The sequence below is a fragment of the Pristiophorus japonicus genome, chromosome 19, assembly GCF_044704955.1.
Source record: "Pristiophorus japonicus isolate sPriJap1 chromosome 19, sPriJap1.hap1, whole genome shotgun sequence".
Classification (NCBI taxonomy): domain Eukaryota; kingdom Metazoa; phylum Chordata; class Chondrichthyes; family Pristiophoridae; genus Pristiophorus; species Pristiophorus japonicus.
The window spans coordinates 82725954-82870132 of NC_091995.1; the positions used below are offsets into that span (position 1 = coordinate 82725954).

The 144179-nt window shown below is 48.8% G+C and overlaps 1 protein-coding gene and 2 pseudogenes across 2 annotated transcripts; all 3 read left to right on the top strand.

The window, feature by feature from the left end:
• The first annotated feature begins 12475 nt into the window (after nucleotides 1-12475).
• On the top strand, nucleotides 12476-63087 carry LOC139230507 (beta-1,3-N-acetylglucosaminyltransferase lunatic fringe-like). Of its 2 annotated transcripts, none has more exons than XM_070862334.1 (8): nucleotides 12476-13259; nucleotides 38239-38287; nucleotides 39791-39893; nucleotides 46973-47126; nucleotides 51204-51289; nucleotides 57374-57539; nucleotides 59162-59247; nucleotides 62419-63087. In XM_070862334.1, exons 1-8 carry the CDS (start codon nucleotides 12831-12833, stop codon nucleotides 62468-62470), a joined length of 1125 nt encoding a protein of 374 aa, XP_070718435.1. In that variant the 5' UTR covers nucleotides 12476-12830; the 3' UTR covers nucleotides 62471-63087. The 2 variants fall into 2 exon arrangements, with proteins under 2 accessions (XP_070718435.1, XP_070718436.1); XM_070862335.1 differs by lacking the exon at nucleotides 12476-13259 and adding an exon at nucleotides 37798-38050.
• Nucleotides 40004-40234, top strand: LOC139230698 (U2 spliceosomal RNA; annotated as a pseudogene).
• LOC139230670 (U2 spliceosomal RNA) lies at nucleotides 41714-41951 on the top strand (annotated as a pseudogene).
• Nucleotides 63088-144179: the final 81092 nt, after the last annotated feature.

Genomic DNA, 144179 nt, shown 5'->3' on the forward strand with positions numbered 1-144179 from the left:
ATTAATAAACTTGCAGAATGGGCAAATAATTGGCAAATGAAGTTCAACACAGATTAATGTGCGATATTACATTTTGGGAGGATGAATAAGGAGATCACTTATTACTTGGAGGGTGTGAGTCTGGGTGGGGTTGGGGAACAAAGGAATCTCGGAGTACAAATACACAAATCACTAAAGGATGCGACACGGGTTAGCAAGGCCATAAAAAAAGCAAACCAAGCACTAGGGTTTATTTCTAGAGGATTAGAATTGAAGATTGAAGATTAGATAGGGAAGTTATGCTAAACTTGTAGGGAACATTGGTTGGACCATATTTAGAGCACTGCGTACAGCTCTGGTTGCCATATTATAAAAAGGATATGGAGGCACTGGAGAGGGTGCAGAGAAGATTTCCAAGGATGATACCAGAAATGCGAGGGTAGACATATCAGGAAAGGATGAACACGCTGGGTCTCTTTTCTCTTGAAAAAAGAAGGCTGAGGGGTGACCTAATAGAGGTCTTTAAAATGATGAAAGGTTTTGATCAAGTGAATACAGAGAGAATGTTTCCACTTGTGGGGAAGAGCATAACTAGAGGCCATCAATATAAGATAGTCACCAAGAAATTCAATGGGGAATTCAGAAGAAACTTCTTTATCCAGAGAGTGGTGAGAATGTGGAACTCGCTGCCACAGGGAGGGGTTGAGGCGAATAGTATCGATGCATTTAAGGGGAGGCTGGACAAGTATATGAGGGAGAAGGGAATAGAGGGTTATGCTGATAGAGTTAGATGAGGAAAGACGGGAGGAGGCTCGAGTGGAGCATAAACGCCGGCATGGACTGGTTGGGCCGAATGGCCTGTTTCTGTGCCATATATCCGGTGTAATCCTTTGGGATGTGGAGGAAAAATCTCAGATGGCACCAGTCGGAGGTGGGTTTCATTTTGAATGAGGCACCAACCAACTCAGCCAGCGGCCATATTTTGGATAAAAGAGAACGTCCTCCCATCCCCTGACTCCCAGAGAACGTGGGACGGTGGCTGGGTGGGAGGAACCTGTTGAAGTAGGGCGTGGCTGTCCAAACGTTTCTGTCTTGGGGCTGCCAGGGCTTCGAGTCACCAGGGCTTTGAGTTTTTAAAAATTCGTTCTTGGGATGTGGGTGTCGCTGGCAAGGCCGGCATTTATTGCCCATCCCTAATTGCCCCTTGAGAAGGTGGTGGTGAGCCGCCTTCTTGAACCGCTGCAGTCCGTGCGGTGAAAGTGCTCCCACAGTGCTGTTAGGGAGGGAGTTCCAGGATTTTGACCCGGCGACGATGAAGGAACGGCCGATCTATTTCCAAGTCAGGAGGGAGTGTGACCTGGAGGGGAACGTGGAGGTGGTGGTGTTCCCATGCGCTTGCTGCCCTTGTCCTTCTAGGTGGTAGAGGTCACGGGTTTGGAAGGTGCTGCAGTGCATCTTGTAAATGGTACAAGAGGCTGAACTCCAGGACATAGTCGACGTATTTACTGAGGCGTGCGAAAGCATGGGCCTTACGCTAAACATCCGAAAGACAAAGGTCCTCCACCAGCCTGTCCTCACCGCAAAGCACTGCCCCCCTCACTCATCAAGATCCACGGCGCGTCCCTGGACACCGTGGACCACTTCCCATATCTCGGGAGCCTCCTATCAACAAGAACAGGCATCGATGACGAGATCCAACACCGCCTCCAGTGTGCCAGTGCAGCCTTTGGCCGCCTGAGGAAAACAGTGTTTGAAGACCAGGCCCTCAAAACCGCCTCCAGGCTCATGATCTACAGGGCTGTAGTAATACCTGCCCTCCTGTATGGCTCAGAGACATGCACCATGTACAGTAGACACCTCAAGATCTTGATGTATCCACAAGATCCTACAAATCCCCTGGGAGGACAGGCACACCAACATCAGTGTCCTCATTCAGGCAAACATCCCCAGCATTGAAGCACTGACCACACTCGATCAGCTCCGCTGAGCAGGCCACATAGTCCGCATGCCAGACACGAGACTCCCAAAGCAAGTGGTGCTCTACTTGGAGCTCCTTCACGGCAAACAAGCCAAAGGTGGGCAGCGAAAACGCTACAAGGACACCCTCAAAGCCTCCCTGATAAAGTGCAACATCCCCACTGACATCTGGGAGTCCCTGGCTCAAGACCGCCCCTAAGTGAAGGAAGTTTAAGGTGATGGATAGGGTGTCGATCAAGTGAGCCACTCTGACCTGGATGGTGTTGAGCTTCTTGAGTATTGTTGGAGCTGCATTCATCTAGGAAAGTGTTGCCACAGACCACAGGCTGCAGTTCCAACACTCCTGACCCAGATGAGCAAGCACATCCATTAATGTCTTGATGATGTTGGTAAGGTTGCCATGGAGACGAGAAGGAATGATACAAATGCAAGGGAAAATATATAGCAGTTCTCCGTGAAGGTCTTTAAAGTGTCAGGTGAAATGAAGTGTGTGGCCATGTCCTCTGATTCTAGTAAGTGTAATTGTGTAACGACATTTATTCACATTGTTAAGGACATTATCCCCTCGCCCTCGGTCTATAATCGCAGTTTTTGACAGATGATCCCGCGCATGGCCAGCCTTCAGTTCCTGTGATGCAACATCCAATGCTTTAGGCAGAGAGAATGAGCTTTTACACACTCGAGCATACGAACAATAACAGACAGGTAAAGACCCTCTGCTCCATCCAGCCTGCCCCACACAATTGCGATATCTTGTGTATCACAACATATACCCTCTCCACCCCACCCCAAACCATGTGAGCTCCTGGGGGGGGAGGCAAAAAAAAACAGATGATAAAACCAGGACAATTTGGGGAAAGAATCTGGGAAATTCCTCTCCGACCCATCTAGACGATCGAAACTACTCCAGGAGATCACTCGGGCCATTAAACTCCCTGCAATACCCACCTTCTGTAAGAGGTGATCCCCGCCGCAGACAGAAACAAATCCAGCTCTCGCTTGAAGGAATTCAGTGAATCTGCATCCACCACATGGAACGGCAGCTTGTTCCAGAGGCCTACTGTTCTCACATTCTCACATCCAGCCTGGATCGGGCCTTATGCTATCGGCACTTTAAGTTCTGAGCAAAGATTAAAGAAGTTGGGTTTGCCTCCATCTGGAAGAGAGAACTATTTCAGGTGACCTAGTTGAAGGTTTCAAGCCACAGAGGGAATTAACCCAATCGAGTTGTTCCCTATGGAATGTTTCAACTACCAGGGGACTGAAGTTAAAGATTAAAAGTTCTAAATAGGAAAGGAAGTCATGCCGAAATTTTTGACCCAAAGCTGCCAAAGGCCACTGACGTCGACAGTGTAACAATGGAAAGGGAACAGCAAGGGTTGGGAGATATGGTGAGGTAAGTGCGATACAGCTATCAAAATAGGATTAGCTTACTAGAGTCTTTTCCCTGTTTTAAAAATAAATTCTTATTGGAATCATAGAACGGTTACAGCACAGAAGGCCATTCGGTCCGTCGAGCCCCTGCCGGCTCTCAGCTAGTCCCACTCCCCCCCGCCCTTTCCCCATAGCCCTGCAATTTATTTTTCCCTCAGATACGTATCCAATTCCCTTTTGAAAGATTAAATTCAGTCCCTCTCCACCAGCCTCTCAGGCAGTGCATTCCAGATCCTAACCACTCGCTGCGTAAGAAAGTGTATTATTACATCGCCTTTGGTTCTTTTGTCAATCACCTTAAATCTGTGCCCTCTGGTTCCCGACCATTCTGCCAATGGGAACAGTTTCTCTCCATCTACTCTGTCCAGACCCCTCATGAATTTAAACACCTCGATCAAATCTCCTCTCGATCATTTCTGCTCTAAGGAGAACAGTCCCAGCTTCTCCAGTCTATCCATGTAACTGAAGTCCCTCATCCCTGAAACCATTTTCATAAATCTTTTCTGTGCCCTCTCTAAGGCCTTCACATCCTTCCTAAAGTGCGGTGCCCAGAATATTCGTATCCTTAGTAACTTTACACTTGTCTCTTACTCTATATATATAGAGATGTGTCCGGGACATTGGGAGTGGAGGGGACAACTAGATACGTAGCCATGACAACCATCTGCTCTCCACCCCCCCTAGGTTATAGCAGCACCACAGATACATCTTAGGCTGACACGAGGGAGTGCTACATTGTCAGGGGTGCCGTCTTTCAGTTGAAAGGTTAAACCGAGGCCCCGTCTGTTCTCTCAGGTGGACATGAAAGATCCCATGGCACTATTTCGAAGAAGAGCGGGGGAGTTATCCCCCGTGACCTGGGGTCAATATTTATCCCTCAATCAACATAACAAAAAAAAACAGATTATCTGGTCATTATCACATTGCTGTTTGTGGGAGCTTGCCGTGCACACATTGGCTGTCGTGTTTCCCACATTACAACAGTGACTACACTCCAAAAGTACTTAATTGGCTGTAAAGCGCTTTGCGACGTCTGGTGGTTGTGAAAGGCGCTATATAAATCCAAGTCTTTCATTTTTTTTTCTTTCCAAGATATAATTCAAATCAATGTTGTATAGTGGGAGTCCCATAGCGCGAGCTGCTGTCACAGCAACAAGCTGTCTAATCGGCCAATCAGAAAGCAGAATTCCCACAGACAGCAAACCAGGAAGTGTGTAAGCTCTTAAAATATCAACTTTTAAAAAATGTGAGCGAGAGCAAAACAAAGACTGGGGAAAAAAACGTGAAATTAAAGTGAACAAACTTGAAAAAAAAGTTTCTTTAATTTTTATTAAATTGGATAAATTTGACACTGCACAAAATTACAAATGAGCTTTTGAGGCCCATAATCCTTGTTTAGCGGTCAATACGCTGTTCAAGCCCCAGGTGCACCTAATCCCTTTGGGTCTAACTTTTAGTGGAGAATTTAACAGCGTCATTGCCGCGTAAGAGCCGAAGTTTATGCCGGTGTCCATTATTTGAGAGGTTTCACAGGTTGCCGGCTCTGTGGGGGCGGGGTGGTGGGGGGGGCAGGGGGAGGGGGAGGGGTGCACAACGCAGTGAATGACAAACCGCAACTTCAGGGTTTCCGCGTTAGGCTGCGCAAGTTCTAAATCCGGACGTTGCAGTCAGTTTGAAAGGCAGTTCGCCGTCAGCAAGTTGTGGGACATTGTGTCTCAGAGTCGCATTGGTGTGTAACTGCCAGAGGAGAGATCGCATGCAATGGGCAAGGAGGACAAAGAGTCACCATAGTCGACTGAAATTCATGGCTTGCTGTAGCTGTTTGATCCAACACAGCTCTCAACGGTAGCACGACATACGGGGCAATCGTTCCCAGTGTTAATCCAGAGTTAATCTTTGTTACTGATTCACCAACAAAATATCTTTCACTATTTAACTCTTAAATCCATTGGCAGTTTAGAATACTCTAATCTGAACTTACTTTCACCCCGTCCGCTCCAGTCAATAATCTTTGTAATTCTGTCCTCAAAGCAATATGCCCCCATCCCTAATAGAAACATAGAAACATAGAAAATAGGTGCAGGAGTAGGCCATTCGGCCCTTCCAGCCTACACCGCCATTCAATGAGTTCATGGCTGAACATGCAACTTCAGTACCCCATTCCTGCTTTCTCGCCATACCCCTTGATTCCCCTAGTAGTAAGGACTTCATCTAACTCCTTTTTGAATATATTTAGTGAATTGGCCTCAACAACTTTCTGTGGTAGAGAATTCCACAGGTTCACCACTCTCTGGGTGAAGAAGTTTCTCCTCATCTCGCTCCTAAATGGCTTACCCCTTATCCTTAGACTGTGACCCCTGGTTCTGGACTTCCCCAACATTGGGAACATTCTTCCTACATCTAACCTGTCTGAACCCATCAGAATTTTAAACGTTTCTATGAGGTCCCCTCTCATTCTTCTGAACTCCAGTGAATACAAGCCCAGTTGATCCAGTCTTTCTTGATAGGTCAGTCCCGCCATCCCGGGAATCAGTCTGGTGAACCTTCGCTGCACTCCCTCAATAGCAAGAATGTCCTTCCTCAAGTTAGGAGACCAAAACTGTACACAATACTCCAGGTGTGGCCTCACCAAGGCCCTGTACAACTGTAGCAACACCTCCCTGCCCCTGTACTCAAATCCCCTCGCTATGAAGGCCAACATGCCATTTGCTTTCTTAATCGCCTGCTGTACCTGCATGCCAACCTTCAATATTCGATTGGAAACTACTTTTAATTAAAAAACATTTTTTTAATTCCTTCACGCGATATGGGCGTCGCTGGCAAGGTCGGCCTTTATTGCCCATCCCTAATTGCCGTTGAGAAGATGGTGGTGAGCCGCCTTCTTGAACCGCTGCAGTCCGTGTGGTGAAGGTGCTCCCACAGTGCTGATACAGAGGGATTTTGACCCGGCGACGATGAATAAAACAGCGATATATTTCCAAGCCAGGATGGTGTGTGACTTGGAGGGGAAAGTGGAGGTGGTGGTGTTCCCAAGCACCTTCTGCCCTTGTCCTTCTAGAGGGTAGAGGTCGCATGTTTGGGAGGTGCTGCCGAAGAAGCCTTGGCGAGTTGCTGCAGTGCATCTTGTAGATGGTGCACACTGCAGCCACGGTGCGCCAGTGGTGGAGGGAGTGAATGTTGAAGGTGGTGGATGGGGTGCCAATCAAGCGGGCTGCTTTGTCCTGGATGGTGTTGAGCTTCTTGAGTGTTGTTGGAGCTGCACTCATCCAGGCAAATGGAGAGTATTCCATCACACTCCTGACTTGGAGTTGATACCAATGAAGAAACTGCTGAATTACTCTGCATTACTCTGCATTACTCCAAGAAAGAAATATTCTGCATTTATGTAGCATCTTTCACGACCTCAAGATGTCCCAAACTACTTTACAGCCAATTAAGTACTTTTTGAAGTGTCATCATCATAGGCAGTCCCTCGGAATCGAGGAAGACTTGCTTCCACTCCTAAAGTGAGTTCTTTGGTGGCTGAACAGTCCAATACAAGAGCCACAGACCCTGCCACAGGTGGGACAGATATTCGTGGAGGGAAGTGGTGGGTGGGACTGATTTACAACACGCTCCTTCCACTGCCTGTGCCTGACCTCTTCACGCTCGCAGCGTTGAGATTCGAAGAGCTCAGCGTCCTCCCGGATGCACTTTCTCCATCTAGGGCGGTCTTCGGCCAGGGTCTCCCTGGCTTCAGTGGTGATGTCGCACTTCATCAGGGAGGTTTTGAGGGTGACCTTGTAACGTTTCCGCTGCCCACCTTTGGCTCGTTTGCCATGAAGGAGCTCCGCATAGAGCAGTTGCTTCGGGAGTATCGTGTCTGGCATGCGGACTATGTGGCCTGCCCAGTGAGTGTAGTCAATGTAGGAAATATGGCAGCCAAATTGTGCACAGCAAAGTCCCCAAAACAGCAGTGTGATAATGATTATAGTGCTGTTGATTGAGGGATAAATGTTGCCCAGGGCTCCAGGGAGAAATTGCCTGCTCTTCTTCGAAATAGTGTCATGGGATCCTTTACATCCACCTGAGAGAGCAGACGGGGCCTCGGTTTAACGTCTCATCCAAAAGACGGCACCTCCGACAGTGCAGCACTCCCTCAGCACTGCACTGGGAGTGTCAGTCTAGCTTTTGTGCTCAAGTCTCTGGAGTTGGACTCGAACCCATGACCTTCTGCCTCACAGTCACGTTATCAACCCCAATATTTTCTTCTCAATGGGTGAAGCTTTTCTATTGAGAACCAATTGAACTAAAGTCCGCTCCAAATGGGATTCAAAGCCCTTGGTTGAGGAGGCTACTGCTTTATCCATTGGCCCACTGGGGCTCCGTGGGCCTAAAGATTAGATATGGGAGTTGTAAGGAAGTCACCAAGTCTTTGGCACCACATCAACTGTTGCTCATTAGCCAACACTTTTATCTTTATTTGCCTTGAATTTATATCAAACAATTATATCATAGATCGCATTTTTGGCATCATTCACCAATTACACGTTCTTGAAATGGGATTCTTTCCTATTGAGTCATGCGAAAAAGTCAGTAGGAGTCACTGGATAGTGATCAGAATTGGATGCTGGGCTCAGTTCTGCCTTCGTCAGTCCATGGGATCTAAGGAATTGTCATCATCATAGGTGGTCCCTCGTATCGAGGATGACTTGCTTCCACACCAAAAAGGGATGAGTTCACAGGTGTTTCAATGAAGGACCTAACATTCCAAGTCTTGAACTACATCTTGAAGGGTGGAAGGTGCCTGCGCGTGGAATTTTTTAACGTGTGGTGGCCGTTGCACACCAGCCACCACACGGGCTTGACAGAGCTAGGTCTTGGTCCAGTGGCAAGGGTTAACCAGGACGGCTGGAGACCAGCTCCGCTGCAAAGACCTGGTGCGCACACATATCGCAGTGTGGGCTGGCCCGTGCTGCCCCTGGACCCTTGCCTCTCCTGGGTCCTGATCACATCCCTCTATGAACTCTCGCCGCTCCTGCTGAACCTGCCCATGCTCCAATCAGCGACCTGGGTTATGGTGACGTCCAATCCAGCTGCCCTCTTCGCACACTAATTGTAACACCTTAATGGCCGCCCCACTCAACTGCAACACCACTTCGAGGTGAACCCTGATCATCTGGTGAGATGGCGGAGGTTCGAAGCGGTGAAAAGGAATTGTAGAATTGAAGGTCGCAAGTTCTTCCTCACTCAGAGAGTGATTAACACATGGACTGGAGTTCTGGGTAGGGTAGTAGATGCAAAAAACCTTGCAATCATTTCATAAACATCTCAAGGGTGCGATCGTACTGGAGAGGGTGCAGGGGAGATTTGCGAGGATGTTGCCAGGACTGGAAAACTTTAGCTATGAGGAAAGATTGGATAGGCTGGGGTTGTTTTTCTTGGAACAGAGGAGGTTGAGGGGAGACTTAATTGAGGTGTATAAAATTATGAAGGGCCTGGATAGAGTGGATAGGAAGGACCTATTTCCCCTTAGCAGAGGGGTCAACAACCAGGGGGCATAGAATTAAAGTAGTTGGGAGAAGGATGAGAGGGGAGATGAGGGAACATTCCTTCAGCCAGAGGGTGGTGGGGGTCTGGAACTCACTGCCTGAAAGGGTGGTAGAGGCAGAAACCCTCACCACATTTAAAAAGTACCTGGATGTGCACCTGAAGGGCTGTAACCTACAGGGCTATGGACCTAGAGCTGGATAGTGGGATTAGGCTGGATAGCTCTTTGTCGGCCGACGTGGACACAATGGGCTTCCTTCCATGTCATAATTTTTCTATGCTTCTATGATTCTATGAGAGCACTCCACCTCTCCACCTCCGTTAGAACACTCCTTACACCGACCCGAACGTCTCCTTCTTTGACCTGGTCTCCATTTATTTTTGTCAGATTACACTCCTGTGAAGCACTTTGGAACGTTTTACTGCACTGAAGGCGCTTTATAAATGCTACTGGTGGTTGTTGTTGAAACCATATTTTCCTTTATTTTTAAAGGAATTCTTGGTTGTTGGATTCATTACATAGGATTATATCGGATATATGGCACAGAAACAGGCCGTTCGGCCCAACCAGTCCATGCCGGCGTTTGTGCTCCACTTGGGCCTCCTGCCGTCTTTCCTCATCTAAATCTATCAGCATAACCCTCTATTCCCTTCTCCCTCATATGCTTGTCTAGCCTCCCCTTAAATGCATCGATACTATTCGCCTCAACCACTCCCCGTGGTAACGAGTTCCACATTCTCACCACTCTCTGGATTCCTTCTTTGAAAGGGATTCCTGTTGCTTTGATTCCCTGAGGTTGTGGTTCGAAGGATTTTCCAGCTCTTCTCTTCTGTGCTCCTGATGAAACTGGGCAGTGCCCATTGCTTTGTGCTCGACAAGCTTGGGCCAGTCTGCGTAGTGCTCGCTCGCTCTGATTTTGGTCCATTCCTCCTCAGCGTTTGATTGGCTATCAGCCCAGCCTGCTGTAGTTCAGTGGGCAGCACTCTCGCCTCTGAGTCAGATGGCTGTGGGTTCAAGTCCCACTCCAGGCATTGGAATATGTAAATCTAGGCTGACACTCCAGTGCTGCGCTGAGGGAGTGCCACAGTGCCAGAGGTGCTGTCATTTGGATAAGATGTGAAACTGAGGCCCTATGTGCTCTCTCAGGTGGATGTAAAAGATCCCATGGCATGATTTCAATGAAGAGCAGAGGTGTTCTCCCCAGTATCCTGACCTAATATTTATCCCATAATCAACATCACTAAAACAGATTATCTGGTCATTAGCACATTGCAGTTTCTGGGAGCTTGCTGTGCGCAAATTGGCTGCTGTGTTTCCAACAATGCAACAGTACTTCATTGAGAAGTCCGGTGATTGAAAAAGGTGCTTTATAAATGAAAGTCTTTCTTTAATTACCTGAGTCCGCTGTGTGATTCTAATTGTCTCTGTTTTGCGGTACTCATTATGAATTGTTTTTCTGGATTTTTTTCGATGTCTACAAATATATATATATAGTGGAAAGACAATGGACTGCTGATGGTGAAACTGAGTCTTCGAGGGGCAAATGAACGATCTTGCATTTATACAGCCTGTCCTCAGGATATCCCAAAGCGCTTCACAGCCAATTCATTGCTTCTGGATTGTATCAATGTTGGGTTGCAGGTAAACGCAGCAGACAATTTGCACACAGCAAGATCCCACGAGCATCATTCGCGGTTTGAAGGGTTGGCGAGAACACTGGGAGAGGCCCTCTGCTCTGCTTTGAGAAATTCTTGCATTTATGTAGCGCCTTCCACGACCACTGGATGTCTCAAAGCGCTTTACAGCCAATTAAGTACTTTTTGGAGTGTGGTCACTGTTGTAATGTGGGAAACGCGGCAGCCAATTTGCGCACAGCAAACTCCCACACACAGCAACATGGCAATGACCAGATCATTCTTTTTCCAGTGATGTTGAGTAAAGGATAAATATTGGCCAGGTCAGCGGGGATAACTCCCCTGCTTTTCTTCGAAATAATGCCGTGGGATCTTTTACGTCCGCCTGAGAGAGCAGACGGAGCCTCGGTTTAACGTCTCATCCGAAAGATGGCACCTCCGACAGCGCGGCACTCCCTCAGCACTGCACTGGGAGTGTCAGTCTAGATTTATGTGCTCGAGTCCCTGGAGTGGGACCCGCTCAACCCTCAAAACATGATCAGGAACCAGGAGACCTGCACCAGGGCTGGTGCCAGTCATCATCATCGGCAGGCCCTCGAAATCGAGGAAGACTTGCTTCCACTCTAAAAGTGAGTTCTCAGGTGACTGTACAGTCCAAAACGGGAATTCCAGTCTCTGTCACAGGTGGGACAGGCGGTGGTTGAAGGAAAGGGTGGGTGGGACTGGTTTGCCGCACGCTCCTTCCGCTGCCTGCGCTTCATTTCTGCATGCTCTCGGCAACGAGCCTCGAGGTGCTCAGCGCCCTCCCAGATGCTCTTCCTCCATTTAGGGCTGTCTTTGGCCAGGGATTCCCAGGTGTCGGTGGGGATGTTGCACTTTATCAGGGAGGCTTTGAGGGTGTCCTTGAAACGTTTCCTCTGCCCACCTTTGGCTCACTTGCCGTGTAGGAGTTCCGAGTAGAGCGCTTGCTTTGGAAGTCTCGTGTCTGGCATGCGAACAATGTGGCCTGCCCAACGGAGCTGGTCGAGTGTGGTTAGTGCTTCAATGCTGGGGATGTTGACCTGATCGAGGACGCTAACGTTGGTACGTCTGTCCTTCCAGGGGATTTGCAGGATTTTGCGAAGACATTGTTGGTGTCTACTGTATATGGTCCACATCTCTAAGCCATACAGGAGGGTGGGTATCTCTATAGTCCTATAGACCCTCTGCATTGAAGCACTGACTACACTCGATCAGCTCTGCTGGGCAGGCCACATTGTCCGCATGCCAGACACGAGACTCCCAAAACAAGCACTCTATTCGAAACTCCTTCATGGCAAACAAGCCAAAGGTGGAGAGAGGAAACGCTACAAGAACACCCTCAAAGCCTCCCTGATAAAGTGCAACATCCCCACCGACACCTGGGAGACCCTGGCCAAAGACCGCCTTAAGTGGAGGAAGTGCATCCGGGAGGGCGCTGAGCACCTCGAGTTTCGTCGCCGAGAACATGCAGAAATCAAGCGCAGGCAGCGGAAGGAGCGTGCGGCAAACCAGTCCCACCCACCCCTTCCTTCAACCACTGTCTGTCCCACCTGTGGCAGGGACCGTGGTTCTCGTATTGGACTGTTCAGCCACCTAAGGATGAGTGGAAGCAAGTCTTCCTCGATTCCGAGGGACTGCCTATGACGATGACGATGAGACCATGAGCTTGGTGCCAGATTTGAGGGCCTGATCTTCGAACTCTCTCTTCCTCAGGCGACCGAAAGCTGCACTCAAAGAGTTAAAAAAAAATGCCTCCAATTCATTTGTCCCACACTTTCGCCTCGCCTCCTCCCCGGAGCTCTTTTGCAATTGGTCAATCGCTGGCTTGTAGCCCCGCCCCTTCCTTGGTTGCACGAAATTGACAAAAAAAACTGCTACAAAAGTTGTGACGAGTTGAGAGACGCCGGGGGCGACAGGTGGTGTAGTGAGGCTGGAGGGGTTGGGTTACACTAACCGGAGGAGTTGCAGATTCAGTGCGAATCAGTTTAATTTCTATTGTATGATTCGGACTTGAAACTAAATGAAATTTGAGAGGGAAAGTTATCATTGTATTAAAATATTAATAGGAGTTATTGCAGCCCCGAATTATTTGCGGAATAATTCTATTTACTGGGGCAGGGAGAATTTATAAAGTTAAGAAAAGTTTACAATACAATTTAAATGTCCTAATTCGAAAATGTCTCTAGGTGATTTGAATGTGATCTCACGCCGAGTTGGGTATTTAATTTGAACCTTTTCAAAACTGGGATTTTAAAATGAAAAGCAAAATGCGCCTCTGCTTAAAGAAGGTCTCCCTGACCATCTCTGGGGCCACGATCACTTTCCTGCTGGTTACTTTTGTGGACTTCCAGAGGCGAGAAGACGGGAGCGGGGTCAGCGGGAGAGCTGGCCGATTTGCCATCGCCCCGAGCGGCCAAGGTTTCCGAGAGGAGCCGGCGCCTGTGGACGGGAGGCTGCGAGCGGTGGCGAGCTACCTGCGCGCACTGGTGGCCAAGCCTGAGCTGGACATCCCACCAGGTGGAGGGACCAGCGACCTCTCCCAGGGCTTGCCCCCGAAGGGTGAGCCTTGGCAGCACCGGCTGGAGCTGAAGGACATCTTCATCGCCATCAAGACAACTGGCAAATTCCACCAATCCAGACTGGAATTGCTGCTGGAGACTTGGGTATCAAGAGCCTGCGAACAGGTGGGCGATCTTGGTTTTTTTTTTTGGGGGGGGGGGATTTAATATATTTCCCTGTGTCTTCAGCCAGGATGCACAGGGAATGAGAGATCGCTGGATTACCCCAGGGTTTCTTTGTTGTCGCTTTGTGCATTGATCTGACTGACTGCATTTTAGCTCATTGCTTTGCAAACATGTCAATAATGGAGTGTCCCCAAGGCGAATTGTTGGCACAGGGGTTGTTGGACAGCCACATCCAGCACACCAGGCTCGTAGGAACAAGAGAAAGACTTGAGTTTATATGGCACCTTTCATAGAATCCTAGGAATTTACAGTGCGGCAGGAGGCCATTTCGGCCCATCGTGTCCGTGCCGGCTGACAAAGATCTATCCAGCCTAATCTCACTTTCCAGCTCTTGGTCCGTAGCCCTGTAGGTTACAGCACTTCAAGTGCGCATCCAATGTGGTGAGGGTTTCTGCCTCTACCACCCTTTTCAGGCAGTGAGTTCCAGATCCCCACTGCCCTCTGGGTGAAGAAATTTCTCCCCAAATCCCCTCTAAACCTCCTACCAATTACTTTAAATCTATGCCCCCTGGTTGTTGACTTCTCTGCTAAGGGAATTAGGTCCGTCCTATCGACTCTATCGAGGCCCCTCACAATTTTATACACCTCAATAAGGTCTCCCCTCAGCCTCCTCTGTTCCAAAGAAAACAAACCCAGCCTATCCAATCTTTCCTAAAATTCTCCGGTCCAGGCAACATCCTCGTAAATCTCCTCTGTACCCTCTACAGTGCAATCACATCTTTCCTGTAATGTGGTGACCAGAACTGCACGCAGTACTCTAGCTGTGGCCTAACTAGTGTTTTATACAGTTCAAGCATAACCCCAACTGGACGCCCCAAAGCGCTGTACGGCCAAATGAAGTACTTCTCGAAGTGTAGTCACTGTTGAAATGTAGAGAAGTTGTAATCTAGAGAATGCCATTCAGCCCCTCGAGCTTGTTCCACCATTCAATTAGATCACGGCTGATCTGTATCTTAACTCCATCTGCCTGCCTTGGTTGTAACCCTTAATACCCTTTGCCTAGCTAAAATGTATCAATCTCAGTTTTCTCATTTTCAATTGATCCTGCCCCCCTCCACCAAGCCTCAATTTTTGAGAGAGAGAGAGAGAGAAATCCAGATCCAGATCCAGATCCAGATTCCCACTGCCCTTCCTGACATCACCCCTGAGTGGCCTGGCTCTAATTTTAAGCTGCTGCCCCTTGTTCTGGACTCCCCCCACCAGAGGAAATGGTTTCTCTCTATCTACCCCATCAAATCCTTTGATCATCTTAATCAAAGGAATACAAGCTTAGTCATGCCTTGACCATGTCCTTGGTGATGGTGGGAGGGGGGAGGGGGAGGTAGCTGAGATATCTCCCCACAACAGTGGGTGGGTGGGGGGGTCAACTAACTGCGACCTCAGGAGTGACTCTGCCAAAGGTCAGAGGGCAGGCTGTGTGCCCATTCACTTTTGGAGGGAGTGCTTTTGAGTGGCACCTGGAGTCTAAAGGATCCAAAGTACAGAATAAAAATTAGTAGAGGACCCGCTAAGGGGCTTTTCAGTACTCCACTGGAAGTTCTTCTATGGTATTGCGCAGAGGATATGCGACAGTGTGACGTCTGAAGTGTGACAGGAGCCATGTGTGATGCTTAAAGCAAGTGTGTACAATACACAAGATCTTTTCTGTATTATAGATTACCACAGTGTCTCTTAACTCAATTTCTATTTCAAAACTTGAATGGGGTGGTTAAAAAAAAATGTCCTTGCGACTGCAGAATCTTCTCGGCTCATTTAACAACAGTAACTTGCATTTATAAAGCACCTTTAATGTAGAAATACATTCCAAAGCTCTTCACAGGAGCTTTATAAAACATCATTTTACACTGAGCCAAATAAGGAGAACTTAGGGCAGATGACCAAAGGCTTGGTCAAACAGGTAGGTTTTAAGCAGCGTCTTAAAGGAGGAAAGGGAGGTGGAGAGATTGGCCAGGACACTGGGGCTAACTCCCCTGCTCATCTTCGAAATCGATCATTGGGATCGTCTACGTCCATCAGAGAAGGCAGACGGGGCCTCAGTTTAATGTCTCAAAAGAAAGACGGCACCTCCCACAATGCAGCGCTCCCTCGGCACTGCACTGAAGTGTCAGCTTAGATTTTTGTGCTCAAGTCTGGAGTGGGACTCGAACAATAAGAATAACAACTTGTATTTATATAGCGCCTTTAAGATAGTCAAATGTCCTAAGGCGCTTCACAGGTGTATAATGAGATCAAAAATTTGCCACTGAGTCATATAAGTAGAAATTAGGGCAGGTGACCAAAAGCTTGGTCAAAGAGGTAGGTTTTAAGGAGCGTCTTGAAGGAGGAAAGAGAGGTAGAGAGGTGGAGAGGTTTAGGCAGGGAGTTCCAGAGCTTGGGGCCCAGGCAACAGAAGGCACGGCCGCTGACGGTGGAGCGATTATAATCAGCGATGTCCAAGGGGGCAGGACTAGAGGAGCGCAGACATCTTGGCGGGTTGTGGGGCTGGAGGAGGTTGTAGAGATGGGGAGGGGCGAGGGCCATGCAGGGTTTTGTAAACAAGGATGAGAATTTTGAAATCGAGGCGTTGCTTAACCGGGAGCCAAAGTGGGTCAGCGAGCACAGGGGGTGATGGGTGAGCGGGACTTGGTGCAAGTTAGGACACGGGCAGCCGTGGTTTGGATGACCTCAAGTTTACGGAGGTTAGAACGTAGGAGGCCAGCCAGGAGTGTGTTGGAGTAGTCAAGTCGAGAGGTGACAAAGGCACGGATGAGGGCTTCAGCAGCGGATGAGCTGAGACAGGGGTGAAGTCGGGCGATGTTCTGGAGGTGGAAACAAGCGGTCTTAGCGATGGTGCGGATATGTGGGTTGGAAGCCCATCTCGGGGTCAAATATGACACCTAGGTTGTGAACAGTCTGGTTCAGCCTCAGGCAGTTGACAGGGAGAGGGATGGAGCTGGTGGCTAAGGACATCTTGGAGCACGTCACGCAATGAGTCAGGTTTTGGAGTGCAATCGTGAACACCCCACCCCGCTCCCCCCAAAACCTTAGCTTGCTGGGGGCTGTCCCGGCCTGATCGTGGGGGCCTCAATCCACCAAGCAGCATCAGGACCCTTGTATGGTGCCCCGTAGATTGCCCGACAAATTTAAGTGAGGCTGGGGACTCAAAACCACGAGAGGGGATGGGGGCTGTGCCGATTGGTCGCGCAAAAGTAAAAATCGACCCCCAGGGGTTTGGATGGGCTGCACTGTCTGCTCTTAATTCAATGGCACGTCATTCAAATTATCTGAAAATTCCAAGTTTCAAGAGATCTTTCTTTTATTCACGGGATGTGGGCGTCGCTGGCAAGGCCGGCATTTATTGCCCATCCCTGATTGCCCTTGAGATGGTGGTGGTGAGCTGCCATTTCAGAGAGGCACTTAAAAGTCTACCATATTGACTATTTCTCTAGTCACTTATAGGCCAGACTGGGTAAAGATGGCAGATTTCCTTCCCTAAAGGACATTAGTGGAGGACATGGGTTTTTACGACAACCCGGTAGTTTCATGGTCACCATTACTGATACTAACTTTTTTTCCTTGCTGGAAGGGGCATTGTAGGAGAAATTTTAACCCTGTAATCCACGCCGTATTGACCTTGAACAATGCAGAGGAGATTCACTCACCGTTCCTCTTCCTCAATGAACTTGGGGGAGCTGAACGGGGTCATGTCGGGGTCGCTTTACCTGCATCAATACCTTACCAAATCCTAATGTGTCAAAGAACGAAAAAATGAAAGACTTGCATTTATATGGCACCTTTCACGATCACCAGACGTCTCAAAGCACCTTACAGCCAATGACGTACTTTTTGGAGTGTAGTCACTGTTGTAATGTGGGAAACGCAGCAGCCAATTTGTGCACAGCAAGCTCCCACAAACAGCAATGTGATAATCACCAGATAAACTGTTTTTGTTATGTTGATTGAGGGATAAATATTGGCCAGGACACCAGGGATAACTCCCCTGCTGTTCTTCGAAATAGTGCCGTGGGATCTTTACATCCACCAGAGAGAGAAGACGGGGCCTCGGTTTAATGTCTCAGCCAATGGGTGCAAAAATAACAAAAATTGCACCTTAGTAAAACATCTGAAACAACTTCACTGGAGCGTTATCAAACAAAATTTGTCACTGAACCATATAAGGAGATATTCACTCCCTCCAGCGCACCGTGGCTGCAGTGTGTACCATCTACAAGATGCACTGCAGCAACTCGCCAAGGCTTCTTTGACAACACCTCCCAAACGCACGAACTCTACCCCTAGAAGGACAAGGGTAACAGGCACATGGGAACACCACCACCTCCACGTTCCCCTCCAAGTTACACACTATCTCGATTTGAAAATATATCGGCCGTCCCTTCATAGTCGCTGGGTCAAAATACTGGAACTCCCTCCCTAACAGCACTGTGGGAGCACCTTCACCACACGGACTGCAGCGGTTCAAGAAGGCGGTTCACCACCACCTTCTCCAGGGGCCATTAGGGATGGGCAATAAATGCCGGCCTTGCCAGCGATGCCCACATCCTGTGAACGAATAAAAAATAAAACATGGTCAACCATTTGCCCCATACCCCACCAGGCCCCTGAAACAACAATTGAAGATCATATCATTAAATTCAGCACTTTTTACATTGAAACAAAAAGAGGTCCACGAGAAAATAAAATTAGCTAAAGTAACCTCAATCTTGGGTGGTTCCAATTTTCTCTGTTTAGTGACAGTGGGGGCTTGAGAACGACTTACTTGAAAATGTTCCCTTTTATGTATTTAGTAAAATAAGTCGTTTGGAGAGAGTGAGTAATGGAAGAGATGAGTTGGCGTCAAAAATAGAAAATGTTCTGTTTCTCTTATCAGCCGTGTTAAATATGAGCAGATCAGTATCTGCAGCACGATACAGCCACTGTTGTGTACTTGCTATATCCTGTTACTGGTAACGATAGCAGCTGCACTATACTACCCACTTCACAAGATCACACGATAGATGTGAGTCCGAAGGTGAGTTAGTTGGTCCAGTTCCGTTCCTGCATTGAGAAGGCCCAACACCCCCACCCCACCCCTCGTCAGTGTCAGCCATGGGCAGCACTCTCGCCTCTGAGTCAGAAGGTTGTGGGTTCAAATCCTACTCCAGGCACTTAAACACATATCTCTAGGCTGACACTCCCAATTCAATGCCGAGGGAGCGCTGCACTGTCGGAGGTACCGAATTTTGGACGAGGTTAAACCGAGGCCCCGTCTGCGCTCTCAGGTGGATGTAAAAGATCCCGTGGCACTATTTAGATGAAGAGCAGCGGAGTTATCCTCAGTGTTCTGGCCAATATTTATTCCTCAATTAACATAACAAAAACAGTTTATCTGCTCATTATCACATTGCTGTTTGTGGGAGCTTGCTGTGTGCAAATTGGCTGCTGCGTTTCCCACATTACAACAGTGACTGCACTTCAAAAGTACTTCATTGGCTGTAAGGCGCTTTGGGATGTCCTGAGGTCGTGAAAGGCGCTATATAAATGCAAGTCTTTTTTCTTTTCGTTATAGCTTCCAACTGGCACTTCCCTAATTCCAAGGCCTTTGGTTCCAACACCCCAGGCAGCAACCCAGTGTGTCAGCCTTGCCTGAGAGGTAGGCCTCTCCCATCAGTTAGAGGTTGTAGGCTCAGGCCCTACACAATGCTGACCTCTACCCAGCACTGAGGAAGGGATGCAAGTGTTCGCCGTGGAAATTTCTGGGGTTTCCTCTGATCTCTCAACAGCACAAATGGCCTTTTCTCTGATGCTGAGGTTACATAAGAACATAAGAAATAGGAGCAGGAGTAGGCCATTTGGCCCCTCGAGCCTGCTCCGCCATTGAATAAAATCATGGCTGATCTGATCTTGGCCTCAACCCCACTTCCCCGCCCGCTCCCATCAACCCCCAACTCCCTTATCGTTCAAAAATCTGTCTATCTTCACCTTAAATATATTCAATGACCCAGCCTCCACAGCTCTCTGGGGCAGAGAATTCCAAAGATTCATGACCCTCTGAGAGAAGAAATTCCTCCTCATCTTAAATGGGCGACCCCTTATTCTGAAACTATGGCCCCTAGTTCTAGATTCCCCCATGAGTGGAAACATCCTCTCTGCATCTACCCTGTCCAGCTACCTCAGAATCTTACACGTTTCAACAAGATCACCTCTCATTCTTCTAAACTCCAATGAGCTATAGGGCCAAGCTGCTCAACCTTTCCTCATATGACAAACCACTTCATCTCAGGAATCAACTTCGTGAACCTTATGAAAGGAGATTGGGGAACCCTTTTTCCCCCCCCACCAACTCCCACTGAAAATCTAGCACGTTGTCTAATGAATGAGATATTAAGCCAATGCCCCAACTTCCCTCTCGGGTGAACATATTTGCACAGGGAGTTCCGGCGTCCCGATCAATATTTATTTCCTAATCCATGGCACCAAAAAAAACAGCTAAACTGACCATTCAACCTTTTGCTGTTTCTGGGATCTTGCTGTGTGCAGATTGACTGCCGCGTTTACCTACGTTACCTCAGTGACCGTACTTCATTGGGCCGAATAGTATGTTGGGGCATTCCTGAGGAAATGCAAGTTCTTTCTTAATGTGTTGATCACTCTTCCTGTAAAGATCTGCGTGCTCCTGGTCTTAAACTGGATTAACGTCGTGGCAGCCAGTCCAGTGCAAACAATGCAGGATATGAGGTTGGATGGATAATGTGGAGTGTTGCTTGGCTTCTGGGAATTGAGTAAAAGCTTCCGCTGGAGATGGTCTGTTATTGCATAGAACGTACATTGCAGGAACATGCCATGTTGCCCAACTGGTCCATGCCGGGGTTTATGCTCCAATCCAGCCTCTTCCCATTCCTCTTCATCTTAACACCAGCTTATCTTTCTATTCCTTTCTCCTTCGTGGTTTATCCAGCTTCTCCTTAAATGCATCTGTAATGTTTGCGAGCTGTTGACCTGGAGTGCATCATCACCCCCGGCAACCAAATTTAAATTTGATGTTTTTGTAAAAGTTTAATTTGTTTATTGTGCCGGTTTTAGTGCCCCCCCCCTCCCATTTTAGCCAGGGGCACTTGTATAATTTGTTTTTTTGTGCTCTCAAAACCCCCCCCCCCCCCCCCAAAATTCAGAAAAAAAACAAGGGGGCACTTGAAAAGTTTTTGGAGTGTGCCCCACCCCCCACCTCCCTTTTAATCAGGGGGCACTTGATTAAAGTGCACAACTAAAATAGTTGTAGAGCTGTTGAGTTGGGAGTGGCTTAGCCAGTCACGTGATATTCACAAGACTCAATCAAACCCCAGCCAGTTGGGTTCCACGACGAGGCAGATGGTTGTGAGCCTGGTGGATGAACCGGTAATGTGTAGTGTGATTGTTAAACCTTTTGCTAATAAACCAACAGTTCTTAATAGCAATGTGTTGCTATGAATTCTTAAGCAAAGAACCCATGAAGCGAATACATTGCAGCAAGTAATACTATTCGCCTCAGTTACTCCCTGTAGTAGCGAGTTTCACATTCTCACCACTCTCTGGGTGAAGAAGTCATGCGTGCTAAGTGCACGCAGTGTATTTACTGACCAAGGCTTTGCATCATTAACTGTACATTAACACTCAGTAAACGTACAGTTGTGGCTGGATTACCCAGCCTGTCCAAGTTCGCCATGATAACAAGTCCAACCTCCCCATTATATATTCTAAATTATACACGAGAGAGACCTGCAGAAAGAAAGACTTACATTGCGCCATTCACGACCAAAGCACTCCACAGCCAATGAAGTACTTTTGGAGTGTAGTCACTGTTGTAATATGGGAAACGCGGCAGCCAACTTGCGCACAGCAAACTCCCACAAACAGCAATGTGATCAGATAATCTATTTTTGTTATGTTGATTGAGGGATAAATATTGGCCCAGGACACGGGTGATAACTCCCCTGCTCTTCTTCGAAATAGTGACATGGGATCTTTCACGTCCACCTGAGAGAGCAGACGGGGCCTCGGTTTAACATCTCAGCTGAAAGACGGCACCTCCGACTGTGCAGCGCTCCCTCAGCTCTGCACTGGGAGTGTCAGCCTAGATTTTTGTGCTCAGGTTTCTGGAGTGGGATTTGAACCCACAACCTTCTGACCCCGAGGTGAGGTTGCTGCCCACTGAGCCACGGCTGACACTGATGCTGCCAGACACGACAGACTCTAATGTCGCCTCGGAGTTCAGTTGCCTTACTTCGAAATCGCTCGTGCTTATGCCCCAGTGGGTGGTAGTCTTGAGAGTGGGCGAGCAGAAGGGATGGCAGCTGCTCCTCGCAGCCTGCAGTCTGGGCCTGTCTCCGGCAGACAGCAGTCTAGTCTCGAGTCAGAGGAAATCGTAACCTCAGCATGGGCACGGGGAGTCAGGAGGTTGTTTTCCAATATATTTTTGCGATGGGGTTAGGAGAAAAGAAGATATAAAAAAACAGCAAAAAGGCCTTGTAATATTTATCACAAATCTTTTACGGTGCCAGTTTCTCTGCTGTCAGCCGTGGCTCAGTAGGCAACATTCTCGCCTCTGAGTCAGAAGGTTGTGCGTTCAAGTCCTACTCTAGGGACTTGAGCACAAAAATCTCGGCTGACACGCCCAGCGCAGTGCTGAGGGAGCGCCGCACTGTCGGATTTTTGGATGAAAGAAAGACAAATTGGATTTATATAGCGCCTTTCACGTCCACCAGATGTCTCAAAGTGCTTTACAGCCAATGAAGTACTTTTGGAGTGTAGTCACTGTTGTAATGTGTGAGACATTAAACCGAGGCCCCGTCTGCTCTCTCAGGTGTATATAAAAGATCCCACGGCACTATTTCGAAGGAGAGCTGTGGAGTTCTCCCTGGTGTGCCAGCCAATATTTATTCCTTAACCAACATCACTAATAACAGATTATCTGATCATCATCACATTGCTGTTTGTGGGAGCTTGCTGTGTGCAAGTTGGCTTCTGCATTTCCCATATTGCAACAGTGACTACACTTTTTAAAAAAAGTACTTCGTTGGCTGTAAAGCGCTTTGGGAGGTGCGAAAGTCATGCAAGGTGCTATATAAATGTAGATCTTTTTCCTTCTGGCTGATGCAGTCTCTTTATTTATCTCTGATAATTGACCTGTAGAAGCTTCTTGCTGGTTATTAATACACCTAGACACAGCTAAGTGCTCAAAGAACTTTTTGTGATAGCACATATTTAATTCAATCGAAAGCAGATGTTAAAAATCTGAAATAAGAACTGAAACTGCTGGAAATACTCAGCCCGTCAGGCAGCATCTGTGGAGAGAGAAGCAGAGGTAATGTTTCAGGTCGATGACATAAGAGAGAGGAGCAAGAGTAGGCTATTCGGCCCCTCGAGCCTGCTCCGCCATTCAGTAAGATCATGGCTGATCTTCCACCTCAACTCCACGTTCCTGAACTATTCCCATATCCCTTGATTCCTTTAGTATCCAAAAATCTATCGATCTCTATCTTGAATATATTCAAAGACTGAGCATCCACAGCCCTCTGGGGCAGAGAGTTACAAAGATTCACCACCCTCTGAGTGAAGAAATTTCTCCTCATCTCAGTCCTAAATGGCCGACCCCTTATCCTGAGACCTGTGCTCTAGCCTCAGCAGGGAAAAAATCTACCCTCTCAGTCAACCTCAGAATCTGATATGTTTCAATGAGATCTCCTCTCATTCTTCTAAACTCCAGAGAGTATTTGCCCAATTTACCCAATCTCTCCTCGTAGGACAACCCTCTGATCCCAGGAATCAATCGAGTGAACCTTTGTTACACTCCCTCTGAGGCAAGTATATCCTTCCTCGGATAAGGAGACCAAAACTGTGTCCAGTACACCAGGCGCGGTCTTACCAAAGCTCTGTACACTTGTAGCAAGACTTCCTGACTTTAGTTTCAACCTTAATGGGCCATGCCCATTTGCCATAGTAATTGCTTGCTGTATCTACATGCTCGCTTTCTGTGTTTCCTGTACCAGGACACCTAAATTTCTCTGAAGACCAACATTTAATTGTTTCTCATTATTTAACAAAGATGCTGTTTTTCCAGTAAATAATAGAAAATGGTATGTTAACTTTTATAGATATTGACCAGGACACCGGGGATAACTCCTCTGCTCGTAGGATCTTTTACGTCTACCTGAGAGAGTAGATGGGGCCTCGGTTTAACGTCTCATCCAAAAGACGGCACCTCCGACAGTGCAGCGCTCCCTCCGCACTGCACTGGGAGTGTCAGCCTGGATTTTGGTTCTCAAATCTCTGGAGTGGGACTTGAACCCATGACCTCCTGACTCAGAGGCAAGACTGCTGCCTGCTGAGCCATGGCGGGCAATTGTGCAACAGTGAAAAGATTGGTGGGGGTAGGTCAATTATCTCCTGACTGCGCGTGACAGGCCCGGCCTGATTTAACCGCCAGGCCTCATTAGCACGTCGCTACCCGACTTTGCCACCAAACTGGGTTCGAACAATGGCCGGTTGTTCAGTGTGTGCGACACTGTTCCCCTGAGGTTGGGAGGTGCTGCCATGCGTCACCTTGGCGAGTTGCTGCACTGCGTCTTGTAGATGATGCACCCTGCGCCGGTGGTGGAGGGAGTGAATGTTGAAGGTGGTGGATGGGGTGCCGATCAAGCGGGCTGCTTTGTCCTGCATGGTGTCGAGCTTCTCGAGTGTTGGAGCTTCACTCATCCAGGCCAGTGGAGAATGTCCTGCCTCGTTTGCTACGTGGGTGGGGTGGGGCGCGGTTAAAATACCCACCCTCCCACGTTGGGTCTCGGCTTGGTCCAAAAACCCGTGGCTGCTCTACACCAGGGACCACGGTTCGAACCATTTCCTGGTTCATGCAGCTGCTGAATGTGGTCACATCACTTCCTCCTTGGTCTGTTCCACTTCCTCCTGACTTTACCCAGGCCAGAAGCGGGGAAGTCTATGAATATAGTTGCCTTGTCGGCTTGATTATGTCTGGTTGATAAATTCCGCCCCCACCCCCCCCACCATAAAAAAATTGAATTCAGAAATAAAAATGTTTTCCCATTGAATTGATTTTTTTTTTGTCATTTAAAGATCTCCACACGGCTCAAAGGCAGAGCCGCTGATGACTCGTGTATCCAGTCACTGAATCATCAGCAGGGTCTTTGTGAGAGATTTATCCACACTGCCCTTTGTCTTAAAGGGTCCCGGGGGGGTGCAGGGAGCAGGGGGGGGGGCAGGGAGGTAGGGGGCGGGTGGGGAGGGGGAAACGATCCTCAAACAACAACCCAGCGATCCCCACCCTCTCCTCTCCCACACTTCTCTCTCCTCCTTATAGCCAAGGGCCGCTGCTGTTTAATGTGAAGCGGACAGCCGAACGCAGCTGATGAGAGCCGCCACATGACTCGTGTCCGCCTTGGTTGCCGGGGGTGATGATGCTCTCCAGTCCATCCGGCACCCACCTCTCGCACATTGCCAGTTCATCCACCAGGCTCACAACCACCTGCCTCGTCGTGGATTCCCCGAACCCAAGTGGCTGGGGTTTTATTGAGCCTTGTGAACATCATGTGACTAGCTAAGCCACTCACAATTCAACAGCTCAGAGCACACTCGCAGGTGCATATGTTACATGGAATAACAACATTATGGGGTGGACAACAGCGATTTGACAGACAGTGAGGAGTCTGCTCACTTTCCAATTGGCCAAGGGAAGGCAAGGCGCCATGTGGATGGATGGGTTGGGTGACCAATGGCGGGAGCTCAGGGGTGGGGAGATTGGAGGCGAGGGGTCATGTGATGGAACCTCCAGCAATGCTTCCAATCAGAGCTGGCCACCCTGGTTCCGTCTCTGCAAGGGCTCGGGGACAAAGCAGCGTGAGCGGGCACTCGTGGCTGGCCTGAGCGACCACTGGTTCGGCTTCTCAGACCGAAGGGTTGGCTCGGGGGTCCCCTGTCCCTATCACCCCTCCTTTGGGGGGCACAGCTTGCATTCTCTCCAAAACCTCGCCATCATTGCTGCCTCGCTCCGTGCCTTCAAAACCTTCCGCAACGTCTGCTTCTCCGATCGTGCTTTCGCTCCTCACCATCCTGACCTTCTCAGTGTCCACAGAGCGCTCTGTTTGGTTACACGTCCGTTCGCTCTATTCACTCATGGGGCACGTCTGAACTCAAAGCCCAGGTAAGGGTGTCCAAAAAAAAAAGTTCAAAAATATAAGATAGTCACTAATTTATCCAATAGGGAATTCAGGAAAAACTTCTTTACCCCGAGAGTGGTGAGAATGTGGAACTCGCTACCATAGGGAATGGTTGAGCTGAACAGTGTAGGTACATTTAAGGGGAGGCTAGATAAACACATGAGGGAGAAAGGAATTCAGGGTTATGTTGATAGGGTTCGGGCAGGAGGAGGGTCATGTGGAGCACTTACACCGTATGTCTTGGACGAAATAACGACACAGAATTCTTGGGCCGCTTACAAGGAAGAGCAGCTAAGGTGGTTTCGCATTGCCTTCCTAGAATCATAGAACGGTTACAGCACAGAAGGAGGCCATTCGGCCCATCGAGCCCGTGCCGGTTCTCTGCAAGAGCACCTCAGCCAGTCCCACTCCCCCCGCCTTTTCCCCGTAGCCCTGCACATTTTTTTCCTTCAGGTACTTATCCAACTCCCTTTTGAAAGCCACAATCGAATCTTCCTGCACCACCCTCTCAGGCAGCGCATTCCAGATCCTAACCACTCGCTGCGTAAAAAAAGTTTTTCCTCCTGTCGCCTTTGGCTCTTCTGCCAATCGCCTTAAATCTGTGTCCTCTGGTTCTCCACCCTTCCACCAATGGGAACAGTTTCTCTCTATCTACTCTGTCTCGATCCCTTGTGATTTTGAACACCGCGATCAAATCTCCTCTCAACTTTCTCTGCTCTAGAAACATAGAAACATAGAAAATAGGTGCAGGAGTAGGCCATTCGGCCCTTCGAGCCTGCACCACCATTCAATATGATCATGGCTGATCATGCAACTTCAGTACCCCATTCCTGCTTTCTCTCCATACCCCCGATCCCGTTAGCCATAAGGGCCACATCTAACTCCCTTTTGAATATATCTAATGAACTGGCCTCAACAACTTTCTGTGGTAGAGAATTCCACAGGTTCACAAAAATTCTCTGGGTGAAGAAGTTTCTCCTCCTCTCTAAGTCGAACACTCGCAGCTTCTCCAGTCCATCCACATAACTGAAGTCCCTAATCCCTGGAACCATTCTCGTAAATCTTTTCTGCACTCTCTCTAAGGCCTTCACGTCCTTCCCGAGTACAAATCCTGCTTATTTTGAATGCCTTCTGGTTCGTGACTAGATTTTGGATCCAGCACTCCCAGTCGAGCTGTGGAGACCTGAAAGGGGAGCGAGGGGAATACCAAATGAGGCAGAAAGAGAAAAATAATTCATGTGTGTGTGTGTGTGTGTGCATTAACCAGCCATTGTTTCTCAAAGGCATGAGCTGTAAAGGGCATTTCACACCGCTGAGAAGCTTTGTTTCAGGAAGGTTTTGAGCTTATTGAGTGCGGAGATCACCGCGGTTAAACTGTCTGACAATGGGTACAATGGGCTCCGAGAGGGAAGACTGGTGGGCAGGCAGTCCGTACAATGATGGGCGGGGAGCTGAGCGAGCACAATCAATAGCAGGGGAGGGGATGGGACTGTGCTGAGCATTTGGGACAGGCTGCGCACCGACATAAAACAGATGCTCGGTGCAAAGCGAACCGGTGATCTTCTCCTGCTGTACACCACAGGCCGTCCCTCGAACGAGGATGACTTGCTTCCAAATGGGTTCACAGATGTTTCAACGAAGGACCCGAGGTTCCAGTCCTGAACTCCAATTGAGGGGGTGGAAGATGCCTGTGCGTGGATTTTTTTAATGTGTGGTGACCGTTGCACATCAGCCACCACACGGGCTCTACAGAGCCAGGTCTTGGTCCAGTGGCAAGGGTTAACCAGGACGACTGGAGACCTGCTCTGCTGCACGGACCTAGTGCGCACACATATAACAGTCTGGGCTGGCCCGTGCTGCCCTGGGCCCTCGGCTCTTCTGGGCCCTGTAAACACTGACACTGATTACAGTCTGTTCAAAACACCCCTCCCCTCCGACACTGGACTGCTGCTCATTCAACACTCCCCTCCCCTCCGACACTGGATACTGCCTGTTCAATACTCCCCTCCCCTCCGACACTGGATACTGCCTGTTCAATACTCCTCTCCCCTCCGACACTGGACTGCTGCTCATTCAACACTCCCCTCCCCTCCGACACTGGATACTGCCTGTTCAATACTCCCCTCCCCTCCGACACTGGATACTGCCTGTTCAATACTCCCCTCCCCTCCGACACTGGATACTGCCTGTTCAATACTCCTCTCCCCTCCGACACTGGACTGCTGCTCATTCAACACTCCCCTCCCCTCCGACACTGGATACTGCCTGTTCAATACTCCCCTCCCCTCCGACACTGGATACTGCCTGTTCAATACTCCTCTCCCCTCCGACACTGGATACTGCCTGTTCAATACTCCCCTCCCCTCCGACACTGGACTGCTGCTCATTCCTTGCAGTCTTTTAAAAAATTAGTTCTGGGACGTGGGCGTCGCTGGCAAAGCCGGCATTTATTGCCCCCGAGTCGTTATGAACGCACTCCTGGCTACCCTCCCACATTCTACCCTACGTAAACTAGAGGTCATCTAAAACTCGCACCAAGTCCCACTCACCCATCACCCCCTGTGCTCGCTGACCTATATTTGCTCCCGGTTAAGCCTTGATTTCAAAATTTCCATCCTTGTTTTCAAACCCCTCGCCCCTCCTTATCTCTGTAATCTCCTCCAGCCCCACATCACCCCCCCTCCCCGAGATGTCTGCGCTCCTCTAATTCTGCCCTCTTGAGCATCCCTGATTATAATCGCTCAAACCATCGGTGGCCGTGCCTTCTGTTGCCTGGGCCCCAAGCTCTGGAACTCCCTCCCTAAACCTCTCCGCCTCTCTACCGCTCTTTCCTCCTTCAAGACGCTCCTTAAAAACGACCTGTTTGACCAAGCTTTTGGTCACCTGCGGTAATTTCTACTTATGTGACTTGGTGTCAAACCCCCGTGAAGCACCTTGGGATGTTCCACTACATTAACGGCGCTATATAAATACACGTTGTTCTGCTGCCTCCTGGATATCTATTTTTTAAAAATCACCATGTGTCTTACTGCCGTCAGAGGCTTCTTGGAAGCCCTTTGACCTTTGACTTGGCCCACCCGCCCTGAACCTTCACCTCCACCTTCTCCAGCACTGCCAAGCACTCAGACGGTTATGTGAGGATCACTGGGGAGATGTCAATCACTGGTGGGCCTTGTTGCTGAGCGGACAGGTTGTGGGGAGCTGGGGCTGAGTGATCGCGTGATGGGCTTCCGCGCACACTGTAAGCGCACCTGCCTTTAAAAACGATAGCCATGGCATTTACGGTGGTGATATTAACGGGCCGATGTGCTCAGTCCCTCACTAATCCTATCGGACTGAGCTGGGCAGTGGGCTTGGATCAACAGTGCTCTATCGAAGAGCCAGCACGGACACGGTGGGCTGAATGGCCTCTTTGTGCTGAAATCATCCATGGGTCTCTTTCAATGTTGATTATGTTTATTTAGAATGGGCGAACAGCTCTGCTCAAGCAACGCAAACAGGGATTCCGTGTGAAGAAAGAAGGACTTGCATTTATATAGCGCCTTTCACCATCGGATGTCCCAAAGCGCGTTCCAGCCAATGAAGTACTTTTGGAGTGTGGTCACTGTTGCAATGTGGGAAACGCGGTAGCCATTTTGTGCACAGCAAGCTCCCACAAATAGCAATGTGATAATGACCAGATAATCTGTGTTTGTTCTGTTGATTGAGGGATAAATATTGGCCCCAAGGACACCGGGGAGAACTCCCCTGCTCTTCTTCAAAATAGTGCCATGGGATCTTTAACGTCCACCTGAGAGAGCAGGCGGGGCCTCGGTTTAATGTCTCATCTGAAAGACGGCACCTCCGACAGTGCGGCACTCCCTCAGCACTGCACTGGGGGTGTCAGCCTAGATTTATGTGCTCAAGCCCCTGGAGTGGGACTTGAACCCACAACCTTCTGACTCAAGCAGTGAGGGTGAAAAATACTATATAAATGGTTTTAAAAAAAAAAATGTGGAAGTAATTTTAAAGAAATTCAAAGACGTTTGTTCTGCAGTGCAGACCCAGCAGTGGAGTTTTCAGGCGTGGGCTGTTTATAATGATCTCGGGCTGCGTTAGCAGACCCCCCCCCATCTCACCCGACGTGCCAATAATGTTCAAAGACAATTGGTGCTGGAGGTTTATAATGTCACTGTGAAACAGGAAACGTGCAGGGTACAGAACCAGCCTTGGTTTCCTGTTTGCCACGTCATTGTAAAACTGCCGGGCCACTTCTGAGTGACTCAGTCACGCACTTTATTCTGCCACCCCTGATGCCCGATGCAGACCGTCTAGGTGCCTCAGTTGGTGCAGGCATCAGGTGGTGTAAAAAAAAATACAGAAAGAAAGACTTGCATTTATATAGCGCCTTTCATGACCACCGGATGTCCCAAAGCGCTTTACAGCCAATGAAGTACATTTTGGAGTGCGGTCACTGTTGTAATGTGGGAAACGCAGCAGCCAATTTGCGCACAGCAAGCTCCCACAAACAGCAATGTGATAATGACCAGGTAATCTGTGTTTGTTCTGTTGATTGAGGGATAAATATTGGCGCAAGATACCGGGAGGAACTCCCCCTGCTCTTCTTCGAAATAGCGCCATGGGATCTTTTACGTCCACCTGAGAGAGCAGACGGGGCCTCCGTTTAACGTCTCATCCGAAAGACGGCACCTCCGACAGTGTGGCACTGGGAGTGTCAGCCTGGATTTATGTGCTCAAGTCTCTGGAGTGATTTGAAACAAATTTTGACACTGAGCCACATAAGGGGATATTAGGAGATTGATAACTTTTTATTAACCACAGATATTAAGGGGTTATGGGCCAAAGGCGGGTATATGGAGCGAGGTCACAGATCAGTCATGATCTCATTCAATGGCAGAATAGGCTCGAGGGGCTGAATAGCCTCCTCCTGTTCCTATGTTTCTAAGGAGGGCAGAGAGGCTAAGACTGCCCCCACCAGAGGTAATAGTTTCTCTCTATCTGCAAAAACAGATTATCTGGTCATTATCACAGTGCTGTTTGTGGGAGCTTGCTGTGCGCATATTGGCTGCCCCGTTTCCTACCTTATAACAGTGACTACACTGCAAAGGTACTTCATTGGCTGTAAAGCACTTCGAGACATCCGGTGGTTGTGAAAGGCGCTATATAAATGCAAGTCTTTTAAATTTCTTTTTAAAGACGTATATTCGGCCGTCTCTTTTTTTAAGCGGAAGGAGCCTTGAGCTGTTGAGCTTTCCCTGCTGGTTATAACCTCCCAATCCTTGGCATCGTCCTCGTACACAAAATCATGTGGCAAGGTGAGGTTGTCGGTCCCCGAGCATAAAGGCCTCACTTTGAAAATAAAATAAAAGTCCCCCGAAATCACTCAGGCCCCGTTTGCGTGTAACTGGGGTTTTGTTCTGATCTGCTGCTTCCGGAGTGACAGCCCAGTCAGTTTGTCGAGGATGTTTCCAGTAAAGTGGACAAAGGAGAACCAGTTGATGTGGTATATTTGGACTTTCAGAAGGCTTTCGACAAGGTCCCACACAAGAGATTAATGTGCAAAGTTAAAGCACATGGGATTGGGGGTAGTGTGCTGACGTGGATTGAGAACTGGTTGTCAGACAGGAAGCAAAGAGTAGGAGTAAACGGGTACTTTTCAGAATGGCAGGCAGTGACTAGTGGAGTGCCGCAAGGTTCTGTGCTGGGGCCCCAGCTGTTTACATTGTACATTAATGATTTAGACGAGGGGATTAAATGCAGTATCTCCAAATTTGCGGATGATACTAAGTTGGGTGGCAGTGTGAGCTGCGAGGAGGATGCTATTAGGCTGCAGAGTGACTTGGATAGGTTAGGTGAGTGGGCAAATGCATGGCAGATGAAGTATAATGTGGATAAATGTGAGGTTATCCACTTTGGTGGTAAAAACAGAGAGACAGACTATTATCTGAATGGTGACAGATTAGGAAAAGGGAAGGTGCAACGAGACCTGGGTGTCATGGTACATCAGTCATTGAAGGTTAGCATGCAGGTACAGCAGGCGGTTAAGAAAGCAAATGGCATGTTGGTCTTCATAGCGAGGGGATTTGAATACAGGGGCAGGGAGGTGTTGCTACAGTTGTACAGGGCCTTGGTGAGGCCACACCTGGAGTATTGTGTACAGTTTTGGTCTCCTAACTTGAGGAAGGACATTCTTGCTATTGAGGGAGTGCAGCGAAGGTTCACCAGACTGATTCCCGGGATGGCGGGACTGACCTATCAAGAAAGATTGGATCAACTGGGCTTGTATTCACTGGAGTTCAGAAGAATGAGAGGGGACCTCATAGAAACGTTTAAAATTCTGACGGGTTTAGACAGGTTAGATGCAGAAAGAATGTTCCCAATGTTGGGGAAGTCCAGAACCAGGGGTCACAGTCTGAGGATAAGGGGTAAGCCATTTAGGACCGAGATAAGGAGAAACTTCTTCACCCAGAGAGTGGTGAACCTGTGGAATTCTCTACCACAGAAAGTAGTTGAGGCCAATTCACTAAATATATTCAAAAGGGAGTTAGATGAAGTCCTTACTACTCGGGGGATCAAGGGTTATGGCGAGAAAGCAGGAAGGGGGTACTGAAGTTTCATGTTCAGCCATGAACTCATTGAATGGTGGTGCAGGCTAGAAGGGCTGAATGGCCTGCTCCTGCACCTATTTTCTATGTTTCTATGAAACCACAGAGGGGTTTGTAGTGACTGCAGTCGGACCGAGACTGTGCTCTGAAAACCACTTCTTGTGGTCAGACACTGAGATAGACTTGGACCCAGCTCGGGGGTTCCTGTGGCTGGACAAATGACAGTTTCAAGCGACAGTAAAGATTGTGCGTGAGTGAATTGAATGTCCCAGGATGTTCAGTGTGGTATTTGAGCAAGGCTGGCTTGACTATGCCAGCATGTATTGACACTGCTAATCACACCATATGTCTCCACTTGTTAATTTATTGAGTTCCTCTGCTGGTCCATACACACTATTTGGTGACGAACTGTTGCACAAATGCACAGATGAGCTTCTGAAGTAGTTTCCTCCTTGAAAGAGGCACGTTTGAGCTCTCTAATTATCTTCTTTTGTCAGCCATGGGTCACTGGGCAGCACTCTATCTCGCTTCTGAGTCAGAAGGTTGTGGGTTCAAGTCCCATTCCAGGGACAACATCCAGGCTGGCCCTCTTAGTGTGGTACTGCGGGGGTGTTGCACTGTCGGCTAGCCTCGACTGCTTCCCTGGGCAGAGAATTCCACAGATTCACAACCCTCTGGGAGAAGAAATTCCTTCTCAACTCGGTTTTAAATTGGCTCCCCCGTATTTTGAGGCTGTGCCCCCTAGTTCTAGTCTCCCCGACCAGTGGAAACAACCTCTCTGCCTCTATCTTGTCTATCCCTTTCATTATTTTAAATGTTTCTATAAGATCACCCCTCATCCTTCTGAACTCCAATGAGTAAAGACCCAGTCTACTCAATCTATCATCATAAGGTAACCCCCTCATCTCCGGAATCAGCCTAGTGAATCGTCTCTGTACCCCCTCCAAAGCTAGTATATCCTTCCTTAAGTAAGGTGACCAAAACTGCATCAGTCATGGTGACCATGAAATTACCGGATTGTCAAAAAATCATCTGGTTCACCAATGTCCTTTAGGGAAGGAAATCTGCCGTCCTTACCCGGTCTGGCCCATAGGTGACTCCAGACCCACAGCAATGTTGTTGACTCTTAACTGCCCTCTGAAATGGCAGCTCACCAACTCCTTCTTGAGGGCAATTAGGGATAGGCAATAAATGCCGGCCTTGCCAGCGACGCCCACATCCTGTGAATTAATTTAAAAAAAAAAATTACAACAGCGACTACACTTCAAAAGCGCTTTGGGTCATCCAGATGTCGTGAAAGGTGCTATATAAATGCAAGTTCTTTCTTTTTCATTCCGTTATGATCCCATTGTCATCGCAGTGTCAGCTGTGGCTCAGTGGGTGGCACACTCGCCTCCAAGTCAGAACTCGATCACGTAAATCTAGGCTGACGCTCCAGTGCAGTGCTGGGGGAGTGCCGCCTGCCCCTCGTCACAGACCTCACGCTTGAGGAGCCGCCCGCTTTTAGGTTTCCGGGACACCCACCCGAAGATGGGATTCTTTGGTCGACAATTGACCGAGTGCCAAAGCCTGAGACTAGGCCCCATTTACTCAGAGCAGGCCGAAGGATTTAAAGAGGCTCCCGGCAATGCTGCTCATTACAGAAATGTGTCAGCCGTAGCTCAGTGGGCAGCACACTCGCCTCTGAGTCAGAAGGTTGTGGGTTCTAAGTCCCACTCCAGGGACTTGAGCACAAAAATCTAGGCCGACACTCCCAGTGCAGTGCTGAGGGAGCGCCGCACTGTCGGAGGTGCCGTCATTCGGATGAGACATGAAACCAAGGCCTCGTCTGCTCTCACAGATAGCCGTAAAAGGTCCCGTGGCACTATTTGGAATAAGAGCAGGGGAGTTATCCCTGGTGTCCTGGGCCAATATTTATCCCTCAATCAACTTAACAAAAACAGATTACCTGGTCATTATCACATTGCTGTTTGTGGGAGCTTGCTGTGTGCAAGTTGGCTGCCACATTGCAACAGTGACTACCCCTTAAAAAGTACGTCATTGGCTGTAAAACGCTTTGAGACGTCCAGTGGTCGTGAAAGGCACTATATAAATTCAAGTCTGTCTTTCTTTCATTATGCTTGTTTTTAGAGGTGATTCTCGAGCTCAAGTCAGAGGAACCGTGTGGAACGTGCTTCTCCCCAAAGGTCCTCTCCAGCCTGTCTCACTCGCTCGGCTACTGCCTCTCAACGTCTAGTTCCTGCGCTCTAAGCCCTGTCGGCGTGGAAAATGTAGAAGCCTTTGGTACAAGTAGCGGAGCGAACCGAGGTGGCAAGCTTGCTGAATGAGCTCCTTGCTTAAACAAGGCGAGGCCCAGCTGCCTCTCGCTCGCACACACGCAAAGCTGGTTAAAGTTAGCCAGCACCCCGTGTACTCATGTGGAACCGGCCTTCTGTCTGGCTGATTGTCAGTAGGAGCAAGCCCCGGGCCACAGCCTTTTAATGGGATCGGCTCTGCTTTTCTTTCGAAAGCACTGAGCGATTTTTCTCGGTTGGCAGTGAGGTCAGGGCCGGGGTCGGGGGTGGGGGTGTGCTTGGCAGCCTGGTGTCCCCGCTCTGCTATTGTAGGCGGTGAAAGGCTGGCCTGATGAATTGGGGAAGTTTCTCTCGTTGTGCAGAATGAGGAAGTGCCTTGCTCAGTGACGCGGATATTTCAATCACCTGCCCTATGCGCTGTGACTGCCCAATCTTCCTGTTCCTACATTCAGAAAAACAGGAACCTTGCACTAAGCACAGGCAGAGTCACGCACTGTACCGTAATGATCATATAATCACAGACCGGTTACAGCACAACAGGAGGCCATTCGGCCCATCGAGGCCCGTGCCGGCTCTCTGCAAGAGCACCTCCACCAGTCCCACCCCCCTCCGCCCTTTCCCCATAGCCCTGCAAATTTTTTCCTTCAGGTACTTATCCAACTCCCTTTTGAAAGCCACGATTGAGTCTGCCTCCACCACCCTCTCAGGCAGCGCATTCCAGATCCTAACTACTCGTTGTTAAGCTCATAATAAAGTGATGCAACTGAGTACTGTGTGCAATGAGTAAGTGTGACCTTAGCTCCTTTAATTAAACTCCAGAGTGCAGGTACAGCGTGGGAGGCCTGCTTATATACCGTGCTCCCAAGGGATGCTGGGATCCCTTGGGACTCCAACAGGTAGGCCCTCTGGTGGTGGTATGATACAGGTTGCCGAGGGTTGCATGCATAACACTCGCCAAAAAGTAAAAGAACGTTTTTTCTCGTGTCGCCTTTGGTTCTTCTGCCAATCGCCTTAAATCTGTGTCTTCTGACTCTCGACCCTTCCACCAATGGGAACAGTTTCTCTCCATCTACCCTGTCCAGACCCCTCATAATTTTAAATTCCTCTATCAAATCTCTGGGGGGGGGGGGGCGGGGGAGCGCTAATGGGTCTCAAATGCATTAACGCCCGGGCACGGCGCGGTTAACGACTCCCAATGGGGCGGGGTTTAGCGGCGGCACTGCAGCGTGGGGGTCGTGACGTCATCGCCACGCGCACCGCCCCCGTTAGGGTCCCGCTCCCTGCAGCAGCGGCAGGGCGAAGACACCGACAGCTGCAGGAGGCACGGCTCGGGCGGCCGGCCGTTGCCGGGGCGACGCTTGAAGGTGAGGTGGTCGGGGGAGGGCGGGGGAAAAAAAAAACGTAGCTTGTGTTTCCTGCTCCTGGCTCCGGTTTCTCGGCGGGGTCCTGGCCCCGCGATCGCTCAGCCCGGCACTCTGCCGATCGCTCGGCTCCTCTGCGTCCCGGCCGTCCAGGCAAGTGGCTTTGTTCCTTGCGGAGCCTGCAGCGCAGGCCTTTCCCGTTACGGGAGGGAGGGACCCCCATCGGACCAGGGTGCAGCACTGCCGAGGTGTCCCCCCCCCCCTTTTAGCGCCCCGCTTCCTTCCGAATTTCCCGAGAGGGGCGGGAGTTCTGCGCCTGGCGCCAAGTCTCGCGTCTCCCGACTGTTACCGCCCCCTAGCGGGCCGACACTGAATTTCACCCCCATGGACTTTGCTGCAGAGCCCGCTGGATAGCGATCAGGGGCAGGAATCCTGGCTGAAACTTTTCCTCTCTTCCCACCCCGGCGGAACAGGGACAAACCAGGGACCAAATTCAGTACAACACCTGTGGCGCATTGAGAGATTGAACCATCAGTGGAGGCTACCATACAATCCAAAAGGTCACCATTACGACCTCTGATGAGGATCTAGACATAGAAACATAGAAACATTGAAAATAGGTGCAGGAGTAGGCCATGCGGCTCTTCGAGCCTGCACCACCATTCAATAAGATCATGGCTGATCATGCAACTTCAGTACCCCATTCCTGCTTTCTCTCCATACCCCTTGATCCCTTTAGCCGTAAGGGCCACATCTAACTCCCTTTTGAATATATCTAACGAACTGGCCTCAACAACTTTCTGCGGTAGAGAATTCCACAGGTTCACAATTCTCTGAGTGAAGAAGTTTCTCCTCATCTCGGTCCTAAATGGCTTACCCCTTATCCTTAGACTATGTCCCCTGGTTCTGGACTTCCCCAACATCGGGAACATTCTTCCTGCATCTAACCTGTCCAATCCCGTCAGAATTTTATATGTTTCTATGAGAACCCCTCTCATTCTTCTAAATTCCAGTGTATATGTAGATAGAGAGAAACGGTTCCCATTGGTGGAAGGGTGGAGAACCAGAGGACACAGATTTAAGGTGATTGGCAAAAGAACCAGAGGCGGCATGATGTATAACCTTTTTTACGCAGCGAGTGCTTAGGATCTGGAATGCGCTGCCTGAGAGGGTGGTGGAGGCAGACTCAATCGTGCCTTTCAAAAGGGAGTTGGATAAGTACATGAAAAATAATTGCAGGGCTGCAGGGAAAGGGCGGGGGGGGGAGTGGGACTGGCTGAGGTGCTCTTGCAGAGAGCCGGCACGGGCTCGACGGGCCGAATGGCCTCCTTCTGCGCCGTAGCCGTTCTCTGATTCGAAGGGCCCGAACTCGATCAGAGTGCCGCCCACAGCGGGTGAGGTACCGCCCGAAAAACATTTTTTTTGAAAGGTTCCTCACGCACTGCCCACCTGCTGCCCGGCGGGAGTTTCCTCCGTGTAGTACCGCCGGTGCAACCTTCTGCCGCCCGCCCATGTCGGAGGCTCCAAACATGGGATTTTTCCTTGTGCACGATCCCGGGTGAGGTCTTTATACCGGCGCTCCGCCTCAGATACAAGCTCCTCCAGCTCCTCATTAAACCCGGGAGCTCTGGGCTTCCCTCCATCAGACTTCTTGCAAGTGTTTTTTTTTTGCACTCATTATAACTTCCCTCGCTGGATGGCTGACGATGGTTTTGTTTCTCTCCCTCCAAGTATGGTCTCTCTGCAACTGGCGGGTGCAAGTGAGTGCACAGCGTTGCCATCAGCCCCAATCGCGGTAAAGTGATGACATCGCCCACGAGTAACGACAAAAACAAGAACTGCAAGTCTCGCGCAGGCGCGGTTCACGGCCTCCGATGTTTGGCGAGTCGAGAGGCCTGCATCTACCGCCCGCTGCTGCTGCCGCCCACTCACGCCCGCTCCCGCCCACTGCTGCTCACGCCCGCTCCCGCCCGCTCCCGCCCACTGCTGCTCACGCCCGCTCCCGCCCGCTCCCGCCCACTGCTGCTCACGTCCGTTCCCGCCCGCTCCCGCCCGCCGACGGAACCGCTGCGAAACTCCCGCTCGACAGGTCCCAGCGGCAGTGGCCGGCAAAAACTGTAGTTCCGCCCGGGGACCGCCGGGAAATGGGCGGGCCTTCGCTCTGACCAAGTCCGGGTCCTATGATTCTAGTTGGTTCTAGACAACCCAGTTAGTCCAATCCTTGCAACATAATGCTCGACTCTGTGGCATCAATTCCTTCAATTCTGAATTTTACCAATGGACCAGCAGGTACGTGATTGTGATCTTTCTGCCACTTATCGAAACCTTTGTAACGCACGCGAGCGCCACTCCGATCAATAATCGTGGTGCGTCATTGGTCAGGTGACCATTGTTGTAGATTTCGGATTGTCTAAGGTGCGCCACATTGAATGTAGGAGATGGCGCGTCCCTAATCGTGCTTCTTTCTTTTGTCCCAGACGTACATCTTCACTGACGATGAGGACGAGGAGTTGAAGATCAGGACAGGTGAGAGCTGCACTTTACGTGATGAAAGTCAGTTGCTCCGTGGTGCAAGTTGTAGCCTCTGTGGACCACTGTCGGTTTATTGCACAGACCCTCAAAAGACATAAGTCGTGCCTCAATCCGTGTTCCTGTTAATGTAACTATCAGAGCCTGTTTCTTTCTTTTTTTCTCTCCGTGTCTCTATCCCACCATTCACACCCTATCTCGACTAATGTTTTTCTAACTCCTGGCATTACCATTTGAATTTGGCCCATCATCCCTTTTGTCTCTCCAATCTTTCCTGCCTTCCACCCTATCACAGACTTTCCCTTTTGATCTTTCCTCCCCTCCCCCTTTCAGTGCTTGTTAAGAATCTGTTCTTTTCGAACACTCTCCAGTTCTGATGAAGGGTCATCGACCAGAAACGTTAACTCCGCTTCCTCTCCACAGATGCTGCCTGACCCGCTGAGATTTCCAGCATTTTCCTGTTTTTATTCCAGATTCCAGCGTCCGCAGTATTTTGCTTTCCTGTTAATGTTACTGATACTGTCCGTTCTGGATCTACTGATTTACGATTGGTCCGCTCATAAGGCGACAGCGCTAAGAACCGGCCCCTCTCCAAACCTCCGAGCCCACGTAATTTAAACCGGACGAACCAGCGAGTGAGAAGCACAAATAGTTGGCTTGATTTCTTGGGCCGGCTAACTAGAGCTCAGAGGAGTTTGGGCCACTGATTCATGGTACACCGGTATCTTGTCTGTGGGATTACTTCCCTCATAAGAACATATGTATTAGGAGCAGGAGTCGGCCATTCGGCCCCTCGAGCCTGCTCCACCATTCAATAAGACCAGAGCGGATCTTCCTCAACTTCATTCTCCCGACCGATCCCCCATATCCCTCGATTGCTCCAGAGTCCAAAATCCTATCGATCTCAGCCTTGCATATACTCAATAATTCGTTCATGGGATGTGGGTGTCGCTGGCAAGGCTGGCATTTATTGCCCATCCCTAATTGTCCCTTGAGAAGGTGGTGGTGAGCCGCCTTCTTGAACCGCTGCAGTCCCGTGTGGTGAAGGTACTCCCACAGTGTCGTTAGGGAGGGCGTTCCAGGATTTTGACCCGGCGACGATGAAGGAACAGCCAATATATTTCCAATTCAGGATGGTGTGTGACGTGGAGGGGAACGTGGAGGTGGTGGTGTTCCCATGCGCCTGCTGCCCTTGTCCTTCTCGGGGGTAGAGGTCGCGGGTTTGGGAGGTGCTGCCGAAGAAGCCTTGGTGAGTTGCTGCAGTACATCTTGTAGATGGCACACACTGTAGCCAGGGGGCGCCGGTGGTGGAGGGAGTGAATGTTGAAGGTGAGGGAATGGCCTCATGATGGCCGAATGATTAAGTGAATCTGAATTCAGCTATTGGTTTCCGGGCTTTCCTGTGCACTGATTGGTTCCGCCCCTGGAGCTTGTGCCAGTCACAGGCCAGTGTTCAGGCTCCGACTTGCCACTTCACGCCTTTCTCTTGTCCCCGCACAGGCCACCGGATGATCAACACAAACTGCTCGTCAGCGCACAGTCGGCAGGCCTTGTCCTGCAAGATGGCGGCAGAGTTCGATGTGTTCATAGCGTCACGCCTGAAGTAAGTCGCCAGGCCGGCACGTGGCAGAGGTGTTGGGGAGGCCGTGGGAATGAGCAAGGACCATGTTCGAATAGGAGGCCAGGAAAACAGGTCATAGAATGAGTCAGAGAATCGCTTCTCGGCCTTTTGGCTAAGATCTGCATAACTAACCTGACCAGCCACCATGACCTCCGGGTGGTTTCTCCCTGGTCAGGAAGGTATATGCTTACATTTTTGTAAACAGGAGGTGGGTGGGATGGCTTGACCCATCCACCTCCACGGAGGTGTGTGGGGGACCTGACCCATCCACCTCCATGGCACGAACCTGGTATTGCAGTACTTCCAGGAACGGTGCAGTGGCTCTAGGCCTTTTGGCTAAGAGCATTGGCGCAGAGTGATCCTTGACTGGTGCAGGGTGACCTCTGGCGTTTGTGACTTGACAAAGAATTGGAAACGATTGGCTATGAATTTATAAAAAAAAAAAAAAAAAAATCACAGAATCACAGAGGGATGTCGTTCAGCCCATTTCCTTCTATTCTTGTCTCTCTCATGTGTTTATAAGAACATAAGAACATAAGAATTAGAAACAGGAGTAGGCCATCTAGCCCCTCGAGCCTGCTCCGCCATTCAACAAGATCATGGCTGATCTGGCCGTGGACTCACCTCCACTTACCCGCCCGCTCCCCATAACTCTTAATTACCTTATTGGTTAAAAATCTATCTACCTGTGACTTGAATACATTCAATGAGCTAGCTCAACTGCTTCCTTGGGCAGAGAATTCCACAGATTCACAACCCTCTAGCTTCCCTTTAAATGCATCCACGTTATTCATAGAATCATAGAGCAGTACAGCGCAGAAGGAGGCCATTCGGCCCATCGAGTCTGCACCGGCTCCTTCGACGAACAAACTAATTAGTCCCACACCCCACCCTGCCCCCGCCCTGTCCTTTTCCCCATATCCCTGCTATGTTTTCTCCTTCAAGTACTTAATCAGTTCCCTTTTGAATGTGACATCGAAACATAGCAATCGGCAGCGCAGAAGGAGGCCATTTCGGCCCATCGAGTCCGCGCCGGCCGACAAAGAGTTGCATGGCCCTCGGTCAGCAGCCCTGAAGGTTATCTACAAACCCATGAACAATGGCGGTAAGGTAAAGAGCACCCAGCCCAACCAGTCCGCCCCACACAACCGCGACACCCCTTGCACTGAAACATTCTACACTCCACCCCAACCGGAGCCATGTGAGTTACTATTGCGTGTGTACCACACCCCTGTCAGGCAGGTTCCAAATCCTAGTCGCTCGCTGCGTAAAAATGTCTATCCTCATGTCGCCTCTGGTTCTTTTACCGATCACCTTAAAGCTGTAGCCTTTGGTTACTGACCCTTCAGCCGTTGGTAGCAGTTTCTCTTTAAGTACTCTATGGAGAATAACCCCCAGCTTCTCCAGTCTATCCACGTAACTGTAATCCCTCAGCCCTGGACCCGTTCTGGTAAACCTCTTCTGCACTCTCTCCACGTCCTTCCTGAAGTGCAGTGCCCGGAACTGCACACAATGCTCCAGCTGGAGTCGAACTGGTGTCTGCTCGAGGTTTTGCATAACTTCCTGGCTTTTGTGCTCTCTTGCCTCTGTTTACAAAGGCCAGGGTCCCGTGTGCTTTATTTAATTACTTGGTTAACCTGTCCTGCCGCCTTCAAAGATTTGTTCACAAGCAGCCCCCCCAGGTCTCTCTATTCTTGCACCCCCTTTTGTGCATCTGGTCGCTGCTACCAAAATGTCCCACCTCTCACGTTCTGCGTTGAATTGCAACTGCCATGTGTCCACCCATTGCACCAGCCTGTCTAATCGCTTCTCGGCCTTTTGGCTAAGATCATGCGTAACTGACCTGACAGGGGAGTAACTATGACCCCAACGTGGTTCTCCCTGGATCAGGAAGGTGATTCTCCTATGCTTTTTGGAAATAGGAGGTGGGTGGGGTGGCTTCACCCATCCACTCCACGGAGGTGTGTGGGGGAGCCTGACCCATCCACCTCCATGGCACGAACCTGGTATTGCAGTACTTCCAGGAACGGTGCAGTGGCTCTAGGCCTTTTGGCTAAGAGCATTGACGCAGAGTGATCCTTGATGTGTGCAAGGTGACCTCTGGCGTTTGTAATCTGACAAGATGATCTGACAAAGAATTGGAAAGATTGGCAACGAATTAAAAAAAAAAAAATCACTGTCTTCCCCACTGTTTCTGTAAAGCACTTTGAGACGTCCGGTGGGTGTCAAAGGCGCTAGCTAAATGCAAGTCTTACTTTGACCACATTTCCAGGTTTCGAGTCATCTACACGTTTCGAACTTGTGCCCTGCACACAGCCCCCGCCCCCTCCCACCACAAGTCCACGTCATTAATGTGCATCAAACACAGCAGTGGTCCCAGCACTGAACCTTATCGGGCATCACCGTGTACCTCCCTTCAATCTGAAAAACCAGCCATCCGCCACAAGACACCACGAGTCTGCGCTCACCACCATCTGCACTGTCCGAGCAGCCCAGAGTTGTTGCTGCAACGAAAGGTTGTGGGTTCGAGTCCCACTCCAGGGACTTGACATAAATCCAGGCTGACACTCCCAGTGCAGTGCTGAGGGAGCGCCGCACTGTCGGAGGTGCCGTCTTTCGGATGAGACGTTAAACCGAGGCCCCGTCTGCTCTCAGGTGGACGTAAAAGATCCCACGGAACTATTTCGAAGAAGAGCACGGGAGTTACCCCCGGTGTCCTGGGGCCAATATTTATCCCTCAACCAGCATCCGATTATCTGGTGATTATCACATTGCTGTTTGTGGGAGCTTGCGGTGCGCAAATTGGCTGCCGCGTTTCCCACATTACAACAGTGACTACACTCCAAAAGTGCTTCATTGGCTGTAAAGCGCGTTGAGACGTCCGGTGGTCGTGAAAGGTGCTATATAGATGCAAGTCTGTCTGTCTTTTTAACTCCAGCTGGCGTTCGCTGAGGTGGGAGATTTCTGTGTGGGACTTTGTTTCTTGTGCTGCACAAGCTGACTGCTGAGCACTCTCTCCCCCTGCAGGAACAGCTTTGAATTGCACAGCAAGAGCGATGCCATTCGCCTGATGGCAATAACAACAACAACTTGCATTTATATAGCGCCTTTAACATTGTAAACGGTCCCAAGGCGCTTCACAGGAGCGTAATTAGACAAAATTTGATACCGAGCCACATAAGGAGATATTAGGACAGGTGACCAAAAGCTTGGTCAAAGAGTTTGGTTTTAAGAAGCGTCTTGAAGGAGGACATAAGAAATGGGAGCAGGAGTAGGACATACGGCCCCACGAGCCTGCTCCGACATTAAATGAGATCCTAGAAACATAGAAACATAGAAAATAGGTGCAGGGAGTAGGCCATTTGGCCCTTCGAGCCTGCACTGCCATTCAATAAGATCATGGCTGATCATTCCCTCAGTACCCCTTTCCTGCTTTCTCTCCATACCCCTTGATCCTCTTAACCATAAGAGCCATATCTAACCCCCTCTTGAATATATCCAATGAACTGGCATCAACAACTCTCTGTGGCAGGGAATTCCACAGGTCAACAACTCTCTGAGTGAAGAAGTTTCTCCTCATCTCAGTCCTAAATGGCCTACCCCTTATCCTAAGACTATGTCCCCTGGTTCTGGACTTCCCCAACATCGGGAACATTCTTCCCGCATCTAACCTGTCCAGTTCCATCAGAATCTTATATGTTTCTATGAGATCCCCTCTCATCCTTCTAAACGCCAGTGAATAAAGGCCCAGTTGATCCAGTCTTTCCTCATATGACAGCCCAGCCATCCCGGGAATCAGTCTGGTGAACCTTCGCTGCACTTCCTCAATAGCAAGAACGTCCTTCCTCAGACTAGGAGACCAAAACTGAACACAATATTCCAGGTGAGGCCTCACTAAGGCCCTGTACAACTGCAGTAAGATCTCCCTGCTCCTATATTCAAATCCCCTAGCTATGAAGACCAACATACCATTTGCCTTTTTTACCGCCTGCTGTACCTGCATGCCCACTTTCAGTGACTGATGAACCATGACACCCAGGTCTCGTTGCACCTCCCCTTTTTCTAGTCTGTCGCCATTCAGATAATATTCTGCCTTTGTGTTTTTGCCCCCAAAATGGATAACCTCACATTTATCCACTGCATCTGCCATGTATTTGCTCACTCACCTAATCTGTCCAAGTCACCCTGGAGCCTCTTAGCGTCCTCCTCACAGCTCACACCGCCACCGCAAACTTGGAGATATTGCACTCTATTCCTTCATCCAAATCGTTAATGTATATTGTAAAGAGCTGGGGTCCCAGCACTGAGCCCATGGCTGATCTTCGACCTCAGCTCCATTTTCCCGCCCGATCCCCATATCCCTCGATTCCCTTCGTGTTCAAAAATCTATCGACTTCAGTCTTGAATAGACTCAACGACTGGGGCAGAGAATGCTAAAGATTCACAAGCTATTGTGAAGACACTTCTCCTTATCTTATTCTTAAATAGCTGAGAAGGGAGGGGTAGAGAGGCGGTGAGGGTTAGAGAGGCGGTGAGGGTTAGAGAGGCGGTGAGGGTTAGAGAGGCGGTGAGGGTTAGAGAGGCGGTGAGGGGTAGAGAGGCGGTGAGGGGTAGAGAGGCGGTGAGGGGTAGAGAGGCGGTGAGGGTTAGAGAGGCGGTGAGGGGTAGAGAGGCGGTGAGGGTTAGAGAGGCGGTGAGGGGTAGAGAGGCGGTGAGGGGTAGAGAGGCGGTGAGGGTTAGAGAGGCGGTGAGGGTTAGAGAGGCGGTGAGGGGTAGAGAGGCGGTGAGGGGTAGAGAGGCGGTGAGGGGTAGAGAGGCGGTGAGGGGTAGAGAGGCGGTGAGGGTTAGAGAGGCGGTGAGGGTTAGAGAGGCGGTGAGGGGTAGAGAGGCGGTGAGGGGTAGAGAGGCGGTGAGGGTTAGAGAGGCGGTGAGGGGTAGAGAGGCGGTGAGGGTTAGAGAGGCGGTGAGGGTTAGAGAGGCGGTGAGGGTTAGCGAGGCGGTGAGGGTTAGAGAGGCGGTGAGGGTTAGAGAGGCGGTGAGGGGTAGAGAGGCGGTGAGGGGTAGAGAGGCGGTGAGGGTTAGGGAGGCGGTGAGGGTTAGAGAGGCGGTGAGGGTTAGAGAGGCGGTGAGGGGTAGGGAGGCGGTGAGGGTTAGAGAGGCGGTGAGGGTTAGAGAGGCGGTGAGGGTTAGAGAGGCGGTGAGGGTTAGAGAGGCGGTGAGGGTTAGAGAGGCGGTGAGGGTTAGAGAGGCGGTGAGGGGTAGAGAGGCGGTGAGGGTTAGAGAGGCGGTGAGGGTTAGAGAGGCGGTGAGGGTTAGAGAGGCGGTGAGGGTTAGAGAGGCGGTGAGGGTTAGAGAGGCGGTGAGGGTTAGAGAGGCGGTGAGGGTTAGAGAGGCGGTGAGGGTTAGAGAGGCGGTGAGGGTTAGAGAGGCGGTGAGGGTTAGAGAGGCGGTGAGGGTTAGAGAGGCGGTGAGGGTTAGAGAGGCGGTGAGGGTTAGAGAGGCGGTGAGGGTTAGAGAGGCGGTGAGGGTTAGAGAGGCGGTGAGGGGTAGAGAGGCGGTGAGGGGTAGAGAGGCGGTGAGGGGTAGAGAGGCGGTGAGGGGTAGAGAGGCGGTGAGGGGTAGAGAGGCGGTGAGGGTTAGAGAGGCGGTGAGGGGTAGAGTGGCGGTGAGGGTTAGAGAGGCGGTGAGGGGTAGAGAGGCGGTGAGGGGTAGAGAGGCGGTGAGGGGTAGAGAGGCGGTGAGGGGTAGAGAGGCGGTGAGGGGTAGAGAGGCGGTGAGGGGTAGAGAGGCGGTGAGGGGTAGAGAGGCGGTGAGGGTTAGAGAGGCGGTGAGGGGCGGTGAGGGTTAGAGAGGCGGTGAGGGGTAGAGAGGCGGTGAGGGTTAGGGAGGCGGTGAGGGGTAGAGAGGCGGTGAGGGGTAGAGAGGCGGTGAGGGGTAGAGAGGCGGTGAGGGTTAGGGAGGCGGTGAGGGTTAGGGAGGCGGTGAGGGTTAGGGAGGCGGTGAGGGGTAGGGAGGAAATTCCAGAGCTTAGGGCCCAGGCAGCTGAAGGCATGGCCGCCAATGGGTCAGAATTGAAGGAGCGCTGAGATCTCGGGGTGGAGGGGTGGCAGGCGGTGTGAAGCGGGTGGTTGTCGGGCTGGAGGAGGTTGTGGAGAGAGGGAGGGGTGAGGAGGCCGTGGTGGATACACGCTGCAGCCAGGGGGCGCCGGTGGTGGAGGGAGTGAATGTTGAAGGTGGTGGATGGGGGGCCGATCGAGCGGGCTGCTTTGTCCTGGATGGTGTCGAGCTTCTTGTGTTGTTGGAGCTGCACTCATCCAGGCAAGTGGAGAGTGTTCCGTCACACGCCTGTCGCCCTATTTGGCCCCCGCGCGCTTCACCTCAGTCACAATAATAAGAACAAGAAATAGGAGCAGGAGTAGGCCATACGGCCCCTCGAGCCTGCTCCGCCATTCAATAAGATCATGGCTGATCTGATCTTGCCCTCAACTCCACTTCCCCACCTACTCCCCATAACCCCTTATCCCCTTATCTGTTAAGAAACTGTCTATCTCCGTCTTAAATTTATTCAATGTCCCAGCTTCCACAGCTCTCTGAGGCAGCGAAATCCACAGATTTACAACCCTCTGAGAGAAGAAATTTCTCCTCATCTCAGTTTTAAATGGGCGGCCCCTTATTCTAATATCATGCCCTCTAGTTCTAGTCTCCCCCATCAGTGGAAACATCCTCTCTGTATCCACCTTGTCAAGCCCCCTCATAATCTTAAACGTTTCGATAAGATCACCTCTCATTCTTCTGAATTCCAATGAGTAGAGGCCCAACCTACTCAACCTTTCCTCATAAGTCAACTCCCCCTCATCTCCGGAATCAACCTAGTGAACCTTCTCTGAACTGCCTCCAAAGCAAGTATATCCTTTTGTAAATATGGAAACCAAAACTGCACGCAGTGTTCCAGGTGTGGCCTCACCAATACCCTGTATAGCTGCAGCAAGACTTCCCTGCTTTTATACTCCTTCTGTAATAGTCCACCTCTAACCTCTGCCATCCTCCTGCCGATTCTCCAGGTGGTTTTGCCATGTGGATGACGATAACTATGTCAATGTGCGAGCCCTGCTGAACTTGCTCTCGAGTTTCCCGCCAACGCAGGACATCTACCTGGGAAAGCCCAGCCTGGACCGGCCGATTGAGGCGTCTGAAAAGTTGCCTAACAATAAAACGGTGAGCGACTTCAGATTATATTGAAGGCAATCCTTTTCCATTGAAATGTTATTCTGGGTTTACAAATACAGTTATCGAATATAGCCCAGTGGTTATGTTACTGGTCTAGGAATCCCGAGGCCTGGACTTATGATCTGAGGGACAGGAGTTCAAATCCCACCGTGGAGGTTGGGGAATTTAAATTCAATTTGTAAAAAAAAAATAATCTGGAATTAAGCAAAAGCCAGTAGAAGTGCAGCGCCTAAAATCCGGAACCCTCAGGACTTGAGGCTGTTCCGGATTCCGGACTTTCGATTTGTTTTCTGACAGCAGAAACCAGAAACACGAAGCTCAGATTCGATATTTCCGGATTTCGGAACGGCGGGGGGATTCCCGCCAAAGAGCTGTGCTGGACCTCCGGCCCCGCCGAGGATGCTGTTGGGCGGGCCCCACCGAGGAGGCCCGAGGTAAGGGCAGCTGCCGTAAGGCGAGGCCCAAGGCCACCGATCGTCCTGGAGTCCGGATTCTGGAACATTCCGGATTCCGGAACTCCATATTCTCGACGCCGCACCTGTACCAGTAATGGTGACCGTGAAACTACGGATTGTCGTAAAAACCCCATCTGGTTCACTAATGTCCTTCAGGGAAGGAAATCTGCTGCCCTTACCCAGTCTGGCCGATATGTGACTCCAGACCCACAGCAATGTGGTTGACTCTTAACTGCTCTCTGAAATGGCCCAGCGAGACACTCAGTTGTTCTAAGGCAATTAGGGATGGGCAATAAATGCTGGTCTTGCCGGAAACCGCCACCTCCTTTGAACGAATAAACAAAGATAGAATCATAGAATGATACCGCACAGAAAGAGGTCATTCGGCCCATCGTGCCTGTGCCGGCTCTTTGAAAGAGCTGTCCAACTAGTCCCACTCCTCATGCTCTTGCCCCATAGCCCTGTACATTTTCCCCCTTCAAGTATTTATCCAATTCCCTTTTGAAAGTTATTATCGAATCTGCTTTCACCGGCCTTTCAGGCAGAGCGTTCCCGTTCACAGTAACTCGCTGCGAGATTTTTTTCTCCTCATGTCGCCTCTGGTTCTTTTGCCAATGACCTCAGATCCGTGTCCTATGCTTCCACCGCCCTTGTAATTACTTAAACGTTGCTAGGCAACTTACCTGGCCTTTATACTGGGCACCGGGAGATGGGTTTGCTGCCGCGGTTGTATACACTCATACACACTAGGAATCGACGCTTTGTTGCTGGTGGTTTGAGGAGGGGTTAGATTGACAGGGTGCATGAAGGGTTACCCGGTTTTGTTTGTACTGCCATTTCCTTGTTCTTGTAGTGCCCACGGGTGGTGGCGGGCGTCAGTATTGCCAACACTCCATGATTTACAATAAGCATTGGCCTGGTACAGTGGGCAGTACTCTCGGCCTTGACTCAGAAAGTTGTGGGTTCAAGTTCCACTCCAGGGCATTGAGCGCAGAAATCTAGGCTGACACTCCCAGTGCAGTGCTGAGGGAGTGCCGTCTTTCAGATGAGACGTTAAACCGAGGCCCCGTCTGCTCTCTCGGGTGGACGTAAAAGATCCCATGGCACTATTTCGAAGAAGAGCAGGGGAGTTATCCCCGGTGTCCTGACCAATATTTATCTCTCAATCAACATAACAAAAACAGATTATCTGGTCATGATCACATTGCTGTTTGTGGGAGCTTTCTGTGCAAAAATTGGCTGCCATGTTTCCCACATTATAACAGTGACTACACTCCAAAAATACTTCATTGCCTGTAAAGCGCTGAGGTGTCCGGTGGTCGTGAAAGGTGCTATATAAATGCAAGTCTTCCTTGTCTTCCTTGTCTTCCTTTCTTTCTCTCTTTCTCTCCTTCGTTATCTCCTTCTCGCTCCTCCTTTCTCTTCTCCTTTCTCTCCTCCTTTCTCTCCTCCTTTCTCTCCTCTCTCTCTCCTTCTCTCTCTCCTTCTCTCTCTCCTTCTCTCTCTCCTTCTCTCTCTCCTCTCTCTCCTTCTCTCTCTCTTTCTCTCTTTCTTTCTCTCTTTCTTGTTTTCTCGCTGTGAGTTAAATCTCGGCTGAACGCTCCAGTGCAGTTTTGAGGGGGTGCTGCACTGTCGGGGGCCCCCGTTTTCATCCGGTGAATATTAAGGATCCAACGGCACTATTTGAAGTGCAGGAGATTCTTCCAGGCTGCTGGCCGACGTTCCTCCCTCAGCCATTAACAGATCGGCTGGCAAATCCCTCCCCGGGGTCCAGTTCCATGCTCACTGGTGGCCCATTGGATATCTGTTTATGTTCCTTGCCAGTGAGTTACCTCATTACTTGGGCACCAGCCTGCAGCCCGATACTGGGCCCCTGGCCCTACCGCCAGGTGTCGCACCTCCAGAAGGGAGCGCTGTGTGTGGGTCAGGAGTGGAAACCGTAGCTGATGTTCCTGCCCTGAGGCAACAACAACTTGTATTTATATAGCGCCTTTAACGTAGTGCAACCTCCCAAGGCGCTCCACAGGAGTGTTATGAGACAAAACATTTGACACCGAGCCGCAGAAGGAGAAATTGCGGCAGATGACCAAAAGCTTGGTTAAAGAGCTCGTAGGGACATGATAGGCCCTATTTATAGCCCCGACCTGTGGGCCGCCCCGACCTGTGTGAGAACACCACCGCAGGTCGAGGCTCTAAATAGAGCTGGAGCGTCGGGCCCTGGAACATCGCGGGCAGAGGTGCAGCGAATGAGGGTACGGGGCCCAGAAGAGGCGACGGCCCAGGGACAGCACGGGCCCAGCCCACACTGTGCGATATGTGAGCGCACTAGGTCCGTGCAGCAGAGCAGGTCTCCAGTCGTCTTGGTTAACCCTTGCCACTGGACCAAGACCGAGCTCTGTCAAGCCCCGTGTGGTGGCTGGTGTGCAACGGCCACCCCACGTTAAAAAAATCCACCCACAGGCACCCTCCACCTCCTCAACTGGAGTTCAGGACTGGAACATCGGGTCCTTCATTGAAACATCTGTGAACTCTCATGGAAGCAAGTCATCCTCGTTCGAGGGACCGCCTATGAAATATGATCGGCCCAATTGCCTCCTTCTGTTCCGTAAAATACTAAGATTCTGTGATTTGAACCTTCAAGATCTGTCCTATTATCACATGGAAAAAGCTCAATTCAATCAAGGAGAAGAAAGCCTTGAAAAGACAAAACAAATATTGGCATGCGGACATTAATATGTTTATCGCAAGTTTCTTTGTACGTGTTTTTTATTGGAATCTTCACTATCAACAACAACAACAACAACTTGGACTTATATAGCGCCTTTATCGTAGTGAAACGTCCCAAGGCGCTTCACAGGAGCATTATGAGATAACATTTTTGACACCGAGCCACGTATGTAGAAATTAGCGCAGGTGACCAAAAGCTTGGTTAAAGAGGGAGGTTTTAAGGAGCGTCTTGAAGGAGGAAAGAGAGGTAGAGAGGCGGAGAGGTTTAGGGAGGGAGTTCCAGAGCTTGGGGCCTCGGCAACAGAAGGCACGGCCACCGATGGTGGAGCGATTATAATCAGGGATGCTCAAGAGGGTAGAATTAGAGGAGCGCAGACATCTCGGGGGAGGGGGGGGGGGCGTTTGTGGAGCTGGAAAAAACAAAAGGAATTTTATTTCAATGTGTTAAGCACGCGGTCAGTAATATTCTTGAGTTGACTTGATTGACCAGAGACTTGAGCACAAAATTCTAGACTGACACTCTCAGTGCAGTGCCAAGGGAATGCTGCACTGTCGGAGGTGCCGTCTTTCAGATGAGACGTTAAACCGAGGCCCCGTCTGCTCTCTCAGGTGGACATAAAAGATCCCATGGCACTATTCTGAAGAAGAACAGGGGAGTTCTTCCCAGGGTCCTGGGGCCAATATGTATCCCTCAATCAACATAACAAAAACAGTTTATCTGGTCATTATCACATTGCTGTTTGTGGGAGCTTGCTGTGCGCAAATTACTTAATTGGCTGTAAGGTCATGACAGGCGCTGTAGAAATGCTTTTAAAAAAAATTCACATAGCAGAACGTCAGGCTGATGGTGGCCATGGATAATGATTTGATCTTTATTTTATAGAAATCTGTGTTCTTTTGGTTCGCCACCGGTGGAGCGGGATTCTGTATCAGCCGTGGATTGGCCCTGAAGATGGTGCCTTGGGCAAGGTAGGTGTGCCATCCATTAATCGAAAGAATGGGGGACAGGTTTCAATATAACTGACGGCAGTTATTGGGGGGTATATGTAAGGGGTGGTTTGCAGGGGGTCAGCTTTCCCTTCTGACCTTATATGAGCGGTTCCGAATCGCTCCCACACCCTTGGTTCTAGACACTGGAATTATGAAGGGACTGTGACAGACTTGGACAGACAATCGGTTTCAAGGTAGGAAGCAGGTATGGCTTTATTGTGTTTAAAAAGAAGTAAAAGGCACACCTTTAATAACACACACAGACCAATACACACTGAAGGGTGCAACACATTGAATAAAATGTCAAATTACAGCCTGTGGGGAAAAGAATACAGCTTAAACTCTAAATGGGGTAAAGAGGAGAATGCAGATACATTTACACAAGTTATCCCAGCCTCCCCCCTCCCAAGTCCCCTAACTAACTAAGTTATAGCTCTGGGGGTTCAGGGGCCATGCTCACCAATCCCTTTAGACAGTTGCCGGTGAATCACGGTTTCGGGGTTCGCTGCACTTGGCCTTCTAGGCGAGCCGTACTCCGGACGGAGGAGAGGACTTCGGACTGCGTAGTCTTCGGTTGGGGTGCGTCCGTTGATGCGCTAAGTTGCGTTTTGGATGTTTGGGGTAAATACCCACTTTCTTTGGTTAGGAATAGTTTTAGCTAGTCCCTTTTGGTAATTTCTCCCCTGTTGGGTCGTTCAGAAGTAGATTGTAGAGTGGAAATAAAGGTCGATTCTTTGGTTTTTGCTGAGTTGGTTTCGGTTGGTCGTTTCGCTGGTTGTGATGGCCCGGGTTGTCAATTTGGTTGCTGAAAAATCTTCTGTTTCATGGGCCTCGTGCTCGGTCGGTTCCTGATGAGTTCTGGTAGTTTCCTTCACTATTCCATTTCTTCACCGTAGAGCAAGCAGGCTGCCTGTGTCTGTCTGTGTTCCTTTTGAGTCTCTGCGAGTTCCAGGCTCTGTGTTCTGCTAGCTTTGAGTTCTGCTAGTTTTCCTGTGTTCTGCTAGTCTTTCCTTGTAAAACTTGGGGATAGATATATCCCCCAAAAAAGGCTCCGTTATCTCCCATCAAATCTCTTGGGCTCTGTTTAAACTGTCTGTCCATTGATTTTCAAATGTTTCCTTTGTCAGCAGTAACTCGATTAGGGTGTGAGAATGTGCTATCACTGGATTTGCATTGTTTTAGGATTGTCCAGTTTCCTGACCATGATTTCCATTGTACTTGATTGGGTAATTTGATTATCTCTTAGGGGGTGAATAGTTCCCCCAGACAGTCTGGGATCCTTAATACTCAAATTTGGCCCCACCTCCTATATTTGGTAACTCTTTTTCGCAGCCAAAATGTTGTAGAATCTTAAAATTGATATGCTCCTTCCCATAGATGTTTAGGAGATTTCAAGCTTCTCTAATTTAGGTCCATTTTGAATTCCCTTTCCTATGAGTCCAAACACTGGGGGGGGGGGGGGTCTCCATGAATGCATCCCCTTTTATCCCCCGCAGACTTTGTCTGCCCCTTTAAACTCATTTTAAAAGCCCAGAAAGGGATTCTTCTCCTCTGTAGGGGAAAGGTACCTGGAATCTTTGCGAGATATTGGTAAATTCTATATATAGCTGGACTGAATTCTCTCATGGCGACATTTTGTTACCCTGTTCTTTGAGCCCTCCCGTACACCCACTGGATCTAAACACTGCCTGGTCCGAGTTCGGTCAGGCAGAGTCAGCATGGATTTATGAAGGGGAAGTCATGTTTGACAAATTTGCTGGAGTTTTTTGAGGATGTAACCAACAGGGTGGATAAAGGGGAACCAGTGGATGTTGTGTATTTGGACTTCCAGAAGGCACTTGACAAGGTGCCACATAAAAGGTTAATGCACAAGATAAAATTCACGGGGTTGGGGGTAATATATTAGCATGGATAGAGAATTGGCTAACGAACAGAGAACAGAGAGTCGGGATAAATGGTTCATTCTCTGGTTGGCAACCAGTAACTAGTGGGGTGCCGCAGGGATCAGTGCTGGGACCCCAACTATTTACAATCTATATTAACGACTTGGAAGAAGGGACTGAGTGTAACATAGCCAAGTTTGCCGACGATACAAAGATGGGAGGAAAAGCAATGTGTGAGGAGGTCACAAAAAATCTGCAAAAGGACATAGACAGGCTAAGTGAGCGGGTAAAAATTTGGCATAGAAACATAGAAACATAGAAAATAGGTGCAGGAGCAGGCCATTCAGCCCTTCTAGCCTGCACCGCCATTCAATGAGTTCACGGCTGAACATGCAACTTCAGTACCCCATTCCTGCTTTCTCGCCATACCCCTTGATTCCCCCTAGTAGTAAGGACTTCATCTAACTCCCTTTTGAATATATTTACTGAATTGGCCTCAACTACTTTCTGTGGTAGAGAATTCCACAGGTTCACCACTCTCTGGGTGAAGAAGTTTCTCCTCATCTCGGTCCTAAATGGCTTACCCCTTATCCTTAGACTGTGACCCCTGGTTCTGGACATCCCCAACATTGGGAACATTCTTCCTGCATCTATCGTGTCTAAACCCGTCAGAATTTTAAACGTTTCTATGAGGTCCCCTCTCATCTTCTGAACTCCAGTGAATACAAGCCCAGTTGATCCAGTCTTTCTTGATAGGTCAGTCCCGCCATCCCGGGAATCAGACTGGTGAATCTTCGCTGCACTCCCTCAATAGCAAAAATGTCCTTCCTCAAGTTAGGAGACCAAAGCTGTACACAATACTCCAGGTGTGGCCTCACCAAGGCCCTGTACAATTGTAGCAACACCTCCCTGCCCCTGCACTCAAATCCCCTCGCTATGAAGGCCAACATGCCATTTGCCTTCTTAACCGCCTGCTGTACCTGCATGCCAACCTTCAATGACTGATGTACCATGACACCCAGGTCTCGTTGCACCTCCCCTTTTCCTAATCTGTCACCATTCAGATAATAGTCTGTCTCTCTGTTTTTACCACCAAAGTGGATAACCTCACATTTATCCACATTATACTTCATCTGCCATGCATTTGCCCACTCACCTAACCTATCCAAGTCACTCTGCAGCCTCATAGCATCCTCCTCGCAGCTCACACTGCCACCCAACTTAGTGTCATCCGCAAATTTGGAGATACTACATTTAATCCCCTCGTCTAAATCATTAATGTACAATGTAAAGAGCTGGGGCTCCAGCACAGAACCTTGCGGTACCCCACTAGTCACTGCCTGCCATTCTGAAAAGTACCCATTTACTCCTACTCTTTGCTTCCTGTCTGACAACCAGTTCTCAATCCACGTCAGCACACTACCCCCAATCCTATGTGCTTTAACTTTGCACATTAATCTCTTGTGTGGGACCTTGTCGAAAGCCTTCTGAAAGTCCAAATATACCACATCAACTGGTTCTCCCTTGTCCACTTTACTGGAAACATCCTCAAAAAATTCCAGAAGATTTGTCAAGCATGATTTCCCTTTCACAAATCCATGCTGACTTGGACCTATCATGTCACCTCTTTCCAAATGCGCTGCTATGACATCCTTAATAATTGATTCCATCATTTTACCCACTACTGAGGTCAGGCTGACCGGTCTATAATTCCCTGTTTTCTCTCTCCCTCCTTTTTTAAAAAGTGGGGTTACATTGGCTACCCTCCACTCGATAGGAACTGATCCAGAGTCAATGGAATGTTGGAAAATGACTGTCAATGCATCCGCTATTTCCAAGGCCACCTCCTTAAGTACTCTGGGATGCAATCCATCAGGCCCTGGGGATTTATCGGCCTTCAATCCCATCAATTTCCCCAACACAATTTCCCGACTAATAAAGATTTCCCTCAGTTCCTCCTCCCTACTAGACCCTCTGACCCCTTTTATATCCGGAAGGTTGTTTGTGTCCTCCTTAGTGAATACCGAACCAAAGTGGACTATAATGTTGGACCATAATGGTGGAAAGTGTGAGGTCATGCACTTTGGCAGAAAAAAAATCAAAGAGCAAGTTATTATTTAAATGGAGAAAGATTGCAAAGTGCCGCAGTACAGCGGGACCTGGGGGTACTTGTGCATGAAACACAAAAGAATAGTATGCAGGTACAGCAAGTGATCAGGAAGGCCAATGGTATCTTGACCTTTATTGCAAAGGGGTTGGAGTATAAAAGCAGGGAAGTCTAGGTTGATTCCGGGGATGAGGGATTTGACTTATGAGGAAAGGTTGAGTAGGATGGGCCTCTACTCATTGGAATTCAGAAGAATGAGAGGTGATCTTATCGAAACATATAAGATTATGAGGGGGCTTGACAAGGTGGATGCAGAGAAGATGTTTCCACTGATGGGGGAGACTAGAACTAAGGGGCATGATCTTAGAATAAGGGGCCGCCCATTTAAAGCAGAGATGAGGAGAAATTTCTTCTCTCAGAGGGTTGTAAATCTGTGGAATTCGCTGTCTCAGAGAGCTGTGAAAGCTGGGATGTTGAATAAATTTAAGACAGAAATAGACAGTTTCTTAAACGATAAGGAGATAAGGGGTTATGGAGAGCGGGTGGGAAAGTGGAGCTGAGTCCATGATCAGATCAGCCATGATCTTATTGAATGGTGGAGCAGGCTCAAGAGGCCGTATGGCCTACTCCTGCTCCTATTTCTTATGTTCTTATGTTATGTACTGTATCTTTGGTTATTTTGACAACTCTGACTGATCAATCCAAGACCAGTCCCAGGTATGTCAAATACTCTTCCTTTCAGTGTTAGCCAATGGCTCAGTGGGCAGCACACTTGCCTCTGAGTTCGAAGATTGTGGGTTCGAGTCCCACTCCAGACACTTGAGCACAAAAATCTAGGCTGACAATCCCAGTGCAATGCAAAGGGAGCACTGCACTGTCAGAGGTGCCGTCTTTTGGATGATATGTTAAGCCGAGGCCCCGTCTGCCCTCTCAAGTGGGACGTAAAAGAACCACTGGCACTATTTCAATGAAGAGCTCTCCCAGTTTATCCCTGAATCAACATCATTGAAACAGATTGTCTGGTCATGATCACATTGCTGTTTGTCGGAGCTTGCTGTGCGCAACTTGGCTGCTGCATTTCCCACATTACAACTCCAAAAGTACTTCATTGTCTGTAAAGCGCTCTGGGATGTCCGGCGGTGGCGAAGGGGGGGTTGTTAGAGGCAGGATGATGTGATGAAAGCTCCAGGAATATATCCAACCAGAGTTGGCAACTCCAAGTGTTACCTCTAGACTTGGCTAGTCCAACGCACTCCTGGCTAGCCTCCCACATTCTACCCTACGTAAACTTGAGGTCATCCAAAACTCGGCTGCCCATGTCCTAACTCGCACCAAGTCCCGCCCACCCATCACCCCCTGTGCTCGCTGACCTACATTGGCTCCTGGTTAAGCAATGCCTCGATTTCAAAATTCTCATCCTTGTTTTCAAATCCCTCCATGGCCTCGCCCCTCCCTATCTCTGTAATCTCCTCCAGCCCCACATCCCCCCCCCGCCCGAGATGTCTGCGCTCCTCTAATTCTGCCCTCTTGAGCATCCCTGATTATAATCGCTCCACCATCGGTGGCCGTGCCTTCTGTTGCCTGGGCCCCAAGCTCTGGAACTCCCTCCCTAAACCTCTCTGCCTCTCTACCTCTCTTTCCTCCTTCGAGACGCTCCTTAAAACTTACCTCTTTGACCAAGCGTTTAGCCATCTGCCGTAATTTCTCCTTATGTGGTTCAGTGTCAAATTCTTTGTCTTATAATACTCCTGTGAAGCGCCGTGGGACGTTACACTACGTTAAAGGCGCTATATAAATACAAGTTGTTGTTGTGACATTAAGATTGAGTTTTAAAAGGCTGTAGGTTGCAGGTGGAGGGAAAAGATGCAGGAAGCGAAGGTGCTCCCAGCAGAGGGTCCATCCAAACTGGGGGAGGGATTTACTGACGGGTTGGGCTAGAGCGAGAGAGGTCAGGAAACAGACGCCTCACACCGCTACCTTTATTAAAGATGTAATTTGCAGCATTTTATTGCGTATGTAATAATGTCGAACACTTACATTTTTTAATGAGATGGTGATTTATTCTTCAACCAGCGACGGCCATTTTATGAACACAGCAGAGCGGATCCGTCTCCCTGACGACTGCACCGTTGGTTACATCATCGAGGCCCTGCTGGGTGTCAACTTGATTCGGAGCCCGCTCTTCCACTCCCACCTTGAGAACTTGCAGCTGGTTTCGAAATCCCAGATCCAAAGCCAGGTATGTCCCCCCCCCTTGCCTTCCCGAGCCCAATCGCACCGACACTGACCAGGCTCAAGGTCTTGAAGGCACGTCTGGGCTGGTGACACGGAACCGTGGAGGTGGATTGAGGTTGGGAGATGTAGGACATTGGAGATGGGTTATCATCATCATAGGCAGTCCCTCGGAATCGAGGAAGACTTGCTTCCACTCTAAAAGTGAGTTCTCAGGTGACTGCACAGTCCAATACGGGAATCTCTGTCACAGGCGGGACAGACAGAGGTTGAAGGAAGGGGTGGGTGGGGAGTCTGGTTTGCTGCACGCTCCTTCCGCTGTCTGCGCTTGTTTTCTGCACGCTCTCGGCGACGAGACTCGAGGTGCTCAGCGCCCTCCCGGATGCTCTTCCTCCACTCAGGGCGGTCTTTGGCCAGGGACTCCCAGGTGTCGGTGGGAATGTTGCACTTTATCAAGGAGGCTTTGAGGGTGTCCTTGAAACGTTACCTCTGCCCACCTGGGGCTCGCTTTCCGTGTAGGAGTTCTGAGTAGAGCGCTTGCTTGGGAGTCTTGTGTCAAGCATGCGAACAATGTGGCCCGCCCAGCGGAGCTGGTCGAGTGTGGTCAGTGCTTCGATGTTGGGGATGTTGGCCTGATCGAGGACGCTAATGTTGGTGCTTCTGTCCTCCCAGAGGATTTGTAGGAACTTGCGGAGAAATAGTTGGTGGTATTTCTCCAGCGATTTGAGGTGTCTACTACATATGGTTCACGTCTCTGGCCATACAGGAGGATGGGTATTACTACAACCCTGTAGACCATGAGCTTGGTGGCTGATTTGAGGGCCTGATCTTCGTACACTCTTTCCCTCAAGCGGCCGAAGGTGGTGTTGAACCTCGTCAGTTGGGTTAACCTTGGAGATGGAGTATAAAAGTAGGGAAGTCCTGCTACAACTGTACAGGGCGTTGGTGAGACCACACCTGGAGTACTGTGTACAGTTTTGGTCTCCTTATTTCAGGAGGGTTATAGTCGCACTGGAGGTAGTTCAGAGAAAGTTCACAAGGTTGATTCCAGAGATGAAGGGGTTGCCTTATGAAGAAAGTTGAGCAGGTTGGGCCTATACTGATTGGAGTTTAGAAGAATGAGAGGTGATCTTATTGAAATGTATATGATTCTTAGGGGGCTTGACAGGGTAGCTGCAGAGAAGATGTTTCCCCTCGTGGAGGAATCTAGAACTAGGGGACATAGATTCAGAATAAGGGGTCGCCCATTTAAAACTTAGATGAGGAGGAATTTCTTCTCTCAGAGGGTCATAAATCTGTGGAATTTTCTGCCTCAGAGAGCTGTGGAGGCTGGGTCATTGAATATATTTAAAGTGTAGACAGACAGATTTTTGAACCATAAGGGAGTAAAGGGCTATGGGGAGTGGGCAGGGAAGTGGAGTTGAGGCCAAGATCAGATCAGCCATGATCTTATTGAATGGCGGAGCAGGCTCAAGGGGCCAAATGGCCTACTCCCGTTCCTATTTCTTATGTTCCTATGTAACTTGTTACTGATGCTAAATCATGGGGTTATTCACCATCTCGTGGGATTCATCAGAGAGCAAAATAGAGGATAATAAATTGAAATAAAATTAAAATGATTATTTTCAGGTCACTTTAAGTTACGGAACCTTTGAGAACAAGAAAAATACCATTGAGATGAAAGGAGCATTTTCTGTCGACGAAGACCCCTCCAGGTGAGAATGTTCAATCCTTTGGTTTCCCCGTTGGGGATAATAAAGGTTTTGGATTGGTTACAATCCACTCTGAGATCTTAGCTGTTCCATGCCAGGCTCTGTTAGAGTTGGAACATATAACACAAGATTAAAATGATGGATGATGCTTCATTCACTGATGTCCTGGAATGGGAGGACATGGGTTGGATCTGTGGTTCGTAGATAATTGAGTCCCTAATCTCTTTCTGACAAGTCGTTAAACCGAGGCCCCGTCTGCTCTCTCAGGTAGATGTAAAAGATCCCATGGCACTATTTTAAAGAAGAACAGGGGAGTTATCCCCGGTGTACTGGCCAATATTTCTCCCTTAATCAATATAACAAAAACAGATTATCTGGTCATTATCACATTGCTGTTTGTGGGAGCTTGCTGTGCGCAAATTGGCTGGGATTTTCCGACTATTAAATTGAAAGGCGGGCGCAGCAATGGGGAAAGCCAGCTGATGTTTGGTCAACTTTCTAGTCACTCAGGGTATTGGTGAGGCCACACCTGGAGTACTGCGCACAGTTTTGGTGTCCGTATTTAAGGAAGGAGATACTTACATTGGAGGCTGTTCAGAGAAGGTTCACGAGGTTGATTCCGGAGATGAGGAGGTTCACTCATGAGGATAGGTTGAGTAGGTTGGGCCTATACACATTTAGAAGAATGAGAGGTGATCTTATCAAAACATATAAGATAACGAGGGGGCTCGACAAGGTGGATGCAGAGAGAATGTTTCCACTGATGGGGGAGACTATAACTAGGGGGCATAGTCTCAGAATAAGAGGCCGCCCATTTAAAACTGAGATGAGGAGGAATTTCTTCTCTCAGAGGGTTGTAAATCTGTGGAATTCTCTGCCCCAGAGAGCTATGGAGGCTGGGTCATTGAATATATTTAAGGTGGAGATAGACAGATTTTTGAACGATAAGGGAGTGAAGGGTTATGGGGAACGGGCAGGAAGCGGAGCTGAGTTCATGATCAAATCAGTCATGAACTTATTGAATGGCAGAGCAGGCTCGAGGGGCCGAATGGCCGACTCCTGCTCCTATTTCTTATGTTCAGTAGAATTGGTCTGTTGATTCTGTTTTCAAATATCCGCGTGTGGGACGATTTTAATCCGAGCAACGACAGTAACAGCTTGTACCTGTGTAGCATCTTTACCGTAGTAAAACGTCCCAAGGTGAATCACAGGAGCGTTGTCAAAAACAAAATTTGACACCGAGTCATGTAAGGAGATGTTAGGGCAGGTGACCAAAAGCTTGGTCAAAGAGGTAGGTTTTAAGGAGCGTCTTTAAGGAGGAGAGAGAGGTAGAGAGGTGGAGAGGTTTAGGCAGGGAGTTCCAGAGCTTGGGGCCCAGGCAACAGAAGGCACGACCACCGATGGAGTGATTATAATCAGGGATGCTCAAGATGGCAGAATTAGAGGAGCGCAGACATCTCGTTGGGGAGGTGGGGGGGTGGGGGGGGGGGCGAGCTGGAGGAGATTACAGAGATAGGGAGTGGGTGAGGGCCATGGAAGGTTTTGAAAACGAGGATGAGAATGATAAAACCGAGGCGTTGCTTAACCGGGAGACAACATAGGTCGGCGAGCACAGGGGTGATGGGTGAGCGGGACTTGGTGCGAGTTAGGACACAGGCAGCCTGGTTTTGGATCACCTCCAGTTTATGGAGGGTAGAGTGTGGAAGGCTGGCCAGGAGTGCGTTGGAGTAGTCAAGTCTGGAGGCCTCAGTTAGGCCTGGTGCTTTGCTCTGCTTTATTCAGTTAATATTTTGCTGCTGTGGCACAAACACAACCAAACACACACAACCTAGAAAGGCAGGTGGGGGGGGGGGGGGTTCAAATTGTGTGTCCCTGCTTTTAAACTACTAGGAGGGTGTTTGTACCTCAGTGGGGATCACTGGCTCTGCTGTCACCCACCCACAGCCAGGAGTGGACCACATTGCTCCCTTGTTACTGCCAACGCTTTGTTGAGGCTGATTTAATGAGCGCCCACTCAGATTGATTTACTTCCAGTTGCCACACCATTAATAATCATTATCGCAGAGTGTTCGTTCCATCAGAGGTGAGGAAGCGCAATAACATTCAGTCTAGGAGCTCGCACACTCTCAGATTGCTATTAAACATGTTGCAGTTAATACAGAGAGGAGTCTAAAATCCTATAAACTCTTCAACACTATCTGGTGACTCTTTTAAGATGTGTGTGAGTGTTTTTTGTGTCTATGTGTGTGTGAGCGTCTGTCTTTGTGAGTGTGTGTGCCTGTGAGTGTGAGTGTCTCTTTGTGTGAGTGTGTGTGTCTGTGTGTGTGAATGTGTGGGTGAGTGTGAGCTTATCTTTGTTGTGTGTGTGTGTGTGTGAATGTCTGTGTGAGTGTGTGTCTTTGTGTGAGTGACTGTATGTGTGTGTGTGTGTGAGCGTGAGAGATTGTCATTGTGTGTGAGTGTGTCTGTGTGTTAATGTGTCTGTATGTGTGTGAGAGTCTCTGTTTGTGTGTGCGAGTTTAAGTGTCTGTGAGTGTGCGAGTTTGAGTGTGTGTGTGAGTTTGAGTGTGTGTGCGAGTTTGAGTGTGTGTGTGTGTGTGTGTGTGCGAGTTTGAGTGTCTGTGTGAGTGTGTGTTTGTGTGTTTTGTGGAGCATTGGGGGAGGGTGTAATCGTGCTTGACTGCCCACCGTAGACAGGTAACCCGCTGACACTCATTGTCTGCAGAATAGAAATTTGGGAGAAATAGCCGGGGGTGGCTGACACCAAGAAACTACAGCAAGGAGCCATTGTCTTTGGATGAGGAGGAAATGGGAAAAAGCGCATGACAAAAAAATGGATAAAGCAATAAAACAAATCCAAATCTGTCAGGTATCTCACACTACTGTACATAACTGTATCTTACCATGCCATACATGTCTGTAATTAGAGATGACCTGTAACCACAAGCTTACCTTACCACCAGGGGTGCACTTGCAGGAGACACCAGCTACCTGTCCCAGACAGATATATAAGGACAGGTCTCAGGCAAGTGTGGTATTCGAGAGCTGTGTAATAAAGGTGCAGGTCCTGAGTGACCTTGACTTCAGTATGTGCCTCGTGTAAGTCTGTACTGCAGGAACAGGACTTTACAAAATCCTCCAGGAAAAAAAAGTAACATTTTGTGTCTTCGACAGGTTCAAGTCCATTCACTGTCTACTTTACCCAGAAACACCTTGGTGCCCCTAAAAGAACACGCCTGACCTCTGTCATGCTCAGGGTCAAAGGTAACCTGAGGGTAGAGGTCACCGTTGCCAACTCTGCACTTCCTGAAAGCACTTTGGGCCACTTCCTTTTGCAGACAATGGTGTTTTTAAAAAAAAGAAAAGAGGAAGGAAGGAAAAATAAAACTTGGAGTCAACTCTGACTGAGCGTTGGACAATCATGGCTTGAACTGTGGAAAGAATAAAGGCCCCCTCACTCTGATGGGTTCCGAATGGGCGGCCCACTATGAACAAAGAACCGATGTCAGAAAATAAAAAGCACAAGACGTCAACTAGGCCCTTGACTATTTTGAAAGAAGAATTATTTTTAAAGTATATATATATATTTTTTTTTCTTATTTTTTTTGTTCCTGACTTGCAAGAGAACTCCGTGCTGGTTCTTCACACACGGGGTGCCTTTGGGAGGCAATGATGCACCGCTTGCTTGTGAGGGAGCGATAGGTTCAACCCCACACCCCGCAGCAAAACGCTTACTGATTAGCTGCTCCCCTTGACGACAGGGTTGGGCATGTCTCTCAAATCTGTGGCTTTCTGGAAAATAATATTTTTTATTTAAATTAATTTTAAAAAAGTCTAAAGTTATAGCTCTCATGATGTTGGCTTTCTTCCTGTTTTCAGTGTTGAAATTTGTGTTAATATTTCGGGGTATTGGATTGACTTGTTTGGTATCACTGTTTTATATATATATAGGCTGTTCCCAATTAGTGCTAATTGATGCTATATACATATATATATAACATCATCATCATCATAGGCGGTCCCTCGAACGAGGATGACTTACTTCCACATGAGTTCACAGATGTTTCAATGAAGGACCCGATGTTCCAGTCCTGAACTCCAATTGAGGGGATGGAAGTTGCCTGTGTGTGGATTTTTTTTTAACATGGGGTGACCGTTGCACACCAGCCACCACACGGGCTCGACAGAGCTAGGTTTTTATCCAGTGGCAAGGGTTAACTAGGACGACTGGAGACCTGCTCTGCTGCACGGACCTAGGAAGGATATAATTGCACTGGAGGCCATTCAGAGAAGGCCCACCAGGCTGATTCCGGAGATGAGATATATAGGCTGTTCCTAATTCTCACATTGAGTGGTGCTATATACATATATATATAGACTGTCCTCAACTCTCATGTTAATTGGTGCTATATACACATACAAGTGTGTGAGCTGAATCATATTGGGCTGAGATGTACTCTATAGTTGAATAGCCAGCTCAAGCTCACTATACAGGTTCACTGAGCAAGCAGGCCGCTGTTGCCATTCAAGGAACCACTTAGCTTATGTCCGTGTCTTCAGGAGAGGCCACAATAAGGGGAAGCAGTGTAGTGTGGGCAGTGATTAGACAACACATGGACCCATTTCTCTCTGACACTTAAGAATAGCAGAGATCAGAACAGCTTGCCAACACCCAGAGGCCGAACTTGGTGAAATGCCACTCAGATGGCCACCGAGAGATCGGGCAGCACTTTGGGCGGGAAATTGATGAAAAATAATTTCAAAGTTGGGCTGGCGGCAAACGTATGTCGTCAAAGTGGGCGGGAGCAGGCGGGAGCTCCCAAGCTTGGTGGCAAAGGCTCTTGGCGTTGAAGTGCTGCCCAAGGATGGAGTCGGGACCACGGAGGGTCGAAGGCGTTCAAATAAAAATGATCGGCAAAATAAAAAATGATCCGGAATACCTTCAGGGGAACCCATTAAGGTAAGTCGCTGTGGAAAAAAAAATGTATTAAAATGTTCACTAAGCTTTTCTTCCGTTTTTTTAAACTTACCTTGGGAGTTAGACTAGCCTCCTCGCGGCGGTCCTTCCCCCTGCTGAGCCGAGTCCCGCCCGTGCCAATCTGGCATCTCGGCGGGCGGGGGGGGGGAGTCACTTGCGCCACTCGGCCGTCCGCTGATGTCAGCGGGTGGTTCCCGCCGGTTCTCCCCTCTCGCCCGCTCCAGCCCGCGTGCAAACTGGCACAGGGCGTAACCCAGAGAGGAATGTCAGCGGATCTCGGCGGCAGTCGGCGGCAGTGGGTGTTAAGGCCGTCAATTTTGCCCCCCCCCCCTCCCGCCAGAGACTGTCTCCTTCCTCCTTCTCCATCTTTCTTCCATTGTAAGAGTGGAGGAGAAGATTAGTAAATCAGGCCGGAGGAGATGCCAAGCTTGCATTTAAAAGCTGGCAGGCCGGAGGAGGAAGGGGAAAACCAAGGGAGGCGGGGAGTTTTGCCAGTTATGGGTCCCTGGGAGAGAATGAGTTGGAGTCGGAAACTATGTGATGCCCTGTTTTCAATCTCAGTTAGGATGGGCACCGCACTTTAGGAAAGGATGTGAAGGCCTGAGAGAGGGCGCAGAAAAGATTTACCAGAATGGTTCCACAGACGAGGGACTTCAGCTACGTGGGATGGACTGGAGAAGCTGGGGTTGTTCTCCTTGGAGCAGAGAAGGTTGAGAGGGGATTTGATGGAGGTGTTCAAAATCATGAGGGGCCTGGACAGAGTAGAGAGAGAGAGAGAGAGAAAGTGGGCCGGATTTTCGGCAGGTTTGCGACGGGGTTTTTGCCGTGATTTGACCCTCCGCGGCAAAACACGGTCGCAAAGCCCGGGCGGGATTCTGGGCTCGTTGTTTGCGGCGGCGATGGGACGTACCGCCGGGGAGAGGAGCGCCGATGTACAATGCCGTGGATTGCATTTGCGACTGACGTTCGGCTCTCTCCCGACCCGTACGCCACGCCCAGAATAGCGGCAGAGGTCAAACCTGTCGGTGCAACCCTGCCAGCACCGGTAAGTATGAAAACCTGCAAAAAAAGGCAAGTTAAAGTTTTTAATTATTTCGCAGCGACTCGATAGATAAGGGTCTTGTAAATGTTTTTTGGAATTTTTTCCCCCCGCCTCTCTCGCAGCGCTCCCGGCCTTGGACTAAAGTTGCCAAAGCTCGTGGTTTGTGCCACGAATAATCGTGCAACACACCCTTTACCGATGTAAAGGCCAAAGATTCGGCTAAAAACGGTAACGCAGCGAAAAATTTCACGTATTGCTACCGTTTTCGCCGAAAAACCCTGAAAGCTGATAATCCAGCCCTTAAACTGTTCCCATTGGCGGAAGGATCGGGAACCAGAGGACACAGATTTAAGGCGACTGGCAAAAGAAGAAAAAAACCTGCTTACGCAGCGAGTGGTTAGGATCTGGAATGCGCTGCCTGAGAGGGTGGTGAAGACGGACTCGATCGTGGCTTTCAAAAGGGAATTGGATAAGTACCTGAAGGAAAAACATTTGCAGGGCTACGGGGAAAGGGCGGGGGGGAGTGGGACTGGCTGAGGTGCTCTTGCAGAGAGCCGGCACGGGCTCGACGGGCCGAATGGCCTCCTCCTGTGCTGTAACCGTTCTGTGAGAGTGTGAATGATGGCACGTTTCAAGTTTGAAGAGTGTGCAGGATGACATATTTCAAGCTTTGGAGGGAGAGAAGGAAATACAGAGATGCACTGACCATTGTAGCAGCAATAAAATGCAAAACGACATTGAATCTTACAGCACAGGAGGAGGTTCGGCCCATCGTGCCTGTGCCAGCTCTTTGAAAGAGCTGTCCACTTAGTCCCACTTCCCTGCTCTTTCCCCGTAGCCCTGCAAACGCTTCCTTTTCCAGTATATATCCAATTTCCAACATGATGCGGAGACAGGCTGGAGGATATAGGTGAGAGAAGAATTACCTATCTCAATTTAAAAAAAAAAGCATATTGCAGCTCTGCAGTAATTACATGCACGATGTTTATAATATGTATTGATGGGCCCTGTTCCTTTCTGCAGATGTTAGTCTGTTAACTGTGTATCTAAATGAGCCACAATAATACCTCTTATTAATCAAATATTGGCTCATTCTGGGAAGCCATTCTGTACTGTCCTGGCACCAAGCACGGAAAGCAGCAATCTCATTGATTGGAAATATCATTGGAATTGGAGGAGGCCTCATTTGGTGCTGCTAATTTTTATGTATGCATGTCAATGATGTACTGTAACACTAGACCTGAATGTATCTTCACCCTGTACATGCTGTATCTGTACACGAGAGGGTGCTGCTCTGGAGGCCTAAGGGTCACCTGCACACTGCAGGTAACCCAGTATAAAAGGGAGCTCACCTCTTGGTGTCCTCACTCTAGGAGCTGCAAGAAAGGACTGCAGTCTTCACTGTGCCATACCCCTGCCTCGCGGAGTCATTAACATAGTGCCTACATACACAATACTAATGACAAATTATTTGAGTGCTAGGTTGCCCATCTAAGACACCCCCAGTGTCAGCCTCAACCACTTGAGCTTCGCGGGAGATTAAATGTCCCTCTGCATTGCAGCTCAGCCCCAATCTCATTGCAGACTTGCTGAATTCCTTTAAGCAAGAGCTGGATTTGTGCCTGTCTGCGGCGGAGATCACCTCTTACAGAAGGCAGGTACTGCCGGGAATTTAATGGCCCGAGTGATCTCCTGGACTAGTTTCGATCATCCAGATGGGTCGGAGGGGAATTTCCCAGATTTTCTTTCCCCAAATAAGAACATAAGAAATAGGAGCAGGATTAGGCCCCTCGAGCCTGCTCCGCCATTCAATAAGATCATGGCTGATCCGATCATGGACTCAGCTCCACTTCCCTGCCCGCTCCCCGTAACCCCTTATCCACTTATCGCTCAAAAATCTGTCTATCTCCGCCTTAAATATATTCAATGACCCAGCCTCCACAGCTCTCTGGGATTGAGAGTTCCACAGATTTACAACCCTCTGAGAGAAGAAATTTCTCCTCTTCTCAGTTTTAAATGGGCGGTCTCTTATTCTGAGACTATGTCCCCTAGTTTTAGTTTCCCCTATGAGTGGAAACATCCTCTCTGCATCCAACTTGTCGAGACCCCTCATTACCTTATAAGTTTCAATAAGATCACCTCTCATTATTCTGAACCCCAATGTGTATAGGCCCAACCTACTCAACCAATCTTCAAAGTCAGGGTTTTTTAAATCTGTTTTTTTGCCTCTCCCAGGAGATCACATGCTTTCAGGTGGGGTGCAGAGTGCATATGTTGTGCTACACAAAGTATCGCAATTGTGCGGGACAGGCTCGATGGATCAGAGGGTCTTTACCTGTCCGTCATTGTTCGTATGTACCAGTGCAACTTTCTTTCATTGCCCACACCAGCCTCTCTGTCCCACCAATTTACACCAGATGAGGGTAAAGAGACAAAAAGAACATTGGAACCAAACTGTTGCGGGTTCTGGTGAAGGTTCTCACGAGAGAAGTTTCACTGCCAGATGCCGACTGATCTCCTGCGCCTTGCCAACGTTTTCTGTGTGATTTTTTTTTAATGGACGCGCTTATTTGTGCTGCCACCATGGCCACTATGCTCCACCATTTGTTTCTGATTGGTCCCCTTGGAGGATAAGCCACACTCTGAAGTTTCACTGGGATGTGTTACTGGAACCGCCCATCCCAAGGTCTCACTGACTTTTGCAAATTGTAACTCGATCCACTTTGACTTCCTGAAGCGACAGAGGTCAGAGCTCCCCAGAAGACATCAAGCACCAGCCAAAGTGCCATACCCAAGTGTATGCCTCCCCCAGCCAAAGTGTCTTACCCCAGTCCAAGTACATCCCTCCCCCAGTCCAAGTACATCCCTCCCCCAGCCGTAGTACCTTACCCCTGTCTAAGTGTATCCCTCCCCCAGCCAAAGGACCTTACCCCAGTCCAAGTATATCCCTCCCCCAGCCATAGTACCTTACCCCAGTCCAAGTGTATCCCTCCCCCAACCAAAGTGCCTTACCCCAGTCCAAATGCATGCCTCCCCCAGCCGAAGTGCCTTACCCCAGTCCAAGTGTATCCCTCCCCCAGCCACAGTGCCTTACCCCAGTCCAATTATATTCCGCCCCCAACTGAAGGAACCGAGTGGGGGGGAAGTGGTGGAGCTCGACAGGGGGCGGGGCTTGTCGCCTGTCGGTCAAAAAAGTGCAGTACAAATAGTTACATCGGATTTTTACACTGTTGCTTAACACTGACTGGAAATGGGAATTGTTGGCAAATTGTTGCATCGTTTATGCTCACCCTTGGCTCGCTGCGATGAGCACAGTCATTTGGCTCACTCTTCCTCGGGGGCCACCACTCCCTATACTCAATCTTTGGCAGCCTGTCCCTAATATGCCTCAAAGAACATTCCAGAGATTAACTTTCCTATAGGACGAGAGGGAGGAATTTCTTCACTCAGAGGGTTGTGAATCTTTGGGATTCTCTGCCCCACAGGGCTGTGGATGCTGAATCGCTGAGTATATTCAAGGCTGAGATCGATAAGATATTTGACTCCAGGGGAATCCAGGGATATGAGGATCGGGCAGGAAAGAACATAAGAAATAGGAGCAGGAGTAGGCCATTCAGCCCTTCCAGCCTGCTCCACCATTGAATAAAATCATGGCTGATCTTCGACCTCAACTCCACCTTCATGCACTATCTCCATAGCAGGCTCGAGGGGCCGAATGGCCTACTCCTGCCTCTATTTCTTCTGTTCTTAAGTCCTTCTGTTTTGTAGGACACAATCCTTGAGCAAGGTTGGAGCTAAGAAAAATACTTAACCCCCCCCAACCGCCCTGCTGAGACATGTTGAACAGCTGCTGAGAGGGTGGACTTGAGTTAGGGTCCTTTAAAAAGGAGTTGGTTGCGTATCTGTGGAGAAGGGATTATTCATTCCTGGGATGTGGGCATCGCTGGTCTGGCAGGCAATAATTGCCCATCCCTAATTGCCCCTTGAGAAGGTGGTGGTGAGCCGCCGCCTTGAACCGCTGCAGTCCGTGTGGCGAAGGTGCTCCCACAGTGCTGTTAGGGAGGGAATTCCAGGATTTTGACCCAGCGACGATGAAGAAACAACGCTCTACTTCCAAGTCGGGATGATTACATGACTTGGAGGGGTACCTGGAGGTGATGGTGTTCCCATGCGCCAGCTGCCCTTGTCCTTCCCTGTGGCGGGGCTTGCGGGTTTGGGAGGTGCTGCCGATGAAACCGTGAAACGCCGAGATGCTGCAGTCTGGGGCGTTAGCTGAAACGTCCGATCCTGTGAGTATGACTAAGTCGGTGGGATCCGTCTCCAGAGGTTAGTGAGGAGGACTTTGCAGGGTTACCTGGGCTCACAGCCGAGTAGTCCATTGGGTTTTATTCTTAATCTTGATTCAACTGAGTAGTTCACTAGTCCATTACACAGGATTTCACCGGATATACGGCACAGAAACAGGACGTTCGGCCCAACCAGTCCATGCCGGCGTTTATGCTCCACTCGAGCCTCCTCCCGTCTTTCCTCATCTAAATCTGTCAGCAAAACCCTCTATTCCCTTCTCCCTCATATGTTTATCCAGTCACCCATTAAATGCATCGATACTATTCGCTTCAACCTCTCCCTGTGGTAGTGAGTTCTCACCACTCACTGGGTAAAGACGTTCCTTCTGAATTCCCTATTTGATTTCTTGGTGATTATCTTATATTGATGGCCTCTAGTTATGCTCTTCCCCACAAGTGGAAACATTCTCTCTGTATCCACTCCATCAAAACCTTTCATCATTTTAAAGACCTCTATTCGGTCAACCCTCAGCCTTCTTTTTTTTTTCAAGAAAAAAAGAGACGCAGCCTGTTCATCCTTTTATACCCTCGCATATCTGATATCATCCTTGTAAATCTTCTCTGCCCCCTCTCCTGTGCCTCTATATCCATTTTATAATATGGCGACCAAGTACTCCGAGTGTGGTCTAACCAAGGTTCGATACAGGTTGAGCATAACTTCCCTACTTTTCAGTTCAATCCCTCTAGAAATAAATAGAAATAGTGCTTGTTTTTTTTTTAGTGGCTTTGCTAACCCGTGTCAATAATTTTGGTGACAGACTCTTAACTGCCCTCTGAGACAGCAATCACATTAGTGTGAGACCAGACTGGATAAGGACGGCTGATTTCCTTCCCTAAAGGACATTATTGAGCCAGTTGGGTTTTAAAGTCAATCCAACTTCATGCACCATCTTGACACCCTCCAGAACAAGGCACTCATTTTGTTAGGTGCCACCTATTCCTACTAGCCTTTTATTCCAGATTTAATTGTTATTTTAGAGGGGAAAAAATTCTGGACTGTAGTGTACAGAGACGTTGACAGCCAATAATCTTTGATTAGTGTTCTTAAAAGATAAAGCAGTTAATGATGAATTAAATGGGTTCGGTTCGTTAACAACATCATCATTAACGGTGGGGGCTCCTTCAAATTCTATGCTAATTTTGAAGTATTTGGTACGAAAGTGGACTTGATGCAATTCTCATCCACTGTTGCCCATTACCAGCCCCAATTATGATCCAATTCGCTCTTAATGTGTCATCTATTATCTTAATTGATTAGAATGGAAAGATGGTCTCAGCCCGGATAATGTTCTCGATCCCTCACAAATGAAGCTATTTGCATTTGTGCTGCTTTCAGATTAATGCCGATTATTTACAAATTTGAGAAAAAATGGTCGTGCCTGATCCTATTACACGATTATCCGCTCGACCGCTCGGCTGCTAATTGGCAGTCCATCATCATCTTTACCTGTCGGGAGCTCGTTTATACGGCATATGTAAAGGTGATCTCAGGGCCTATCGTCTCATCAGTCAGCGTCATCCCAAGGTTATTTTGAGATTTAAGGCCCCGATTTAACTCCGGCTGGATGCCCCCACTCTCGGGCCGGAGTTAAAATTACAGTCGGGTCTCAATGATGTCGTCTGGCCGCAACATTGCACATGTAAAGAAATATAAAAGCAGGGAAGTCTTGCTGCAGCTGTACAGGCCACACCTGGAATACTGCGTGCAGTTTTGGTCTCCATATTTACAAAAGGATATACTTGCTTTAGAGGCAGTTCAGAGAAGGTTCACAAGGTTGATTCCGAAGATGAGGGGGTTGACTTATGAGGAAAGGTTGAGGAGGTTGGGCCTCTGCTCATTAGAATTCAGAAGAATGAGAGGTGATCTTATCGAAACGTATAAGATTATGAGGGGGCTTGTCAAGGTGGATGCAGAGAGCATGTTTCCACTGATGGGGGGAGACTAGAACTAAGGAGCATAATCTTAGAATACGGGGCCGCCCATTTAAAACTGAGATGAGGAGAAATTTCTTCTCTCAGAGGGTTGTAAATCTGTGGAATTCGCTGCCTCAGAGAGCTGTGGAAGCTGGGACATTGAATAAATTTAAGACAGAGATAGACAATTTTTTAACTAATAAGGGGTTATGGGGAGCGGGCAGCGAAGTGGACCCGAGTCCATGATCGGATCAGCCATGATCTTATTGAATGGCAGAGCAGGCCCGAGGGGCCGTATGGCCAACTCCTATTCCAATTTCTTATGTTCTTATGACCTCTAGAAATAAACTCTAGTGCTTGGTTTGCTTTCCTTCGTGGCCTTGTGAACCCACGTTGAAATTTTCAGTGACTGCCATCTCAGGCGGCAGTTGAGAGCCAATCACATTGGTGTGGGCCTGTTGGCTCTGGGTGTCTGTCCATGTTGCTTGCTCAAGAGAGCGGGGCAAAATCGCACGGATGCTGGAATCTGGAATAGAAACAGAAAACGATGGAAATACTCAGCGGGTCAGGCAGAACCTGTGGAGAGCGAAACAGAGTTAACGTTTCAGGTCGATGACCCTTCATCAGAAATTGCAGGTCGTGGCAGGACAGGCAAGAGCCCAGGGCCATTTTAACAGCTCGCACGCCAGGTTTCTGCTGAGCGAGTAAGGTTAAAATAGCCTCTTTATTTTTCAGAGGTTGAGTGAATCGTTGAACCATCTTGACACCATCCAGGACAAGGTAGTCCTCCTTCTGAGCTCAGTATTTACCTCTCCACCACCAGTGTGCTGTGGCCGGAGTCGTCATCAACATCATAGGCAGTCCCTCGGAATCGAGGAAGACTTGTTTCCACTCTAAAATTGAGTTCTCAAGTGACTGAACAGTCCAATGCGAGAACCACAGCCCCTGTCACAGGTGGGGAGTCTGGTTTGCTGCACGCTCCTTCCGCTGCCTGCGCTTGTTTTCTGCATGCTCTTGGCGACGAGACTCGAGGTGCTCAGCGCCCTCCCGGATGCTCTTCTTCCACTTAGGGCGGTCTTCATCCAGAAACTCCCAGGTGCCGGTGGGGATGTTGCACTTTATCAAGGAGGCTTTGAGGGTGTCCTTGAAATGTTTCCTCTGCCCATCTGGGGCTCGCTTGCCGTGTAGGGGTTCCGAGTAGAGCGATTGCTTTGGGCATGCAGAAAATATGGCCCGCCCAACGGAGCTGGTCGAGTGTGGTCAGTGCTTCGATGTTGGGGATGTTGGTCTGATTGAGAACAATGACATTGGTACGTCTGTCCTCCCAGAGGATTTGCAGGATTTCGCGGAGACAGCGCTGGTGATATTTCTCCAGCGCTTTGAGGTTTCTCCTGTATGTGGCCTGGGTATGTGCTACATAACATACATGACATGCAACATGACAGGCTTACCTCAACGCCGCCTCCCAGCCCTGAAACCCCATACCATCGAGAAAGACAGGCACAGCAATGTCGTAGGAACATCATCCCCTCCAAATTTCCCCGCACGCCTCGCACGGCATCCTGATGTAAACATACAGTGCCGTTCCTTCATCGCCGTTAGGTCAAAGTCCTGGAATTCTCTTGCAACATCATTGTGGGAGGTGCACCATCACACTGACTGCAGAGCAACTAGGGACAGGCAATAAACGCCAGCCTTACCAGTGTCAATCGCATCCCGCGATGGAATGAAAAGATACATGTCTATATATATCTGTGATATATTCCTAACATATCACTAAGAAGCGCACACGACACAAGATGGCTCTCAACAGAAAACCATCATCATGTGACCTTGCCACACGACCCTTTTATTGTATCTGCATCAGTAGTTGCATTACCACAGTGGAGCAGTAGTCCATTAGGGGCAGCTCTATTACAATATCTAATGTAAAACTCCAAACATGTGACAGGTAGTAAAAGGTCCCTCGCATTCTCGGAAATGAGCAATATAAGGAGTGGAGGTCTGTGCAGGCATCCAAGCAGTGCTTCTTTGTCAGGAGGCACTTCTGGTAGTATAGCTTGAGTATGCTTTGCTTCTTTACGATGCCATTCTTCAACGGGAGCACTAAATGTGGAACTACTTGTTAGTTCTTTGAGCACTTCATTCCATCTGGAGGAGTTCTGGAAACCTGCGATCTTTTGTAGAATTCCAGCCAGTAGTTACTGGCAACTTTCGCCGAGAAGACAGGAACCTGAACGGTTTGATTGGGATACACTAGAGGGTTAACAGTGATGGGGCTGGGGCATTTAAGGATATAGGACAAGGGCTACGGGTTAGGGATCAGGGGTATGGGACAGGGGATTTGGGATGGAGACAGAGGGTATAGGACAGAGGGTATAGAACAGAGAATATAGGTCAAGGGGGTATGGGACAAGGGGTAGGAGGTAGGGGTATGGGATAGGAGGTATGGGACAAGGGGTATGGGATAGGGGTATGGGATAGGGGGTAGGAGATAAGGCTATGGGACAAGGAGTAGGAGATAGGGCTATGGGACAAGGAGTAGGAGATAGGGCTATGGGACAAGGAATAGGAGATAGGGGTATGGGATAGGAGGTATGGGACAAGGTGTATGAGATAGGGGTATGGGATAGGGGGTAGGAGATAGTGCTATGGGACAAGGGGTAGGAGATAGGACTATGGGACAAGGAGTAGGAGATAGGGCTATGGGATTGAGGGAATGGGACAAGGGATAGGAGATAGGGCTATGGGACAAGGGGTAGGAGATAGGGCTATGGGACAAGGGATAGGGGATAGGGGTTATGTGATAGGGGTATGGGTCAAGGGGTAAGAGATAGGGCTATGGGATAAGGGGTAGGAGATAGACCTATGGGATTGGGTTATGGGACAAGGGGTAGGAGATAGGGCGATGGGACAAGGGGTAGGAGCTAGGGCTATGGGACAAGGGGTAGGAGATAGGGCTATGGGATTGAGGGTATGGGACAAGGGGTAGGAGATAGGGCTATGGGACAAGGGGTAGGAGATAGGGCTATGGGACAAGGGATAGGGGATAGTGGTTATGTGATAGGGGTGTGGGTCAAGGGGTAGGAGATAGGGCTATAGGACATGGGGTAGGAGATAGGGCTATGGGATTGGGTTATAGGACAAAGGGTAGGAGATAGGGGTATGCGATTGGGTTATGGGACAAGGGGTAGGAGATAAGGGTATGGGATTGGGTTATGGGACAAGGGGTAGGAGATAGGGGTATGGGATTGGATTATGGGACAAGGGGTATGAGCAAAGGGCAGAGGAGTGGGATACGTGGGATCGCTCTGTCAGAGAGCCAGTACAGGCAGGGTGGGCTGAATGGCCTCCTTCTGTGCGATATGATTATATGATTCTAAGAGCAGCCTATGTATCTTCACATAGAAACATAGAAACATAGAAAATAGGTGCAGGAGCAGGCCATTCAGCCCTTCTAGCCTGCACCGCCATTCAATGAGTTCATGGCTGAACATGAAACTTCAGTACCCCCTTCCTGCTTTCTCGCCATAACCCTTGATCCCCCGAGTAGTAAGGACTTCATCTAACTCTCTTTTGAATATATTTAGTGAATTGGCCTCAACTACTTTCTGTGGTAGAGAATTCCACAGGTTCACCACTCTCTGGGTGAAGAAGTTTCTCCTCATCTCGGTCCTAAATGGCTTACCCCTTATCCTCAGACTGTGACCCCTGGTTCTGGACTTCCCCAACATTGGGAACATTCTTCCTGCATCTAACCTGTCTAAACCCGTCAGAATTTTAAACGTTTCCATGAGGTCCCCTCTCATTCTTCTGAACTCCAGTGAATACAAGCCCAGTTGATCCAGTCTTTCTTGATAGGTCAGTCCCGCCATCCCGGGAATCAGTCTGGTGAATCTTCGCTGCACTCCCTCAATAGCAAGAATGTCCTTCCTCAAGTTAGGAGACCAAAACTGTACACAATACTCCAGGTGTGGCCTCATCAAGGCCCTGTACAACTGTAGCAACACCTCCCTGCCCCTGTATTCAAATCCCCTTGCTATGAAGGCCAACATGCCATTTGCTTTCTTAACCGCCTGCTGTACCTGCATGCTAACCTTCAATGACTGATGTACCATGACACCCAGGTCTCGTTGCACCTTCCCTTTTCCTAATCTGTCACCATTCAGATAATAGTCTGTCTCTCTGTTTTTACCACCAAAGTGGATAACCTCACATTTATCCGCATTATACTTCATCTGCCATGCATTTGCCCACTCACCTAACCTATCCAAGTCACTCTGCAGCCTAATAGCATCCTCCTCGCAGCTCACATCCCACCCAACTTAGTGTCATCCGCAAATTTGGAGATACTGCATTTAATCCCCTCGTCTAAATCATTAATGTACAATGTAAACAGCTGGGGCCCCAGCACAGAACCTTGCGGCACCCCACTAGTCACTGCCTGCCATTCTGAAAAGTACCCATTTACTCCTACTCTTTGCTTCCTGTCTGACAACCAGTTCTCAATCCACGTCAGCACACTACCCCCAATCCCATGTGCTTTAACTTTGCACATTAATCTCTTGTGTGGGACCTTGTCGAAAGCCTTCTGAAAGTCCAAATATACCACATCAACTGGTTCTCCTTTGTCCACTTTACTGGAAACATCCTCAAAAAATTCCAGAAGATTTGTCAAGCATGATTTCCCTTTCACAAATCCATGCTGACTTGGACCTATCATGTCACCATTTTCCAGATGCACTGCTATGACATCCTTCATAATTGATTCCATCATTTTACCCACTACTGAGGTCAGGCTGACCGGTCTATAATTCCCTGTTTTCTCTCTCCCTCCTTTTTTAAAAAGTGGGGTTACATTGGCTACCCTCCACTCGATAGGAACTGATCCAGAGTCAATGGAATGTTGGAAAATGACTGTCAATGCATCCGCTATTTCCAAGGCCACCTCCTTAAGTACTCTGGGATGCAGTCCATCAGGCCCTGGGGATTTATCGGCCTTCAATCCCATCAATTTCCCCAACACAATTTCCCGACTAATAAGGATTTCCCTCAGTTCCTCCTCCTTACTAGACCCTCTGACCCCTTTTATATCCGGAAGGTTGTTTGTATCCTCCTCAGTGAATACCGAACCAAAGTACTTGTTCAATTGGTCTGCCATTTCTTTGTTCCCCGTTATGACTTCCCCTGATTCTGACTGCAGGGGACCTACGTTTGTCTTTACTAACCTTTTTCACCTTACATACCTATGGAAACTTTTGCAATCCGTCTTAATGTTCCCTGCAAGCTTCTTCTCGTACTCCATTTTCCCTGCCCTAATCAAACCCTTTGTCCTCCTCTGCTGAGTTCTAAATTTCTCCCAGTCCCCAGGTTCGCTGCTATTTCTGGCCAATTTGTATGCCACTTCCTTGGCTTTAATACTATCCCTGATTTCCCTAGATAGCCACGGTTGAGCCACCTTCCCTTTTTTATTTTTACGCCAGACAGGAATGTACAATTGTTGTAATTCATCCATGCGGTCTCTAAATGTCTGCCATTGCCCATCCACAGTCAACCCCCTAAATATCATTCTCCAATCTATCCTAGCCAATTCACGCCTCATACCTTCAAAGTTACCCTTCTTTAAGTTCTGGACCATGGTCTCTGAATTTACTGTTTCATTCTCCATCCTAATGCAGAATTCCACCATATTATGGTCACTCTTCCCCAAGGGGCCTCGCACAATGAGATTGCTAATTAATCCTCTCTCATTACACAACACCCAGTCTAAGATGGCCTCCCCCCTAGTTGGTTCCTCAACATATTGGTCTAGAAAACCATCCCTTATGCACTCCAGGAAATCCTCCTCCACCATATTGCTTCCAGTTTGGCTCGCCCAATCTATGTGCATATTAAAGTCACCCATTATAACTGCTACACCTTTATTGCATGCACCCCTAATTTCCTGTTTGATGCACTCCCCAACATCCCTATTACTGTTTGGAGGTCTGTACACAACTCCTACTAACGTTTTTTGCCCTTTGGTGTTCTGCAGCTCTACCCATATAGATTCCACATCATCCAAGCTAATGTCTTTCCTAACTATTGCATTAATCTCCTCTTTAACCAACAATGCTACCCCACCTCCTTTTCCTTTTATTCTATCCTTCCTGAATGTTGAATACCCCTGAATGTTGAGTTCCCAGCCCTGATCATCCTGGAGCCACGTCTCCGTAATCCCAATCACATCATATTTGTTTACATCTATTTGCACAATTAATTCATCCACCTTATTGCGGATACTCCTTGCATTAAGACACAAAGCCTTCAGGCTTGTTTTTTTAACACCCTTTGTCCTTTTAGAATTTTGGTGTACAGTGGCCCTTTTTGTTCTTTGCCTTGGGTTTCTCTGCCCTCCACTTTTCCTCATCTCCTTTCTGTCTTTTGCTTTTGCCTCCTTTTTGTTTCCCTTTGTCTCCCTGCATTGGTTCCCATCCCCCTGCCATATTAGTTTAAATCCTCCCCAACAGCACTAGCAACACTCCCCCTAGGACATGGTGCCTTTCTTGGTATGAAGCCTTTATTTATGTTGGTGGGTAGAATGTCGCTGTAAAGATCATTTGGTCGTCATCACATTGCTGTGTGTGGGAGCTTGCTGTGCATGAATTGGCTACCGCATTTCCCACATTACAACAATGACCACACTTCAAAAGTAATTCATTGGTTGGAAAGGGCTTTGGGACGTTGGGACGTCACGGAAGGCGCTATATAAATGCAAGTTCTTTCTTTGCTCTCTCGCACACAGACACCAGGCTCACCATGGGGCGTCTTCATCCCGCCTCAATCCACTGTGACGGAGAAAGAGAAGTCATTACCTGGGAGACGATTGGAAAACAATAGCGATGGAAGGAAGTCATGGCTGACCACTCCACTGCAAGCGACTCCCGTCTCCCACAGAGAGTAATGCGGCCCATAAACCGAGGTATTAATTACCGAAGGAGCCTCCAACATGCTGAAAGTACCTTCCTGTTCCCTGGACTGATTCCAACAGCATTTTGGTTTTATCTGCTTATTGCCTGGTTGGTTGCCAAAGCTTGGCTCCACTATGGACCAGCACCGCAGATACACTTGCCATTTGACGCAGCGCTGATGCATAACAGAGAAGGTAAGACTTTGGATTTTACCACCTCAGGAACTCCCCAAAGCGATTTGCAGCCAATTTAAGTAGTTTTTTTTTTGAAGTGCTTGTTGTAATGTAGGAAACGCGGCAGCCAATTTTTGCGCACAGCAAGCTCCCGCAAAGATCTGCTGCCGCGGAGGGGAAGCGGTAGTCATGTACAACGGGGACAAATCATTATTTAAGGTTGAGTGGGGAATATTGATGGGGACAGATCAGTAACACTGCAGATAAGCAGCTCGGCATTCTCTCCGATGTCCCAAGTGGGTGGGTCAATTGAGCCTGCAACAGTTCATGAACTCTACTCGTCAAAATAATCACCCTGCAAATTTTCGGTAATTGGCAACGAGAAGAGGGGGAATTGTTCAAATATGTCTTTTAATCTTAAGGACCTGGGTTTGACTTTGTACAGATGGAAGATGCATGATCGTGTGTGTACACACAATTATACACACGCACGAACATACGTTACATATGCATGTATATAACGCACATACATTTACACACACAAACATAACACACACACGCACATACATTTACACGCACAAACATAACACATGCACATACATAAAACACGCACGCATGCACATACATATATACACGTGCACATACGTAACTGTTAGAGTTAATTTCCAATGAAATACGAACTCCGGTTGTAGTTTTAATGTAACTTTATTCTGGCAGTAGCAACAAGTTCTTGGCTTTAAGCCAGGCCTTTGTCCTTTTGAGACCACATGGCCAAAATGGCTGTTTATATACCAGATCAGTTTACAGAAAAGAACTCGCCTTCTTTAACCTTATTGGCTCAATTAATAGTCTGTTAACCTTTAATTGGCTCGCTACCCAAGGTCCTAAAATGTCAAGTTGATTGATGGCTTAATGCAATGTGGTCTGTGTTTTCTCAAAACTGCAACCAGGCTGCAGAGCTTGAATTCTCTATCAGTAACACACGCACACATATACACATACGAGCATACATAATGCACAGATGCATACACATGCACGCGCATACATAATGCACACATTCATATACACACATACATTCGCACACACATACATAACACACACCCGCACCCATACCCAGTTATATGCATATATACACACACACTTTCATATAGATACACACACGACACATTCACACACATCCATACGCACGCCGCACATACACAAATATGCATGTGCGCACGAATACACACACGTGTACATACACATACAACGAACGTATACATGCAAACATGCGCGTGCACATAACACACACATGCCTATACACACACACATGCACTTGTATCTAGGGATGAAAAATCCACAGGTTTTCATGCCTGTTGTAAGCTGAGAATCGTTCCCCAAATGCCATGTAACCAACAGTAACGAAGAAAAAGGGGGAAAGAAAGCTGATTTAGATCCTACTGCAGCTCAAACGCATTGCGATTAAAATGACTGTAATTGAGATGGAATCGCCGAGTGCCCTGTGGATGATGAGCTTTAAAACAGTTTATAATTTCCATCTTACAGAAGAGTTAATTAGCTGTGATTGCGAGCAGCCCATTTTAATATAAGCCCAACTAGTGGCACACTGAAGCTGTCCCGACCTTAAAGCTCCAATTCATAATCAGCTTTAACAATAGAATTTAGAAGCTTTAACTTACCAGTGGGTGTCACTGGTAAGGCCAGCGTTTATTTCCCATCTTTAGTTGCTCTTAAAAAGCTAGTGATGGTCTTTCGTCTTGAACAACAGCTTGCATTTATATAGCGCCTTTAACATAGTAAAATATCCAATGTTGCTTCACAAGAGTATAATCAGGCAAAAATTGACACTAAACTAAAGAAAGACTTGCATTTATATAGCGCCGTTCATGACCACCGGATGTCTCATAGCACTTTACAGCCAATGAAGTACTTTTGAAGTGTCGTCACTGTTGCATTGTGGGAAACACGGCAGCCAATTTGCACACAGCAAGCTCCCACAAACTGCAATGTGATAATGACCAGATAATCTGTTTTTGTTATGTTGATCGAGGGATAAATATTGGCCCAGGACCGGGATAACTCCCCTGCTTTTCTTCGAAATAGTGCACGGGGCCTCAGTTTAACGTCTCATCCAAAAGACAGCACCTACGACAGTGCAGCACTCCCTCAGCACTGCACTGGGAGTGTCAGACCAAATTTTTGTACTCAAGTCCCTGGAGTGGGACTTGAACCCACAACCTTCTGACTCCGAGACAAGAGAGTGCTACCCACTGAGCCACAGCTGACTCGGTGAAGACAGGACACGGTCTGCACAAGGACTATGTGGTGTTTACTCCTGCAAATATTGCCAGGGACAGATGCATCTGTGACAGGTAGATTGTTGAGGACGAGGTCAAGTAGATTTTTTTCCTCGCGTTGGTTCTCTCACCAATTGTCACAGGCCCAGGCTGGCTGTTTTGCCCTTCGGGACCTGGCCAGCTCGGTCAGTTGTGCTATGACTGAGCCACTCTCGGTGATGGCCATTGAAGCCCCCCACCTCCCAGCCCCAAGTTCATTCGATGCACTCGCTACCCTCAGTGCCTCCTCCAAATGGTGTTCCACATGAAGGAGAACTCATTCAACAGCTGAAGGAGGGTGGGAGGTGGGAATCATCAAGAGATGTTCTTGCCCATGCTTGACCTGAAGCTGTGTGACTTCATGGGGCCTAGAGTCAATGTTGAGGACTTCCCGCACCACCTGACTATATACCCCTGTGTTTCCACCAATGGTGGGTCTGTCCTGCTGGTGGGACAGGGCACCCCCAGGGAATGGTGATGGAAGAGTCTGGGACATTGGCTGCAAGGTATGATTCTGCGAGTATGACTATAAAAACATAAGAAATAGGAGCAGGAGTAGGCCATATGGCCCCTCGAGCTTGCTCCGCCATTCAATAAGGTCATGGCTGATCTGATCATGGACTCAGCTCCACTTCCCCACCCGCTCCCCATAGCCCTTTACTCCCTTATCTCTCAAAAATCTGTATCTCCACTTTAAATATATTTAATGACCCAGCCTCCACAGCTCTCTGGAGCAGAGAATTCCATAGATTCACCAGCCTCAGAGAAGAAATCCCTCCTCAGCTCCATTCTAAATGGACAACCCCTTATTCTGAAACTATGCCCCCCACAGGGGAAACATCCTCTCAGCATCTACCTTGTCGAGCCCCCTCAGAATCTTATACGTTTCAATAAGATTACCTCTCATTCTTCTAAACTCCAATAAATACAGGGCCAAGCTGCTCAATCTTTCTTCATAAGACAACCCCCTCAGGAATCAAAGTGTCAACAGTCTATTCATGCCAATACAAGAGAACAATAGGTGTCTCCAGATACTGTATTATTAACTTGTCAATAGAGACACTCAACTGTGTCCGAACCGCCACCTGTCACTATTTGGTGACACATATTAATATTACAAGCATGCTATACACAGAGCCAAAGTCTTCCTGCTCCCTCACCTTGCATCCAATTTGACTGCAAACGCTGGCCAATTTCAAACAGTTTAATGTGTTTTCATCACAGAAAGCAGACAACATATGTCGCAGAAGTCTAGTGGGCGGCCATATGGATGGGACCCCATTGGGAGATCATCCCCTCAGCCTCACAAAGGAAGCCAATTTATTTCACTTCCAAGATTGGGCAAAAGCCAATTCATACAGGTCTTCCCCTCCCCATTTCCCATCTTTCTCCCTCTTCTCCTGAAGGTGCTGCGGACTGCTCGAACATCAAGGGGAAAAAGCTGGCTGAGGGAAATGAGACGGATTCTCATGCTCAAGTCCATCCATGGCCTCGCCCCTCCCGATGTCTGTAATCTCCTCCAGCCCTACCACCTCCCAGAGATCTCTGCGTCCCTCCAATTCTGGCCTCTTGAGCATCCCCGATTTTCTTCACCCCACCATTGGCGGCCGTGCCTTCGGCTGCCTGGGCCCCAAGCTCTGGAATTCCATCCCTACTACTCTCTGCCTTGCTACCTCTCTCTCCTGATAGGGTGGTGGATACAGATTCAATAATAGCTTTCACAAGGGAATCGGATAAATACTTAAAGGAGAAAAAATTGTCGGGATATGGGGGAAAGAACGGGGGAGTGGGACTACCTGGCTTGCTCGACGAAAGAGCCAGCACGGGCTCGATGGGCCGAATGGCCTCCTTGTGTGCTGTAACCATTCTGTGATTCAATAGTTCATTCAATAACTTAACAATGTGTGAAGGGATTGATCCCAATTTTCCATAGCCCTCACGTTCTCTCCTCCTCTCTGTATCGCCCCAAGAGGAGAGTGGAATGCTAAGGGAAGCGTTGCGCAATGCTTTTAGGGCGCTAAACGCCCATCGCAGGGCGGGAGCGCTTCTCAACGTGAGGCGCTCGGATACCAGCATCCCAGCACCTAAAGGGGTGGGGCGGTCGACCATGTAAAACCTGGAAACTAAATGGAAGGGAGGCTACCCACAGGTAAAAGAGATAAAAATGTTGTTCTCAACACTTACCTCTTCATTCCTTGTGATAACGCTCCGTGATCCTCTCTGGTAGGCGCTACGGCAGGCGAAAGCAGTCAATTTCGGAATTGTGACACAAGGGAGTCATTGCACGCTCAGTGACGTCACCCAGTGGGCGGGGCTAGCGTGCGCAGTGCTGAATGACAGCACCGCCACTAAACCGCCAGTGAAGTTCGCGGCAGGAGGTGACAACGCGGTGCTCGGGCGGGAGGTGTTTTGCGCCTCTCTCTGGCACTAATGGTGGCGCTAAATGTCCGAATTTCTCCCTCGATATATTTGAACCCTCGGCTCACACCTTGGGCTGGAAATTGCCCTTCGCCCCGACTGGGGGCGGTAAGCTTCCGGGACCGGGACTTCCTGTGCCTGGCCCAGATGTCCCGCCCCCAGTGCGGAATTGGGCCGTGCATCCCTCAACGCAATCGAAGCGCTGTCTCCGGCACTCCCCTTCCTTGGAGGGGTGTTCCGCAAATGCTCCGCGTAGCGCTGATGCGCATCAACGCCCTACCCCTTTAATTACAGGGGAGGGCCGCTGCGCGCTCTGCAGGGCCGTTTGGTAGCTGCCACCGGGCCAACGGCCCTGCACCCAAAGCGGAGCGCCGGGCTGCACGATGGTGACCCCGGTCGACACGAGGGCCGCCATTGTCGAGCCGACGCAAGAGTCGGCAGGCAAATAAACATGGCGGCCTGGGGCGCTAAAGGCCTCCCCTTTAAGGGGCGTCCCGGCGCAGGATGTCCGCCAACTTCCTGACCCGCAAAGCTGCCCGTTGACATCTGCCTGCGGCAGCCACCCGGCCCAGGGGGCAATTTCCCCCGCGGTGCATAAAGCGATTGGCACGGGATGGTGAGGGGGTGCCGCGCACTGTCATCGCCGGTTTTACGCCTGCCCGGGGCGCTAATCATGTTGCAGCGCCTTCAAATCTCTGGGGCAATTTCCCCTCCCCCAGGCGAAAACACCATTGCGCCCCATTAGCGCCCTCTGGAGGCGCTAACAGGGCTATAAAATGGGGCAATTTTGCCCCAAGTACCTTTCCTTATCACCATTGAATTTATGTATAGAGACATACGACTATAAGATTATAGTGATTAAAAGGCTATGGGATTAAGACCTCGAAATTAGGCCAATTTTTTAGGCACTACTAACCCAATACTACAGACAGGAAGTGCACACATATTTCCGACAGGAAATGAGCCACTCGCAATATTGGGAAAGGAAGTACAATAGGTGTACTTTGCCACGAAATTTGTATTTGCAAACAGCAGTTTGAGCACCCCACTTCAACATTGGTTTGCTCTTAGGCAAGCAGATAAGAAAAAGCTGGAACATAGAAACATAGAAAATAGGTGCAGGAGTCATCCATTAGGCCCTTTGAGCCTGCACCACCATTCAATAAGATCATGGCTAATTATTCACCTCAGTACCCCTTTCCCACTTTCTCTCCATACCCCTTCAGCCATAAGGGCCATATCTAACTCCCTCTTGAATATATCCAATGAACTGGCATCAACAACTCTCTGCGGCAGGGAATTCCACAGGTTAACAACTCTCTGAGTGAAGAAGTTTCTCCTCAGTCCAAAATGGTTTACCCCTTATCCTTAGATTATGTCCCCTGGTTCTGGACTTCCCCAAAATCGGGAACATTCTTCCTGCAGCTAACCTGTCCAGTCCCGTCAGAATTTTATATGTTTCTATGAGATCCCCTCTCATCCTTCTAAACTCCAGTGAATACAGGCCCAGTCAATCCAGTCTCTCCTCATATGTCAGTCCTGCCATCCCGGGAACCAGTCTGGTGAACCTTCGCTGCACTCCCTCAATAGCAAGAACATCCTTGCTCAGATTAAGAGACCAAAACTAAACACAATATTCCAGGTGAGGCCTCACTAAGGTCCTGTACAACTGCAGTAAGACCACCCTGCTCCTATACTCAAATCCCCTAGCTATGAAGGCCAACATGCCATTTGCCTTCTTCACTGCCTGCTGTACCTGCATGCCAACTTTCAATGACTGATGTACCATGACACCCGGGTCTCGTTGCATCTCCCCTTTTCCTAATCTGCCGCCATTCAGATAATATTCTGCCTTCGTGTTTTTGCCACCAAAGTGGATAACCTCACATTTATCCACATTATACTGCATCTGTCATGCATTTGCCCACTCACCTAACCTGTCCAAGTCACCCTGCAGCCTTTTAGCATCCTCCTCACAGCTCACACCGCCACCCAATTTAGAGTCATCTGCAAACTTGGAGATATTACACTCAATTCCCTCATTCAAATCATTGATATATATTGTAAAGAGCTGGGGTTCCAGCACTGAGCCTTGTGGCACTCCACTAGTCACTGCCTGCCATTCTGAAAATAACCTGTTTATCCCGACTCTCTGCTTCCTGTCTGCCAACCAGTTCTCTATCCACGTCAGTACACTACCCCCAATACCATGTGCTTTGATTTTGCACATCAATCTCTTGTGTGGGACCTTGTCAAAAGCCTTTTGAAAGTCCAAATCCACTGGTTCTCCCTTGTCCACTCTACTAGTTACATCCTCAAAAAATTCTAGAAGATTTGTCAAGCAGGATTTTCCTTTCATAAATCCATACTGACTGATCCTGTCACTGCTTTCCAAATGTGCTGCTATTTCATCTTTAATAATTGATTCCAACATTTTCCCCACTCCTGATGTCAGGCTAACTGGTCTATAATTACCTGTTTTCTCTCTCCCTCCTTTCTTAAAAAGTGGTGTTACATTAGCTACCCGCCAGTCCATAGGAACTGATCCCGAGTCGATAGACTGCTGGAAAATGATCACCAATGCATCCACTATTTCTAGGGCTATTTCCTTAAGTACTCTGGGATGCCGATCATCAGGCCCCGGGATTTATCGGCCTTCAATCCCATCAATTTCCCAGCACAATTTCCTGCCTAATAAGGATTTCCTTCAGTTCCTCCTTCTCACTAGACCCCTCGTCCCCTAGTATTTCCAGAAAGTTATTTATGTCTTCCTTCGTGAAGACAGAACCAAAGTATTTGTTTAACTGGTCTGCCATTTCTTTGTTCCGCATTATAAATTCACCTGAATCTGACTGCAAGGGACCTACGACACCGGGGATAACTCCCCTACTCTTCTTCGAGATAGTGCCATGGGATTTTTTACGTCCATTTGCGAGGGCAGACAGGGCCTCAGTTTAACGTCTCATCCGAAAGACGGTGCCTCCAACAGTGCGGCACTCCCTCAGCACTGCACTGGGAGTGTCAGCCTAGATTTATGTGCTCAAGTCCCTGTGCACTTGAATAACAACAGCACATGTGCAAATCCATACACGTACATACACACCGACACTGGCAGTGGGGAATTTTTGGGCCTAGGATAAGCAACCCTGCCACTTCGGGCCCACAGGCAGACGGGTTTAACATCTCATCTGAAAGACGACGCCTCCGACAGTGTGGCGCTCCCTCAGCACTGCACTGCGAGTGTCAGTCGAGATCATGTTCTTAAGTCTCTGGAGTGGGACATGAACCCACAACCTTCTGACCCTGAGGTGAGAGTGCTGCCCACTGAGCCACGGCGAACACTGTGATAGGACGCACTAACAGCGCACGAACCGGGGCAAGCCTAGTGAACCAAGTGGTCTTTGCTCTTTATTCTGATAATTGCAAGCACCAATTATACAGCCACTCCCGAATCCCCACAAAAACTGAAGACCAAAAGTATCAGGCAAACTGGAATCAAAGTTACCTAAGCAACACCTTGAGCTGTGAAAAAGAAACTTGTGCAAAGGGAATTGAGAACTCAATCAGCATCTAATTGAACGGCGCTTTTCAGCGAATGTGAAAACCCATCATTGAGTTTGCTAATTTAAAGTCTTTAGCATAATTGCAATTTGTTATGGACTACAGGGAGCAAATCATTTAATTATTGTTCTACATTGTCAGAAGTGACTGTGCTTTTATGAAAGTAAAAATTAATTAACGAGATTGGAAAACTTAATTCATGGGAAGTTTTTTTAATGTTGAAAATTGGAACTTTGCCTTGCCTTTCCCTGAATTGCGCTTTCTTATTTCACCATGAATTAAGTTTGTTTTTAAAAAGTAAAGACTTGCAGCTACCTGTCACCTCAGCGTAGCTGTCGAAACCTTCTCCAAATGTTTCATAATAAGCCACTTTTAAAGACAGTTCTATGGGATGAGGGGTGGGTACAGTAGCATTATAGGACTGTGCAGTCACCTGAGAACTCACTTTTCGAGTGGAAGCAAGTCTTCCTCGATTTCGCGGGACTGCCTATGATGATGATTGTTATGTATGTAATAATTCAATAGACTGAATACTGTAAACTAACACAGGTACAAACCTGGCTCAGGTTTATTAGGGCCCAAAGTGATTACATTACATGATGGCTTGCCTTTTATACCTGGGCCGTGCACACAGCCCAATGACCTCCGACATTGACGCCACCTGGTGGCTAGTAACCCTAAGCATACATACATGACAATGATGATGATAGTTACGTCACTGGGCTAGTAATCCAGAAGCCTGGACTAATGATCCGGAGACGTGAGTTCAAATCCCACTAGGGCAGCTGGGGAATTTAAATTCAGTTAATTAAATAAATCTGGAATAAAAAAGTGAGTATCAGTAATGGTGACCACAGGTTCAATATTCCCCATTTCTTTGGGGGGCGTAAATTAAAATATCCCAGTTTCCCCAAAGTTTTTGCGCCAGCGTAACTCAGTTAGTTACGATTTTTTTTAGGTTAGTATTTTTTTTGTGTCATAACCTCGGACTGTGTGAAACCGTGGAATGTCCCAACACTCGTACCACTCAGGAAGGGGCCTGTTCACCTCAATGGGCAGCACCAGCACCTCCTCCAGGGTGAGTACAACCGTGGGGGCTTCATCCTCCCCCCTCCCCCTGCCCCTCCCGCTCCTCCTCACCCCTATGCTCTTGGTCTGGAAGGTGGGATTGGAAGATGTTCTCCTCTTCTCGGCTCGTCCGCATCTGAATCTTCTTCTGCTTTGGCTACAGCCTCGTCAGGGTTGGCCTCAAGTGCTGCAAAATGTAACAGAACAGACAAATGGTTAGCAGCAGAGAAGGGGGCAGGGTGGCGTGAGTGGGCTCACACAGCACAGTGCAGGCAGCAGGCTCATTTGAAGGACCACGATGAATGATAGCACATTACATCAACCGAAGCGTAGCTGACGGAGACATCCCTGTGAACCGAAGCGTGGCTAGCCCGCGCAGTACTTCACATTTAGCAAAGCCAGACTGTGGAATTTGCAGGACCTTCCCTCTCCCTCCATTGTGGGCCCACCTTGTGCAGTGGTGGTTGCTTTTCTCCAGGCAGGACCCATCGAAGCAGCGACCCTCTCTTCCACGGGTCTCAGTGGCTGCAGATTTGCCGGGCCTCCTCCTGTTCGAGTTCTTTCCCTTTTATTGTGTGCCACCTTCCTCTGCAAAGATGAAAATCTAACTTTTTAGAGAGGGTGTCCTTCTGCTGGGTGGGACATGTACAGATGGACCCACCCAGTGAATAAAATAAAATATTACTTACACTAATTACTTGACCAAGGTCCTGCCACTTCTTTTTGCACTGGCCTCCAGACCTCGGGGTGGTCACCAGTGCACAGTAATCTTCTGCAAGTTGGTTCCAGCGTGTCTTCATTTCTTTTGGTGAAACTTTTATGTGACCTCTGCTGGTGTCCAGCTCGTGCCATCTGGCCTCAGTTACAGTAACTAGTGCCTGCACTTCGTCCTGTGAGAATTCTTGGTCCTTGAGTCGCGTTGCATATTGCATTGTAGCTCCGATTTTTCCACAGCACTCAAAGTTCTCACACACAACTGGTTCTTTAAAAATGGCCGAATGCAAACTTGGAGTTGTACACGGCATGCGCGCCCGTAGCAGTCACGTAAAAACCGTCAATTTTTTTTTTTTTTGCGCATGCGCAGAAGCGGGGATGGAGTGAGGGCATCGTTTTCTCGGTGCAGACATTAGGCTCCGCCCCCCCGCCCGAAGCTAAAGGACAGGCTGCGCGGCGACAATTAAAAAAATTAGAACGGGGAAACTTGCAAGTTATTTTTTTGACGTAGTCGGGGCCAAAGAAAATGGGCGTACCTCTTGAAATACGCCAAAAAACGGCATTGGGGAAAATTGAGCCCCACGAAACTACTGGATCGTCGTAAAAATCCAACTGGTTCACTAATTCCCTTTAGGGAAGGAAATCTGCCGTCTTTACAAAGGGTAACTTTGAAGGTATGAGGCGTGAATTGGCTAGGATTGATTGGCGAATGATACTTGAGGGGTTGCGGATGGGCAATGGCAGACATTTAGAGACCGCATGGATGAACTACAACAATTGTACATTCCTGTCTGGCATAAAAATAAAAAAGGGAAGGTGGCTCAACCGTGGCTATCAAGGGAAATCAGGGATAGTATTAAAGCCAAGGAAGTGGCATACAAATTGGCCAGAAATAGCAGCGAACCCGGAGACTGGGAGAAATTTAGAACTCAGCAGAGGAGGACAAAGGGTTTGATTAGGGCAGGGAAAATGGAGTACGAGAAGAAGCTTGCAGGGAACATTAAGACGGATTGCAAAAGTTTCTATAGATATGTAAAGAGAAAAAGGTTAGTAAAGACAAATGTAGGTCCCCTGCAGTCAGAATCAGGGGAAGTCATAACGGGGAACAAAGAAATGGTGGACCAATCGAACTTTGGTTTGGTATTCACTAAGGAGGACACTAACAACATTCCGGATATAAGAAGGGTCAGAGGGTCTAGTAAGGAGGAGGAACTGAGGGAAATCCTTATTAGATGGGAAATTGTGTTGGGGAAATTGATGGGATTGAAGGCCGATAAATCTCCAGGGCTTGATGGACTGCATCCCAGAGTACTTAAGGAGGTGGCCTTAGAAATAGCGGATGCATTGACAGTCATTTTCCAACATTCCATTGACTCTGGATCAGTTCCTATCGAGTGGAGGGTAGCCAATGTAACCCCACTTTTTAAAAAAGGAGGGAGAGAGAAAACAGGGAATTATAGACCGGTCAGCCTGACCTCAGTAGTGGGTAAGATGATGGAATCAATTATTAAAGATGTCATAGCAGCGCATTTGGAAAGAGGTGACATGATAGGTCCAAGTCAGCATGGATTTGTGAAAGGGAAATCATGCTTGACAAATCTTCTGGAATTTTTTGAGGATGTTTCCAGTAGAGTGGACAAGGGACAACCATTTGATGTGGTATATTTGGACTTTCAGAAGGCTTTCGACAAGGTTCCACACAAGAGATTAATGTGCAAAGTTAAAGCACATGGGATTGGGGGTCGTGTTCTGACATGGATTGAGAAATGGTTGTCAGACAGGAAGCAAAGAGTAGGAGTAAATGGGTACTTTTCAGAATGGCAGGCAGTGACTAGTGGGGTACCGCAAGGTTCTGTGCTGGGGCCCCAGCTGTTTACATTGTATATTAATGATTTAGACGAGGGGATTAAATGTAGTATCTCCAAATTTGCGGATGACACTAAGTTAGGTGGCAGTGTGAGCTGTGAGGAGGATGCTATGAGGCTGTAGAGTGACTTGGATAGGTTAGGTGAGTGGGCAAATGCATGGCAGATGAAGTATAATGTGGATGAATGTGAGGTTGTCCACTTTGGTGGTAAAAACAGAGAGACAGACTATTATCTGAATGGTGACAGATTAGGAAAAGGGGAGGTGCAACGAGACCTGGGTGTCGTGGTACATCAGTCATTGAAGGTTGGCATGCAGGTACAGCAGGTGGTTAAGAAAGCAAATGGCATGTTGGCCTTCATAGCGAGGGGATTTAAGTACAGGGGCAGGGAGGTGTTGCTACAGTTGTACAGGGCCTTGGTGAGGCCACACCTGGAGTATTGTGTACAGTTTTGGTCTCCTAACCTGAGGAAGGACATTCTTGTTATTGAAGGAGTGCAGCAAACGTTCACCAGACTGATTTCTGGGATGGCGGGACTGACCTATCAAGAAAGACTAAATCAACTGGGCTTGTATTCACTGGAGTTCAGAAGAATGAGAGGGGACCTTATAGAAACATTTAAAATTCTGATGGGTTTAGATAGGTTAGATGCAGGAAGAATGTCCCCAATGTTGGGGAAGTCCAGAACCAGGGGTCACAGTCTAAGGATAAGGGGTAAGCCATTTAGGACCGAGATGAGGAGAAACTTCTTTGAGAGTGGTGAACCTGTGGAATTCTCTACCACAGGAAGTTGTTGAGGCCAATTCACTAAATATATTCAAAAAGGAGTTAGATGTAGTCCTTACTACTCGGGGAATCAAGGGGTATGGCGAGAAAGCAGGAATGGGGTACTGAAGTTGCATGTTCAGCCATGAACTTATTGAATGGCGGTGCAGGCTAGAAGGGCCGAATGGCCTACTCCTGCACCTATTTTCTATGTTTCTATGTTTCTACTCGGCCTGGCCTATATTTGACTCCAGACCCACATCCCGTGAACGAATAAATTAAAAAAAATGTGGGCAAACGCATCATCCATTTGGAGCACAGAAAGGTCCCACCAGCTGCAACGATGTGAACAGCCACTTAATCAGCTTGGGTGGTGCTGGTGGCAGGAGGAATATTGGCCAAGGCACTGGTGGAACTGCCTGCTCTTCAATTAGTGCAGCAGTTGGAGGGGGCCTCGGTTTAAGATCTCACTCAAAAGATGGTAGCGTAGATTTTTTTTAAATTTCAAAATATACTTTATTCATAAAAAAATCTGTACAGTACATTCAAAGGCATTTCAATACATTTAGCTGCGGTCAGCAATTGGCAGCGTAGATAATGTAGCACTCAACGGCTGCTGTGGTGAGCGGTCGAGATTTCCACTGTCCTTTGTGTGAAGAAGTGCTTCCTGACATCACCCGCTGAACGGCCTGGCTCTGATTTTAAGCTTACGCCCCCTTGTTCTGGACTCCTCCCACCAAAGGAAATAGTTTGTCTCCCCCATCAACTTCTTTAATCATCTTAAACACCTCAACTAGATCACCCCTTAATCTTTTACACTCGAGCTGCGCCCATGCAACCTGGCCTCATAATCTAACCCATTTCATTCTGGTCGACACTTGCGAGAGATAACTCAGCCCGTCGCCAACTCCCGCAGCCGGGGACCCGCGGCTGGAGTTTCCGCTCCTTTGCGATCCGGGTTTCGCCCCGGAGCGGCGTGACAGGCGGTGTTCAGGTCTCCCGCTCCTCTTCGCGATCCCCCGGTCCCGTTTTGTGGCGGCGTTGAGCAGCGTCGGGCGTGCAACGCCCCTGGTCGCGACACCGGCGCGAGTTTGGACTTCTGCCCGACCCGTATGGCCAGAATCGCGCCCCGCAACGACCGCCAGAGAAATCAGAGCGGTCCGGCAGAGCCGGCGGTGCAGAGGACGGTAAAGTACTCCCAAGGTAAGTGCGAGTGTTTGTTATTTTAATACTTTCAGCGATTTGAGTTGTGGTGGCATGGTCAATGTTTTGGGAATGTTTTTGTGTTTTCTTTTAAGATCCCCCCCCCCCCCCGCCCCCATCCCCCCCTCCCTCCCGCCCCCAGGCTTCTCTCGGAGTGCTCCCGGCCTGGCACTTTAGCTCACGAGTTTCCCATCCTTGCGCCAAGAAATGTGTACAACGCCCCCTTCGCGCTGTGCCCCCTGACACAGGGCCCAGGCGCCGAAACTTCCTTACCAACCCGCAAGCTATTCCCGGCCGGTAACTTTCCCGCCCCGCCTCCGTTTTCACCCCGGGAACAGAAGAGCCTAAAATCCAGCCCTTTAAAGACTCCTGTTTCGGTTTGTCACTCCGTGCTGGTTTGTCTCGTCCTCCCTGTGAGGGAGAACCTGTTCCGTAATATAACCGCGGAGGGGGTGAGGAATCGAGAGCCAGGGGCCACAGTCACAGTCGGCCATTTAGGACTGAGATGAGGAGGAATTTCTTCACTCAGAGGGTTGTGAATCCTTGGAATTCCCAGAGGGCTGTGAATGCTGAGTCATTGAGTATATTCAAGGATGAGATCGCTAGATTTTTGGATACGAAGGGAATCAAGGGATATCGGGATCGTGCGGGAAAGTGGAGTTGAGGTCGAAGATCAGCCATGATCTCATTGAATGGCGGAGCAGGCTCGAGGGGCCTTATGAATTCGCAATATTGGGAGAACCAATACCTCACAGCATAGGATTACACCGTATATAAGGCACAGACACAGGCCATTCGCCCCAACCAGTCCATGCCGGCGTTTATGCTCCACTCCGAGCCTCCTCCCGTCTTTCCTCATCTAACTATCAGCATAACCCTCTATTTTCCCTTCTCCCTCATATACTTGTCCAGCCTCCCCTGAAATGCATCAATACTATTCGCCTCAACCACTCCCTGCGGCAGCGAGTTCCAAATTCTCACCACTCTCTGGGTAAAGAAATTTCTTCTGAATTCCCTATTGGTTTTCTTGGTGACGATCTTATATTGATGGCCTCTAGTTATGCTCTTCCCCATAAGTAGAAACACTCTCTCTGTATCCACTCTATCAAAACCTTTTATAATTTAAAGACCTCTATTAGGCCACCCCTCAGCCTTCTCGTTTCAAGAGAAAAGAGACCCAGCCTGTTCATCCTTTCCTGATATGTGTACCCTCGCATTTCTGGTATCATCCTTGGTAAGTACTACTTGGATAGAAAAGGGACATCAGTAAAAAAACTGGGACAAATCTTCGCTCAAGTGCACAATATTGCAGTCCATACATTTCAAGTACATGCTAATTTGTTAATTGTTTGGAGTTAAGTTTAACATCTCATTAATCACTGTTAGTGCCTAATCATGAGCATCAATGTCATATGTTGAAGTTGTATAAACAGTTCTTCATTGTCTTATTATTGTAAGCAGAGTAAAAAGTTAACTCAGAGCACTAACAGAGTTCCCTTCACATTCTCTTATGACCTGGCTGCTCAAGGATATCGCTCTATTAGTTGTAATGTATTTGCTTCATGGGTTCTTTGCTTAAGAATTCATAGCAACACATTTGCTATTAAGAACTATTTGGTTTAGTAACAAAGGTTTAACAATCACACTACACATTACCAGGTCATCCATTCGGCTCACAACTGCATACCTCATCGTGGATGACCTAGACTCAACTGACTGGGGTTTTATTGAGGCTTGTGAACATCACGTGACTGGCTAAGCCACTCACAATGCAACAGCTCGACAACTATTTTAATAGAACGTAAAATCAAGTGCCCCCTTTTGGCAATAAGGGTGCTAGAACCCACAAATTTCAAAATAAATTTTTACGAAAACTGAAATCCAATTAAAATTTGGTTGCCGGGGGTGATGATGCACTCCAGTCCCTCCGGTGCTCACCTCTCGCGGAAGGCCGCGAGCGTACCGGTGGACACCGTGTGCTCCATCTCCAGGGACACCCTGGCTCAGATGTAACCGCAGAAGAGAGGCAGGCAGTCGGGCTGAATGACCCCCTCGACCGCCCGCTGCCAGGACCGGCTGATGGCCCACTTGGCTGTGCCCAGGAGCAGTCCTACGAGGAGGCCCTCCGACCTGCCCGCTCCCCTCTGCAACAGCTCTACAGCTCTTTTTGGGGATAAAAAGTAAACATTAAATCAAGTGCCCCCCCGATCTTGGGGGACACTCCAAACATTTTTCAAGGCCCTTTTTTGTGTTTTTTTCCCGTATTTTTGTATTTCTTTTTTGTTTTTTGGGCACGAAAATCATATTTTTTCAAGTGCCCCCTATAAAAGGGGAGGGGGACACTAAAACCGGCATTTAAAATAAATTAGACTTTAAAACATATAAAATCAAATTAAAATTTGCTTGCCAGGGGTGATGATGCACTCCAGTCCCTCCGGTGCCCACCTCTCGCGGAAGGCCGCGAGCGTACCGGTGGACACCGCGTGCTCCATCTCCAAGGACACCCTGGCTCGGATGTACACGCGGAAGAGAGGCAGGCAGTCAGGCTGAACGACCCCCTCGACCGCCCGCTGCCTGGACCGGCTGATGGCACCCTTGGCCGTGCCCAGAAGCAGTCCTACGAGGAGGCCCTCAGACCTACCCGCTCCCCTCCGCACAGGGTGCCCAAAGACCAGGAGTGTGGGACTGAAGTGCAACCAGAAATTTAGGAGCAGCCCCTTTAAATAGTGGAACAGGGGCTGCAACCTCACACATTCAGTAAAAACATGGAACACGGACTCTTCCAGACCGCAGAAATTGCAGGCGGCCTGGGAGCCCGTGAACCGGCTTAAAAATTTGTTGCACGGGACTGCTCTGCGCACCACCCTTCAGGCCAAGTCCCCGATAAATAGTGGGAGGACTACCGCGTAGAGTGCACTCCATTGGGGACCCCTGCCTCCTCCGGACGCCAAGATGTTACGCCATGGCGTGTCCGGACGGCAGACGAGGATGGCAAAGTTGAGAGTGTGCAGGAGCAGCCCGTACAGGAAACCCCTCCGCGCAGAACTGAAAGGCACGGAGGGGATTTCCCCGAGGCGGCTCAAGTTGTGAGGCGCCGGCTCCCGAGGGAGTTTCCGGGGTTTGGCGCCGATGAGGAATTCCGTCAGTTCGGACGGGATCTCCCCACGTGTTTGAGCCTCCTCGACACACCTAACGGAGTCAGGGCCCAGAGCTGCTTTTAGCGACTCGATGGTACCGGCCGCGCAGCAGACGTCGGCCGAATTTAGGCACCGTGCCAGCATGTCTGGCGCCATCCAGCCCGCTCCTCCACCATCGAGCAGTTCCCTGACACTGGTCACCTCACCAGCCACAGCTCTCTCGTCCGACTGCCACCTAAAACCTCAGTCATGGAGGTACGGATTCCCGAGCAGCGGCTCCTGCAGGACAGCCGCCACTCCAGCCGGTGGAGAGCTGCGCTTGGTGGAGACTTTGTTCCAGACCCTGATGAGTTCCGTCCAGGCAGCTCCTGGACAGCGGTCCTGACGCCCCCCCACACTCACAAACAGGAGCTGTGTGTCGTAGTTGAGGCCGTGCTGCTGGCGGAAGAAATACGTCGCCAGCACACGCCACCTGGGAGGGGGCTCGACGTAAAGGTATCTCTGCAGGGTCTGAAGACGGAAAGTCGCTAGCTGGGTGCTGACGCACACCAAAGACTGTCCGCCCTCCCTAAGCGGGAGACTCAAGACCGTGGCAGAGACCCAGTGCTTCCTGTTGTTCCAGAAGAAGTCCACCAGCTTCTTCTGTATCCTGGCGACAAACACAGGGGGAGGGGTCAAAGTGACCAGCCGGTACCACAGCATGGCGGCCACCAGCTGGTTTATGAGTAGCGCTCGACCCCTGTAGGACAGCACTCGGAGCAGTCCTGTCCAGCACCCTAGGCGAGCGGCGACCTTGGCCTCCAGATGTTGCCAGTTCGCCGGCCAGGCTTCCTCATCGGGGCTAAGGTAGACTCCCAGATAGAGGAGATGGGTCAGGAAAAGGCCTGAGCTCCTCCGGCAGGGAGTCCACCCGCCACTGACCCACCAGGAGTCCGGAACATTTCTGCCAGTTGATCCTGGCGGAGGATGCGGCCGAGTAAATCTTCTGGCACTCACGCATCCTCCGCAGGTCAGCGGGATCCTCTACCGCGAGGAGCACGTCATCGGCGTAAGCCGAGAGGACGACCTCCACGCCCGGCCCTTGCAGAGCCAGTCCCGTCAACCTCGTCTGCAGGAGGCGCAGGAAAGGCTCCACGCAGATGGCATATAACTGGCCGGACATGGAACATCCCTGGTGCACCCCTCTCCTAAAGCGAAGGGGCGCCGTCAAGGACCCGTTAACCTTAATCAGACACTCCGCGGCGGCGTACAAAAGTCGGATCCGGGCGACGAAATGCGTCCCGAACCCGAAAGCGCGCAGAGTTCCGAACAGATAGTCGTGAGATAGGAAGGCGACCGACAGACCAGCCACCTGGGAATGATGGATGAGGTCCCGGACCAGATGGATGTTATCATGGATTGCCCGGTTCGGGACCGTGTAGGACTGGTCGGGGTGGATCATGTGGTCCAGCATGGCGCCAAGGCGAGCAGACATCGCCCTGGCGAAGATTTTGTAGTCCGTGCTGAGGAGGGAGACCGGGCGGCAGTTCTTAAGGAGGCAGAGATCGCCCTTCTTAGGCAGCAGGACGATGATTGCCCTGCGCCAAGAGAGGGGCATCTCCCCGGTCGCCAGACTTTCCCCCAGGACCCGCGCGTAGTCGCCCCCCAGGACGTCCCAGAACGCCCTGTGGAACTCCACGGTCAGCCCGTCCAGCCCCGGGGCTTTTCCCCTTGAGAGCCGGTCGAGGGCACCGGTCAGCTCCGCCAGGCTTAGCGGAGCTTCCAGATTTTCGGCGCCCTCCAGGCCGACCTTCGGCAGGTCCTCCCACAAAACTCTATGCGCTTCCTCGCTGGACGGCTCCGGAGAGAACAGAGCCCCGTAATATTCTCGGGCCCTCCGGATCCGAGACGAGAGAGCCGAAATCGGCCAGTAGCGTCAAGAGCTGCTTACGGACATCCTGTCTTTTTTCTAGCGAATAGAAGAAGGGGGAGCCGCGGTCCAGATCCCACAGGAACCGGATCCGCGACCTCATGAACGCGCCTCGGGACCCGACGAACTGCAGGTCCTTCAGCGCGGACTTCTTCGCTTCGTACACCGTCCGCAGGGCCGGGTCCTCGATGACTTGACCGAGACGGGATTCCAGGTCGAGCACCTCTTTTTCTAGGCGCCCGAACCTGGCCGCCTGCCTCTTGGTCGACCCCGTCGCATACTCTTGACAGAAGACGTGGATGTGAGCCTTGCCCACGTCCCACCATAGCCTCAAGGAGGGGCAGCCCCCCTGCTTCCTTCTCCAGTCGGCCCAGAACCGATGGAACGAGTCCTGGAACTGCTCATTCTCCAGCACACCTCTCCCCTAGTTGACGATTGGGGAGGGGCCTTGTTCCCTGTGCTCAGTTGTCTTATGAGTAATAATTGAAAAATTAAGGGGAGGAAAGAGCTCGCAGAGAGAGAGGGCGGAGACAGTGAGAGAGAGAGAGGGGGGGGTTGGGAAAGAGCGAAGCTGTGAGGGCAGGTCTCCCCTCACAGTGCTGGGTGGGTGTTTTGCTGGGGTGCACTCCCCAGATGGCGAAAGAACAAAGTCTTATAGGTGGTCTTCGGGTGGGGGAGAAGATGTCTTCACCTGGGGCAGCTGGAGCTACCCAGGCACAGCACTCCCAACGATGTTAAACAGGGCCTCAACGAGTCTTCAGCCAGGTAGCTCCAGCTATCCCAGGCTAGGCAATGGGGGAGGTGTGCTTCAGTGGTGTGTGGGGCCTAGTTGTAGGCAAGACCCCCACACACACTTCCACACACACACACCCGCTGTGATGTTCCGGCCCTCGAGAAAATCTTCTTTTCTCCCCCCACCGATAAAACAAAGTCTTTTCAGGGAGTGCACCAAAATACACCCACCTGTAGAATATTAGTAGCGCTCCCTCCTTCCACACTGGATGTTGTTCCACAGGTTGTTGTTCTTTTCCCCCTCTCTCCAACTCTCTAGTAGTATTACAGATGAATTCTGCTCTCCTCCTCACCCTCTGGATGGATGAATGGTAGTAGGCCCCTTCCTCCTCTTCCTGAGCTGTTCACAGGGTTTCTCCAGGCCTCAGGCAAGAGCTAAAGCAAGGAACCCTTCCCTCACTGCTCCAGGCTCCAAATGAAGGACAGGCCTCCAACAGCTCCACAACTCTTTTAGAGGAGACAAAATAAAACATTTAAATCAAGTACCCCCCAATCTGTGGGGCCACTCCAAACATTTTCCAATGTCCTTTTTTTTTGTATTTTTGTAGTTTCAACAGCTCCACAACTCTTTTGGGGGCAAACATAAACATTAAATCATGTGCCCCCCCGATCTGGGGGACACTCCAAACATTTTCCAAGGCCCTTTTTTTTTTGTATTTTTGTAGTTTCAACAGCTCCACACACCTGTGTGCATACTCCCAGGTGCATACGTTACACTAGTGGTGTTCCTTTTGCTCCCTTCTTCAGGTTGCAAACCCTCTCGGACTGTTCCATAGTCTCCAAGAATTAAAGATTGATCACAAGCACATGGCTGCGAGCAACTCCCGGGAGAAAGATCATTGGGGCATTCAAAAAAGAATCGTGTTTTGAAACAATATTTCGAACACTTTTGTTTATCATAGACTCACAGAATAGATACAGCACAGAAGGGGGCCATTCGGCCCGTCGAACCTGTGCCGGCTCTCTGCAAGAGCACCTCAGCCAGTCACACTCCCCCCGCCTTTTCCCCGTAACCCATTTTTATTCCTTCAGGTACTTATCCAACTCCCTTTTGAAAGCCACGATTGAGTCTGCCTCCACCAACATCTCAGGCAGCGCATTCCCGATCCTAACTACTCACTGCGTATAAAAGTTTTTCCTCATGTCACCTTTGGTTCTTCTGTCACTCGTCTTAAATCTGTGTCCTTTGGTTCTTGACCCTTCCGCCAATGGACAGAGTAGACGGAGTTTCTCTCCGTCTACTCTGTCCAGTCCGCTCATGATGTTGAACACCTCTCTCAAATCTCCTCTTTAGTTTATTCGTTGTAAAAAAATATCGGTTCTGGACAAAAGGCTCTTTGACTTACTGTCAAGAATCATCCAATCAGTTAATGGAGAGTCTATTCGGTTTCCAATTAGCCCGTGGGAAGGCGGGTCTTCGCGAGGATGGACGTGCCAGACGACCAATGGCGGGAGTGTGGGGGGGGGTGGGGCGGAGCAAGATGTGATGACACCTCCAGGAATATGTCCAACCAGAGTTGGCAGCCAAACCCCATCCCACGTTATCACCTTTACTGTACTGGAGGTTCTGACTGAGTGCTGAGCTTCAAGTGAACAGGCGTTACTGCCTTGTGGTCCTCCACACCCAGGTGGCCGTGCTTAACGCCTGAACCTAGATAGCAAGGCCACAACATTTCTCATTTTTTAGGGTAAGGATATTTGCTCGTTTTTACGCCAGTCTCTTTTGCGCCGATTCACCAAAAGCACTGCCGATAACCTTTGCCGCTCATTAACATAGCTCTGGCCCAATGCAAAAAATGAAAGTTTCCTGCATTTACTCTCATTATGAACGGACTGTACAAAGAGGTGTTGTCTTTCGGATGGGACGTCAAACCGAGACCCCATCTGCTCTTTCAGGATGATGTAAAGAATCCCACGGCACTATTTCAAAGAAGAGCATAGGGGTGGGGGGGAGTTCTCCCCGGTGTCCTGGGTCAATATTTAACCCTCAACCAGCATCACCAAAACAGATTAGCTGGCCGTTATCTCATGTCTTGCGAGAAAACAGTTCAACGCGGCGAACACTTTGAGTCTCTTCGGCCGGGAGCACGCGGAAACCAAGCACAAACAGCGGCAGGTGTGTACGACAACTCAGGCCCCCACACCCACCCACCCGTCTCTCCAACCACCGTCTGCCCCACCTGTGACAGAGACTGTAGGTCCCGCATTGGACTCATCAATCACCTGAGAACTCATGTTAGTGTGGGAGCAAGTCATCCTCGACTCCGGGGGACTGCCTCAGAAGAAGACTGATTCCAAAAGTGTTTTCCTAACATAATTAACTCATTTAAAAATAGTTTTGAAAAGGAAGTGCCGATGTGAATTGAAACTGGGTTAGCACATCCACGTGAAATTCCACTATTCCAACAAAGCTAATCACCCATTATTTGTTAATAACCCTACTAGCAGATAGAGGAAATCTGTAGCGAACTGCACAATTTCAACCCTTGAACTGACTGGAATAACTGGTCAGGACACCAGTCAGCTGAATGGCATCGCTTGCTGTTAAACCGTGACAGCTTTTCAAAAACTAAAAGGTTATTTCTCCGAACATACGGCTTCATTAATACGGACAGTGCCATGGGAAATGAGGCTCAAAATGAATAGGCAGTAAGTTTGATGGCAGTGGACAGGACTGGAGAAATAAAGGACTGTATTTGATGAATTTTTTCGCAAAGGCGTGTGCCACACCAGATGTTGTCCTCCTGAGTCCTGAGCAAACATCTGGTGGGATAAATCTAACCTGGCAGGAAATACATTTTGAAACTCTTGCAATCCGTTCATCTAAGTAAAGTGGAAATGACTTTGATTCTGTGGAGAGTTGGTCCTCTTATGTAAGAAATATTGCCTCCTGACTGGGTTGAAAGACAAGATTACGGCTGACTGCAATTGGGTTAAAGAAAAGGCTGAGAGTAATTGCCAATGCTGTTAGCTCACGTTAACCATGTCCTCCACCCACCCATTGCAGCTCCAGAACGCATCAAGCTCCTCTGAGGAAATGCTTCACTCTCCTCAAGTGAGCAGGACATTATACTTTTAGTTATTATTCCTGACACTTGTGCCAGCCGTGGCTCAGTGGGCAGCACTCTCGCCTCTGAGTCAGAAGGTTGTGGGTCCAAGTCCCACTCCAGGGAATTGAGCACAAAAATCTAGGTTGACACTCCCAGTGCAGTGACCACACTCGACCAGCTCCGCTGGGCGGGCCACATTGTCCGCATGCCCGACACGAGACTCCCAAGGCAAGCGCTCTACTCAGAACTCCTGCACGGCAAGCGAGCCCCAGGTGGGCAGAGGAAACGTTACAAGGACATCCTCAAAGCCTCCTTGATAAAGTGCAACATCTCCACTGACATCTGGGAGTCCCTGGCCCAAGACCGCCCTAAGTGGAGGAAGAACATCCGGGAGGGCGCTGAGCACCTCGAGTCTCGTCATCGAGAGCGTGCAGAAAACAAGCGCAGGCAGCGGAAGGAGCGTGCGGCAAACCAGACTCCCCACCCACCCTTTCCTTCAACCACTGTCTGTCCCACCTGTGACAGAGACTGTAATTCCCATATTGGACTGTTCAGTCACCTGAGAACTCACTTTTAGAGTGGAAGCAAGTCTGCCTCGATTCCGAGGGACTGCCTTTGATGATGCGTGCTGAGGGAGCGCTGTACCATCGGAGGTGCCATCTTTTGGATGAGACGTTAAACCGAAGCTTTGTCTGCTCTCTCAAGTGGACGGAAAAGATTCCATGGCATTATTTCGAAGAAGAGCAGGGGAGTTATACCCTGGTGTCCTGGGCCAATATTTATCCCTCAATCAACATAACAAAAAAAAGATTATCTGATCATTATCACATTGCTGTTTGTGGGAGCTTGCTGTGCGCAAATTGGCTGCCGTGTTTCCCACATTACAGCAGTGACTACACTCCAAAAGTACTTCATTGGCTGTAAAGCACTTTGAGGGTCTGGTGATTGTGAAAGGCGCTATATAACTACAAGTTTAAAAAAAAATCTTGTTTGGGAGTGAATCCATGATGTAGACAACTGTTGTTGCGGGGGGGAGGGGAGGGGTGGATGGAGCATATGTCTAATTTCCCCCCCCCACCCTAACCCTCCGCCCAGCATTCTGCTCTCCTCTCATCACAGACCTTCGCTTTTGTTCTTTCCTCTTCTCCCCACTTTACCTGCCCCTGCAATTGCTTCAAACCTGTTACATCTTTAACTTTTTCCAGTTCTGACGAAAGGTCATCGACCTGAAATGTCAACTCTGTTTCTCTCTCCACAGATGCTACCCGACCTGCTGAGTATTTCCAGCATTTTTTGTTTTTATCAAAAGAAAGACTTGCATTTATATATCACCTTTCACCTGACAACGGAGGCAGTGCAAGCCTGGAGCAGCTGGAGGGAGATTTAAACATCAGCGTCTCCTGACAACGGAGGCAGCTCGAGCCTGGAGCAGCTGGACGGCGATTTAACCATCAGCGTCTCCTGACAACGGAGGCAGCTCGAGCCTGGAACTATTACAAATCCCATCAAAGGGACAAAGTAAGAAAAAAAAAGTACTAACATTATGACATCACAATGATGGAGGATGGTTCTTCCAGATTAATTGAATCACTGGACAGGGAATGAATCTTAAAGAAAGCTCAAAACTGATTTAATTTGCTTCAATTGCTGATTTTTAAATTTTAACTTAATTTCTAATTATTGTATATATTATTTTGATTTTGTTTAATTATAATTAATCTTTATTATACCGAGTTTACTATTGTATACTCCTTATTGTATTATTTACAATCTAATTAGAATTTTTTTTTTAGTTTTTTCGTCTGTGTCTATCTGCATGCGCATTTTGGCTGATTTTAACCTCTGTTTACACTTCCTTCACATGCTTTTTCTCCCTTTTCCTTAATGGTCAATATCTAACGTGCTGTAAGACTGTTGTGAAGCACTTTGGGACATTTTACTACGTTAAAGGCGCTATATAAATAAAAGTTATTATTAATAAAGGGCTCAGGAGGCTGCCTTTGTTTTCTGTCCAAAAGAGACCTAAGGTGACCACTTTGAAGCTTTTAAGATGAAGAGGATGCAACGATGAAATCAATCCAAATAAACTGCTTGTTGTGATGAAGGGTCAAACACTAAGGGCCCAAAATTGATGAACTCACCGCCACTTGCCGGCCACTGCTGCCGACATTCCTCTGGAAGATCCGCCCAGTGCCAGTTTCGATTTGGTCTGGTGCGGACGGGAAGGGAGAACCGCTGGGAACCGCCCGCTGATGTCAGCGGATGGTCAAGTGGCGCAACTGACCTCCCGCCCCCCCCCCAGCTTGGTGCGGGCGGGTGTCAGCGGGAGTCGGGCGTCAGAACGGGGAAGGCCCGCTGGCTGGAGGCTGGTCTGGCCCCGACGGTGAGTTTGAAGATCCGGAAAAAAAAGGTTGAGTAAACATTTTTTTCCCTCCCCCACAGCGATTTAGCTCAATGGGGTCCCCTGAAAGTGTTCTGATGGTTTTTTTTTTCCCTGATGATTTTTCTTTGCAGGTCTTCGGTCCTCCGTGGGCCCAACTCCATCTTCGGCGGCACTTGGGCGGCAAGCACCTCTGCCGCCGAGAATTAGAGGTCCCACCCACTGCCGCCCAGATAAGAACATAAGAACATAAGAATTAGGAACAGGAGTAGGCCATCTAGCCCCTCGAGCCTGCTCCGCCATTCAATAAGATCATGGCTGATCTGGTCGTACGTACGTCCCTCATTTGCCGCCCGCCGCCCTTTGAAGGACCTTCATGATGAATATCCCGCCCAAAGTACTGTTTGGTACCTCAGCGGCACTTTGGCAGGTGGGGGCCTTCACCAATCTCGGGTCCTAGGGATCCAGACTAAATATTAGCACGTCAGGAAGAGGAAGGGACGTCTGGTCATATTGTTTGCGACAAGAACTTGCTGTGTCATGCCCTCAGAGTACGCCAATGAGTTACTTCATAAATGCAGTTGTTGTTATTATGTGGCTTTCTGTATTGTGCACAGTGAGATCCCACAAACAGTACCTGAGAGGGATGACCAGTTGATCTCTTTTTGGTGGCGGTGTTGGAGGGAAGATTGTTGCTCAGGGCAACGGGGCACTGCGCAAACTCGCTGCTCATCTCCAAATGATACCTTGGGACCTTGCAGATCTGCCTGGGCCACTGGAATAGAGACATGGGGCCTCAATCTAACGTCTCATCCAAGAGCCTGTGCCTCTGAAAAAACAGATGAATTTGGAGTTCAGCGATCCAAAACCGTTGAATGTTGAGTTTGCGACATGCTTGTCGATCAGTAGGAGGCAGCAAGTTTCACAAACTCAATATGCTTAATATCGTAGAAAAGAAGGAGTGATAAAGAAAGAAAGACTTGCATTTCTATAGTGCCTTTCATGACCACTGGAAGTCTCAAAGCGCTTTACAGCCAATGAAGTACTTTTGAAGTGCAGTCACTGTGGGGAATAGATGCTTTGAAATAACAAAGTCCTTGAAAAACAATTATGCCTTTGAAAACAATTCTAATGTCACACACTCCTTGCAGTGGCATTTTTAATGGTGTAAGAGGCATATATACTTTATTGAAAGGACAGATTATATTGAGCTAGATACAATCATCTTTCAAACCCTCAGGCACAACCGAACCCTGGATTCCCCAATTATGTTATCAGTTTAGCAAACTGCCTTGGATGTTCTGAAAGGATGGCTTTAATATCGTTCCAACTTTTAAAAAGTTGAAATTGTTCAACTTCGCAACACACAGATCTTTAATCTAAACATCTCTGCCTCTCTTTCCTCCTGTAAGACGCTGCTTAAAACCTACCTCTTCAGCCAAGACTTTGGTCATCTGGCCTAATGTCTCCTCATGCCACATTTTGTTTGGTTATAGCTCCTGTGAAGTGCCTTCGGACATTTTACTATTGTAAGATTTGGATCACAGGTCACACACAGATTACCCAAAGGGTCTCGGGAGTCATAAGGCATTTTATTAGGGAGCGGTAGTTCAAATATAGTCAAACACAACACACAATCAGGATAGACCTACGACCGTGACAAGAAGCTGGTACTAGTCCCGATCGGACAGATGGTTGGTGGCACGAACAGCTCTTCTCTGCACCGTCTGCCCTGAAAAGCTCTTGAGTTATCTCTTTTATTCTCTTTTTAGGGGTGGGCCTGGGGTAAAATGATGGACAGGACCTTTTAACCTACAGGGCTCTCGCAAACCACGGTGTCCAATGGCTCGTCGCGTTCTTTGTCTGAACTATTCGGTGAAACCCTCCTCTTCACATGCCTTTCCTGTTTATACTTACTGAAGGCCCGTCTCTTCTGTCTTATCCTCCCAAGGTTGGAGTCGGACGCTATTCTTGGCCTTCAGATGCTTGGAGCTGCCTGTTATTAGTTATTTATGTTCACACTGTTCAAGTAGCTTCAGCTATTGTACCATGGAATGAATCATTAAATGTTATAACCTGCGCAGGAAATCAAAAACATCTGCAGATTCTAAGCATCTATCCAGTTATTCTAACACCAGTTGTAATGTATTTGCTTCATGGATTCTTTGCTTAAGAACTTGTTGGTTTATTAGCAAAGGTTTAACAATCACACTACACATTACCAGTTCATCCACCAGGCTCACAACCACCTGCCTCATCGTGGATCCCCCGAACCCAACTGGCTGGGGTTTTATTGAGTCTTGTGAACATAAGCCACTCCCAACTCAACAGCTCTACAACTATTTTGTTGCAACATTTATGCAAGTGACCCCAAATTAACTTTTGGCAGTAACTTCATTCAAATTAAAATTTGGTTGCCGGGGGTGATGGTGCACTCCAGTCGCTCCGGTGCCCACCTCTCACGGAAGGCCGCGAGCGTACCGGTGGACACCGTGTGCTCCATCTCCAGGGACACCCTGGCTCAGATGTAACTGCAGAAGAGAGGCAGGCAGTCGGGCTGAACGACCCTCTCGACTGCCCATTGCCTGGACCAGTTGATGGCCACCTTGACTATGCCCAGGAGCAGTCAACAGCTCTACAACTATTTTACTTGCATCCGTAAATCAAATGCCCCGTATTAAAGGGGGGAAATTAGATGGCAAACTTTAATACAAGTGCCCCCTGGCTAAAAGGGAGGGGGGAGGGGGGAACACTAAAACCGATAAACTTAAACAAACTAAACTTTAGACATGGTTCCAATTAAAATTTGGTTGCCGGGGGTGATGATGCACTCCAGTCCCTCCGGCGCCCACCTCTCACGGAAGGCCGCGAGCGTACCGGTGAACACTGCGTGCTCCATCTCCAGGGACACCCTGGCTCGGATGTAACCGCGGAAGAGAGGCAGGCAGTCGGGCTGAACGACCCCCTCGACCGCCCGCTGCCTGGACCGGTTGATGGCCAGCTTGGCCATGCCCAGGAGCAGTCAACAACTCTACAACTATTTTGTTGTGAATAATAAAAAACATTAAATCAAAGTCCAGTGCCCCCTGATTAAAGTGGGGAGGGGAGGGGAGTGGGGGAACACTCCAAACACTTTCAAACAAGTTCACCCTTGTTTTTTTTTAGGGCACTAAAAACACAAATTATACAATTGCCCCCTGGCTAAAAGGGGGGGGGCACTAAAATCGGCACAAAACACAAATTAAACTTCAGACAAAAAACATTCTACAGTTCTACAACTCTTTTGCTGTGAACATACACACACGTGAAATGGAGTGAAACAAGGTTGTGTACTCGCTCCAGTTCTGTTCAACCTATTCTTTACCTGCGCCTTGGGTTGGAGTTTGGGGTCTACCTGAAATATCGATTAGATGTTTCACTGTTTGACTTCCGCCGCCTTGCTGCAAGGACTAAAGTACGGAAACGACTCATCGTAGAGGCACTCTGTGCTGACGACTGCGCCCTTATGGCACACAAGGAGCGTGACCTACAATTCATACTCAGCAAATTTGCTGAGGCAACAGAATTGTTTGGCCTAACCATCAGCCTTAGTAAAACCGAGGTTCTCCATCAGCCTGCCCCTGGCACCACAGCACCTGCTCCCACAGTCTTCATCGGCAGTATACAACTAAAGTCAGTGGACAGCTTCAAGTACCTTGGCAGCACCATATCAAGTGATGGGTCCTTGGACGAGGAGATTGATGCAAGGATCTGTAAAGCCAGCCAGGCACTTGGTCGCTTGCGCACTAAGGTGTTGAGTCACCACCACATCTGACTGTCAACTAAACTGTCGGTGTATAGAGCAGTCGTTCTCTCATCTCTCCTTTATGGATGTGAGACCTGGACACCCTACAGGCGACACATCAAAAAGTTGGAAGCTTTCCATATGCGCAGTCTCAGATCTATATTCACATACGCTGGCAAGACCGGGTGTCAAACTTTGAGGTTCCGGAGAGAGCGCAATCAACTTGCATCGAGGTGATGATCATGTGAGCCCAGTTCCGGTGGACTGGACATGTCATCCGCATGGATGAGTCAAGGATCCCTTGTCAGCTTCTTCACGGCGAGCTCTGTGAAGGTCAAAGACACCAGGTCAAAGATTGCATCAAGGCTAACCTCCAGTAATCTGGTATCCTCCCTCGAGAATACAGCAGCTAATAAAATCCAGTGGCGAACCCTCACGAGGACTGCCTGCCAGACCTTCGAAGAAAGGTGGCAGTACTGTCAGCATCAGGCTCATCGAACTTCCCTTGTCCGACGTGCAAGAGACTATGTGCATCCAAAAATGGCCTATACAGCCACATGAAGACACATGCCATTGATGATTAGCACATCAACGTCTTTGTTGGATACGACAGACTACCAAGACACACATGTGCATACATTGCACCAGTCTGAAGAGAGTTTTTTTGTCTCAAGGCCTTCTTAACCTTCCTAAAGTGCGGTGCCCAGAATTGGAGACAATACTCCAGTTGAGGCCGAATCATTTTATAAAGGTTCATCATAACTTCCTTGCTTCTGAACTCAATGCCTCTATTTATGAAGCCCCGGATCCCATATGCTTTTTTAACCGCTTTCTCAACCTGCCCTGCCACCTTCAATGATTTGTGCACATATACCCCCAGGTCTCTCTGTTCATGCACCCCCTTTAGAATTGTACCCTTTAGTTTATAGTTTATACAAATATTCCATGACCTTATCTTTAAGAAGGGTTTCCATAACTTTACCTACAATCAACATCACCAAATAACAGATTATTCTATGTTGTGATGGATTCCAGGGCAAGTGCAGTGCTGAGGGAGTGCTGCACTGTCGGAGGTCTACTGGATGAAACGTTAAACCGAGGCCCCACGTGTTCCCTCAGGTGGATGTAAAAGATGCACTATTTCGAAGAAGAGCAGGGGTGGGCCAATATTTATCCCTCATTCAACATAACAAAAAGCAGATTATCTGATCATTATCACATTGCTGTTTGTGGGAGCTTGCTGTGCGCAAGTTGGCTGCCACATTTCCCACATTACAACAGTGACTGCACTCCAGAAGCACTTCATTGGCTGTAAAATATCTTGAGATGTCCTGAGGCCATGAAAGGTGCCATATAAATGCAAGTCTTTCTTTCACAATGGATATCAAATTCACTGGTCTGTAATTTCCTGGGCTGTTTTGATTCGCTAGTTGCTCGCTAGACCCACATCGCCTTTAAACTTGGCACCTTTGACCTGCACATTGTTCCATTGTGTCCAGAATCACTTGGGTGGGGGACCTCCCAGCGCCCAGTAACACACAGGAGTTCTTCTTTGAAAAGGAGCGAGGGAGAGAGAGCAGCCTTGAAAATGTAAATGCACTCGGAAATGTGTTGAAAGCTGATCTCGCGGTATTTCATATTGTTTTTCAGCAAAAGGCCAAAAGAAAAGGGCTGGAGGGCTGGATTTTTGGCTTCTAAGATTTCGGGGCCTTAATGGTGGCGAGGTGGTCCTGATACCGCCTGGAAAAGGTTTGGGCCTCAGTCAGCAAAATTCGTCAGCTGGGCCCTGAGTGTGGGGCGAAGCGCTAAGGGAGGCGCTAGGCCGGCTGAGCATGTGCAAATCCAGAGCTAAACAGCCGGCCTCGGAGCACTCTGAGAAAGGCCTTGGAGAGAAGAAACCCACCAGAAACATTGCCAATAAATATCTCGCGCCACCGCAATATAAATCTAAAAAAAAACCCCGATTACCTGAGGTGGACATGACTGACCTCACAGCAGCCGCTACAGGTCGGACAGCCCGCTTTCACAGGCGGTCCCACCAGGGGGCGCTGTAGAGGGCTACGGGTCGGGCGGGAGGCAAAGGTCGAGCCGGTGTCGCAACCAGGGGTGTTGCACACTGGCTTGCCTCTTCCAGGGCGTAATGCTCCGCGCCTTCACCGAAACCATCCCCGAAAACCCCTGGCCGGTCACTGGAAGCTGGCCGGAAGAGCTCACCGCCGACAAAGCCGCCCCGCCGGGGCCGAAAACAGAGGCAGGCGGCAACGAGCCGAAAATCTAGCTGCTGGGCCTTGTTGTTCACTGGGGATGGGCGTTGGCCAGCAGGGGGAGCTGTGTGCCAGGACATAGGGCTGGAGCATTGGGAGGGAGCTGGAGGTGTTTATGCTCAGAGAGATCGAGTAAATGCTTCAGATTCAGGCACAAGCCCTTTGACGAGCCGGTTGTGATGTGTGTGACCGTGACTTACACGGACAAAGCGTAGCACTGTGTCCATTAATTAACGCCCCAGCCCCCCCTCCTCACTGTAGTTATCTATATTGTGATGGATCCCAGGGCAAGTGTATTGATTTGTTTGCCTGGGTTTTTTTGTCCTACCAAAAGTGGGGGAGCTGAAACAGAGGAAAATGAGCACTGTTTTTTTTTAATCATCAATACTGGATCTCATCCACCCAACACCATCACACGCCTGGGCAAAAGTTAACAATTTAACCCCAGCTGTTGTGTCAGCGGCGTCTCTGAGTCAGAAGGTTGTGGGTTCAAGTCCCATTCCAGAGACTTGAGCACAAAACTCGAGGCTGACACTCCCAGTGCAGTGCTGAGGGAGCGCCGCACTGTCGGAGGTCTATTGGATGAGGCGTTAAACCAAGGCCTCGTCTGCTCTCTCAGGTGGATGCAAACATAGAAATATAGAAACATAGAAAATATGTGCAGGAGTAGGCCATTCGGCCCTTCGAGCCTGCACCACCATTCAATAAGATCATGGCTGATCATTCACCTCAGTACCTATTTACTGCTTTCTCTCCATACCCCTTGATCCCTTTAGCCGTAAGGGCCACATCTAACTCCCTCTTGAATATATCCAATGAACTGGCATCAACAACTCTCTGCGGTAGGGAATTCCACAGGTTAACAACTCTCTGAGTGAAGAAGTTTCTCCTCATCTCGGTCCTAAATGGGTCGGCGAGAGGCCTATAAAGGCCAGCTGGAGTCGAGCAGTTCGAGCAGTCAGTCGAGGAGGCGGGAGCTCGGAGCAGCGCGAGTCCGGGGTCGGAGAGAGGCGTACCGGTGCAGCTACAGGGAGAAGGCAAAGATACAAAGGTGACGTCACAGCCTAGGGGGTAAGTGATTGGCTGGTGATTGGTGAGTAGTTTTTCTTTTTCTTCTTATATTAGTCAGTAACTTTTAACATTGTTGTTGCCAATTTAAGTGTATCTAAGGGTTAAGTCATGGCAGGAGAGCTCGGTCGGGTGTTATGCTCCTCCTGTACCATGTGGGAACTCAGGGACACTTCCGGTGTCCCTGACGACTACGTGTGCAGGAAGTGTATCAACCTCCAGCTCCTGACAGACCGCGTTGCGGAGTTGGAGCTGAGGGTGGATTCGCTCTGGAGCATCCACGATGCTGAGAATGACGTGAGTATCACGTGTAGTGAGTTGGTCTTACCGCAGGGAAAGGGTCCACAGCCAGCTAGGGAATGGAAGACCAGCAGGAAGAGTAGTGCAAGGAAGGTAGTGCAGGGGTCCCCTGTGGTCATCCCCCTGCAAAACAGATACACTGTTTTGAGTACTGTTGAGGGGGATGACTCATCAGGGGAGAGCAGCAGCAGCCAAGTTCATGGCACCGTGGCTGGCTCTGCTGCACAGGAGGGCAAGAAAAAGAGTGGGACAGCAATAGTGATAGGAGATTCAATGGTGAGGGGAATAGATAGGCGTTTCTGCGGCCGCGACTGAGACTCCAGGAAGTTGCCTCCCTGGTGCAAGGGTCAAGGATGTCTCGGAGCGGGTGCAGGACATTCTGAAATGGGAGGGAGAACAGCCAGTTGTCGTGGTGCACATTGGTACCAACGACATAGGTAAAAAAAGGGATGAGGTCCTACGAAACGAATTTAAGGAGCTAGGAGCTAAATTAAAAAGTAGGACCTCAAAAGTAGTAATCTCGGGATTGCTACCAGTGCCACGTGATAGTCAGAGTAGGAATCGCAGGATAGCGCAGATGAATACGTGGCTTGAGCAGTGGTGCAGCAGGGAGGGATTCAAATTCCTGGGGCATTGGGACCGGTTCTGGGGGAGGTGGGACCAGTACAAACCGGACGGTCTGCACCTGGGCAGGACCGGAACCAATGTCCTAGGGGGAGTGTTTGCTAGTGCTGTTGGGGAGGATTTAAACTAATATGGCAGGGGGATGGGAACCAATGCAAGGAGACAGAGGGAAACAAAAAAGAGGCAAAAGCAAAAGACAGAAAGGAGATGAGGAAAAGTGGAGGGCGGAGAAACCCAAGGCAAAGAACAAAAAGGGCCACTGTACAGCAAAATTCTAAAAGGACAAAGGGTGTTAAAAAAACAAGCATGAAGGCTTTGTGTCTTAATGCAAGGAGTATCCGCAATAAGGTGGATGAATTAATTGTGCAAATAGATGTTAACAAATATGATGTGATTGGGATTACGGAGACGTGGCTCCAGGATGATCAGGGCTGGGAACTCAACATTCAGGGGTATTCAACATTCAGGAAGGATAGAATAAAAGGAAAAGGAGGTGGGGTAGCATTGCTGGTTAAAGAGGAGATTAATGCAATAGTTAGGAAAGACATTAGCTTGGATGATGTGGAATCTATATGGGTAGAGCTGCAGAACACCAAAGGGCAAAAAACGTTAGTAGGAGTTGTGTACAGACCTCCAAACAGTAATAGGGATGTTGGGGAGTGCATCAAACAGGAAATTAGGGGTGCATGCAATAAAGGTGTAGCAGTTATAATGGGTGACTTTAATATGCATATAGATTGGGCTAGCCAAACTGGAAGCAATACGGTGGAGGAGGATTTCCTGGAGTGCATAAGGGATGGTTTTCTAGACCAATATGTTGAGGAACCAACTAGGGGGGAGGTCATCTTAGACTGGGTGTTGTGTAATGAGAGAGGATTAATTAGCAATCTCATTGTGCGAGGCCCCTTGGGGAAGAGTGACCATAATATGGTGGAATTCTGCATTAGGATGGAGAATGAAACAGTTAATTCAGAGACCATGGTCCAGAACTTAAAGAAGGGTAACTTTGAAGGTATGAGGCGTGAATTGGCTAGGATAGATTGGCGAATGATACTTAGGGGGTTGACTGTGGATGGGCAATGGCAGACATTTAGAGACCGCATGGATGAATTACAACAATTGTACATTCCTGTCTGGCGTAAAAATAAAAAAGGGATGGTGGCTCAACCGTGGCTATCTAGGGAAATCAGGGATAGTATTAAAGCCAAGGAAGTGGCATACAAATTGGCCAGAAATAGCAGTGAACCTGGGAACTGGGAGAAATTTAGAACTCAGCAGAGGAGGACAAAGGGTTTGATTAGGGCAGGGAAAATGGAGTATGAGAGGAAGCTTGCAGGGAACATTAAGGTGGATTGCAAAAGTTTCTATAGGTATGTAAAGAGAAAAAGGTTAGTAAAGACAAACGTAGGTCCCCTGCAGTCAGAATCGAGGAAGTCATAACGGGGAACAAAGAAATGGCGGACCAATTGAACAAGTACTTTGGTTCGGTATTCACTAAGGAGGATACAAACAACCTTCCGGATATAAAAGGGGTCAGAGGGTCTAGTAAGGAGGGGGAACTGAGGGAAATCTTTATTAGTCGGGAAATTGTGTTGGGGAAATTGATGGGATTGAAGGCCGATAAATCCCCAGGGCGTGATGGACTGCATCCCAGAGTACTTAAGGAGGTGGCCTTGGAAATAGCGGATGCATTGACAGTCATTTTCCAACATTCCATTGACTCTGGATCATTTCCTATGGAGTGGAGGGTAGCCAATGTAACCCCACTTTTTAAAAAAGGAGGGAGAGAGAAAACAGGGAATTATTGACCGGTCAGCCTGACCTCAGTAATGGGTAAAATGATGGAATCAATTATTAAGGATGTCATAGCAGTGCATCTGGAAAATGGTGACATGATAGGTCCAAGTCAGCATGGATTTGTGAAAGGGAAATCATGCTTGACAAATCTTCTGGAATTTTTTGAGGATGTTTCCAGTAAATTGGACAAAGGAGAACCAGTTGATGTGGTATATTTGGACTTTCAGAAGGCTTTCGACAAGGTCCCACACAAGAGATTAATGTGCAAAGTTAAATCACATGGGATTGGGGGTAGTGTGCTGACGTGGATTGAGAACTGGTTGTCAGACAGGAAGCAAATCGTAGGAGTAAACGGGTACTTTTCAGAATGGCAGGCAGTGACTAGTGGGGTGCCGCAAGGTTCTATGCTGGGGCCCCAGCTGTTTACATTGTACATTAATGATTTAGACGAGGGGATTAAATGCAGTATCTCCAAATTTGCGGATGACACTAAGTTGGGTGGCAGTGTGAGCTGCGAGGAGGATGCTATGAGGCTGCAGAGTGACTTGGATAAGTTAGGTGAGTGGGCAAATGCATGGCAGATGAAGTATAATGTGGATAAATGTGAGGTTATCCACTTTGGTGGTAAAAACAGAGAGACAGACTATTATCTGAATGGTGACAGATTAGGAAAAGGGAAGGTGCAACGAGACCTGGGTGTCATGGTATATCAGTCATTGAAGGTTAGCATGCAGGTACAACAGGCGGTTGAGAAAGCAAATGGCATGTTGGCCTTCATAGCGAGGGGATTTGAATACAGGGGAAGGGAGGTGTTGCTACAATTGTACAGGGCCTTGGTGAGGCCACACCTGGAGTATTGTGTACAGTTTTGGTCTCCTAACTTGAGGAAGGACATTCTTGCTATTGAGGGAGTGCAGCGAAGATTCACCAGACTGATTCCCGGGATGGCGGGACTGACCTATCAAGAAAGACTGGATCAACTGGGCTTGTATTCACTGGAGTTCAGAAGAATGAGAGGGGACCTCATAGAAACGTTTAAAATTCTGACGGGTTTAGACAGGTTAGATGCAGGAAGAATGTTCCCAATGTTGGGGAAGTCCAGAACCAGGGGTCACAGTCTGAGGATAAGGGGTAAGCCATTTAGGACGGAGATGAGGAGAAACTTCTTCACCCAGAGAGTGGTGAACCTGTGGAATTCTCTACCACAGAAAGTAGTTGAGGCCAATTCACTAAATATATTCAAAAGGGAGTTAGATGAAGTCCTTACTACTCGGGGGATCATGGGTTATGGCGAGAATGCAGGAAGGGGGTACTGAAGTTTCATGTTCAGCCATGAACTCATTGAATGGCGGTGCAGGCTAGAAGGGCTGAATGGCCTGCTCCTGCACCTATTTTCTATGTTTCTATGTTTCTACCCCTTATCCTTAGACTGTGTCCCCTGTTTCCCAACATTAGGAACATTCTTCCTGCATCTAACCTGTCCAGTTCCGTCAGAACTTTTTATGTTTCTGTGAGTTCCCCTCTCATCCTTCGAAACTCCAGTGTATAAAGGCCCAGTTGATCCAGTCTCTCCTCATCCGTCAGACCAGCCATCCCGGGAATCAGTCTGGTGAACCTTCGCTGCACTCCTTCAATAGCAAGACCATCCTTCCTCAGATTAGGAGACCAAACTGAACATAATATTCCAGATGAGTCCTCACCAAGGCCCTGTACAACTGCAGTAAGACCTCCCTGCTCCTATACTCAAATCCCCTAGCTATGAAGGCCAACATACCATTTGCCTTCTTCACCGCCTGCTGTACCTGCATGCCAACTTTCAATGAATGATGTACATGACACCCAGGTCTCGTTGCACCTCCCCTTTTCCAAATCTGCCGCCATTCAGATAATATTCTGCCTTCCTGTTTTTGCCACCAAAGTGGATAACCTCACATTTATCCACATTATACTGCATCTGCCATCCATTTGCCCACTTACCTAACCTGTCCAAGTCACCCTGCAGCCTCTTAGCGTCCTCCTCGCAGCTCACAACACCACCCAGTTTAGTGTCATCTGCAAACTTGGAGATATTACACGCAATTCCTTCATCTAAATCATTAATGTATATTGTAAATAGCTGGGGTCCCAGCACTGAACCCTGCTGCACTCCACTAGTCACTGCCTGCCATTCTGAAAAGGTCCCATTCATCCCGACTCTCTGCTTCCTGTCTGCCAACCAGTTTTCTATCCACGTCAGTACATTACCCCCAATACCATGTGCTTTAATTTTGCACACCAATCTCTTGTGTGGGATCTTGTCAAAAGCCTTTTGAAAGTCCGAATGCACCACATCCACTGGTTCTCCCTTGTCCACTCTACTAGTTACATCCTCAAAAAATTCTAGAAGATTTGTCAAGCATGATTTCCCTTTCATAAATCAATGTTGACTTGGACTGATCCTGTCACTGCTTTCCAAATGCGCTGCTATTTCATCTTTAATAATTGATTCCAGCATTTTCCCCACTACTGATGTCAGGCTAACTGTCTATAATTACCCGTTTTCTCTCTCCTTCCTTTTTTAAAAAGTGGTATTACATTAGCTACCCTCCAGTCCATAGGAATTGATCCAGAGTTGATAGACTGTTGGAAAATGATCACCAATGTATCCACTATTTCTAGGGCCACTTCTTTAAGTACTCTTGGATGCAGACTATCAGGCCCCGGGGATTTATCGGCCTTCAATCCCATCAATTTCCCTAACACAATTGCCTGCCTAATAAGGATATCCTTCAGTTCCTCCTTCTCACTAGACCCTCAATCCCCTAGTACTTCTGGAAGGTTATTTGTATCTTCCTTCGTGTCGACAGAACCAAAGTATTTGTTCTACTGGTCTGCCATTTCTTTGTTCCCCATTATAAATTCACCTAAATCTGACTGCAAGGGACCTACGTTTGTCTTCACTAATCTTTTTCTCTTCACATATCTATAGAAGCTTTTGCAGTCAGTTTTTATGTTCCCGGCAAATTTCCTCTCATACTCTATTTTCCCCCTTCTAATTAAACCCTTTATCCTCCTCTGCTGAATTCTAAATTTCTTCCAGTCCTCAGGTTTGCTGCTTTTTCTGGCCAATTTATATGCCTCTTCCTTAGATTTAACACTATCCTTAATTTCTCTTGTTAGCCACGGTTGAGCCACCTTCTCCATTTTATTTTTACTCCAGACAGGGATGTACAATTGTTGAAGTTCATCCATGTGATCTTTAAATGTTTGCCATTGCCTATCCACCGTCAACCCTCTAAGTATAATTTGCAAGTCTATTCGAGCCAATTCATGTCTCATACCATCGAAGTTACCTTTCCTTAAGTTCAGGACCCTAGTCTCTGAATTAACTGTGTCACTCTCCATCTGAAGGAATTCTACCATGTTATGGTCACTCTTCCCCAAGGGGCCTCGCACAACAAGATTGCTAATTAGTCCATTCTCATTACACATCACCCAGTCTAGGATGGCCAGTCCTCCAGTTGGTTCCTCAACATATTGGTGCAGAAAACCATCCCTAATACACTCAAGCAAATCCTCCTCCATCCTATTGCTACCAGTTTGGTTAGCCCAATCTATATGTAGATCCCGCGGCACGATTTTGAAGAAGAGCAGGGGAGTTATCCCCGGTGTCCTGGGGCCAATATTTATCCCTCAATCAACGTAACAAAAAAACAGATTATCTGGTCATTATCACATTGCTGTTTGTGGGAGCTTGCTGAGCGCAAATTGGCTGCCACATGTCCCACATTGCAACAGTGACTGCACTCCAAAAGCGCTTTGGTACGTCCTCATGTTATGAAAAGTGCGCTATAAATGCCAGCTTTTATTTACTTTGTTCCCTCTGTGCATCAATTGCTGTGCTTACCGATTGGAGTTCATGGCTGTAAGCGCTTCTGCCTCAATCAAAAAGTCACACTGCGAGGTCATTCCTTTCAGACTAAAACTAAGGGGTTGAAATTGGGTTGCTACCGCCTGCTGATAACGCCGGTGTTGGGTGCTAACTGGGCATTGGGCAGTTGGGAGTGGCGCTGGGTGCTGTTCATGCCTGCCGCAAAATTCGATGGCCATTTTTTAAGGGATTAAATTCGTTACATCCCGCCGGCTAACTCCATGGAAACCGTGATGTCAGTGCGCGTGACACGCCTCCTTAGCGCCTCTGTCACCATATTTAGTTTGTACGGCTGCAGTTCCTGCTGGGGGCCGCATAGCCTGAAAACAGTGATGGTTAAGCAGCGGAACCCGGGCGGGATCGGCCGGAGAGCAAGGGAAGTTTATTGCTTTATTTATTTCTTCATTTTTTTCATCAGTTCCAACAGTGGGGAAGTTTGTGTGTGTGGGTCCGAGAAGTTTGAGTTTTTTTTTTTCTTTCTTCCCGTTTCCCATCGAGCATGGCGGCAGCCTCCCGTCAGGAAATTCCGTCGGCCTCCTGAGTTCCTGCCCGAGGGTGAGTGTGAAACGCCACCTTTTAGCGCTGCTCTCTCATCTTTGGCCGTAAAAACTGAATTTGGCAGTTGGAGCCTGCACCTAAGGCCTGGCAGTAAAATCAGCACGCGGGCGGTGACACCGCCTCAAAAAACGGCAAACTTTGACCCCTGGGTGTTGAGTCTATTTACAAGTAAGAAAATGACACAAAAGTAGAAAGAGGCAGCAAAAATTAATAGCACAAAGTACTTGCAGAGAGGATATTTCCACTCATAGGGGAAACTAAAACGAGGGGACATAGTTTCAGAATAAGGGGTCGCCCATTTAAAACTGAGATGAGGAGGAATTTCTTCTCTCAGAGGGTTGTAAATCTGTGGAATTCTCTGCCCCAGAGAGTTGTGGAGGCTGGGTCATTGAATATATTCAAGGCGGAGATAGACAGATTTTTGAGTGATAAGGGAATAAAGGGCTATGGGGAACGGGCAGGGAAGTGGAGCTGAGCCCATGATCAGATCAGCCATAATCTTATTGAATGGCGAAGCAGGCTCGAGGGGCTACTCCTGCTTCTATTTCTTATGTGCTTAAAAGAATCAAGATCGACACGGTCTATAACGGGTTAAACTATCTTCTGGGAAGTCCAGAACCATGGGTCACAGTCTAAGGATAAAGGGTAAGCCATTTAGGACCGAGATGAGGAGAAACTTCTTCACTCAGAGAATTGTGAATCTGTGGAGTTCTATATGACAGAAAGTTGTTGAGGCCAGTTCATTAGATATATTCAAAAGGGAGTTAGATGTGGCCCTTATGGCTAAAGGGATCGAGGGGTATGGAGAGAAAGCAGGAATGGGGTACTGAAGTTGCATGGTCAGCCATGATCATATTGAATGGTGGTGCAGGCTCGAAGGGCCGTATGGCCTGCTCCTGCACCGGTTTTCTATGTTTCTATGTTTCTATGTTGAGAATGTACTTCTCATTGTTCAATAATTTGCAAAACTTTTGGGGGAAAATGGTCTCATAGATTTAATGATGCAATGTTTGTGCATGACCGAGATGATATTTCAAAAAACATAATCTTTTTGTCAATTTCGACTCAAATGAAACTGAACTAACGAGTACAGGAAAATTTATACAATTTATACAATTGCTGTCTTCAGAGAGTGTCCCAGCATCCACGATCAAAGCCACTATGCAAAGGTATGTAGCTCTGTGTCCTAATTAGAGATTTGATACACATCATCTCGGCCTCATTCTCATTGAACAACATACATCTTCCACCTCTTTTCTGCTTAATTACCAGATCAATCCGTCTTGGCTGCTTTCTAAAGACATTTGAAGTTTAGTCAGAACAGATAGCTTCCATCTTCACTCCAGTTAATCCTGAAACACGCTTGTCTCGTTCATTTACAGTCAAATGAAATCAAATAAAACACAGAAATCTGCTCCTCGAGACCACGGGGTGAATTTCCTCAGCGCCTCTCCCACTCCACCACCGTAACTTCGGTGGAAGATCGGGGTAAAGACTGTTTGGCCTCGCCCCTCCCTATCTCTGTATCCTCCTCCAGCCCTGCGACCCTCCGCTAATCTCAGCGCTCCTCCAATTCTGGCCTCGTGCGCGTCCGCCATTTCCTTCACCCTGCCATCGGTGGCCATGCCCCCCGCCGCCCCCCCTCCCCCATCCACCCCCGCCTAGACCCAAATCTCTGGAATTCTCTCCCTAAACCGCTCTGCCCCCTCTACCTCTCTTGTCCCATTTGGCGGAAGGCTCGAGAACCCGAGGAAATTCAGATTTAAAGTGATTCGGCAGAAGAACCAAAGGCGACATGAGGAAAAACTTTTTTTGACGCAGCGAGTGGTTAGGATCTGGAATCCACGGCCTGGGAGGGTGGTGGAGGCAGACTCAATCGTGGCTTTCAAAAGAGAATTGAATAAGTAACTGAAGGGAAAAAAAAGTGCAGGGCTACGGGGAAAGGGCGGGGGGAGTGGAATTAGTTGAAGCACTCTTGCAGAGAGCCGGCACGGGCTCGACGGGCCGAATGGCCTCCTTCTGTGCTGTAACCGTTCTAAGATTCTCCTTTAAGACGCTCCTTAAAAGTAGCTCTTCGACCAAGCTTCTGGCTACCTGTCCTAATATCCATAGGTGGCTGGATGTTACATTTTGTTTGTTATGGCTCCTGCGAAGAACCTTGGGATGCTTTACTACATTAAAGGTGCCATAAAAATGCAAGTTTTTCTTGTTCATGCACGTAACGATTTTATCAACTTGGAAGTCCAGATAAACTGTTTTTTTCCCCAAAAATATACTTAATTCATATAAATTTTTCACAATACATTGGAAAATAGTTCAGTACTTTGCGGTCAGCAATTCCATACAATTCGTTTGGATGCTGACAGTAGTTCCATACAGTGCACTAGCGTGCATTTCATTTCAAGGTACAGTTTAGTACAATCTGTAAATTATGTTACATGTAGTACTGTGCAAGTAAGGGTATTACATGGAGCAGATAAGAACAGGTTTACATTACATTCCAGGATACATTTCAATACCGATCACGAATCAGCTGTGGTGGGAACTCATTGAATGGCGGTGCAGGCTCGAAGGGCCGAATAGCCTACTCCTGCACCTATTTTCTATGTCTATGTTTCTATGAGACCTGGAAGTACTTGCACGAGGCAGTATAAAAGGCTGCCCACCACACCTGTGGAGCACTCTGGAGCTGTTCAATAAAGGACTAAGGTCACAGCAGTTAGATCAACACCAGACCGTGTGGAGTCAGTGATTTGTGTGCTACATACACCACAGATATTATGGGGTGGCAATCGCGGTCAGAGGCTTTCCATGGGAGAACGCCCCCGAACATAGAAACATAGAAAATAGGTGCAGGAGTAGGCCATTCGGCCCTTCGAACCTGCACCACCATTCAATAAGATCATGGCTGATCATTCACTTCAGTAGCCCTTTCCTGCTTTCTCTCCATACCCCTTGATCCCTTTAGCCGTAAGGGCTATATCTAAATCCCTCTTGAATATACCCAATGAACAGGCATCAACAACTTTCTGCGGTTAGGAATTCCACAGGTTAACAACTTTCTGAGTGAAGAAGTTTCTCCTCATCTCAGTCCTAAATGGCTTATCCCTTATCCTTAGACTGTGTCCCTGGTTCTGGACTTCCCCAACATCGGGAACATTCTTCCTGCACCTAACCTGTCCCGTCCCGTCAGAATTTTATATGTTTCTATGAGATCCCCTCTCTTCCTTCTAAACTTCAGTGAATAAAGGCCCAGTTGATCCAGTCTCTCCGCATATGTCAGTCCAGCCATCCCTGGAGTCAGTCTGGTGAACCTTTGCTGCACTCCCTCAATAGCAAGAACGTCCTTCCTCAGATTAGGAGACCAAAACTGAACACAATATTCCAGGTGAGGCCTGCAAGAGAACTCCGCCCCTACCTGATCGCTGCAGACCTTCGGAGACCCACGCTGTCGGGTGTCTACTTGCATGCCTGTGTAAAGGCCCACACATCCCAGGAGCACAGGTAGTTTGCAAGCGTCCCTGGGATCACGTGGGCTACCCATCCAATCACAAAGGGCGATTTCCATCATGCTAATTAAAACATTTCATACAGAAACCCCATAAGCAGAGTTAGGAAATCACATAAAAAACCCAATTTCCCAACATTGAAATAAAAATAGATCAACACAGGTTCAAACTTAATTAACAAACCATTTAATTAAAACATTTAGGGCTAGACTTTCCATCAGTTTCGCCTTGCTACTGCCCACTTACCGCTCATTTAACCGCTGAGACGAAGTATAACGCCCATTGTTTGAAAATAAACGTAAACATTTCAAAACAGGGCAAAAATAACCTAAACTAATTAAAAATGTCAGGGAATGTTTACATCATATATTTTGAGATTTATTTATACCCTTAGAATACCCTCCACCGGCTTTTATCAGGCGTTAAGGATTGGTGGGTATTCGTTGGGTAGTAGTTGGTCAAATAGCCCAACTCTGCACCAGCGATTGTCCATTACCAGCGGATGCAGACGATCTGACAAGCAGAATCTTGACGGATCGGGTTTTCGCGCATGTGCATCGCGTGCGGGACTTATGATGGTGTACATGATGCGTATGCCGCAATCTGTATAATCTGGGCCGGTACGTTTGGGTGTGTGAGAGTTCTAAGCGGGTATCAGGAGTACATTAATATGGAGTTGACTGCACTAATGCCCTTAAGGGAAGGAAATCTGCCGCCCTTACCCAATCTGGCCTATATGTGACTCCCGACCCACAGCAAAGTGGTTGACCCTTAACTGCCCTCTGAAATGGCCCAGCGAGACACTCAGTTGACACAGTCAGCACTGTGGGAGCACCTTCACCACACGGAACTGCAGCGGTTCAAGAAGGCGGCTCACCACCACCTTCTCGAGGGGCAATTAGGGATGGGCAATAAATGCCGGCCTTGCCAGCGATGGTCACATCCCATGAACGATTACATTTTTTAAAAATCTGTGGGTTTAACGAGACTCGTGTTCGGTCGGACAGCTGAGTGAAGCGGCAAAGTCTGATCCTTGCTCCCTTTACTCGCTGACCCGATCTGGTCTACACTGGGATTCCGCACCGTCCGCCTGGCCTGACTGAAGAGGACAGAGTCTCGATGATGTCTCCTGTCTGATGCCTGCCCCTCCTTGCAGTAAATCCAGCATAGCAAGCATCAATGGATTCCGGGCCAGTGATCAAATAGACAACGGATCCTTGTGATAAAGAAGTTGAATCAGCACATTATCGGAAGGAGGGTTCGAATCTAAACCTGCATATCCACTGTTAAGATTTAAAGAGGTGTTCCCAAGAAACTAAGAACATAAGAAATAGGAGCAGGAGTAGGCCATTAAATAAATATTTTGGTTCTGTCTTCACGGAAGAGGACACAAATAACATCCCAGAAATTCTAGGGAACCAAGGGTCTAGTGAGCATGAGGAATTAAAGGAAATAATTATTCGTAAGAAAATAGTGCTGGAGAAACTAATGGAACTGAAGGCCGATATATCCCCAGGGCCTGATGATCTGCATCCCAGAGTACTAAAAGAGGTAGCCATGGAAATAGTAGATGCATTGGTTGTCACCTTCCAAAATTCTATAAATTCTATAGATCCTGCAGATTGGAGCGTGGCAAATGTAAGCCCACTATTTAAAAAAGGAGGGAGAGAGAAAACGGGGGACTACAGACCGGTTAGCCTGACATCAGTAGTAGGGAAAATGCTGGAGTCTATTATAAAGGATGTGATAACGGCACACTTAGATAATATCAATGGGATTAAACAAAGTCAACATGGATTTATGAAAGGAAAATCATGTTTGACAAACCTACTGGAGTGTTTTGAGGACATAACTGATAGAATAGATAAGGGAGAACCAGTGGATGTAGTGTATTTGGATTTTCAGAAGGCCTTTGATAAAGTCCCACACAAGAGGTTAGTGTGAAAAATTCATCATCAGAGGTAGTCCTTCGGAATCGAGGAAGACTTGCTTCCACTCCTGAAGTGAGTTCTTTGGTGACTGAACAGTCCAATACGAGAGCCACAGACTCTGTTACAGGTGGGACAGACAATCGTTGAGGAAAGGGGTGGGTGGAACTGGTTTGACGCACGCTCCTTCCGCTGCCTGCGCTTGACCTCTTCACGCTCTCGGCATTGAGACTCGAAGAGCTCAATGCCCTCCCGGATGCACTTTCTCCACTTAGGACGATCTTTGGCCAGGGACTCCCAGGTGTCAGTGGGAATGTTGCACTTTATCAGGGAGGCTTTGAGGGTGTCCCTGTAGCATTTCCTCTGCCCACCTGGGGATCATTTGCCGTGAAGGAGCTCCGCATAGAGCACTTGCTTAGGGAATCTTGTGTCTGGCATGCGAACTATGTGGCCTGCCCAGCGAAGCCAGATCGAGTGTGGTCAGTGCTTCAATGCTGGGGATGTTAGCCTGGATGAGAACACTGATGTTGGATCGCCTGTCCTCCCAGGGGATTTGCAGGATCTTGTTGATATATCTCCAGCGACTTGAGGTGTCTTCTGTACATTGTCAGTGCCTCTGAGCCATACAGGAAGGCAGGTATTACTATAGCCCTGTAGACCATAAGCTTGGTGGTAGATTTTAGGGCCTGGTTTTCCTCAGGCGACTGAAGGCTGCACTGGAGCACTGGAGGTGGTGTTGAATCTCCGCATCATTATCTGCTTTTGTTGATAAGAGGCTACCGAGGTATGGGAAATGGTCCACGTTGTCGAGGGCCGCGCCGTGAATCTTGATGACTGGGAGGCAGTGCTGTGCGGTGAGGACAGGCTGGTGGAGGACCTTTGTCTTACGGATGTTTAGCGTAAGGCCCATGCTTTCATATGCCTCAGTAAATACGTCGACTATGTCCTGGAGTTCAGCCTCAGAATGTGCACAGACGCAGGCGTCATCCGCGTACTGTAGCTCAACAACAGAGGTTGGGGTGATCTTGGACTTGGCCCAGAGGCGGTGTAGGTTAAACAGCTTCCTGCTGGTTCTGTAGTTTAATTCCATCCCAGCGGGGAGCTTGTTGACTGCGAGGTGGAGCATGGCAGCGAGGAAGATTGAGAAGAGGATTGGAGCGATGACGCAGCCCTGTTTGATCCTGGTCCGACGTGGATTGGGTCTGTGGTGGATCCGTTGGTAAGGATCACGGCCTGCATGTCGTCGTGGAGCAGGCGAAAGATGTTGACAAACTTTTGGGGGCATCCGAAACTGAGGAGAACGCTCCATAGACCCTCACAGTTGACAGTGTCAAAGATCGAAAAAGAGCTTGGTGCTACACCCTGCATTTTTCCTGCAGCTGTTGCGCTGCAAAAATCATGTCCGTTGTGCCCCGGAGGGGACGAAATCCGCACTGCGACTCCGGGAGGAGCTTCTCGGCCACAGGGAGAAGACGGTTGAGGAGGACTCGAGCGACGACTTTCCCAGTGGCTGGATAGCAGGGAGATTCCTCTGTAGTTGCCGCAGTCGGACTTGTCCCCTTTTTTAAAGATGGTCACGACCACTGCATCTCTGAGATCTCCCGACATGTTCTCCTCCCTCCAGATGAGAGAGATGAGGTCATGTATCCGCGCCTCTCCGCCATACTTTAGCGCCTCAGCAGGAATTCCATCCGCTCCTGTAGCCTTGTTATTCTTGAGCTGTTTTATGACTTTGCCTACCTCGTGTAATGTTGGGGTTTCACTGAGGTGGTGGCGGGTAGCATGCTGCGGGATGGAGTCAAGAACACTCGGGTCAAACGCAGAGTCTTGATTGAGGAGATCTTCGCAGTGCTCCTTCCAGTGGGCCCTGACAGCCCCGGTGTCCTTGATGAGTGTTTCCCCGTTCTTGGCCAGGAGTGGGGTGGGGCCTTGGAGGTTTGGACCGTAGGTGGCCTTGACTGCGATGAAGAATTCTCGCATATCGTGGCTGTCGACCAGTTGTTGTATCTCCTGTGCTTTCTCCATCCATCACCTGTTCTTTAGGTCCCAGGTTTTTTGTTGGACCTGAGCCTTGAGCCGTCTGTAATGTTGCTTTGCTGCTCCCGAGTTGGGTTGTTGCTTGAGGCTCAGAAATGCTCTGTGCTTGCGGTCTATTAGTTCTGGGATCTCCTGATCATTTTCATCAGACCAGTCCTGGTGTTTTCTGGTTGAGTGACCACGTGTCTCTTCACAGGCACTGGTTATAGAGGTCTGGAGGGCAGACCAAGCGCTGTGGGCATTCAGCATCTCAGGGTCATCAAGGCACGCCAGATTGGCTGTGAGGCGCTGGCTGTATAGGGCTCTCTTAGCTGGGTCTCTAAGTGCCCCGGCATTAACTTTTTTGTGGCACTGCTTCTGCTGTCCCCTCTGCTTTGGGGCAATGTTAATGTTGATGATGGATTGGATTAGGCGGTGGTCTGTCCAGCAATCGTCAGTTCCTGTCATGTGCACATTAAAGCACATAGGATTGGGGGTAATGTATTGGCATGGATTGAAAATTGGTAACTGACAGGAAACAGAGAGTAGGAATAAACTGGTCTTTTTCGGGGTGGCGGGCAGTGCTTGGGCCCCAGCTATTCACATTATATAAATGATTTGGATGAGGAAACCAAATGTAATATTTCCAAGTTTGCTGACGACATAAAACTGGGTGGGATTGTGAGTTGTGAGGAGGATGCAAAAACGCTGCAAGGCGATTTAGATAGGTTGAGTGAGTGGGCAAACACATGGCAGATGCAGTATAACATGGATAAGCGTGAAGTTATCTACTTTGGTAGGAAAAACATAAGGACAAAGTATTATTTAAATGGTGATAGCTTGGGAAATGTCGATGTACAGCGGGACCTGGGTGTCCTTGTACACTAGTCATTGAAAGCAAACATGCAGGTGCAGCAAGCAGTTAGGAAGGCAAATGGTTTGTTGGCCTTCATTGCAAGAGGATTTGAGTATAGGAGCAAGGATGTCTTACTAAAGTTATACAGGGCCTTGGTGAGACCGCATCTGGAGTATTGTGTGAAGTTTTGGTCTCCTTACCTAACGAAGGATATACTTGCCATAGAGGGAGTGCAGTGAAGGTTCACCAGACTGATTCCAGGGTTGGCAGGACTGTCGTATGAGGAGAGATTGGGTCGACTAGGCCTGTATTCACTAGAGTTTAGAAGAATGAGAGGGGATCTCATTGAAACGTATACAATTCTGACGGGGTTGGACAGACTGGATGCGGGGAGGATGTTTGCCCTGGCTGGGAAGTCTGGAACAAGGGGTCACAGTCTCAGGATACAGGGTAGGAAATTTAGGACCGAGATGAGGAGAAATGTTTTCACTCAGAGGGTGGTGAACCTGTGGAATTCTCTACCACAGAAGGCTGTGGAGGCCAAGTCACTGAATATATTTAAGAGGGAGATAGATCGATTTCTAGAAACAAAAGACATCAAGGGGTATGGGGAGAAAACGGGAATATGGTGTTGAGATAGAGGATCAGCCATGATCATATTGAATGACGGTGCAGATTCGAAGGGCCGAATGGCTAACTACTGCTCCTATTTTCCATGTTTCTATGTTTCAATGTGGTCCCATCAAGCCTGCTCTGCCATTCAATAGGATCATGGCTGATCTTCGACCTCAACTCCACTTTCCTGCACTATCCCCACATCCCTTGATAACTAAAGGTTATCATTCGGGGAGATTGAAACCAGTCAGAGCAGGAAAGTAAAATACTGACTCTGATTGGAAAGTTCTAATTCTATTATTTTTTACCTGTTAGCCGTAGCTCAGTGGGCAGCACTCTCGCCTCTGAGTCAGAAGGTTGTGGGGTTCAAATACCACTCCAGGGACTTGAGCACATAAATCTAGGCTGACGTTCCCAGTGCAGTACTGAGGGAGCGCCGCACTGTAGGATGTGCTGTCTTTCGGATGAGATGTTAAACCAACGCCCCTCTCAGGTGGATGTAAACGATCCCGTGGCACTATTTCAAAGAAGAGCAGGGGAGTTATCCCCGGTATCTTGGCCAATATTTATCCTTCACTCAACATAACAATTAAACAGATGATCTGGTCATTGTCACATTGCTGTTTGTGGGAGCTGTGGATCTTGACCATGAATCCATACTTAATTATGCTGAAGGAAGAGGATTCAATGCACGTCCAATACTTCTGAGATGTTTATCATTTGAATTATGATCCATAAATTCTGTTGTACAGTGTTAGCTAGCTGAGACGCATTAGCAAAAAGACATGCATTATTTTAGTTGTAAAGAACTATATAATTATTTTGTACGTTCAGTCGACCAGATGATAAATCAACCACATTACAACAGCACAGGGAAATATTACATGAAGGGTTTATCAATAATGCTGCAACCTGCAATTAATGCCTCAATTGTTTAATTTTAGAGTGTGTTTCCACTAACAACAGATAAAAGGAAGATCTTTACGTATCTGCAGAAAAACACAATCTTTGAAGTATGCATGATCTGAAGCACTGTACAATGAAAGACTTGCATTTATATAGCACCTGTCATGACCACCAGATGTCTCAAAGCGCTTTACAGCCAATGACGTACTTTTGGAGTGTAGTCACTGTTGTAATGTGGGAAATGCAGCAGCCAATTTGTGCACAGCAAGCTCCCACAAACAGCAATGTGATAATGACCAGATAAATGTAGGACACCAGGGATAACTCCCCTGCTCTTCTTCGAAATAGTGCCATGGGATCTTTTACAATCACCTGAGAGGGCAAACAGGACCTTGGTTTGTCTCATCTGAAAGACGGCACTCTCCAACAGCACAACACTCCCTCCGCTCTGCACTGGGACTGTCAGCATAGATTTTTGTGCTCAAGTCTCTGGAGTGGGACTTGAACCCACAACCTTCTGACTCAGAGGCAAGAGAGTGCTACCCACTGAGCCACAGCTGACACTGCCAACACCTTGGAATTCACAATTTAGAGTTGGTAACTGCTGCACGGGTGATGAATAAAAAATGCTTTGTGCTGCTCACTAGAGTCAGCATTTCTGCTCAATGTGTGCCATTCTCCTGCGGTAATTGTGCTGCGATTGCAAGGTGTTTGATCAACACTCACTCATTAGGCGGCCTGCTACTAATTTAGGGGACTGCTGGTCGCCTATTCTGAACCAGGGCGCAAACAGATTCAATCACCTGCTGGCCTGGGTCATGAATGGAACTTATTTTTATTGCAGCTATCACTTTTCTGAGAGGCTGGCCTGCCAGCATGAGAGAAGCAATCCCCTTAGAGCCTCTGTGCGCCCAACTCCATCCTCGGCGGCAATTTGGGCGAGAATGAGAGCTCCCACCCGATGCCGCCCAGATTGACGGAGCAAGTCCCTCTTTTGCCGCTGGCCGCCCTTTCAAGGACCTTTTTTGCCGAAAACCCTGCCCAGAGTATCGTCGGGTATCTTGGCGGCCATCGGCGGTCCTTTTGGGCGGCCCTTGCCCGTCACCAATTTCGGCCTGAACCCAGCGGGAGATTGCAAGTCGTATGTTCAGGGTCGAAAACCTATAGATATTCTAATCTTAATAAGGGGCCCATTACTCATCGGGATTAGAATTTGTAATGGGGTCACGTTGGGTGATTAGTGGACTGAATCTTTTGTTATGTACGCAACACTTTGTAACCAGCATTCTACCACCACCAGAGGGCGCATCTGTTGGAGTCCCAAGGGATCCCAGCATCGCTTGGGAGCACTGCATATAAGCAGGCCTCCCATGCTGTGCCAGTACGCTGGAGTCAGAATCAAGGGACTAAGGTCACACTTACTCAAGTCTGCAGTACTCAATCACGTTGCTTTAGTTGAGCCACAACACCTTTGGTCGTCCATCTTTCTTTCATTCCGAACAGCTTTACTCCTGGGGCAGCTTTCCGGTGCAGCGGAGAGGCTGGTTCAGGGGGGACACTAAATCACGACATTCCTTGGGGCCGAAACTGGTGAAGGGCAAGGGCCGCCGAGATACCTGACAGTGCTCTGGATGGGGTTACCGGCGGCCAAAGAGGGACTTATGCCGTCAATCTGGGTGGCATCGGGCAGGAGCTGTCACTCACGGCGGCCGAGGTGCTTGCTGCTCAAATTGCCGCCAAGGATGGAGTTGGGCCCACGGAGGCTCGAAGAGCTGAAAATAAAAAGCATTTAAAAAAAAACACCTAAACATCGGAAGACCTTCAGGGGACCCCATCAAGGTAAGCCGCTGTAAAGAAAAAAAAAGTTAAAATTGTTTACTAACCTTTTTTTCCAGCTCTTCATACTCACCGCCGGGGACAGACCGGCCTCCTCGCAGCGGTCCTTCCCCGTTCTGCCGCCGAATCCCGCCCGCACCAAGCCGGCATCTCGGCGGGCGGGAGGTCAGTTGCGCCACTCGGCCGTCCGCTGACGCTTCCCGGCGGCTCTTCCCTCCCGCCCGCTCCACACCAGATCGAAACTGGCACTGGGCACAACTTGAGGAGGAAGGTTGGCGGCAGTGGGCGGTAAGGCCATCAATTTCGGCCCCCTTGTTTTTAGCCGCAGCCGGTAGAAAGAAAGACTTGCATTTATATAGCGCCTCTCACGACCACTGGATGTCTCAAACCGCTTTATAGCCAATGAACTACTTTTGGAGTGTAGTCACTGTTGTAATGTAGGAATCGCGGCAGCCAATTTGCGCACAGCAAGCTCCCACAAGCAGCAATGTGATAATGACCAGATAAATCTGTTTTATTAGTGATGTTGATTGAGGGATAAATATGGGCCAGGACACCGGGGAAAACTCACCTGCTCTTCTTCAAAACAGTGCCATGGGATCTTTTACGTCCACCTGAGAGGGCAGGCGGGGCTTCGGTTTAATGTCTCATCCAACAGTGCAGCACTCCCTCAAACTCCAGTGCAGTGCTGAGGGAGTGCTGCACCATCTTACTTGTTTTCATTTGACTGTAAATGAACGAGGCTAAGCGTGTTTCAGGGCTAACTGGAGCTAAGATGGTAACTATATGTTCTGATTAAACTTCAAAACAGTTGCCAGAGACGACTTGTCTTCGGAAAGCAGCCCAGACTGATTGATCTGGTAATTAAGCAGAAAAGGCAGATTGATCTGGGCCTCGGTTTAATGTCTCATCCAACAGTGCAGCACTCCCTCAGCTCTGCAGCCTAGATTTTCATGCTCAAGCGGGACTTGAACCCACAACCTTCTGAGGCAGAGGTAAGGGTGCTACCCACGGAGCCACAGCTGACTCTGTTCCCTTTTTATTACAGAAAAAAAATCCCGGCTCTTATACAATATCTAGGCCTTCAGAAACTCGCCTATCGTCCAAGATCAAAGGCACTATGCAAAGGTATGTAGCTCTCGGTACTAATTAGAGATTTGATACACGTCATCTCGGCCTCATTCTTGTTGAACAATGTACATTTTCCACTGTCTTTTCTGCTTAATTACCAGATCAATCAGTCTGGGCTGCTTTCCGAAGACAAGTAGACTCTGGCAACTGTTTTGAAGTTTAATCAGAACATATAGTTTCCATCTTAGCTCCAGTTAGCCCTGAAACACGCTTAGCCTCGTTCATTTACAGTCAAATGAAAACAAGTAAGATGGTGCAGCACTCCCTCAGCACTGCACTGGAGTTTGGATAAGAACATGAGAGCATAAGAAATAGGAGCAGGAGTTGGCCATTCGGCCCCTTGAGCCTGCTCCGCCATTCAATAAAATCATGGCTGATCTGATCTTGGCCTCAACTCCACTTTCCTGCCCGTTCCCCGTAACCCTTGACTCCCTTATCATTCAGAAATCTGTCTAATCCTCACCATAAATATGCCAGAGGCTGGCATTGACGGCACGCACTAAGATGCCCACTGGGGCACCAACCGCACAAATATTCACCCGTCATCAGAGAGGCGAAGAAGGACTTTGCCCTCAGCTGCACAGACAGACTTTAATCGTTGCTCACTTGTCAGAGCTTTGGCAACTCAGGAGGAGGCCATTCAGCCCCTCAAACCAGTTCCACCATTCAAGTAGATCACGGCTCATCTGTGTCTGGGCGATGTTGGAATTGTAAATACAGATGTCTATTACTTCAAAATGTGTCTTGTTTATAAACTGAGATGGAGCAAGCCACGGGCCAAGTGAGACATATTTTTATCTTTATCCCATGGGCAGTAGTCTGGTGCAACAGATTGCCATCTCATTATAGAACCGTTCCAATTATCATTCCATTGAAGTCAACGCAATTAAAAGTTGGGTGTGTTTGATAACAGTTGAGGGATTTGCTCCATTAGAATATCACCCACGCTGCGAAGATGCAAACTTACTCCAGTGTCTTTCCTCATCCTAATTTGATGTCTTTTTTCTTAAACCGAATCACCTGAATGTTGAAAGCAAACAAAACCTCGACTTATCATAGGTGTGTAGTGGATAATGAGAATATGTAATAATTTTCATTGCTGACCTCCGAGGAGATACAACAAATAAGAGAGAGATTGAAGGAGGAGATTTTAACTGTCCCCGATCGGGGGGAAAGGAGTGGGAGGGCGGTTAAAATGGAACGGCTTCATTTCCCGTTCCCATTCCCGTTAATTGCCCATTTTAACGTTGCTGGATTTGCCGGACTCCAGCAGGGGTGCCCAACGTGGCTGCCCCACCAGCTGTCAGGGGGCCAACGAGGTCCTCTATGACAAGTTCGAAATCTTTCCGGAATGGGCCAGGAAGAGCAAGTCTGCATCTCTAGTCCCCACAGCAACAACAACAACAACTGGCATTTATCTGGCGCTTCGAACTTAGTAAAACGTGCCAAGGCACTTGAGCGGAATGTTAACAAATAACATTCGACAACGAGCCACAGGAGGAGATATTAAGACAGCTGTGGTCACAGAGGGAGGACCACCTGTCTGTAAAAATCGGGGCAGAGTTTATGATCGGAACTTGTTGATCTTGATACTGAGTCCGTAGGGCTGTAAAGTGTAAAGTGCCTAATTGAAAGATGAGCTGCTGTTCCTCGAGCTACCGTTGAGTTTCATTCGAACAGTGTCAGAGGCTCAGGACGGAGAGGTCAGAGTGGGAATGGGACACGAGACTCCCAAAGCAAGCGCTCTACTTGGAACTCCTTCACGGCAGGCGAGCCCCAGGTGGGCAGAGGAAATATTACAAGGACACCCTCAAAGCCTCCTTGATAAAATGCAACATCCCCACTGACACCTGGGAGTCCCTGGCCAAAGACCACCCTAAGTGGAGGAAGAGCATCCGGGAGGGCGCTGAGCACCTCGAATCTCGTCGCCGAGAGCATGCAGAAATCAAGCGCAGGCAGCGGAAGGAGCGTGCGGGAAACCAGACTCCCCACCCACCCTTTCCTTCAGCCACTGCCTGTCCAACCTGTGACAGAGACTGTAATTCCCTTATTGGACTCGTACAGTCACCTGAGAACTCACTTTTAGAGTGGAGGCAAGTATTCCTCGATTCCGAGGGACTGCCTATGATGATGATGGGGTGCAGAATTAAAATGATGATTCTGCCATTCCCATTTACACCTTATCTAGACCCATCTCTCGTTTCTTAACTTGCCCTATTACCATCTCCTTTTGCCTCTCTAATCTCTCCTGCCTTCCACCCTATCACCGGCCTTCCTTTTTGTTCTTTCCTCCCCTCCCCTCTTTCCTTACTTAAAACCTGTAACTTTTTCCAGTTCTGTTGAAAGGTCAACGACTTGAAACGTTAACTCTGCTGCTCTCTCCACAAACCTGCTGAGTGTGTGCAGCTTTTTCTGTTTGTGTTTCAGAGTTCCAGCATCCGCAGTATTTGGCCAGTTGTATAAACGATCGCTTCAAGGCGAAGGCCTTCTGAGAGTGAGAGGGGCTGAGTGATAAATGTGGCCTTGCCACTGCTCCCACATCCTGGGAACAAATTATAAAAAAGGCTCTGACTTTTAGCCTTCTCACCCACCTTTAATGTACACCATTTGAAAACGCACTTATCACTGTCTTATTGTTTTTCTAACCTTGGTTCTGCATTGTGGGTCATAGTTCCTCAATTTAAAAAAAAACAAATACTTTCATTTCTATAATGCCTTTCTTGGCCACAAGACATCCCAAAGCACTTTACAGCCAATGAAGTATTTTTTGAAATGTAGTCACTGTTGTAATGTCAAAAAAACACAGCAGCCAATTTGTGCACAGCAAGCTCCCACAGCCAGTAATGTGAGCAGATAATTTGTTTTTGTTACGTTCATTGAGGGATAAATATTGGCCCAGGACACCGGGGACAATGCCCCTGCTCTTGTTCGAAATAGCTCGATGGGATCTTTTACATCAACCTGAGAGAGCCTCGGTTCAACATCTCCTTCGAAAGACGGCACCTCCGACAGTGCGGTGCTCCCTCAGCACTGCCCTGGGGGTGTCAGCCTGGATTTATGGGCTCAGGTCTCTGGAGTGGGACTTGAACCCACAACCTTCTGACTCAGAAGTGAGAGTGCTCCCCACTGAGCCACGGCTTTAACGTTAAAAGTGTGAATGTCCTGTTTCTCTACGAGAACTGAAACCATTTTGTTCCTGATTCTGAAAGCTCAGACCATGTACTCAGCCGTTCATTTTTTCATGGCGGAAATAGGGAAATAGGGTGATATTTCCCCTTTTATAGCCCCTGTTAGCGCCTCTGGGGGTGGGGTGGGCGGGGGGGGGTGGAAGACGGGTTTTGCCCAGGGGAAGGGGGCTGTTACCGCCTCTCACAAAACGGCCCGGGAGTTATTGGAGGTGCTGCCGCAGAAGTGTTGCACCCCGTGCCGCCACTCAACTGTCGATTACATCACCGCCATGTGCAGTGACCCCTCACCTCCTCACACGGGGGCGGGGGGGGGGGGGGGGGGGGATTGTCCCATGGGTCGCGAAGCTGGCCGACATCCGCTCTGGGGCCAGCGATTAAAGGGGAGGGCGCCAGCGATTAAAGGGGAGGGCACCAGCGCCCTGGGCCGCCATCTTTTTTTTTTTTTGCCGGCCGACTGTCGGGTCAGCTCGACGACGCTGGCCCTGGCGTGGTCCGTGCCACCATCGCACAGCCCGGCGCTCCGTCTTGGGTGCCGAGCTACTGACCTGGTGCCACACTGCCCTGATGGCCCAGTGGAGACCGTCAGAGGCCCTGCGGAGTGCGCAGCGGCCCCTCCCCTTTAAGCGAAGGGGCGGGGCGTTGAAGTGCGTCAGAGCGACACGCTAAAGGCCCCAGCCCCGGAAGGTCACCTGCCCCAATCGGGGCCGGCGGGTAATTTCCCCCCCGCCACGCCCCCCAAGTGCTTCTCTTCAGAACACTGAGGACAACGTAACCAGAAAAGCAATTGCTCGATCGGAAAGGCTAATAAGTGCATTGAAGTATCATGGAGTTTGAAGTCTGTGCTTTAGAAGCCTTATAATATGATTCTGTCTGTTCTCATTTTTCCACAAAAGGGATTAAAAAAGCGTATTAATTTTGCCAAAATATGATTCAGAAACAGAGAGCGAGATCATTGAACTTGAATATTGAAACTGGGGAATACAAGATATCTCAATTATATCCATCTTTCCCCAGAGGCATTGAAGTGAAGCGTGTTAGCTCATTAAGCCTGCTTCTAATTTTAGCCTGATATTAAGAATTGTAAAGTAACCTTTGATTCCTTGACTTAGGAAATAAAATTGTGTGTCCTTACATGGTTACTTACCTTAAAGGACCAGGCCTGATTTTAACTCTCGGCAGGTTTTGGTTGGACGGGTGATGACAGAAAACAAGCCCAGGATATTTTTGTTCCCCGGCCTCATTAACAAACGGCTGCGGAGAGGTTGGAGGTGAGGAGAGGTTCAGCTGTCAGCTGACATGTGGTCATTGGGTGATGGTCACCCATCCATTGTTCTTTGCCATCAATGGTTCCCTTGCCCAACCAGTCCATTTATTACCCATAGTCCTGGCCGATGCCACCAAAGGAAACAATATACCATCTACAAGCACGTAACAAATAGGAGCAGGAGTCAACCATTCGGCCCCTCTAGCCTGCTCCGCCATTCAATAAGATCACGGCTGATCTTCTCCCTCAACTCCACTTTCCCGCCCAATCTTCATATCCCTTGATTCCCTTCGTGCCCAAAAATCTCTCTCTCTCAGTCTTGAATATACTGAGCATCCACAACCCTCTGGGGTGGAGAATTCCAAAGATTCACCACCCTCTGAGTGAAGAGATTCCTCCTCATCTCAGTCCTAAATGGCCGACCCCACATCCTGGGACTGTGACCCCTGGTTCTAGACTCTCCAGCCCGGGGGAAACATCCTCTCAGCATCGACCCTGTCAAGCCATCGAAGAATTTTACATGTTTCAATAAGATCACCTCTCATTCTTCTAAACTCCAGAGAGTATAGGCCCAATCTACTGACTCTCTCCTCATAGGACAATCCTCCCAGCTCAGGAATCAATCAGGCGAACCTTTGTTGCATTCACTCTGAGGGTTTGCGGCCAGAGAAGATTCCGATAATTGAGCTAGCTACTTCCAATCGATCAGGCACAGTTTTGGGATGCTAGATTCCATCGGCGGTTTATTTGATCTTGTCTGCTGAGGAACGAGAAAGAAAATCTCTACATACACTCCCCCCCCCCCCCAAAACAATTGTGGGAATATTCGATCTTCTGTAACCTTATTGATCTTCACAATCTGAATTCAGCCGTCCATCAACCCTTAGGGCTGAATTGTCTGCTCTTCCCCGCTCCGTTTTTCGCCCCGGAGCGGCGGCAATGGCAGGGGGTGAGGTGTTCTGGGCAGGCGGTCAGCCTCCAGCGCCCCGCGGCGATCCTCGGGTCCGGTTTTAAGGTGGCGCAGAGCAGCACCGCTCGGAAGAGCTGCGCCCGGTATGTGCAAAGCCCCCGGTTGCGACACCGGGGCGAGTTTGAGCTCCTGCCCGACCCGTCCGCCCCGCGACGCGTCCCGCACTGACCGCCCGGGAAATCAGGGCGGCCCGACCATCCCGACTGCGGAGAGCTGAGTAATGGACTCTTGAGGTAAGCGTGATTTTTCTTTTAATTTCTTTTAGCGATTTGTCTTCTGGTGGCGTGGGCAATGTTCTGGGAATGTTTTTGTGGGAATTTTTTTTAGGTTTATCCGCACCCCCCCCACCCCCCTCTCTCCCAGGCGTCTCTTGGAGCGCTCCCGGCCCAGTTCTTTAGCTCGGGAGTTTCCCATGCTAATGCCCCACGACGGGTGTACAATGCCTCCCTTAGCACTACGCCCCCTGACTCAGGGCCCAGCTGCCCAAACTTAAATACTAAGACGCAAACTATTCCCGACCGCTACTTTTCCTGCCCCATCGCCATTATCGCCCCAAAAAACCTAAAATCCAACTCTTAGACTATCAACAGTTGCAGGGCAATCCCTGTGTCCCTGAGCTTGACTGCTTGTGCAGTGTGAGTCTGCAATAGATGCCAAAGTTTCAGCAATACAACTGCTCAAATGTCAGGGGGTTGATTCGTTAATATATTATTAATATAAACTCTGAACTACTCACCAAACTACAATAGAAACAAGCTTAATCGAAACAAAAACAGTGTAATCAGTTTAATCGTGCCCACTGCCCCTTCATCCATTTTCTCTCTCCCATTCCTGACATTTGTGGTTCAGTAGGCAGCACTCTCCCTCTGAGTCAGAAGGTCGTGGGTTCAAGTCCCACTCCAAGAGACCCGAGCACATAAATCTAGGCTGACACTCCCAGTGCAGTGCCGAGAGAGTGCCGCACTGTCGGAGGTGCCATTAAACCGAGGCTCTGCCTGCTCTCTCAGGTGGGTGTAAAAGATCCCATGGCACTATTTCAAAGAAGAGCAGGGCAGTTATCACCGGTGTCCTGACCAATATTTATCCCTTGATGAACAACAAAAAAAGTTATCTGGTCATTATCACATTGCTGTTTGTGGGAGCTTGCTGTGCGTAAATTGGCTGCTGCATTTCGCACATTACAACAGTCACTACACTCCAAAAGTACTTCATTGGCTGTAAAGCACTTTGAGATGCCCTGAGGTCATGGAAAGGCTCTATATAAATGCAAGTCTTTCTAACTTTTGCATATCCAGTGGATTTTACTGTTTGGTAATCTAGTCTGCATTTTTGAACTTTAGAACCTTGTGACTTCCTGCCCTTTCCTGGTCCTTTCAACTTTCAACCCGCTGGAAATAATATGTCCTTACTATATAGCATAAATGCACACGAGGCCCATACTTGAGAAAAGAACGCTCTGTGACCAGTTACCTTTATTACCAAGACCTCAAGAGACAGACGGTGGGTGGAGCTTCCCCTTTTTATACCGGGAAGTCCAGGTTAGGAGTGTCTCCCACAAGTTCACCCCCTGTGGTCAGTGTTCTCAAGGTGTACAACTTAGGTCAGATTATACATTGGTTACAATGACAGTTGAATATATGACATCACCTCCCCCACAGTCTTATTGGGATCACAGGTTAAGTCTCTGGTGGTTTACGCTTCCTTGTAGAGCGCTTGAGTTGGGGCTCCAGTTGTTGGACGCTGGCCTGAGTGTCTACTGTTTGCGGTGCATCAGGCCTGTCCGGACTGCCCACAGTGACTGGGCTCTCCTCCCTTTGGTTCCGGTGTTCGGTCACCTGTGGTGGAGTAAACTCTAAGTTGTGTTCTTCCTCTGCTTCTTCTATGGGGTTGCTGAACCTTCTTTTTGTTTGATCCACATGTTTGCGGCAGATTTGTCCATTGGTAAGTTTAACTACTGAAATCCTATTCCCCTCTTTGGCAATCACAGTGGCTGCAAGCCATTTGGGCCCTGCAGCGTAATTAAGGACAAAAACAGGGTCATTGACATCAATACATCACGCCCTCGCATTCCTGTCATGGTAGTCACATTGTGACTGACGCCTGCTCTCAACAATTTCTTTCATATTAGGGTGTATAAGGGATAACCTGGTTTTGAGTGTCCTTTTCATTAGCAGTTCTGCGAGTGGAACCCCTGTGAGCGAGTGTGGTCGGGATCTACTGGCCAACAGGAGGCATGATAAGCGGCTTTGTAGGGAACCCCCTTGGATTCTGAGCATCCCCTGTTTGATTATCTGCCTGGCCATTTGAGGCCGGCTTGAACAGTGCCGTTCTGACATGGTTGATTCCATTGCCTGCCATGAAGTCCTGGAATTCAGTGCTTGTGAAGCCGGGCCATTGTCGCTGACCAAGACATCCGGTGGACCATGGGCGGCGAACATTGCCCGTAGACTTTCTACCACGGCAGAGGATGTGCTTGAATTTAAAATGGCACACTCAATCCATTTGGAGTAGGCGTCGACTTTTTCCCATGAAAGGACCTGCGTAGTCCACATGGATGCGTGACCATGGCTTGGCGGGCCAAGACCAGGGGCTAAGGGGGAGCTTCCCTTGGTGCGTTGCCCAGCTGAGCACACGTGTTGCACCTGCGAACACAAAGTTCCAGATCTGCGTCTATCCCGGGCCACCAAACGTGTGACCTGGCAATTGCCTTCATCATGACAATGCCTGGGTGCTCATTGTGATGTTCTCTGATAAACACCTCTCTGCCCTTTTGGGGTATGACTACGCGGTTTCCCCACATTAGGCAATCGGCCTGAAACGAGAGTTCATCCTTGCGTCTATGAAATGGTTTAAACTCCTCAGGGCATGCCCCGTACGTGGCTGCCCAGTCCCCATTCAGGACACATTTCTTAACTAAAGATAGTAGCGGGTCTTTATTTGTCCAGACTTTAATCTGACGGGCTGTCACAGGTGAGCCTTCGCTTTCGAAAGCTTCAACAGCCATGACCATCTCAGCATCATGCTCAGCTGCTCAATGGTGGCTAGTGGGAGCCTGCTGAATGCATAGGCGCAGTTTTCAGTGCCCGGTCTGTGCCGAATTGTGTCGTCATAAGCGGCTAACGTAAGTGCCCACCTCTGTATGCGGGCCGATGCATTCGCATTTATGGCCTTGTTGTCGGCCAAAAGGGATGTTAGGGGTTTGTGATCTGTCTCCAGCTCAAATTTCCTGCCAAATAGGTACTGGTGCATTTTTTTTAACTGCATATACACATGCTAGTGCTTCCTTTTCTACCATCCTGTAGCCCCTTTCTGCCCGGGACACACTTCTGGAGGCATAAGCTACCGGCTGTAATTAACCATTGGCATTGACATGCTGCAACACACACCCGACCCCATAGGACGACGCATTGCACGTTAAAACTAGTTTCTTACACGGGTCATATAATGTTAACAGTTTGTTGGAGCATAACAAATTGCGTGCTCGATCAAAAGCCCTTTCCTGGCTGTCCCCCCAGACCCAATCGCGACCTTTGCATAGGAGCACATGTAGCGGCTCTAACAGCGTGCTCAATTTGGGAAGAAAGTTGCGAAAATAGTTCAGGAGCCCCAGGAATGAACGCAGCTCTGTCGTGTTATGGGGTCTGGGTCCTCTCTGGATCGCTTCCGTTTTGGTCGCAGTAGGTTTGATCCCGTCTGCTGCTACCCTCCTCCCCAGGAATTCTACCTCTGGAGTTAAGAAGACGCACTTCGCCTTTTTCAGTCGCAGCCCTACCCGGTCCAGTCTGCGTAGCACCTCCTCCAGGTTGTGGAGGTGTTCTTCAGTATCGTAACCCGTGATGAGGATGTCGTCTTGAAAAACCACCATCCTTGGAATCGACTTGAAGAAGCTTTCCATATTTCGCTGAAAGATCGCGGCGGCCGAACGAATCCCGAATGGCATCTGTTTATACTCAAAAACCCTTGTGTGTCGTGATGGTGGTCAACTTCTTTGACTCACTCGCCAGCTCCTGGGTCATGTAAGCTGAAGTCAGATCCAATTTTGAAAAAAGTTTGCCACCGGATAGCGTCGTAAAGAGGTCCTCCGCTCTCGGTAGCGGGTACTGGTCTTGGAGTGACACCCGATTGATGGTGGCCTTGTAATCGCCACATATCCTGACTGACCCATCCGCCTTGAGCACCGGCACAATCGGGCTCGCCCAGTCACTGAATTCGACTGGCGAGATGATGCCTTCCCTCAGCAGGTGGTCCAATTCGCATTCTATCTTTTCCCGCATCACATGCGGCACCGCTCTGGCCTTGCGGTATACTGGCCTGGTGTCCGGGTTGATGTGAATCACTACCTTGGTCCCCATGAAAGTGCCAATGCCGGGTTGAAATAATGAGTCAAATTTGTCCAGGACCTTTGAGCATGATACTCGCTCCACAGAAGAAATTGCATTGACATCGCCCCATTTCCAGTTCATGACAGCAAGCCAACTCCTCCCCAGTAGTGCGGGACCATCCCCCGGGACAATCCAGAGTGGCAACCTGTTCTCCGAATCTTTGTGGGTCATGACTACCATGGCGCTGCCTAGCACCGGAATGATCTCCTTTGTACATGTCCGTAGCAGTGCGTCAATCGGCAATAAGTTTGGCCTCCTGGCCTTGGACACCCACAACCTTTGGAACGGTTTGATACTCATCAGGGACTGGCTGGCCCCCGTGTCCAGCTCCATTAATACTGGGATGCCATTGAGGAGCACTTTCATCATTATTGGTGGCGTCCTGGTGTATGAACTGTATATGTGCTCCACATGAACTCGCTGAACTTCAGCTTCCAGCGATTTCCTCCAATATTCATTTGGCCTCGTTGGGCTTATATTGGGCCCGTCCTCCTCGTACATCAACCTGGCTGCAAGCTTCCTGTACATACGCGCCAATTGACCGCTGACGTTGCAGTTTCTGCAGGTATATTGCTGATACCTGCAAGCTCTGGCTGGGTGTTTGCTTCCACACCTCCAGCATGAGCTAGAGGCCCCATCGTCTCTGACTGTCTCTGTGACTGTCCTTAAGCGCACCATTAACAGGCGTTGATGGCCCCATTACTGGCCGCATTGTCCATTGCGATGGCATGAATTGCTGTTCAGATAGCCATTGTCTCTGTTGAATTCCCCCTTTGGGTTCAACTGCATGCTGGGGCATGTCCGATTGCCCTTGTGTGCCGTGTTAACAATGTTGACTCCCTGGTCGTTTGAGCCAAGATTTTTGTCAAACATCATTCTGGTCTCTTCCTCCCCTGAGATAATTATCTGGGCTATCAGAGCCACCGCTTCCAAGGTCAAGTCTTTGGTCTCAATCAGTTTCCTGAAAACCCCAGCGTGCCCGATGCCCTCAATAAAAAAGTCTCGCAGCATCTCCGCTCTGCATGCATCTGGGAACTTACATAGGCTCGCCAGTCGCCGGAGATCTGCCACGAAGTCTGGAACGCTTTGCCCTTCTCGCCGCCGGTGCATGTAAAACCGGTGTCTCGCCATGTGCATGCCGCTCGCCGGTTTAAGATGTTCCCCGATCAACTTACTGAGCTCTTCGAACATCTTGTCCGCCAGCTTCTCTGGCGCTAGAAGGTCCTTCATCAGGGAGTACATTCTGGATCCACAAATCGTCAGGAGATGAGCCCTGCATTTGTCGGCCGAATCCTGTCCCAACCATTCCTTAGTGACAAAACTTTGCTGTAGTCTCTCAATAAAGTCGTCCCAATCATCACCAACACAGTACCTCTCTTCTGTGCTGCTAGTGGCCATGCTCGCGTGGTTTAAATCCCAGTTTCTCGTCGCCAATGATATGTCCTTACTATACAGTATAAATGCACACGAGGCCCATACTCTGTGACCAGTTACCTTTATTACCAAGACCTCAAGAGACAGATGGTGGGTGGAGCGTCCCCTTTTATACCGGAAAGTCCAGGTTAGGAGTGTCTCCTGCAAGTTCGCCCCCTGTGGTCAGTATTCTCAAGGTGTACAACATAGGTCAGCTTATACATGGGTTACAATGACAGTTGAATACATGACAGGAAAGGCCAGAATGGAAAGACTGATGTGACCCCATTGTAGACGTTGCACTTTCCTTATGTGCCAAATGCAGACGAGGCTGTGTGGGGGAGTTAAGTTCTAAGCCGCAGTGACTGAATTTATCAAACCTCCTCCTCCCATATCCATAACCCGTTACAACATAAAAACGCTACTTATAATAAACAGTAAATAAGAGGGAAACTTTACTGGATGTAACAAGTGACAGGCGATATTAAATACCCGGGGCTCCCTATGGATCGCCTGTAATAGGTTTGCACCATCAGTGCGAGGATGTTGAAGGCAGCGTGCTGCTCCCAGGGAGAGATAGCGGCGGCTCACTGCGTGGCTGCTCCCAGACTCTGCATTGCTCTGACATTGACAAATGGGGTAATTTCCGCAGCCTGGTGGCAGGAGAATGTCTCGTAGTAAATGACGAGGCTGCTCTGGACACTAATGGGAGAGACAGAGCGAACGACTGCGTAGGAGGGAGGAATCAGCCAAGACCAAGCCTGGTCACTGGCTGCTTGGTCCCTTTCTCCATTTGCTGCATCTTGAACCTTGAGGGAATGAAGCCCATTTTTAACCCTTCCAAGTAACGTTTCTTTTAATCAAATTTAATGGAGGGCACTTGACTGGGAGGGAGGTCGTTGCAGTGTCATTCTACCAGCGAGGCTTGCTGTGTTGGTGATCATCATCATAGACAGTCCCTCGAAACGAGGATGACTTGCTTCCACACCAAAAAGGATGAGCTTGCAGATGTTTCAATGAAGGACCCGATGTTCTAGTCCTGAACTCCAATCGAAGGGTGGAAGATGCCTGTGCGTGGATTTTTTTTAACGTGTGGTGACCGTTGCAACACCAGCCACCACACGGGCTCGACAGAGCGAGGTCTTGGCCCAGTGGCAAGGGTTGACCAGGACGACTGGAGACCTGCTCTGCTGCACGGACCCAGTGCGCGCACATATCGCAGTGTGGGCTGGGCCCGTGCTGCCCCTGGGCCCTCGGCTCTTCTGGGCCCTGTGAGCATCAAATGTCCAATTGGCTGCCTGGAAAGGTTGGTTTAAGATGCACTTCAAAGGGGCTTGCCTCTGCAAGCAAGAAAATAATTTGCTGAGGTATTTCAGGAAGGGAACTATCTCCAGCAGGTCTGGCCAGTTCCACACAATGTGATCTAGCCAGTTGTACACACGAGAAGGTCCACCACCAGCGTCTCATTAAATAGTCTTCTCAGGGCAACAACAACAACTTGTATTTGTATAGCGCCTTTAACGTAGTGAAACGTCCCAAGGCGCTTCACAGGAGTGTTATGAGACAAACAAACTTGACAACGAAACACAGGTGACCAAAAGATTGGTCAAAGAGGTAGGTGTTAAGAAGCGTTTTGAAGGAGGAGAGAGAGGTAGAGAGGCGGAGAGGTTTAGGGAGGGAGTTCCAGAGCTTGGGGTCTAGGCAACAGAAGGAACGGCCACCAATGGTTGAACAATTATAATCAGGGATGCTCAAGAGGGCAGAATTTGAGGAACGCAGATATCGTGTGGTATCGTGAGGCTGAACAAGATTGCAGAGATAGGGAGGGGCGAGGCCATGGAGGATTTGAAAACAAGGATGAGAATTTTGAAATTGAGGCATTGCTTAACTGGGAGCCAACGTAGGTCAGCGAGCACAGGGGGTGATGGGTGAACGGGACTTGGTGCGCGTTAGGACATGGGCAGCCAAGTTTTGGATCACCTCTAATTTACGTAGGGTAGAATGTGGGAGGCC

Bases quoted from the DNA above. Each gene is read 5' to 3' on its own strand.
- LOC139230507 (XM_070862334.1), top strand. From the start codon at position 12,831: ATGAAAAGCAAAATGCGCCTCTGCTTAAAGAAGGTCTCCCTGACCATC. The intron at 13,260-38,238 runs GTGGGCGATCTT...CTTTTGTCCCAG, and splicing joins TATCAAGAGCCTGCGAACAG to ACGTACATCTTCACTGACGA. The intron at 47,127-51,203 runs GTGAGCGACTTC...TTTATTTTATAG, and splicing joins AGTTGCCTAACAATAAAACG to AAATCTGTGTTCTTTTGGTT.